Genomic DNA, 144,179 nt, shown 5'->3' with positions numbered 1-144,179 from the left:
TAGTCATTAACACTGATCCATGTGCAAGTTCCCTGCCATGCCGTTTACCACTGAAATATCATTGCACATAGCAGAAGCTTCATATTTAAACTTTGATTAAAAGCGGATAAAATTGTATATTTACTATGCGGTGTGAAATTAATTTAGACATAAATTAGCACTACATGACACACTTAGCAATAAATATGTTGGGTTTAACTCTAACTTTTATTATTTAAACATCCGTGGAAAAAGATATAAAGTTAGGAAATTAAGAACAGCAGCGTTAGATGGCACCGGCAAGATTAATAAATATATGCATGCACCCATCATATAAAAATCTACGAGCGGTGTAAGCACACAGAAATTTAATGATCTAGTAAGCTACCTGTACTATTTATATCATCAGTGCCGAAACCGTACGGCAATCTAGGGACGCGCAATTTGTTTCAATTTGCTAATCACTTCCATATATAACTTGAAGATCCACGATGAATCTATAGAAGCTTGCAAAGTAGTCGGATCTGGAACCGCATAAATTAGGTGCTGCCATACTGCGAGCGGATTATGTGGCATGAGCTGCTTGTTTACTTGATAGCATATGTTAGCTGGATAGCCTCATCTCTCATCTCGAACCCTCTTCTGTTAGCCCTGCCTTCTTTGTATTCGATCTCGTTGCTGCTGCCTCTTTTGGAAATTGTAAGCGGAGAAAATCTGCAGAAACCTCTCTCTCTCTCTCTCTCCTTAGCTCTCTCTCGCTCTTCTACCTCCACCTCCAGGTTTAAGTGAATTTTGTGAAGAAGGAATAGAGGGAAGAGGGACAAAGATGGGAAGACTGAAAGGAAATGACGTTAGAAAAAAAAGAAAAACGCTTTTCCGTGCATGCTTGGTTTGGTTTTCTTCTCAGGTTCATTGCTTACGAAGAGGAGTGAGCAGTTTGCTCGATGCCTGAATGCAGGATGGCTTTTGATGTAATGGTCTGCTACACTGCCTATTCTAATGTTGCATAAATTTTTCGTTAGGTCATGAAAGGCATCGGTGTTGTGACTTCCGTACGTCTTTAAGCTTTAACAGCTGTGCTCTACTACAATGTTTCATCATAACTGTACACTCCAGGTAAAAATGTTCTTTCTTTCGAAATATTCGCGTAACACAAGAAGTGTTGCACTTCATCTATCTCAGCATTCCTCAAACTGTTTTCATCTTCTCTTGAAGGCTAGACGATTTTGTTCCTAATAATTATCTACGAGTTGATACATCTCTGAAGTGTGCATACAAAATATGTATGTATGTATTTATTAACACTACAATTTGGTATACATCCGGTGGCAGTGATATATAATATACAATAATTACAATTACATGAAATAAAATAAAATAAACGTAAATCTATAAATAGTAGATGCAATAAACCTAGGACTATAAATAAAAACTATTCTATAATAACGCCTACAATAAGCAAAAGTAAATCTAACTTATATGTACTTCTATTTCATCCAACTATTACCAATTTAAGTAATTACATATCACCTTAATTAATTACATACAAACTTAATTATATATCTTCTTAATTAATTACATATCACCTTAATTTATTTACATATCAACTAAATTACATACCATCTTAATTAATTACATATCAACTTAATAAATTATATATCAACTCAATTAATTACATGACACAACTTAAATAATTACACTGCACCTCCAATTAACATTTTCAGTCTAATCTTCTCAACCTTTCCTTAAATGTGTGGATTTTAAGAGGACCGCCCTGAAAGATTGCCGCAGGTAAGCTGTTCCAGTCCACTATTGTGCGGTTAACAAAGGAAAATTTTGCCACGTCCGTTCTTTGTTTTCTACATTTAAACTCCCTAATATGATCAGCCCTTTCTAAGTATGATGGTGTTGCTAATCTAGCATTGATATCGGTCGATGCTTTGTGTCCCATTTGTGCCTTAAACAATGCGGTGAGTCAGGTTTTTCGTCGCCTTGATTTGAGAAGTTCCCACCCTAAGTCTTTTACTATCTCTTCACCATGTCCCTTCCCCATTTTGACATATTTTGCTGCCTTGCGTTGGACCTTTTCTATTGAATCGATTTGGTTTTGTCTATACGGATCCCAACCTACTGCTCCATATTCCATAATTGGGCGAACAAGGGTTTTGTACGCTAATTCTTTTGACTTTTGGTTAGATTTCTTCGGAATACGCATACAGAAATGTAGTGCTTTCCAGGTTTTCCTTGTGGTATTAGTGACTTGTTCTTCCCAACCCAGTTTGTTACTTAAATGTATACCTAGGTATTTACAAGTGTTCACTTGTGGCACCGATGTACCATTCAGCTGATATCCGAGACAAATTTCTCTATGCGTTCTACAGAAGGATATTGACTTACTTTTACTGACATTGATTTTCATTTTATTTTCTGTCGTCCAGGTTTCAATAACGTTAAGATAGTTTTGTGAGGCGGCGATATCGGATTCATCATCATATAAGAGCAATAAGAGTACAAGATCATCTAAAATACTTGAGACATAATCAAACAGAATAGTATTTTATTCAAAACCGGGTCCTACTCATGTTTCCCCGAAAAGAAAAGAAAAGAAATATGAGCACTATCGAGCAGTTCCTTATGAGATGACGATTTCGATTATGATTGTGATGATAATGATGATGGTGGTGATGATTATGATGATGAACTGATAATGAGAAATTGAGGGGTTAGCTGGAAGAAGGGCGTAATTCGAATTGCGGCCTTTATCCGTAAAACGGCTATATACATTCTTTGGCGGCGATACTACCAATCACCATAATGTTATGCCTGCAATAGAAGGGTATTATTGAATTCCGTCCGTCTTCCATCTCACTACTGTGGTTCGAGGATCGGCTGATTGTTCGTATCGTGAAGACATGACAATATTATATTATTTGTAACTGTTGATTGTCGATCATTATTCATATTACACCAATAATATTGAAACACGATTATTAGTAGATTAAGCACCGAAATAAATTACATTTATTTACTATTGTTAGTAACGTTAGTCGTTTTTTAAATATTTAAATTCATACACATTACATTAAAATTAATTAGAAAATTTCAAATAAACAATAAATATTGTTTTAAAATTACTATTACACTTTTACTACGTCACACTACTTTTGACCAATAAACCGGTACGAAAGGACGTCTTTCAACCTATCATGGCTGCTTATCGCACAATTTTATCGCGTTCCTAGCATTTGTTTAATTTTATCGCGTCCCTAGCATTTGTTTATTTTTATCACTACCCTAGCATTTGTTTCTTTGTTTGCCAACATTTCAAACTGCACTGGTCTGGACGCAAAAAAAAAAAAAAAAAAAAAAACAGAAAATTACAAACCACTCCAGTCAATGCACAGTAGTTTCAAATATGACTCGCATTGGCATTCAAGAACAAGAATTAGTAAAGATCACTGGTCATACCTATGCATTTTCCCTGAAATCCTATTTACAAATAAATGAAGAGCACCATTCGGAAATTCTGAATAAGTTGAGGAATACACCATGTAGGCCTACATCAACGAGTTCCACTTCTTTTACGCACACGTCCAATATAACATCAACTGAACCACCAACCACTAAAACATTCAAATTTGAAAATTGTACATTCAATAATTATTCCTTTTAAAATTATTCATGTTTATTTTTTATGTCATCGTCGTTAATTAAAACTTTTCTAACACTTGTGTATATTATTTAGGTTATGTTATAGCTTCTGCTATATGATATTATGGATAGTCACGTATCAGAGATTGTTTAATATTAAGATTTATTGAAAATCATCTGTCAGGTGACGTTGATTACTGGGATTCGGATAATTGAAGTGGAATGCAACTGTTTTAATAAAAATGAAACTGAATCAACAAAGCCTTCTTGACTAGAAATACTGCCATCGTGATCTAGATCGAGAAGGCATTGCTAGTAATCGTCTACAGAGTTCAATGAAGATTCCATAGTTGGCACAACTGATAGCAAGATAACAGCTAATGATAACACACTGCCATCTAGCATGCATCTAGCGTAATATTTGTAATGTTGAGATAGTACAGTAATACATTTGAAGACAGTTGTATTTTCGTAAGTCAATTAATATTTTATTATATTGGAGTACTTCGTTACTTCTAATCTTTATATACTTTCTTCTAATCGTGTAATAGTCAATTAAATCCCACTCGAGTTTTGATTTTCTCTAGATAAATCAAAACATCTAGTGAGATTATTGTTGATAAAAAAGGCATTTATTAGTAAGGAACACCTTAAGAAGGCAAAATATGCAAAATAAAAATTGGCCCTATCACTTATTTACTCCAAATCACATTTAAGTTTATGCAAATAATGATTTACTTCCACCCAGTAAAAAAGGCATTTTGCCAAACATTCGGGTTCTATTAATAACCTACATTGTTCTTATATTAAAATCGTTGAAACATTGCGCATGATATATCTTACTAAACTTGAAGTCAAATTGCTTTACCATAAATAACTCCGATTCTAAACAAATTCGTACCCGGTGTTTAACATGAGCAGTGAATGCTGCTCTTTCCTTTAAAGCACGTGTCGTATACCTACCCTAGGATCCAGACAGACTGAACGAACCCACGTAATATAAACCATGATGGGCTTCACATTTATCCCTCCTGACATTTAAGACTCTCTAAATTAAATTGTACGTCTGGATGCCACTCCTCGTACAGAACATCAGTATGAATTATATTTCTTAGAAAATCATATAACAAGCGTACGGTACGTCGGTATATTTATTCTGTCCAACAATTAAGTACTTCAGTCAGCATAACTATTACATACTGCATAAATTGAGATACGTTTACCAGGAAAGGAATCTTTCGATACAAAGGAAACATATGTTAGGTCATTGCAATAAGGTTATGTCTGTCGTAAAGAATTTATAGAGCTATGAAAACAAAACAGATATTAGAATGAAGAAATAAACAGATGATAAGAATACAAAATAAATTGAGAAAGCAGCACAAGTAAAAGAAAATATGTGTAAGGAAAAGAAATAGCAGGAAAGAAAGCAATAGAAAAGGATAAGTGCGAAAGAAAAAAAAAAGAAAGAAAGAAAAGGAAGTGAAAGAGGGAGGCATAGAAATGAACTGAGAGCACTGTAGAAAAAAAAAAACAAAAAAGAAAAAGACGAAGGAAAAATTGAAATAAAGGCTAAAAGGAAAAAAATGGATAGAGGGAGGGATGGAAGAAAGGAGGAGATGAAGAAAGGTAAAAAGTAAAAAGAAAGAATTCTTGAGCGTAATGAGAAAAATGGGAAACAGAAACAAGGCACCAACAAAGACAGAAGAAAGAGACGAAGATAGAAGGGACTAAAAAGAAAGAAAGTGTACAAAATTCTGCATTGTATCAAGGATATACTGGCACATAAAATACGTCACCCATTTTCGGAAATGAAGTTACAGACCGATTATTTAGTCCCGACAGCTCAGCGACGCGAAAGAGGGGAAGTAATAGGAGGAGTGGGGAGAGTTCCAGAGTAGAGATAAGGGCGAGCGGTCGGTAAAGGAATGCAGAACAGCTTAATTGTGCTGGAAACATATTACTCTACCGCACGCATGACACCGATTGCTCTGAAGGAAAGAGAGTGAATAACCCAAGCACCCCTTGGAGTAATTAAATAGACCCGCCTGACCCAGGCGCAGATCACCAGCGACTGTCAGGACTAAATAATCGTACTGTACAGTTGTGTTGTTTGAATGTTTATTTCTGCTACGGTTTACAGATGGAAATGTGGCTTTGTGATAAGAGAAGTAATAAATGAAGGGCATGCAATATATTTTTCTTCATATTAAGCGGCATTCCGAAATTAATCTGAACACACAACAGCATTTTCACTGTAGTTTACTAAAAGTGCATCGGATGTATCTATTTTTGTTTAGTCAACTGTCTGAAGACAGGTCTGAACCTCATAAGTGATACATCAATGCACCACTTATGAGGCAACTTGGCCAGGAGATAATGTGGTAGAGTGACCAGTTCCTTTCCCCCTCGATTGCATACATTGCCGATTAGTTACATATTACACTAATCAGACTTCAGATGCATACAAACAATTGAATGGTTCAGAACCATAGTGGGTCAAGCGCCATTTACTAAAACCGTAGAAAAGAAGGGTTAAAATGAAGATATTACCATAATTCAATGGGAACATATAGCAAGTGATATAAAGTAGGCCTATACACATTAAAACTAAATGATATGTCAATCTTCATTAAACTAAAAATTGAAGGAGGGAAATTAAGAAAAGAAAGTGCTTCTGAATGTAATCAGAATTAATAACATCAGATCCACGAACTACTACAAAACATTTTTATTGTGATGTTTTTGCTGCAATATTCGATGGTGTTCAAGTTTGACGTCGATGGCTGTAGTTGTTAGTTGAGACACATGTAAGTGAGCCAATCTTTTGTTTTGTCAGTGCACTGCTTGATTAAATCATGACGCAACATCTCGTCCACGCAAATATTACGCTGAAGTGAACTTTTCTCTCATACAGCCAGTGTAAGCAGTTCCTGCCATTTTAACTACCTGATTTTTATCTAAAACTTCAGCAGATTTCACTATCGCAGCTCTGCATAATGGCCATTAGACATTTAAGTTATAACTAAAGAGAATTATAGCATAAGATATAACTAGAATGTGGCATATCACACACTATACTGCAGCGCTATTTGCAATTTTCAGTAGATGCAGGGATACAAGTGTAATGGTATGGCTGCCACTCGCTTCCGCACCTTCACAACCTCCAGGTGAACCAGAATAAGAGTTGTTGTTAAATCTAAATGGCTTATAGTAGCGATTTGGAGCCCGTGAAGCCTCCACTTACTGATAGAATAATTTTTTTCTGGTTGAATGTTGGAACCGGTACTTATAGGGACTCACAACAGCGTGTGAATACCCCAACTGTCACCATTAGAATAATTTAGCTGTGAATGATCATGGAAGCAAAGTAACAGAAGATCTTCATACTCTAGTTAGCAGGTAGTTAGTTGTACTTTTAGGACACATTACATAAAATACACATCACCCAGATACATATTACTTACCACAAACACAATGAAGCCACAACATTATAAGTAGGGGGCGGATGTTGATGACCTAAAAATCTACTTAAAATGATCATTAAAATGCCCTTAAACTAATGTAAAAATGATATGAAATTAAAAGAAAATGACATTTAAATATTATTCGCCGTACCCGCACCACAACTTCTTACAAATTAGTCATCTTGTTTCAATGATTGCCCTGAAAATCTCGGGGAGAGGAGGCAACTTCCTGGAATTTGACTAAGATAAAGGAAAAGAACATGCTAAAAAATGAGATTTTTTAAGGGAAAACTATAGATTTTAATAAGGATTTACAATGTGTTTCAATCAGGGGTGGTCTATGTCAGTGCCTTCATTCTCCGTCTCCACCTTCTTCCGCGCTTCACTTTTGTTACCAGATCTTGCAGATGAGGGAGTGTGAATGACAAACGAAACTGTGGGCGCAGCGTGCATTCTTGCAAACTTTGTGTTAAAAATACTGTCTGCTATTGTAGACATCCCTTCTCAACCATGTTGAGGACATAACGTCCTGTCCAGGACACGGTGAAAGTTTTCCCCCTTCCGAACATAAATTCTAAAGACACTCTCGTACCGACAAAAGAATAGTAGTGGTCAAAGTCCTCACTTAAACTAAGCTGCTGTCAAGTATTTTATATTACGTCCGTTTTGTGAAGTGAAGCCTTCAATTGAATGAGGGATGGGCTTTAGAGTCTGTTCCAAACTATAAAACTCAAACTTCACTGTTATTCACTTATTCAGTAGGTAATTACTACTGACCTATTTGGTTAGAAAATGATTTAACAGACCTATCGGTAAAGAAGAGAGTAAAATGCATTCCAAATTATTTGAAAGTTCTTCAAAGTATTAAAAATGACCAAAAAATGCCGAAAAAATATAAAAATGAGCTATTAGTTCACAAATGTCAAAAATGCAAAAAATGCAATATAAGAAATTACTTTTTTACGTTGATATTAACATGGAAAGGATTTCTATATTAATAGGCATCGTCCTAATGTGAAAAATAAGATGATAACTTTTCATCAACATCCGCCACCTAATTATAAGAAACAATACAGCGCTAAAACTCGACTATATTGACGTTACCGATGTTGCCGCTAGACTAACTCACCGAACACGGCCATAGAGTGCTGCCATATCCTAAAACTTACAAGGGAAGGGTTTCGGTTAAAAATTTGTACAGACCTCACAATGGTGATGAAGACCGTAAAAGTATTAATTTGTGTAACTCTCCGTTTGGTTGGTATTGATCAATACACTTCTTCAAAAATGTAGCCTACATGAGGATTCTCTACAAAATGCATGAAACAGCATGGAGCAGAGCAATAAGCACAACACGTAGAAGCAACACCTGAACAATCTTCTGAACCACACTCCAGTGCTGAAAAATCAAATGCCACCTGAATTACATTTTGGAAGTCCGAGACTTGTTCACGATTCACGTAACCAGCTAATTGCCAGGAATACTGAAGCATAGGGCGGTATACTGGAGCAGACAACTGGTTATGAATAACAGAGTGCATTTTCATTATAAACACTCGATTTCCCAAGTTAAGTTCTGGATTCTCAGCAAGAGTCCTTATGCAATCTGTTATCCTCCGAGCATATATTTTGTATTGTCTAAGGAAATAGATATTCAGAGGCTGGATATATTTAGTTTTTTAGGTGGAACGATCATACATTCCATGTCCTAGCCTTGGAATGATTAATTTATTAAGATTGCGTCCTTGTGCGCATTCAATGACTCACACAACAATGTACACTTTTGATTAGTTGCAATATTTTCGGACAGAACGTTGGAGAAAAATGTTCTCAAATGGACTTTAGACATTTTACCACTCGCACTAGCTTCTAGGCTAGGCTAGGCTTACGGGTAAGGTGTCCCATTCCCTCAACTTGTACAGTGCTCTAACAGACAAGCCACACATTACACAAACGAATGCTTTTGGGAGCTTTATAGAGATGTAAAGATGGGCCTGTATACAAATTTTGGATACGAAATTCCTGTTCGAGCCGAAACCCTTTCCTTGCTAGATGTGTATCATTCCCGCTGCGTACGAAAACCTCACTCTCCCCTATGTACTGATTGCTGTGTAATTCGTTAAAAGCGCATTCTATTTTCAAGACGTACGGTAGTCACAGTCGAGTGTCCGTCCGTTTCTACACCATGTTAACTTTCTTTAAATCTGTGTAAATGCCTTTCATTTAAATGTTTGTGAGACTCCGTGATGATCTCGGTCTTACACTAAGTTTGTGAATGAACCTCCAGTGGCTCTTATCTTGTGGTGCTAATTTTCCGAAGGATGTGAGCAGAGTGGTTTTTTGTCGGATTCCTGTTGATCTCGAACAATCCCTAAGGATTCTCGGTAGACCTTGGCTGCGGCGTAAAGCTGTATTCAATTAATCTCATACAGTATATAGTGGAACGGTTAACATAGCTTATGCGAGACACGTTATCTCTATAGAGACGACTTGGCTTACAAGCAACGCTTCGCGGTTGAAGCAAAGAGAATTGACTTCAGACGGTGCTTAGACACTGGAAGCACGCTCGTAGATGAAAGAGCGTGTTGCTAATATAGTGAAGGTTAAATTAGGCTTATACTACACGAACAGGCAAAATGTTGCGATGGCAAGTGAGAAAACGCTTAAAAATACTACACGCTACCTGCTGCTATGTCAAGGGATATGTTGTCTGTAGTTTCTCACTTGGCTCGAGATAACTTTGAGTTCATTTTAAAGACTATGATGCGTCTATTCTAATTCCTAGTAGCTTAAATTGAGGATATAACGGCCGTTACTTATTCTCAGAGAACAGTCGTTGTGCCACTCTGATTATATATAAAGTTGAAATACAGAGTCACATCTCAGTAGATTTTAAGAAATTTTGGAAAAATTTGTGTCTAAATATAAATTATGTCCAGAGACCGGAATTTTAGGCATTATGAATCATTAAAATAGGCAGGCAAAAAGGCATTATAAATAGATAAAATACGGAATAAAACGCAATTACAAAAACCTTGCACTAGACCCACAACCTTGCACTTTCCACAAAGGGATTTCGGCAGCAAGAAAAGCATTACATAAGTCGAATGCAAATTGAGATTTTCGACTCGATGTTGCAATTATTGTTGGAAGCAAAGAAATCTTCTTCCCAGTAGCCTTGGAAGGTGAATTTTTGTGTTTGGTTGAACTGATATGTTGCGATATGAAATATTTAGCTAGCTACAACAACGTTGCAATGAAAACTGAAAGAAGATAGCCGTTAAAATAACGTTAGACCCGCACTCATTGTTACCTTGTCAAATAAACACAAGCGATAATTAAAACGCTTACTCTTATACATTTTTGCACGGCAGCACTCATTGTTGCAAAGAGAATATGAACTGACTGAAAGGCAATAATATACTAGTGATGGGCGAAGTTGTTCTTTTCCCGGAACAGTTCCGACGGTTCCGGTTCCGAAAAAATACTATGTTCCAAATAACAGTTCCGAAATAACAGTCACCAGTGGTCATGAGTCGGAGTCGTTGAGTCGTTCAAACGAACGGTACAGTACCCTCCCTCTTCACCATAGACAAATAACACCATGCAGCTCACACTGGAGCACTCATAGGCATGACATAGTACACATTCTTATCTATAGATGGCACTTCAATGCACATTCGAATCGATTTTGGAAAATTGCTGTGCATGCGGACAGGACTCAAAATCTTAATGTTAGTAATTACACAGCTGTTGACTACAAGGACAGAATACAACACTTTGTTTTCGTACATAAAGTTATAAAGACATGGTAGCCAACTAAAAAAAATAACATAACATTTAAAACATATGGTATGTAATTTCTGTTCTCTCTATTACATAATAAAAAAAAAACAAATCATTAATTTTTATTTTTACTTTTCTTAATGCACAGTTATAATAATAATAATAATAATAATAATAATAATAATAATAATAATAATAATAATAATAATAATAATAAATATTACAATTTCATAAATAAAAAAGATATATATTGGCAGTATTGAAACCTGGAAACCCCGCAGTGGGTTAGTAAAATGTTGGAATCGCATCTTTACCAAAGTGTAATTTAAACTTCGCATTAAACCTCGCTCTCCAAATCAGTACTTATATGGGTAGTTTCCAACAAATAATGCTACAACATTTTTGTCGTTCTTTGATAACAGAGAAGATAGCACAAAAACTTGTTTTTGTCAGACTTAACCTCAACAAACGACATACAGACATTGTAACTAAACCACTCATTACCATTTACGACTTTAACTTTTGTATAGAATCAGCTGATCAATGAATTAATAATAGTGTGCGTACTTTATGACTTTGTAGAATGTTTATAAAACAGAATTAGTCAACTAATGGTGAAATAAACCATAAAGCGGGAATGAATATTACAGATTATTAAATACTTACTATTACATTACAGATGATTGGCCAGTCTTAACAAATGTTGATATTAAAAGTTCGCGCCACCGCAAGGATTTCAATTTCCATGCGCCCCCCTCCAACCACGTGAGAGTTTCAAATACCAACTTCATCCAACGAAGTTCCAAGTACAACATAAAGAACAACGAGAACAGTGGAACTGCTGCTGTCGTTGGTTCATCGGAACAAGTTCCGACGTTCCGACTGTTATCTCGGAGTCGGAACATACCTTGTGCAACGCGGTACTGCGAGCCCGCAACAGCTGGGCAAGTGAGCAGCTCGGAGTCGGAACACTGTTATTTCGGAACAGGAGGTTCCGACCTACTGTTCATTTTTGCAGCAGTTCCGAGACCGGAACAGTTCCAAAATAACTGTTGTGTTATTTTTTACCCATCTCTATAATATACATTCGGTGAAGTCACTTTCATTGTAGCGGTTATAGAAATAAATTAAGATATACCTGTAGGCAAATTTTTAATAATACATTAATAAATAATAGATAAATAATCAAATAAAGGCAAAAAAGGATTTATTTTGTAAATTAAGCATTTATATTTAAGAATTAATGAAATTTGGTCCATCTTTTAGAATAACCCTTTATATTAAGTCAACTGCCATTATACAAGGAGCGCACTCAATTGAGTGACTTGGTGGCCGAGATTCCACAATAATATGTACTATTGTGCGAATTATCTACGTAGCAAAAAAGAACAAAATTGTATTAAACTTTTTTGTTTGAAATAGCCTATATCAAACAATATCCCCCTGAAATTAATGGCATTACTTTGGTTCACTCTGTAGATTAATAGTGAACAAGTTAATAATTTCAATTGTTTGGGATGCAAAATCTCATACTGAATTTCGAATGATTTGGAAATTATTATTATTATTATTATTATTATTATTATTATTATTATTATTATTATTATTATTATTATTATTATTAGTTTCATTGATTTATTCTATGACACTTCATCAACTGAAATGATTACCTAGCGTTTGAGTGAAATGAAGCTAATACCAACGAAATGAGTCTAGGGTCCAATGCCGAAAGAATTACTCAACATTTGCTCTGAATGGGTTGAGGGGAAATCTCGAAAAAAACCTCAATCAGGTAACTTGTACCAAACAAGATTTGAACCCGGAACCGCTTAGATATGCTGATCGTTACTCCACAGCGGTCAATTATTATTATTATTATTATTATTATTATTATTATTATTATTATTATTATTATTATTATTAGAGTACGAACTTTATGTAATTACATATAGCATTCCTTTACTTGTAGACTACTGAAAATGACAAATGTCGACGATTTGTGTTTCTGATACTGTTATAACTGAGTTACATTTTACATATTTTCATTTTACGTAAAAAAGATAACTTTTTGTACATACTATCTAGGCAATTATTGAGTTTTTTTTACATTTTTTTATGAAATGAGTTTTATTTTCCAGAGTAAAGTATTGCATTTTGTTTCATAATAATATTTGAAGATAAACCTTAACGTCCCTGTCCCATAACACCACCTAGAGGGTCGCCTTTTTTCTCACTACAGTACACGATGCTAAGAACGGGGAAGAGCCCGGAACTGACATCGTTATGTTCTGTTCACAAATATAGAAAATACCTGAATTTCTAAAGCTGGCTTAAGAGAATAGTTCTTTTAAAAAAACAACAAACATAAAACTGGGAATTCCAACCCTTTGTTTGTAAAACAGAATATTCGGGGTGCCTCAACTCTATACATTTGCACTAATTCTTTCTCAGAATCTGGGATGGTCAGGTGCGCCGGTCATTTAACTTTATTAGGAATTGAAAGTAGGCTATTAGCGAAGGGCTTGGGTGGGGTGTCAGGTAAGTCAAAATATCATTATGTGTGAGACGCAAAAAATATTTTTCTAGGAAATCTTAAGGCGCAAGAAAATCATAGATTGTGGCAGAGATAAGTTGTATTTGCAAACTATACAATGGGGTGGAAATGGCAAATTGACTTTCCAGGCTGCATCCTACTACTTCAAGTGACAAGTTAAATTATGACATTTTTGTGAATTTAATACATTATGATACATAATGATTTTAATTTACATATTTCATTAATATTGCATATTGAATTGCATATTTCTCCCATATTTACTACATTTTTATGTACATGTTTCGCACTTTGATATTACATAAAATTCCGGGGCCTTATTATTGTTATTATTATTATTATTATTATTATTATTATTATTATTATTATTATTATTATTAATCTACATGAGCAATAAATAAATTTCGCTTGAATTATTGTACTTTCTTCAACTGCGTTCTCTTGTTCCTTTCTAGAGCTTCGAAAACCCAACACAACACAGACTTATTGACTATGCAGCGAGCCGGTGTTCGCACTTGGCTTGTGGTGTGCACAGAGGTGAAATGGCAGTCACAGCTGTGTCATACACGACCGCAACCTCTTCGGCGTTATTAGCAATAAATCCACTCGGGTGTGTCTATTGTGTTCTCCCTCCTTTTTTTTCTGTAACATCATTCACTTCAGTGTTAAACAGTAATGAACGCCGAGTTAAGTTTAGGTTTTCGGTTTTGTCACGTTTTAGTGCGAATCGTATTTCTTCTACAGCGACCCTTCCGACTTCTCTCCCTCTCCAACCGGCATGCATTGCGGCTAAGCACCGGAGTAGAACTTGGTTTTACCTTGAAGCATATGCAGGCGTCGATGCTCCATTGAGAGTGGGGAATTAGCTTGAGGAAAAGCCATATTGTCTTCACAAGAATTTTAATGCAAGAAATTCCATTAGTACCCTGGCCCACGACTAACGAGACTATTTTTTACTTTTGTTGCTGACATCAACAGAACGAAAGTGTGCTAATAAGTTCAGCACACAAAAATAATGAGGTGGCACTCACCTTAATGAAACTCTACCCAAGCAATAAAGGAGCAAGTGGCCTATTGTGTTAATATTTATTGTTTAGGAAATTAAAAATTATTTGAAACTCATGAATTATTTAGTAGCGCTGAAGAACTCCATTATGACTAATTAGAACAGCAATTTTATGTATGTACTGTTGAAATAATTACAGTAACTGTATATGTGAATTTGTAGCAGAAATTTGTCAGTACAGAGACTGGTTTCGGACTGGAAAGATAAAAATCGATTTTGGAGAGAAGCAGTTACCTTCTAAATGCCTCAGAACCAGGGTTGGCACGTAAATTACTTGCTGCATATTTTACGTACATTACACGTAATTTATATAGAATATAAAAACTAATATTTTACACGATTTTATACGCGACATAATACATTATTTTCATGGGAAGTAAATAAGTTACATACTGTACACTTCTATGTGCTTGTAATTATAAAACCACAAAATGTTACATTTTGCTAATTTTTTATATTCAAGTTTTGTGGGAATAAAATCAAGTTCTTCATACTTCTTATGGAAAGGTCTTCTTGCATACATAACGTCTTCAACTTTTATTTCTAATACAGGATCTTACTAACTTCAAAGTCACTGATTATAAACTCTTACTGAACGCTTCGAAACAATGTTGTGAACTGAAGTCGATTATGTCATTCTATCCTTTTAAAATTTCTAGACTCTCAGATTACAATACATCAATATTTTATTTTATTTTATTTAAATTTCACCACCAACAGAAGCAAGCTTCCTATTACAGGTGGCTTACATTGATACAATTTATATGCAAAGTACATAATAGTGAAAAAACAAAACAAGCAACACAAACGAAAGAGAGAAGGCTACATAATAGATGCTGGAATATAATATTGCAGTTAATATTAGTGCCAAATGCCAATACAATAATGCAGAATTATTTCAAAATTAGAGTAAAACATTATAATTCACTTATTCATAATTTAAATGCCTAAGGATATATAGTTCTTTTAAAATTGTATGACATTTTTAATTGATAAACTGAAATCTAATTGAGAATCACAGTTTAAAGATAGAGAGTTGTATTACACATAACAAACAATGGAGAGTTCTTGAAGAAGACAATTCTAGTAATTGGTATAACAAAAGGTTGCCTATTACGTAATTCTGTTCTTTTTACTTTGATCGGAAGGAATTTAAGAAAATCACAGTTATTCAATATATCATTAATAGTCTTATAGAATAAAATTTGTTTAGTTATTAATCGTCTAAATTTTAAAGTTTTGTAATTAAATTAATAAGTAACTGATTATATGAAATTTGCTTTTCATAAGACGACACGTGATGTTTTTTTTTTTTTAATATATGTAACATAAAAATCTTTTCTGTATTCTTTCTATTTTCATCTGTTGGGACTGGAACTGAGATGACCATATTAGGCCTATAGACACATACTCTAGTTTACTTCTATCTAGAGTTTTATATAGAGTAGGCCTATTATTAGCATTTATGTTTTTTTAATTATTCTGCATTTCTGATTGTAAATCCTAATTTTCTATATGCATCAATTACCACGTGATTTAAATGCATTTAAAACATAAGTTAGGCTATGTGTGAAATAAATAACCGAATCCTTAAATGATTCTACTCTAAGTAATTTCATACCGTTAATTTTATATGAATTTTGAGTAATGATCTTATTTCTAGAATACGTCATAAAGCAACAATTATTAGGATTTAACAGAAGAAAATTATTGTCAATACTACTCCTATTTAGTCTGTCCAAATCATGTTGTAGATCACGAACAATCTAGAAGTGTGTAGTAAAGTTAAAGGTGCCGCCTCTGGGAAAGTGTGCACGAAGAGTTCTCAAAATGACAACAAATTTGGTGTTTTCTCTTTTAATATTGACCTCTGTGAACAGGATTTCTTCGGCCAGCGGATAAAGGAAAGTAAACTAAGTTAACATTATGCAGAAATACACTATACATTATCACACTGATATAAGGAGTTCGGCAAAAAATGTAAAGACACAAGATGCCGGTGGACACTATGGGCATCACAATGACAAAATGTTGAAAACCGTCGGCAGCCTTTGATAACTAATAAATCTGCGGTTTGTATCGGCACGGCGAGTATCTGACAAAAAGCAGCGCGTGAACACTGTGTGGTATCGAGTTATCGTTTCAAAGGATATAAGAATGAAGACTTAGTATGAAGAGCTCAAATGACTTACACATATTGATGCATGTTGATTGCTTGGGAACTCAAATAACAACTTAATACTTTGTTTATTTAATGCATTACAGTAACTTTTGAATCGTATTTCTTACATTTCTGACATAATTACTTATTTGTATGGAAATAATTTTTTTTTTACGATTAACTTTCCAAACCTGTTCGGAACCCATTTAATTCTATAAAACCCATTACAGTTGAATGTCAATACAAAGGAATTCTTGGTGCAGTGTAATTATTTCAGCTATATTAAAATTTTGTTAAACCGAACAAATAAAATATAATGAATCATTAGTCACACAGTAATTACCATAATGAATCCTTCACAAATTGCGTTTTTATGTTAGGGAAAGTACTAAATAGTGGCTTCGAAAGTTTGTGTCAGTTTACATTTAATTTATTGTTGACACACACAACTACACAACCCTACCACTTTCGAAGTCACGTATTTCCCCATTCCCAAAGAATTTTACTTAAAACAATCACATATTATAATCTATATGTAACTCCACTTGTCTTAAGTCTCACTCACAATTTGTCTGCCCCCTCCCTCAGAACTTTTGTTCCAAATTTGAGGAAGTGAATCATAACCATATGGAGTCTGCTTAAAATTCGGAATTATGCAGGATGATTCACGAGGATTTACCGTCCTTTACAGAGCTTATTTCCGAAGACATTCTGAGCAAAAAAAGTCATATAAACATGGGTCCTATTCTCAATATTTACAGAGTTACGTTTCGATATTGGAACGCATTGCTGTGAACGCGTGATCTTGGTCAGCGTCAAGTCAGCAGCCAGGGCGAGCGCTACGGAAATAAAAGATAAGCCGTATGCAGTTACGTAGAGCGACGAGTGCCGTTCACAAGCGTGCGGCCAAGTGTACTCAAGCGGACGGCGACATTTTTTAAAATGTTTTTTTAAACTCTCCAAGACTATAAATTAGGATGCAAAATTGAACTGCAAATAATTAAGTCGGTGGAAGTAGTGTGATTTGTAATAATTGTTGTGGTAAGTGCGTAAGAATAATGTAATTTTCTAGTTAAAAATAGAAAAAGATGTCTGTACGAAGCAACTAAGGAGTTCACAGTACATTTTTATCTTCATAATACTTGTCAATTAAAGAAATGATACTTGTGAATGGTTAATTCTCTATTTGTATTATTCTTTTACCTTCAAACTCAAGAAGAAACGTATTTATAAACAACTTTAAATTAGTCTAACTCTGAAAATATTGAGAATAGAAACTATGTTTATATGACATTTTTTGCTCAAAATGTCGTCAGAAATAAGCTACGTAAAGGACGGTAAATCCTTGTGAATCACTCTGTATATAAAGCAATCTTAACGTTTTGTATCGAAAATCTTTCAAACATTTGACAAACTTTGAAATATCATCTGTCGACGGGCAAGTGTATAAAGTTTCATTTTTATGACATTCAAAACATAAGTTAAGAAGAATTTTTGTGCCCAGTCTGTGCATCGCTGATAAACTGATTGTAATTGTCTGATATGTTTGTCAGATTGAAATTCACATCTCTTTCTTACAAAGTAGACAAGGCAGTAAAATATCAAATGTACAGGAAGGATTGTTTTATATTATAATTTAAACATCATTATACCCTTTAAGCTTCGGGCTCTTTAACACTTTCCTTTCAACAGTAGACGGTATTCTTATAGCATGTGGTCAGGATGACGAGTCAAGCTTGCGATGAAACAAGACGTAGGCTATCCAAGACAAGGGGCGCAAGCCCTCTCTCCCTTTGGGAATGAGGGAGATCTTCACCTCTGGACATGGATCCGGGTCTACTGGATTGGTAACAACAAATCCAAAGCACAGCGGAGAATCCTTACTTGAAAATCAACTCATGCATATTTAAATCGTCTTCTTGAATGTTTAAACTTCTCGGCGTGCTCAGATTTCTTGAGAGTATTCATGTATTTCTTCAACGGTCTTCCCAATCAATGCTGCCTATTAGGATCATATATATCATATATATATGTGTGTAATAAATATATATTTATTTTTTTTTTCAAAATTCAGTTCACTGTGCAGTGATGAGCGTTTCCCACATAACTGAAAAACTATCGAACATTCTGTGATGAATTTTTTTACGTATTTATGCATGTCATATCTACAATATGATGCGAGGTCACTTCTCTACCTTTGATAGATTGTCTGATAAAAATAAATTCATTTTAAAAATGGTCAAATATCAGTATTTTCTTCTAACACAAAATGAAACAAATATTATTTATTAAGGAATGTAGTTAAAAGAGTATAATATATTAAACATGAGTTTCAACAATAAAATAAAATAGAGAGTACACGAGAAAGTTAACAAGTTTATGAGTTATGAGGGAAACGCTTCATCACTTCACAGTGAACAGCCAAAATTTTGAATTTTGAAAAAATAAAAAATATGAATATATTTTTTTAATCGTAAAAATGTATTTTTTAATATATCAGAAGGGCAGTATTTTACACATACCAATTTTCAATATTGTACAAAATAAAGTAATGGAGGAAAACAAATGTTGAATATTTCCAAAAATTGTTTTGCTGCAAACTATAGTGTACCTAACCCCTTCAAAACTACATTCAAAACTAGTGCCAGTCTAGTATGACAGTTAAAATGTTATCTCAATTGACTGCATCGCTTAAAAATAGTTGAGACTTTTAACAAGTGAAATATTAGACCTGTGCGTTTAAATATGAGAAACGTTGCGTCTGCAGGAGGTTTGTTGAAATCTCGTCTAACTTTCAAGCCCGTCACATTATATCACATTTCACTAAAAGGATTTGTCTCAGCCGATAAATAGCAATTAAAGGGATTTGTTGGAAGGCAGTAACAAGGAAAGCTTATATATAACATAAAGTTTTAAAAATAAAGCCGTTTAGAGCTGTTAATGTCAATGGAACGTGACTTGGTATCAAGGGGGCATCACCCATGGGGTTATTTGAACGCGATGACATAGGCAATGAACATCTACGCAGTATATAAAAGTCTCACCAGCATATTTTAGTAGCTACGCAGGCAGAAGCTTCTTATGAGATTTGCTCTGATTTTTCAGGCATGGAAACATGGTTACTTGAAATAAGGCTTCTTTGACAGTTGATGGATGTTCAGAACGTATATAGTAGCTAGCAGGATCCTCAGCGAGGTGGTTTGCGTGGAATGACAAGGAATACATTAAAGAGGAGGAAGTAAAAGAATAACCGCAGGGGAAGAAAAAGCTCTGCAGAGAGGAAGTAACGTTTGTTCAAGAGTCAAGTGACAAGGTGATGCTGTTTATTGCAGAAGGCAGACCTCTTATAGGATATATGTGATTTGTTTTCCTTCCCTTCGATTGTGTAACTTGCGCCTTATATCCTAATGCCGGATAATGTAATGTACCAATGTATTTTGAGGAAGGGAGGATGGTAAGGAATCAGTGGACTGTAATAACACGATTTGGCCCCTGCTTGCAAGCCATTGACTAAATAAAATAAGTCCCTTCTCTCTCTCGTCTCGTCTCGTTTTCCTGCTTTCAGTAGCAGCAGCAAGGTTGGCGTTCCGACGTGTTCGTTACGTAATTGTCATTTACTAAAATGACATTCGTTATTGTCTCACGTGCAATCTGTTTACATGTCAAGGGCGGTGGATTTGATTGGGGAGTGTCATACGCATATCATAACGGTATCGATTGTAGGAAGAATTCAGCGGAGCAGGAAACAAAACACGATATTAAAAACTGGAATAAAATACATCGTCCAAGCACCTACGAGTTGAAATCATCAGCAATTTTATTTTACATGCTTAAAACAGTGAAACAATATGTTGAATGTCTGGACTTCCTGGTAACCTTTGAGATATAACTATAAATTAACGTCTAAGATGTAACATTAAAATTTACGTGACTACTGTTAGATTAATTGGACGGAGTTACGCAGTAAGGGTGCTATGCATAGACATTTCGCTAGCCCGCGCTACGAGCGTGCTAAACTAGCCCCGGCTATCGACTGATTACTTATACAGGATTCATATCATATCATATCATATCGCTAACACTGGTTTGTGAGTACGAAAAACGTTAGTTCGCTGATCATCCACCGGAAGCCCAAGCTAAGAATGTCTATGAATATGGTCCTAAGAGACCAAGCCCCAAAAACCTGTTTCGAGATATTGGCCATTGAAATAAATCTGTTTTTTATAAAACATTTTATGCAAGAAGTAATCTTTCAGTTGTTACCCTTAACAACACGCTAATCCCTTATTCATCTGTCGTAAAAAATCTTGGCTTCTTTTTTGATAATAATCTAAGTTGGAATTTTCAAGTTAAAGAAACGATAAAAAAAAATCTGTTCCTCCATTCACTGTTTGAGTCGCTTGAGAAGCTTCTTGCCCCAGCAACTAAAACTTACCCTAGTACAAACCTTAGTAATGCCGCACTTCGATTATTGTGACGTTTTGTTAAGTGACCTAAGTTCTGAATTGTCAGTCAAGTTACAGCGAGCTCAGAATATGTGCGTCAGATACGTGTGCAACATCAGACGATATGATCACATATCACCGTCCTTCGCAAGTCTTTCGTGGCTCCGACTTAAAGAACGCAGAACTTTACACTCTTTATCTTTACTCTATCGAATTCTGCAGACCTCAACACCAAATTACCTTTCGTCTCGTTTCTCTTATTTATACTCTAACCACGACGCAAATACCAGATCACTTATCTGTGGCACGCTAAATATACCTCTTCATAGAACATCTTGTTATTCATCATCTTTTACAGTGTCCACCTCGCGTCAATGGAATTCCTTGTCACAAAGTATTAGGGGCTGCAAGACAATAAACACCTTTAAAAACAACTTAAAAGATAACCTTATTAGCATTTCACTCCAATCATACTGATTTAATCTATCACTGACTTCATTGTTACTTCATTCTTTAGACATCATCCTGATAGTGCTGTATTTTCAAAATTGTCTCATAATAATCTCTTTCTATTATCTAATATTATTTGAAATATATTAACATTCTATGTATTTTAGCTTAATTCTGCTACACAGTTTATTTCAGTATCTAATTAATAGTTCATAGTATTTTGTTGTTTAATTCGTATATAACTCTTGTATACATGTAACTCTCACTTAATCAAATTGTTGAATTTTTTGTGAGTTCATGCATATGTATATACACTTTTTGCTGGTTGAGTGGAAGAGAAGGCCTTACGGCCTTAACTCTGCCAGCTAAAATAAATCATTATTATTATTATTATTATTATTATTATTATTATTATTATTATTATTATAACATTCATACTATTACAAAAAGTAGCACAAATAATACCAAAAAAGGCTAACCGATTTTAAATAAGAGACCGGCAGTTGAATTAATATTTCATAGCAAAATAAATAAATGGAGTTTATGCAGTAAACGAATTTTTGCTTACAAATAGCAGCAAAATTCAGATATCGCATTCTTGATTTTTTTTCCGTTTTAAATTAGCCTGCCATTAACAGATTTGTGCACATATCTCATTTTTTCAAACTGTCGGTTGATCTATTATTGCGTAACACGATCCAATTATGGCATATGGAAACGTTTTATGTAAACTAACTATCGAAGTCTGTATCGGAAGAACATAGCTGATTCTCATCTCATTTCAGAATAATATGGATATAATATTGAAATAAATGCGCTAATAACTGAATTTCAATAAAAGCATATGGTATTCGAATAAAAGGACCGATAACACTGTATTAGAATAAATGATAAATAGCAGTATACAATTGAAGTATCGATAACAGTATTCAATAAAGTATCGGTAACGCTATTCCAATAAAATCTCGATTACGATATTCGAATAAATTATCGATAAAGGTATTCGATCAGAATATCTATGATATTATTCAGATAATAAATATGAGTGACGTATTCGAATAAGATACTTGTAACTCTGTTCGAATGAATTATCGATAACAGTATTCAAACAAAGTGTCCAGAAAAGTATTCATGAAAGGAAATAAAATGTTGTTTAAATAAAAATATCGACAACGGTATTCAATAAAAGTATCAATAATAACATTCATTTAAAAGTATCAGTAATAGTAATGAAGTAAAGGTATCGGCCAAGGTATTCAAATAAATATATTGGTAACGGTATTCGAATAGTATCGAATAAATGATAACTTCAAATAAGATAGAGGTAACGGCATTCTAATAAGATAGTCTGTAACGGCATTCGAATAAGGTAGCCTCTCGGTAAAGGTATTCGAATAAAGTATTGTGAATGATAACATTTAAATACATTTATTTTAACATTATTTCCGTTCTCGTTCTTGTTGTCGTTTCCGTTCCCGGTTTATTGTGAACCAGCCTTAAGATGGTCTATTTGATAACGGTATTCGAATAAGACAGTCTACCTCTAATGATATTCGAATAAGATAGTGTATTGGTAACGGAATTCAAATAAGGTAACCTCTCGGTAAAGGTATTCGAATAAGATAGTCTATTGGTAACGGTATTCGAATAAGACAGTCTACCTGTAATGATATTGGAATAAGATAATCTATTGGTAACGATATTCAATAATAGAAATCATCTGTAATATAAAAGAAAATAAACAGTAAGTAGAAGTCATCCTAAAGGTAATGGGTATATTTGTGGAATAGATTAATACGAGTAAGATATTGGTAACTGTATTAGGAGGAGGAGGAGGAGGAGGAGGAGGAGGAGAAGAAGAAGAAGAAGAAGAAGAATAAGAAGAATTTAGGCCTATTGGTAACGGCAACGTTATTCAAAGAAGATATCTGTAACGTTATTGGAAGAAGTTATCGGCAATGGTATTCAAATAAACCGGGAACGACAACCAGAACGAGAACTGAAAGCGAAATATGTGAATATTTTTTACTCAATATACCGAGAACGGTATACAGTCTTAAATCGAAAATCACATATTACATTCGTAAATTATTTACAACGCTGTTTTACTAGCTTGAGATATGAATAATAAAATAGTAGATTATTATCGAAGTTTTAGTACTCATGTAATAAATTAGTTTTCCAGCAGTATTTTACTACAAAGTAGTATATATTTACAAATCACAATTTTCGAGTTACGACACTATTTTACTGGAGTGAGATATGTGATTACATATTTTTCAACTTTTTTAGTGCATATTATTGCGGCCTCTAGTTATGAAATTAGATTTTACTGTGAAAGTTTGTGTTTTGAGTATTTTATAACATTTTTAGGTTGATATTTTCCAACATGAGAGTAAAATGTACACAATACAAATATATGCCTTTCGTGATTCCGGACAACATCATCTATATTTTAAAGAATTTAAATAATTTTAAGTCAAATGTGTTTGATGAGCGTACTCAGAAGGGAAAGAGGAGTAAATTATTTTAGGATGCATTTAAGAAATCAATATGTTTCCGAGATCAGTTAAAAATTAAATAAGTAAGGAATATTTGAGACGCTGCGAAAAGTCATAAATCTAACAGCAGTGCAAAATAATGTAGATTTTTTTAGTACTCGCGTTTGAAAAACAGATGTGTGATTTCTTATCCACTTGGAAATACAGATATTTTTGTTGTCAAAATGATGTTACACGTTGATCTGGATAAAGGCTTTATCATTGTCACACTATATTTGTAGTGTATAGACTAGGTAAATTCAAATACTAAAACTTCAATCTACAAACCAAAACAAATTAGAAAAGTGTCGATGATACAGGCGTTGTATAGAAGCTCTATATCTCTATAACGATAATAAATAGGCGATTTTAAAGAGATGGAGAAGAGAAAATTATTGCTCATATCGTCATTGTTCCTATAATAACTCCTATGTGACATATTTATCGATTTTCAGATTTTTGCTCTATTAAATAACTTAAATAGTGATACAGCAAATAATGAAATCTCCTATATGTAATTATATATTTTTCTTTGCTTCGAAAATGTAAGAATTCACAGTCTCTTATATACGGCTGCCATAGGATGAATAATTGTGTTTTTTCATCCTACTGAAAATTTTTAAATTTTGCACATAGCGGTTATTGCAGGAACAACGACGATATTTGGATCGAAGTCTCGAACTTTAACTTCCTAATTAATTTAAATTAATTTTGATAAAATAGAAATTATATTTCAACTCAGAATTAGTTAATAGATATTTTAGAAGTGTCATGTATGGATTGAGTCTTCACTCACGTGAAATACGTACATAGAAAATCCATTAAAACGATGACAGGGTAGTCACACATGGAAAAGAAGACACGAGGCTCTCTGATCGACCGCACCTGGACGTGAAGGCACAGGTGTGTGATAAAATCGAAATGGATGTTGTCGCTCCATTGGGAAGCTCCACGCCGCTACTAACCACATCCTTATCCGGTGACAAACGCACTGCCTCCTCTTTTAATTTGGACATTCTTCCCAGAATAGTAATCCAATACAACAGCAAAGCTTTGTTTTCTCTCTTGGGAACTGTTGTTCCATTCACGTTTTACTACTGGAATTTCATTTTATTTCTTTACTTTCTTTCACAACTAGAAAAACAGAGCCTTTCTATTGTAATTACACTGAAGATCAAAGCCATGACTATCTGCAGTACTAAACAGTCTACAGTTTGAATTGAAAAACCTCTTTTTGAATTAGAATGCTTTACTATTATTATTTTTATTCATCACTCAGCCTTGTACGATACATACTTAGAATTGCATATATTTGTACGTTACTATGTAAAAGATAAATATTTCTTATTGCACTAGAAGTTTAAAACTTGCAGTTTTATTTGACTAAATGTTTGTTTACTGTTTCAATTAAAGTTCACGAGACATATTTGTTATCGTATTAAAAATAAGTGAATATGTATGAAGAGTCCACTGCAAGAATGATGGATGTCACTTTCTTGTCGAAAATGAACCAAGACTGTCAATGCATAGCTTAAGACATATAGAATGTACATAGAGAGTTATATGGCATTAACACTGATAGTCATTGTCCAGTAATGATCGGAAAATCACAGTTAAGCGTTGAGCGCTAAGCATTTCAAACTTTCAATTGCTTCTCCTGCAAAATGTAACTTATTCCAAATGACATCCATCATTCTTGCAATGGACTCTTCATATGTTATTACAATAAAATGTTTACTGATAAATAGAAATTTAGAAGATACGTAGAAATTTTCAAGACAGTCAAAGGTTTAGAGAAGTTCTAAACATAAGTGCCTATAAATTAAAAATTCTTAACATTTGTATGTATGTATTTATTCACACTGCAATGGGTATATACCCGGTGGCAGTGGTAACTAATTACACTCAATAATGACAATAATAAACTTATTAATTAAAAATACAATTAATGATAATACTAATAATTAATACTAATAATAATAATAATAATAACAATAATAATAACAACAACAACAGGGAATATACTAAATTAAATGGAACGATCACTTAAAATAACATTTGAAATATTCTAATTTGTATCTTAAAGCTAAGATCGAACTAAAACCCACGAGTATATGTTCATATCTGCACAAGTACCTTTCAACATTACACTCATTTCGCTGTCAACTCACTCACTGCACTGGAACTACGACACATTTCACTGATTCTATCCTGATTTCACTAACACTTCAAAAACATTTCACTGTTCAAATACTTTGCACTGCCACTATAACCTATACAGCTTCACTGACAGGAACACGTTTCACTTACACAGCACACTTCACTGACACGACATACTTCTTCACTGATACAACACACTTCACTGACACAACATAATTCTTCACTGATACAACACTTCAATAACAACATATCATTTACACCCTTTAAGTACTGTGTATAATTACCGTCTATTAGTAAGGTCCTTAAGCCTATTTTTAAATACATTTTTGGTTGTTGGTAAAGCCTTTAGTAAGTCTGCAGGTAAAGCATTCCAGTCCCTGATAGTACGATTGAGAAAAGAAAACTTTCCAGTGTCCGTCCTCTGCCTTCTTTCCCTCAATTTATATGAGTGGTCGTTCCTTGAAGAGTAATTTGGCGGCTGCAACCTATTCAATTCCGGATTCCACAAATTTTGAAAATTAATAAGAATTGCAAGATTCCTAAAAATTCTAAAAATCTCTTAAAATGTACAAAAGTTCTGAAGATTGTCAGAATTTATAAAAAAAAAAATTACAAGACGCCAAAAATTCACAGATTCCAAAAGTGTAAAAGTTGTATAAGATCTAAAATATGTATAAGATGTCAAAGTTTACAAGACCCCAAAACAAAATTCGTCCGCCATTTCTCGCTCACATTGGGCTTCGACACTGAAGAACCTCTGCAGTTGGAAACGTCGTTAAATGAAACATTAACTATTAATACTACTACTACTGAAGTTACTACTACTTCCGCTACTGAACTTAATACTACTAAAATAATTAGTACTACTAGGCTATATTTACTAGTACTAAAGTTATTGCTATAACTACTACTACTACTACTACTACTACTACTACTACTACTACTACTACTACTACTACTACTACCATTACTGAACTTACTACTACCACCACCATTACTGAACTTACTACTACTACCGATGCTAAACTTATTACTGTTACTGAACTTACTACTATTTTAACTATTGCTATACTTACTACTACTAAACTTACTACTACTTTGATTGAATTTACTATTACTAAACTTACTAATACTAAATTTACTGCTACTGCTACTGATACTAAACTTACTACTAATACTATATGTTGAAAGATGAGGGAAACAGAGAAAAATTCTCTCCGGTACCGGGAGTATAGTATAGTATATATTACTACTACTATGCTTACTACTGCTGAATTTACTACTACTACTACTACTAAAATTACTATTACTAAGCTTATTGTTACTACTACTGCTACTAAACTTACTACTATGACTACCAAGGCTAGGATTATGATGACCTATAAATCATGAAAAAATTTGCTAAAAACAAAGCATTTATGACCTAAAAATCTTAAAAAAAATGCCCTTAAAATGCCCTAAAAATTGATCTTATATAATTGGATTAGTAGAAAAAGAGGTTTTGTACTACTTAATATTTAGACTAGTAATCAAATTAAATTTTACATAATTTTTCTAAGTAGTACACTTTAATTATTTTACGTGACTTAGTTTCCATGTATGATCGTTTACCTCTGCTTCGGCATGTGGACGTGAGGTCAGCAGTCGGCTGGTCGGTCTTGGCCCTTCATGGGCTGTAGCACCATGGATTTACTTTAATTTTAGTTTCCATGTAGTCTACCACAAGGCCACTCTTATCCGAAATTAGCAAGAATAGAGGAGTCTATATTGAAGGGGTGGTTGGACTGATCCATTACATGGGGTGTACTACGTTAAAATGGCAATATTTGTGTAGAAAAACGATAAAAATATTGTACAAAATAATGGGTAAAGGAAATATCAAAGGAAATAAACATTATTTTTCATTAATAATGGGGATTTATGGTCAACATTAAATGAAAATGCCTAAAAAATGACCGAATAAACAAAAGATGTTCTTATGAGTTGAAACAGGCAAAAAAAAAAAAAAAAGAAAAAAAAATGCCCTAACAAATAATATGTCTTAAAACACTCAGTTTATCACATAACATCTAATACTAAAGCAGCTATGTTTCTGGCTTACTAGAAAAAAGATGCAATTTCATCAAAATCCTAGTCCTAATGATTACTACTGCTAAAGTTACTGCTATTGTACTTAACTGTTACTAAATTACTACTACTATTACTACTGCTAAACTTACCACTATCATCGGTATTAAACTTACTACTATTACTAATCTTTCTTCATTGATTATTTAGTCTACTAATGTTCAGTTTTCTTCTTTTGCCGGTGCATCGTGGTAGAGTTTGTCTTTATGTGACTGCTTTTGAATTGCATGGTCAGAACGTCGTTAATATTGTTCTTTGTTCTTATGGTTAGCACAGTGCAACCCTACCATGTAGCCTACTGTAAGACAAGGTATGAAGAATGCAAGAGGAGGAACACATGGAGTGACTATGAAGGGGAGACTAATTTACATTCATTCCTCTGCCGGGAATAGAGCCCCAGTGCCTTAGATATGAAGGCACTGCGAACGTTATGATGGATTGCGATAATTATATTTACATTTCTCCATATCTGTGCTGAGCTGAAGTGTTTGCTAACACGAAACGTTTGCTTTGCATCAAGAGAGATAATTTTGTGAATAACACTGATATTTTTTAATTCTTGAATCTGATTAATAAGCACAACGGAATGTATCGCGCACTTTGCTAGGAATTAAAAATAATGTTGGAGTAACTTATAGTAACACATACTTTACCAAGTGTAAGTACAGCAAATTACGAGTGTTCATCGGTCAGGTTGATTCGACAGTGTCTTGTTGTCGGCAAAGCGCTATGCCGCTCGTATATTAGTCAAGTTTTAATAACATACTTTACTAATGAACTTACTATCATTACTAGTTACAAATAATCAAATTCTACTTCCATTACGGCAGTGTTCATTCTCTACTCTTAAACTTCCCCCAATCCTGTTGAGTAATTGCGGGAAACAGCATGAAGTTAATTTTGCTGTAGGGCTATAGCAAAAAACGGATATTTTCCTTTCAATCTTATATTACATGGATTATGTGCCAGGAGTGACGCGAACTGGTTTTCAGCAAGCACAGCAGAACAAGACACCAATGAAAGCGAATGGAAATAGTGGACATCAGATGGGAGCAATTCCGAAGCGGGTGAAGGAACTAAGGTCTAAATCGAGGCTGACGAGAAGTAGAGTAACGCAAGTAGGAGCAGTGATGAAGGAAGAGGGGAAAACAAGGTGAAAAACAGTGTGACTTAAGGAAATGGTGTGGAGAGAAAATAAATCGTGAGAAAAGAAAACTAAAACATAAAAAGTAGCAATGTGGAAAAGTGAGTAGTGAAAAGTTCAAATAATTAGAGATGTGGAGTGAGGGGAAACGTATCATATAGAACGGGGTTATAGTATTTTTGATATAATGATGAGTTAGGAGTAAACTTGTGGAAGAATTGATGACAGACATGAAAAGACTAGTGAAAGAATTGCAATAATAAATTAAAAATAAGTAATCTCCTAAATGGCTTGTACGTGAGGCATTTAAACGGTGAGTCGGTACTGTATACTAATAATGTGAAGGGCCGCCTCACCGAAAAGTATATTGCTTGAAGACAAATATATCTTCATTCGTTCATTCATTCATTCATTCATTCATTCATTCATTCATTCATTCATGGATTATGTGCGTATACCTTTTGTTTAAGAGTAGCCCACAAATAAAGTCACATGAATTTAAGTCCGGGGATCTAGAAGGCCAAAAAAACTTATTCTCTCGTCGAACACTCCACGCGAGGCACGCACATATTGTTCGCATGTTTGCGGATTAACATCCTGCATAAAAATACTTTAGCCAAATTAACAAAAATTGATTTAACATATAATTTATGTAACGTTATCAATTTTAGTAGTAGGACTACCTTAAAGCATAATATATCCAATGGTACGGTTTGCACTTAATCTTCTGCTCATCAAGAGGAACTTCAAAATCAATAGGCCTATACGGATTTTCACTGCTCCGGTACTTCTTGTTCTGTGGATTAATTAAACTAGACAGATAAAATCTAGCTGAAAAATGTGAACTCTGCATCAATAATTTAGTCATCTACCCGCCTCTCAAAAATCAATTACAAAACCGTATTCCTTTTCCAAGCTCTACAGATTTAAGTTCATGAACAACTGTGAATTTATAAGGACCAAAACATAATAACAACGACATGGTATTGACGAGATGAGATGAAGATTAGTCATAGGTTACCTGACATCGCCTTCCGGTTTGGGGAAAACCTTGGAAAAAACTCAGTCGCAAGCGCACCTCCTATGACTTTTATTTTTTGTTTATAATACTATGTGTTTACACATTTTTCACTAACTTAGAAATTGTTTGTTATGGTAGAACTTGTGTCTTGGAATAACTAACGATTTTCGTGACTGTAAACTAATACCGAATTGTTCTCTTCATGTATCATACGTGCTGTATGTTATCTATGCCGCCATCGTCTTCAAGGGTTTGATCTCCATCGTTAAGTAGCCTAAACTAGTTTCATCCCGTCCTACTACTGACCACCCCTTCACCTTCCATTTCACATATTTTTTCAGCTGCTGACTTATACACATGCCTTATCCGAGAGAAACGTAGATGTGCTCGAATTTTGACTATCGTGGTACTTCCGACTACAATCTGAAGATAGTATGCACTATAGACTAATTACAATACATCAAATAGATACACACAGTTAACTTGAAATATAGTTATTTTAAACCACGGTTGGGATTTTTCCGAGGCTTTACTCAACTGTAATCGAATGTGAAGTAATGTATGGCGTAACCTCGGTCTCATCTCGCCAGATATCTCACTAACACCAATTCCGTCGAAGCTAAATTTAAATATTTATTTCAAATTTTCAAATTTCAAATGCATCGGAAGATGCAATAGCATGGTCAAGTACAAATTTATATAATAATACAGAACAGAGCATATAATTCAGAAGAATACATCAGACTATAATTACAACAATAGAAATATAAATAGAATAATACAATCGGTTGCACTTCAGATATATTATTAAACTAGCCGTACCCGTGCGCTCCGCTGCACCCGTTAGAAATAAATATAAAGTAATTACATAATTAAAATAGGACATTTGATCCAGGGAACATTAGTGTTAGATAGAAGGATAAATCATTTAATATGTTACTTAATTTGAATTGTATCTAAATAATTAAAATGCGATCATTTTGGTCCAGAGGCCACTCATTTGGTGCAATGACAATTCCTTTAACATGTTATAGCATTATGTTAATTTAGAGAAACTACACTTTCCAATGGTCAAATAACAATTAATTATACAAATATCGGTTAATTTAGCTTCCGATATTACTTCATACAAACACAAACATTCTCTGTATGCTATGTTTTTAGCTTTCGATTGTTGTTGTCCAAGGCCTCTTATAGACGAAGTCATTTGTTTTCATTTAATTACACCGCCTTAGATGGCATTGTATTTTAATTTTAAAACTCATATATCTCATTAAATAATAGTCCTATCAAAATTTTGCAAAGAATAAAACTTATCGAAATCATTTTTAAAGAAACTTTTGTTATGTAATACATTTCACAAAAATCAATAATAAGCGAGATATTTCAATTTATTTAATTCATGCCCCCTTATAGCCCCCCTTTTAAATAACGCATTTTGAATGTCATCTAAGTTACAACGAACTTAATTTATATTCCAATTTTCATCGAAATCCATTTAGCCATTATTGCGTGAAAGGGTACAAACATCCAGACAGACAGACAGACAGACAGACAGACAGACAGACAGACAGACAGGCAGACCTGTTTTTGGAAAATCTAAAATTACCAGAAAAATTTCGGCTACAGATTTATTATTAGTATAGACGTAAGAGGAATATAGGAAATGAAATAAAATAGGAAATAAATTAAAATTACAGCTACAATGAAATTATATAATATTATAATATAGCCTATTATTAATAAAAGAGGAATATAGAAAATAAAATACAAACTAAAATTAAAATTACAGCTGCAATGAAATTACATAATGTAATAGTAACATAGAGAAAAATAACATCTTGCGTAAATAAAGTAGGACAATTTATGAAAAATATATATTCCGAAATTATAGAATACAAATATAGCTAATATAGGCTGATTAATTCATACACATAGGCTTTAAATTTATTTAATCAAATTGAAGACATTTACACGTTTCTAATTTTCTTGTTATATATTAGTGGGTTACATGTTGGAAGTTTTTGATGTAATTTATCTAAAGAATTTTACAACCGAGGGCCAAAATTAATGCTATATTTTAGACCAGCAGATGTGAAATAACCTAATAGTTGGTACAGCTTCGTTAAAAATATCAACAGGAGATATATAAACTAACTGTCCCTTGCCTATGCCTAGCAACTCGAAGAAAAACTAACATGAACTTTATAGAAAAAGACTCTTGAGATTATCTGGTACTGGAAATAATATTGATAGTTTGATAGTTTTGCTATTACACAGGGACGGGTGGGCCTCGAGTTGGGCACCACTGTGCTAGATGATCACATCACCAGGTACAGTAGATGGAAGCTCGTACAACGGGCCCTCACTAAAATCGATATTCTTTTCCTGAAGCCCGTGCTAGACAGTAACCTAACCCCAAGCCAACTTCACTCCCGTAATGAAAGTGCAATCTCTCCAGCGTACAGGGGCAACCTTTACAATGATTACAATATCGTCTAGATATGAGCTAAGAGAGTGCTTACTTTAGTCGTCGAGTAATGACTTACTAAATGTAGTACCTGCAGAGTAGGGCTTCCGAAGTTGAGAATGCTTAGCTTTAACAATGATTATGTAGCATTGTACAAATACTCTAAATTCAATGCAGAGTGAATAACTCGGAGCAGAGTGAAAATAAAGTTATTATCGTGACGGTAGAACACATTTCTGGTATGACTATAATAATAATAATAATATTAATAATAATAATAATAATAATAATAATAATAATAATAATAGAAGAAGAACTTCGGATATTATGGAATATCTCTTTTCTTTTTGTTAAGCATCTAAACATTATTGACGCAAAGTTAATGATTGGTGAATAAAGTCCTATAATTTGCTTGACTTCTTTTTAATTATTTTCCATAGCATCAACTCAGTAAATTAATTTTATATTAGGTAATTAACGACCAATACAAAATGTAGGCCGACATTATTGGGTAATATGGAATACAACAATTTTTACCTAGTAATGTTGGCTTTTATTTAAAAGCAGTTACTAAAAATGCGTTAAATACAGTAGTTGGAAAAGTCTAAAACTCTAAATGAATACTTGAAATAACTAAACTAAAAAGTTAGACGGATATAATCCAATCCAAACCCAATACATTGATTTAATGTCAATATAGTCTATGTTCGTTTCCGTTAATCTAGAATGTTATAACAGGAATATTTCTGCAGATGTACGAGTAAAAGTACCGATAATAAAATGTCTCATTTCAACTTAATTATATTTTACTTGCAGTTATAGGCGTATGAGGTAAGCTGTTATAAGTAAGGGCAATATGGAATACTGGTATTCCAAATTATCCCCATAGCCTTTTTGTAAAACTTCTAACACACGATCACGGAAAAACATAAACATGTAAAACCACTGAGATAACAAAGATTAACTGCATCATTGCGTGGCGCATTCAGTTAAATTGTGTTTATAATAATAATAATAATAATAATAATAATAATAATAATAATAATAATAATAATAATATGTCGACGAATGTGTATCATCGTTGTTCCTGCAATAACTTCTATGTGCAAAATATAAAATTTTTTTGTAGGAAGAAAAAAACACATTTATCAATTCTATGGCAGTGGTACACAGGAGATTGCGAATTCTTACATTTTCGAAAGAAAGAAATATAACTATATATAGGAGATTTTATTATTTGCTGTATCACTACTTTAGTTATTTATCGATAATCCCCTGGTAGAGGAGGAGAGAGGGCCTGATGGCCTTATCTCTACCAGGTTAAATAAATAAATATGTCACGTAGGAGTTATTTCAGGAACAACAGCGGTATTATTACATTATTTCATTTTAATTTTCCTTCTATTCTTTGCTGTAGTTTGTTAACTAATCGCGTTCCATTTTAACGTTGAATAACGTTATCATTCGAGGACTAGAATGAAACGGAGAGAATTTCGCGTTAACACAACGCAACACCGTCTCTATAGGCTATGCCAATAGTAAGAAATTATTACCCATGACGTATTTATATGAATATGTTTTATATAAATGAAATAATAAAAACTGATATGTCGAGAAATGATGTTTATTTCATTTCCAAAATAAAATGAATCGATCAATTTAAAGAGGACTTTGTTACACAATCAGTCAGACATCCATAAAAATGACCTTATTACAGGAATTGGAGCTTTTCAAATGTCCTGTAAAAATTGTGTAGCTTCTGTACATGTTAATGAATCCATGGAGTAATAACATTTCTTAACAGAAAGGTGTAGGCCTATTCAAGTATCACGAATACAATAGCGTTTGTAACTGACTTTATCAAGAAATGGAATAAAACCCTTTTTGAAATGACTGATTCAATTGTAAATTATTTAAATAGTATCCCAAAAGCATGTAATTCGTTCTCTAATTTTACAGATATTCAACCGATTGCTACAACTAAACCGTAAAAGATGGATCGAACATATTGCAAACCAAGTGAGAAAGTTAATGAGTTTTATGATGATGATGATGATGATGATGATGATGATGATGATGATGATGATGATAGGGCCCGGAAGTTCACGCATTTGCTTACTTTTTTTTCTGGAGCATTATGATTATCTATACGTATTATTAATTTTTTTCTGTATTAAATATGATTAAGTATGATTTTATGCTGCATATAACGGCATATTTTCGTCGTTTTTATAAATGCACAATATTTTCAATACTCTTAAGACCTATACGTCATGTTTATAACATTTACAACACTTTTTTTTTTGTCGTGAGCTCATGAAGCAAGCAGCTACGTGGAGATAAAATATGTGAATCACCGATATGAAATACAAACACTCAAACATCACGTGTTAGGACGCTGCATAAAGAAAATTTTTGTTAAATGTTTATCGAAGCGTTCAGATCAATAGCACCTAACATTCCACTTCCACCTTCGCCAGTGTTAACCTGATGGGGGACATGGCACGATGCGGTCTTATATTATGCACATCATCTACAATCAGTTTAGGAGGTGATTAATTCCTTGGACTCGATAAGTGCTGCGTGTACTGAGATTTTTCCAAATATACTGGCAAACAATGACTTAGAAGAAGAAACTTTATTGTATTTATAACTGCTCAATTTTTCAGTTTACCGAAAGCAATCAAGTCACTGAAAACTATTGACCCTCCCTTCCTACATGTGTCACTAGCCACTTTTTAAGACACGAAATGTAATCTGAGTTCTATTCCTGGCAGTGTAAGGCAAAAAGTAACGGAACAAGTGATTAACATTATTTAAAAAACCCTGAATACCAACAGTTGTGCGATATTCGACACATTCTCGAAGGAAAATCCCCCAACGCAAGAAAAGATTTATCTGTCTGCGGAAAATTTAACATCGTTCATACTGTACACGCCCCAATGACCTCGTGTGACGTGGAAAGATGTTTTCAAGATACGAAAGCATCTTCAGGGAAAGGAGAATGGTCTGCACAAGAGGGAAACAGATTACGAAATATAAAGAATACTGTTAGAGTTTGGGATTCGTCTACAAGAGCGTCGCGACACGAGGAGGTTTTATTCACCCGGTTGAGGATTGGCCATTGTCATCTGACACACGGCCATCTCCTACGTGGCGAACCTCAGCCGGAGTGCGATATGTGCCATGTTCCACTTACGGTGGAACACTTTTTATTGCGTTGCAGGAAATATGACCATGCACGGAGGCAATATGGAATTCGGCCGACATTACGTGACGCTCTTGGAAATGATTTTAATTGTGCAAATGCAGTTCTGAGATTTTTATCAAATACAGGTTTGGATAAGGTGATTTAGTTTTTTATTGATCCGTTTTACTCATCCTCCGGACACTTTACATCCGGAGGTTACATTTGTTATTTTATATTTGATTTTACATTGTTGACATTTCGGACTTTATACATCCGAATATTTTATAAAATTTTATGGTTTTAAAATATGATTGACAAGTTATCTCTGGTGGCCTTAGTTTTATTGTTTTATTTGTTCGTCTTGAATACCACCTAGTGTGGTAGAATTGCTCACTTTTATGATTCTGTAGAAATCACCTTATGTGTACTGCATTTGTGTGCCTCGTTTTATCGTGACAACGCTTTTTAGTTCTTTTAGCACTCTGATTATTATATTATTTATGTATTTGTTACATTAAGAATTTTAGATAAGGGCGCAAATAGCCATAGTAGCTGACGCGCCCTTCTTAAACCCTACTACTTGACTCTTCAGGGACAACAGACTTAGTTTCTCAATTTAAAATATCAGCGACGCTTTCGTCGTGAAATGCAGCTATTCGCTGATTTTAGACAATGAAACCACTTATGCTTCAGACTTTAAAGAATAATGTAAGTTCGTATTCATTATCATTCATACTTTTACAAGAAACGTAATTTATCTTCATATTTTAGTGTATATTTATTGGAATATTTTTCACTTTCTAGGGTCATGTTTGCATTTGGTTTTTACCTTAAAGGAGAATTTCCACGGAATAACAGGCACCAAGGAGTGAGGAGTTACATTGCCAGTTGCTTGAGAGACACTAAAAAATATGAAGTTTATGAAGAGGTGACCTGCACTTCTACCACTGCATCATATTATAAAAGAGCAGATATTGTGGTCAGCGAAAGAGGAAAAAATTAGGTTTACATTTTAGATCCCACAATACCTAGGCTATGTTTTGAAAGATCTCCAGATCAAATTCTACATATTATTGATAAAGAAAAGAAGAAACACTTTGAACCATATTGTGATTAAAAGAAGAAAAAGTATAGGCCTAGTATTGATAACTAGGAAGTTTGCTTGGGGTGCAAGCTCAAGATTTTCAGTGAACGTGCTTTAAATATTTGGACTCAAACTTAATATTCTGCAAGACATTGGTCATTAAATTATATTTTATTTATTTATTTATTCATTTATTCATTCATTCATTCATTTATTCATATACTTATTTATTTATTCGTTCATTTATTCATTCATTTATTCATTCATTTATTCATTCATTTATTCATTTATTTATTTATTTATTTACTTATTTAATTATTTAATTATTTATTTATTCATTTATTTATTTATTTACTTATTTATTTGGACATAGAGGATTTGATGCTTTCCAGTTAAAATCCGTCATTCCCATATGAAATACAAATATAACATCAAATTATATTATGTGATTCGTTGCTTATTCTGCATACCATTTGCATAATCCGACTCAAATGGAAAAATAAAACATATTATGTTCTTATGAGGATAGCTCCCATATTCATATCCATGTTAAAATATTACTGCTTATTTAATATTTTATTTATAAATATTAATTATTCTTAGCGTATTTAAATTAGTATCCATTACAAGGTGCAATCAATATATTTCCGAACCGCACTTGCATTTATTGTACGTTAAGCATACAAGCGCGTGTCAGTGAAAATCATTGCTTCCATGGCTGTTGAGTGTGTTTATCAAACAGCGTCAGATTGTCGTTAAGAAATGAGCTTCTACAACGTCATTTTGTGCAAACTTGTCAAGGATCTATTGCGATTTTTCCTGGAATCTCTCCATATAGCTTATGACTAGTTTCCTTCCCTGCCTTTCAAGTGATGCATTTAGTATAGATTCCAGGCGTTTTTCTAGTTCTAGATAACTCCTCCGTTTCCTATGTCTTGTGTGTTGCGTACATTCAAGAGCAGTCCGGAAACTTATTGATTGTCCCTTGTATAATGGACTAAATAGTAGGTTGTATCATTTTAGTAAACCTTTAAGGGCAACTGTCATGATATTGGATTTTCTCTCTCTAGGCGTGAACTTCCAGTTACTAGTGATGATGAGGTTTGTGAGTATGATGATAATCAGTAGACAGTGGATGCGGGATGACCTAAGGAAAAGTGAAGTTGTTTCGTATCATAGTATATGGCACGTGCCGCGCCGTCCGTCTTTTGTATACCTGGCGAGTACAGCAGCGTACAAAACGAAGGAACCCCGATGTGTTCATACTGACATTGCAATGCAATGTGTGCAGTTGTGTTATCCTGCTCAAGTATTTAGTACGCGTTGAATATGTTGTGCTGATCCATTCATAATGGCAAAACGTTAAATTCGCTCAGAGATCTGAAATGTAATTAAGAAGTATGAGAGTGACATTTTATGTATTAACGAAGACAATATCGTGTGTAATGTATGTAAAATTGAAATAAAAACCAGAACAACTCAGGCTACAGAGAAACATTGCAACAGTACATCTCACAGGAAATGCGTTGAAGTGAAATCTGAGGAACCATCCACATCCACATCATCATCATCATCATCATCATCATCATCATCTAGTTGTGCGTGTCTAACTACACGTGCAACATGATACTCAGTACAAATATTCCTCTAAAGAAATTGAGTGATCCCCATTTTCTTCAGAAATTCTCTCGATCAAAAAACTGTTTAAGCGATAGGCGAAGACGATTCAGCTTCGACAACTTACGAGAATATATCGTCGTTTACTGCAACGCTGGTAATTGCATCAATGATGACGAGGACTAAACCTTGCAAGGTATGTACTACAGTACGTTATTTTTCTTTTCCTTCTGACTGTACGGAGATACAGTAGCATGTTGACGTCGTCTGTTTAAGTTTAAAACCTGTTCAGCCAATGGTCTGAATGAAAAAAAAAAATGTAACATATAGTAAATGTGCACTTGCATTCAACGATGTCATCCCGCATCCACTGTCTAATAATAAGTCTATAAAAGTGATGATGAGATTCATGATGACGATGAAGTTTGTTGGTTCGTAATGATGATTATGATTATGATTATGATTATGAATCTTGAGAGATGTTGATGGTGATGATGAAATATTTGAAACTTGATGATGTTCATGATGACGGTAATAATGATGGTGGTGGTGGTGATGATGAGGTCAGTGAGTGTGATAGTGATAATTATGCTGTGAAGGATGGTAGAGGTGGCGATTCCGGTATTGAAATTTAATTAAATTCTGCATACTTTGTTTCCTTTTTGACTGGGGAGAATAATTAACAAAGCTAAATTAGAAATAAACCTCGTGTGCCGTCTGTCACTTTTCATTAACTCTTCTTTTATCGGAATGTGTGCCTGTACAAAACAGGAGATAAGTAACACTGCAGTGTATAACAAAAAAACAGGCCCTACGCTGTGGTCAGTCAGTATTCAGTAAACACCGTTAATAGAACCCCTCTAAGTTGCAGTACTAAAACATTCCCTGGAGATTCTCCCTGCTCACCTCTCACTATATCTCCCAGCACCCAGAAAGAAAAATGGGCTTTCACGAAAATTCTTGCTAAAAGAGAAAACAGCGGTTTGAATTGTTGTACGAGGGGTGAAAGGTTGTAAGGGAAGTTAAAATGAGATTCATTTAAACCTGGGGAAGCTGCAGATGCCTGGAGGGTGGGGTAGGGTGGGGTTTGAGTTTGTATGTGTATAAAAAGAAGATGAATGAATATGCTGAGAATTTCCATTCCTCTTCAAATGTGTTGGTTCTTAAAAAAAAAAAAATTATAACAAATGAGGAGTTTGGAGTAGCAGCGTATTTTTGACCCAGTGATGCCGCCATGTTTTTCTCCCTGTGCTTGGCAACCAAGCGTGACCTACGTCTTCTCTAACAATGTTTTGATGGTCGACGTCTTTAGACTTGGTACATAATGGAATCTGTTGGAACTTGTCTGAGTAAGGCTTTGACTCTTGACAGTTATTGGATGTCTCACACAGCTGCGGTAAAACGAGCAGGCGCTAAATCATTGAACTGTAAATACACGTAACTGCCTCGCTGAATATGACACTTCAAGGTCACCAGCGAGCGAAGATGTGTAATAAAAAATTACGTTATGTTAACTTGTTCTAAATAAACAGGCTGCCGCTTCGGATCTGGAATACATGTACACAAATTGCCCTATGTCTTATGTGAAGAAGCGTTTAAAAGAACGTGAAATTAATGAATGGAATGATTACTGGGTTCGCAGCACAAAGGGAGCTTTAACTAGGGAATTATAATTCCCTACGATTTACGACAGAGTAAATTCTAAATTAATGCAACCAAACTTTGTTTTTACTCAGTTCTTATCTGGACATGGCAAGTTTGGTAGCTATTTCGAAAGGTTCAGTCTAGAAACAGAAGGTGGAAATATTTGTGCATGTGATGACTCCCTGCAAACAGACCAACATTTGTTATTTGATTGTCACAAATTTGAACTGCAACGTCTTGAACTAGTTTGTCGATTAGACAGGTGCGATACCAAGTACTCCCCACCAATACAAGTGTTCCGAAATAAATGCTGTTATCAAGATTTTATGAGATATGTAAATTACGTTCACAAAAGTTGTAATCTGAACACATGATAAAATTTGTATAATATCCCCTGAATTATTTTTTTCTGTAGTTTTTTTATATATTTTGCTATAAATATTTAAATTAACAGTTGATAAAAATAAATTAGGATAATAATCTAAAATAGATTCACGATAAATGTGTTGTATAAAATTTAGAAACTGCTTGTAACAACATTGTTTAACGGGAAACTGTGTAACGTCTTCAGAGATTTCAACCCACAGAAATTTAAACTACATTCTAGTGAATATTAGAATTAGTTATTTGCTTAGGTTATAATATAGTATACATTTAATGAAACTTGTTAATTGAAATATAAGATTGTATTTTAGTATTTAATTTCATCTCATTGCATTTCATTCATTCATGTGTATAAATTATAAAACTTTGTAGAGATTTGCTGAATTTATAGATTTGTAAAAATATTGTACTGTGCGGCCAAGGGACGAACCGTATCGGAAGCAGATCGCTGCTGTAGGTTTGTTGTCATCAGTTTCTGTTTAAATTACAGACCTACCAACATTCATACATAATGCGCGAGTCGCCCGTAATTAGCTGACGACTTCGCTCTCCCGCATTACACTATGGTCTCTGGGATTTAGAAGTGATCGCAAAAAATTTCGTGTTCAATGTTCTGTTTTCACCCAATTGCGACTAGTAATAATAATAATAATAATAATAATAATAATAATAATAATAATAATAATAATAATAATAATTCCGTTGCTTGTCATATCATTAATTATATTCAGTTAGTAAATTAATTAGCATTAATACGGTATTGCTCTTTTTCTGATGATTGCTAACGAAATATACCTACCAGAGGTCTGCATCGGACGTTTTCTCTCGAGCGCCAAGTACCTAGTTCATAGCATAATCCGATAGGTAGCGCACATGCATGATGGGTAAAATTGTCACGAGCGATAAATCCTCAAACGCTATAAGCCGAGCGTTAGACATTCATTCTTGTTACAGTGATGAACTGTGTAGTAACATCATAGATGTTTATCATTTCAAAACTTTGCAGTGTTTAACTAATCTCTCCATAGTACAACTACAAAACTTGCTTTAAAATGTAATATAAATGTTGTAGGTGAATGTTTCCCCACCCCCACCCCACACAGGAGTGATTTTGTTTTTGCCACATCTGATAGATGTTATTGGATGTAAATGTAATTATTATAAACGGAGAACACAATCACGATAATGCAAGAACTGTATCAAGTTTTCTAGTAATAATAATAATAATAATAATAATAATAATAATAATAATAATAATCTCTAATAATTAGTGTATCAATCTTTGCGTCTGTAACAGTTGTGCAGCATGATTAATCGTTTTATCATATTTTCTGTGACGTTATCTCTGTACTAATATTGTTATTAATCTACTGCTATTACAATAATATTTTGTAAAAGTTTATACATTGTCGCAGTATATAGGCGGAACACTATGTATGGACCTATCATATTATATATGTGGTAAATAAAATATTGAATAATTATTAATTAGCAATAATAACTGTATATCGAAGTTTTTCATACTATTTTATTTATAACTTCATGTTCCTGCATCACATATTCATTTAAATGAGGTCTCGCCCACCTCATTGAATACTACACGGTTACTATAAAGTAGCCAGTATGTATTATTACTATTACTATTACTAAAATAGTAATAATTCATGTTCCTGTTTTGGTACGTTCCATTGACTGTTCCATTAGACGTTTGTCAGAAACGCAGAAAATAAAGCCTATTTTTACCGTGTGAGCAAAACATGTGTATCTTATCTGTCGCCTTCCATACAAGATAAGACATGTCGATGAGATGACCTTGTACTGTGCTTCTATTTATTACGAGCGTATCACTCGATTGTGCGACACTCGACCGAGTTCAAGCGAGCGATTTAACTCCAATGCAGCACTCTGATACCTACATTCGATCACAGACAGATACCGAAATATTTGTGGAAGATATTATTATGGATGTCATAGCAAATCAAATAAGCTCCACAAAAACAAATTGTTGGCTATAAAATAAAAAGCGTTTAAGACTGTTGTAATCTGTATTTCATTGATATGAAATGTTTAATATATAGATGATACCAATTTGTGTGTAAACACAGTCACAGTTATACAGTGATGATGAACTTTATTTTAGTAAGTTATTTTACGACTCTTTATCAACATCTTAGGTTATTTAGCGTCTGAATGAGATGAAGGTTTTTTAAGATGGTTATTTAACGACGCTGTATCAACTACGAAGTTATTCAGCGTCGGTGAGATTGGTGATAGCGAGATGGTATTTGGCGAGATGAGGCCGAGGATTCGCCATAGATTACCTAGCATTCACCTTACGTTTGGGAAAACCTCGGAAAAACCCAACTAGGTAATCAGCCCAAGCGGGAATAGAATCCGCGCCCGAGCGCAACTTCAGACCGGCAGGCAAGTGCCGTAACCGACTGAGCCACGCCGGTGGCGAGATGAAGATGATAATACCGGTGAAATTTAGTCCGGAGTCCAGCACCTATAGTTACCCTGTGTTTGCTCGTATTAGGTTGAGGGGAAACCCCGGGAAAAACCTCAACCAGGAAACTTGCCCCAAACGGGAATTGAACCCAGGCCACCTAGTTTCATTTTTAGTAGGTTATTTTACGACGGTTTATCAACATCTCATCTTATTTAGCATCTGAATGATATTCAGGTGATAATGCCAGTGAAATGAGTCCGGGGTCCAGCACCGAAAGTTGCCCAGAATTTGCTCATTTTGGGTTGAGGGAAAACCCCGGAGAAAACCTCAACCAGGTAACTTGCCGCGACCGGGAATCGAACCCGGGGCACCTGGTTTCGCGGCCAGACGCAGTAAACTTTACTCCACAGTTGTGGACCGATAATGAATTTATTTATTTTGAAATTAAAAGTGGAATTTGCTGATTTTGCTATGATCTGTTAGAGATTGTGGACTTTGTTGTGAATGATTGTGGAGATTGTTGTATTTGTTACAAATATTTTTATTCAATAAACAATGTCGTAGTAGAATTTTAAGTATTATAACTGACAGAAAATGTTTTCATTTAATAATTGCTCAATTATACAGAAAGTATTGATTATTATAATGGAATACATAATTATGCTTTTAAATTAAACTTAAATTTATTTTAGTTTAGAACATGAAAACTGATAGTCTCAATTTTATTGAACTGAACTTTAAAATTCAACCAAGAGAATCGGGCAATTCATTTGATGGCTGACGCAAATTCTCATTTTCATCATTATCCATGCCTTCATCCATTGAAGTGATCCTTGCATATAAATTTCTTTAATATTCCAGTTCATTATTTAGTTCCCAGTTTTTGCCAAAATGTTTCTGTAACAAATTAATAACATCAGTTCCTTTTTTTTTTTTTTTTTTTTTTGTGCAATAACTAGGGGCCATATTCATAGACATTCTTAGCGCGGGCTTCCGGTGGATGATCAGCGAACTAATTTTTTTCGTATTCATAAACCAGTTTTAGGGATATGATATGATATGATATGATATGATATGATATGATATGATATGATACGATACGATACGATACGATACGATACGATACGATACGATACGATACGATACGATACGATACGATACGATACGATACGATACGATATGAATCCTGTACAAGTAACCAGTCGATAGCCGGGGCTAGTTTAGTACGCTCGTAGCGCGGGTTAGCGAAATGTCTATGAATAGCACCCAGGAAATTAAAACGCCCCAAGTCATTATTCTTCTTTGTATCTTGTATGTTCCTAAGTTAGTTTTGTAAATAGGTTCTCCTCTTATTGAAACATTGCTTTTGCAAATTCTGTTTAAGAAAATCCTTTTACACTCGCTTATCTTTTAAAATGACATGTTCTTGTATTTTTTTATTACTTCCATTGCCTCTTTTACTCATTTAGACCTATCTTAAAATGCCGTGTATTTGTATTCTTCATTACTTCCTTTGCAGCCTTTTTAAAATCTCTTACTTCACATTCTTCTTCCATTTTCAATACAGTTTCATGCTTTGATATTATGGTTCTATAATGTTTCTTAATAGTGTCGATTTCCCTAGTTCATTTCTCGATATTGCACGGTCTGGCGGTATGAATGAATGACCAGCGACTGGAAATACTAACTTTTGCAGTTTTGTGGGGCACGTTTTACTAACCACGCTAAGCAAGCTGTAAGAAAAGTGAATGTGGTGTCACGTGACTGCACTACTTGCACGCTATTGGTAGTTTGGAGATTAAGTATGCTATGGAAAAACAAATGGAGCTTGCAGAGAACAATGATTTTTAAACTCTATTTTCAATGGGCTGTTGATGAAATTGTCATGAAAGGAATACATCATTTGAAAGAATGGAGTCTGAAGAATACATTCAGTGAAAACATGGGAAATTAAAAAAAGTGGAGATTGCAGAGTTTGCTATGACATACCTCACATATCGTTTCCACGAATACTCCAACTTTCCTGCCACTCCCTTTCCAATATTAGTTCTCGAATACTCTTGGAATCTCGAAGTATTTACATACCATTAGACGAAAAATACATAAAATACATTCAGCTTTAGTAAAAATATTATTTTTTATTTCAAATCGAAAAAAACAATGGCGCTAAACGTAAGAATCTTAACATAAGTGTATTTCTGGTTTTTTGTATTACCCAGAATAAGCTAAAAAATAAGAAGAACTTTTCATAGTTTTTTACAACTGCTTCAATTTTACTTCGATCTTAATGACTAAAGCGTCAGCTTTTCACATCACTGATCTAAACTTAGCTCCGAGCGAATTCAGTTACAATTTGTAATAAGTAAAGGCATTATCGAAGAGCAAATATTCTCGGAGTACTCCCATTTAAGACTGGTCCACAACAAACCGGAAACGAAAACGAGAACGGGAAGCGAAGAACTTGAACGAGACCGAAAACGGAAACGGCTATGCATATCGATATGTATGCCAATTACGATAGGCCTATAATATATAATCGATATTACGCATTCTGATGTTATTTGTGTATACGTGACAAACGGCATTCTCTCATGATTACAAGCCAGCCAACATGAACACAACTTAACAACTTTGAAGTTTTAAGACACGGAATGTTTAGAATTCAATTGACGTAGTAGTCTGGTCACATATGTACTTAGCCTATCTTAAAAATAATTCTGCTGAATTTCTACGTTAATTACAAACAATGAATGGACAAGAAATTATGCCACGCCTCCTTGCTATAAAATATACGACAAGCAAATAGCTTTTTGATGGCAACAGAATGAATCTATAATCGGAAACGAGAATGGCAAAGTTAAAACTTGGCAACTCTCACGTTCCCGTTCCCGTTCCCGGGTTCCGGCAGGCTTCTCATTAATTATGAATGATCATATTTAATTACATTTAATTTAACAATATTTCCTTTCTCGTTGTCGTTTCCGTTCCGGGTTTATTGTGAACCAGCCTTTACTGTCATTTCATCATTGTCATAATAATGCATTTAGAGAAAACTGGAACAAGTATAAAAGAAACCTATGGATCGCAACGCATATTGTCTTAAAATGAAAATTTCTGTTATGTAAGACTCACAAATTTCCCCAAGTTGTAATTTTTCAAGTATTCATAATCGATTACCTGAGTTGCAGTTTATAACTTGTAGTTTAGTGGCGCAGTTATTTTACTTTAAGAACTATCACATAATCTATCTTTCTTTTTATGCATTTCCTTACTTTGAAAATTGCACAAGAATTATTTATCAATTATTGTTGCAGACAAAATTAAGACCTCCGTTGTCATAGTATACGATATACAGCAACCACACCTACAGCAACATAGACACAGACTTGGAAATTCTACATATTATCTAACAGAAAAACCAGAAACTAAACACACTACAACAATACGAAATATAGGCCTACAGATACACAAAAACAAACCCACAACAAATCCTCAACACACAACTGAATTTCAGAACACTCACACTATTTGACACCACACTAACAACACACCGGAAGACGCAAGGACCTTGCAATTCTGAAGATGGCTCCAAGCCGAAATTAGTCAACTAGGTATTTATATTGATTGAGTTGTTTGGACTTTTTCCATTGCTAATTAAAAAAAATGTAGCACAACATGCAAAATGCACGAAGTAACACCACTAGAAAGTAGTAGTAGTTTGTTTCCCTGCACCACTAGATGGCAATAGCAGTTTAATTGGTCCCACTTATTTATTACGCTCTTACACCATGGCAGTAGTAGCTTAATTGTTCCCCGCTCATTTATTTATTCCTATTGTTTCATAATTTCACTATTTCAGATACTTGTGCAACATCCGACGATATGATCACATATCACCGTCCTTCGTAAGTCTTTTGTGGCTCCGACTTAAAGAATGTAGAACTTTACACTCTTTGTCTTTACTCTTTCGAATTCTGCACACTTCAACACCAAATTACCTTTCATCTCGTTTCTCTTATCTATACTCTAACCACGACGTAAATACCAGATCACTTATCCGTGGCGCGTTAAGTATACCTCTTCATAGAACATCTCGTTATTCATCATCTTTTACAGTATCCACCTCGCGACAATGGAATTCCCTGTCACAAAGTATTAGGGGCTGCAAGACAATAAACACTTTTAAAAACAGCTTAAAAGATAACCTTCTTAGCATTTCACTCCAATCATACTGACTTAAACTATCACTGTCTACATTGTTACTCCTTCCTTTAGTCATGTATCCTGATAGTGCTGTATTTTCAAAATTGTCTCATAATAATCTCTTTCTATTATCTAACATTATTTGAAATATATTAACATTCTATGTATTTTAGCTTAATTCTGCTACCTAGTTTGTATTTCAGTGTTTAATTAATAGTTCATAGTATTTTTCTGTTTAATTTGCAAATAACTCTTGTATACATGTAACTCTTGTCTAAATCAAATTGTTGAATGCTTTGTAAGTTCATACATATATATATATATATATATATATATATATATATATATATATATATATATATATATACTTTTTGCTGGTTGAGTGGAAGAGAAAGCCTTATGGCCTTAACTCCGCCAGCTAAAATAAATCATTATTATTATTATTATTATTATTATTATTATTATTTCCACTATTGATTATTAGTGTCTATTAGTCATTGTTGCTGTTATTGTTCCATATAATTAGTTTAGTTATTATCACGGAATTTTTCTTTTTATTCTTCTTTTCATTTTATATAGTTCACGTTACAAAGCTTATGACATCGTATGTTCCGTTTTTATATTTCCCAACGACCTGACGATCGTCGATCAGTCAGACAGGCTAGCTGTTTGTAACGATCTCCACAGTAGGTTTACACTTGACGAAGAGAGATCTACTCTTCAAAACGTTGTGCTACATTTTTTAAGATTAGCAATGGAAAAAGTCCAAACAGTTCAACCATTGAAAAATTCACCGTTGCTGTCCTCCCCTTCATTCAGATCAATAGGTATGTATGTATATATTTATTTACACTGCAAGTGGGCAAGCACCCGGTGGCAGTGGTATACACAATATAAACAATACACAATACAATTACAATACACAATACAATTATACAATACACAATACAATTATATACACAATACAATAAGAATACACAATAAAATTTAACACAATAATTACAATTAATAATAAAACATAAAATAACCTAATTTTACAATACAACCTACATATGTGTGGGCCCTACGTAAGTTTCAATAGTCTTTCACTTTACTCTCATCTCACTCACTGTAGTGGCACTATGGCGCATTTCACTGACACTTTAGGACACACTTCACTGACACTCTATAATACATTTAACTGACACTATAGAACACATTTCATTGACGCTATAAATCAATTATAAACTTATTTCAAATTAACACGTGAAAGTTAATCGACATAATATATTGTATTTCTAAGTGAAAATATTAGTATAAAACGTTGGACACAAATTAGTAAATATACTACTTACTAAATATAATTCTCTCTCTGATTAAGATTGGGTATTTTGACATTTAAACATGTAGGCTTATAACTTATTGACCATCATCATCATCATAATCATAATCATTATCATCATCATCATCATCGTCTTCGTCGTCGTCATGAAATTCAAATTATGGTTTATTTAACGACGCTCGCAACTGCTGAGGTTATATCAGCGTCGCCAGTGTGACGGAATTTTGTCCCGCAGGAGTTCTTTTACATGCCAGTAAATCTAATGACATGAGCCTGTCGAATTTAAGCACACTTAAATGCCATTGACCTGGGCCGGAATCGAATCCGCAACCTCGGGCACAGAGGGCCAGCGCTATACTAACTGTGCCACTCAGGGCGACTCGTTGTCATGAATAACAACAAAGACAACATTTGTTTTCAAAGACTGAATTCTTTGTCCTTCTCATTGCTGAATGCTATGTAGAATTTGAACCAAGTGAAGATATTCACAGAAAGCGATTCTCCTTAGTTATATTATGAACACTAACCGTACCCGTGCGCTCCGCTGCACCCGTTAGAAATAAATATAAAGTAATTACATAATTAAAATAGGACATTTGATCCAGAGAACATTCGTGTTTGATAGAAGGATAACTAGTTTATTATGTTACTTGATTTAAATTGTATAAAAAAATTAAAATGCGATCATTTTGATCCAGAGACCACTCATTTGCTCATAAAAACTATTTTAGGAAATACAGGAAACGAATGCCTATCACGTTTTCTGTGCATAAGAAGCTATTTTAATCTTACCTGTCCTCGATTCACTCAGAAGTTACTGTAATAACATTAAGATAGCATTATGTCCAGCTAGAGAAACTACACTTTCGAATGGTGAATTAATAATTAATTATACAAATCGGTTAATTTAGCTTCTGATATTACTTCATACAAACACAGAAACATTCTCTGTAGGCTATGTTTCATAGCTTTCGATTGTTGTTGTCCAAGGCCCCTTATAGACGAAGTCATTTGTTTTTTATTTCATTACACTGCCTTAGATGGCGTTGTTACTGTAATTTTGAAACTCATTTATCTCATTAAATATCAGTCCTATCAAAATTTTGCATGGAATAAAACTTATGGGAAATTATTTTTAAAGAAACTTTTGTTATATAATATTTTTCATGACTATTAATAATAAGGGAGATATTTAGATTTATTTAATTCAAGCCCCCTTATAACCCCCCTTTTAAATAAAATATTTTTAATGCCATATAGCCTAAATTCTAAGTTATAACGAACTTAATTTATATTCCAATTTTCATATAAATCGGTTCAGCCATTATCACGTGAAAAGGTAACAAACATCCAGACAGACAGACAGACAGACAGACAGACATACAAACAAAAATTTCAAAAAAGCGATTTTCTGTTTCAGGGCGGTTAATTATATATGTTAGGACCAATTATTTTTGGAAAATCGAAAATTACCAGAAAAATTTCGGCTACAGATTTATTATTAGTAAGATGATCTTCCATCACCGCATAAAATGGCGGAGAAAAACACAAGACAAGGGACACAAACCCATTTCCTGTGAAAACTAAATGAATTTCCAAAATTGTACTTAATCTGGAATTGAACTCAGATCCCTTTTCATTTGAGCCACAGCGAAGAACACCTACACCTTTTCAAGTATTATTATTATTATTTTTTTTATTTTGGACCTCAGAAATTCTCGCGAAACTGAAAGAGATAGACTTCTACTCATTGCCGTAAGACACGTAATCTTCATACAAAAAAGTGTAACAGCAAACTCTTTTATTGTATAAAATAGGAACGTGATTTACATCGCCGCATGTTGCGTTGCGAGGGCGACGGGATCTTATTAGTCACAGAATATTGTTATGATAGCGGCATATTTTCTGGATGCCTCTAACAGGTGTGGGGATATACCAGCTCTGTACCAGGCGGACAGGCGTGCTCGCGATAACGCGGATGTTTTTTATATCCATTAATCATCCTAACCACAGTCACAGATCTTTTAGCAACCCCTGGAGGTGGTTAGACCAGTGAGTCATGGCCAAATTCCCGCCAAGAAAAACGTACTCCCCAACTCGAGAATAAAAACTCAGTCCTTATCTTTCAGTGTATAAATTTCTAAAGAGTGTCTAGGCAAAATAACTAGAGCATCATAATTTAACATACGTATCGTTTTAAAACTTCTAATTCTAGTTTTAGTATAATCCAATCTTAATTTAATGAAATTGAAATCTCATTATAATTCTATTCCGTTGTCACTCTAGCCCTTGGTGGCACTGGCGATATAGCGCTGGCCTTCTGTACCCGAGGTTGCGAGTTCGATCCCGGCCCAGGCTGATGGCATTTAAGTGTGCTTAAATGCGACAGGCTCATGTCATTAGATTTAGTGACTGTAAAAGAACTTCTGCGGTATAAAATTCCGGTACAATGGCGACGCTGATATAACCTCGGCAGTTGCGAGCGTCGTTAAATAAAACATAATCTTATTCCGTTGTCATTGTATACTATATACAGCAAGTCAGGATTTTAAATGCACCGAAGCGGACCGCGGATTTCAGGAACAAAGAAATGGCTATTGTAAGTTCTGGGTCGTTTTAATTTGATATTAATAATACAGGGTGTTTCATCTAACTTTGCGACCGCAAATATTTTCGAAACGAAATAAAATATGGTAAAACCTACCTGCACAAGGATGTATCCACGTCAAGAACTAAAAAAAAAAAAAAAATGAAAGAATATGCACAATCCAACAAATCCAGAAAATGAATCGGTCATTATTAAAAGCCACTAAGTCATATTTTCGGTACTCAGATAATCGAAGATAACTGTTCTACTAGCTTAATGACTAATTTATATTTGTATTGTATTTAAGCATCACTCATGGAATATAAATATAAATATAAATATTTGTTTAATTGTCTATGCAAATATATAGATATAGTCATAAGTTCACACCTGTAGAGTAACGGTTAGCTCGTCTGGCCGCGAAATCAGGTGGCCCAGGTTCGATTCCCGGTCGGGGCAAATTAAGTGGTTGAGGTTTTTTCCGGGGTTTTCCCTCAACCCAATATGAGCAAATGCTGGGTAACTTTCGGTGTTGTACCCCGGATTCATTTCACCGGCATTATCACCTTCAACTCATTCCGACGCTAAATAACCAGAGATGTTGATAAAGCGTCGTAAAATAACCTACTAAAATAAAAAAAAATATAGCCATAAAAATATCCGCCAACCTCGGTAGATTAATTGGTATAGCGCTGGCCTTCTATGGTCGAGGTTGCGGTTTCGATGACATTTAAATATGTTTAAATGCGGCAGGCTCATGTCAGTAGATTTACTGGAATGTAAAAGAACTCCTGCGGGACAATTCCGGCACACCGGCGACGCTGATATAACCTCTGTAGTTACAAGCGTCGTTAAATAAACCATAATTTAATTTAATTTTAAAAATATCAGTGTCGTCAAAATTGAAATAGTCTCCCAGCTCTCGTATTTTTTTTTCTCTTCGAGCATTTTACTCCCTTATTTCTACATATTGCAAAAGCTCTATCTCAAACATTTAATTTTGCCGTCAATGAAGATGATTTACATGATGAATTCTGTTGTTCCAGAGATGCATTGAAATGTGCAGTCTCTATCGTACATAGATGTCCAATTATTGTAACTCGTACGAGGTAACCCCTGGCGTAAGCAACCCGCAGCGCATATTCTTTAAGGTCGTTTTTCCTATTTTATATGGAAAGTTATTGATCTCAGCAGAACATGCTTGACGTGCAATATCTTCTGGTTCTATAGGCGTTTGGACACCCAGGCTATAGAAGGTAAATGCTTGGCAGAAATGGGTTTCAATGCTGACCAGGTAAAAATAAAAAAGTGTTAATATTGCAAATTTGGAGAAAAAAAAACTGGTGAGTTTTATTCTAAGCTTACCAGGTAGTAATGCTAACAATAAGTGTACAGATGTTTGAAGCAAGAACGCGACACATCTAATCAACTGAGAACTGCAAATCGCAATCAACTTCAATTACAGATAATTTTTTCAATTTGTAAAAAAAAAAAAAATGATAAAAATCAGTGTGCAAGGCAGAACCTGTCTCGAAATACTCTTAATTTAACATTAACTGTCGAAGTGTAGAATAACGTTGGTTTTGATTTCCCTCGCCCAGTAATTGAACTGAATAATTTGTCAATTCCTTAGTCTCCCGTATTTTCTTCATAAAATGTTGGCAACTCTACTTGTTACACAAATGTATGAAAGATAAAGATCACAATTGCGTTACCTGTGTACTGATATAAATGTAGGTTGCTGTAAGAAAGACTTTGCAGTCTTTATTATAACCCATAGATAGTATCGTTAAAATAATAACATAACTCTGCCGCCGGCGTAGCTCAGTCGGCTAAGGCGCTTGCTTGCCGATCCGGAGTAGAACTCGGGCGCGGGTTCGATTCCCGCTTGAGCTGATTGCCTGGTTGGGTTTCTTCCGACATTTTCCCCAACCGTAAAGCAAATGTCAGGTAATCTACGGCGAATCCTCAACCAAATACAATCTAGCTATCGCCAATCCCACCGACGCTAATTAATCTAGTAGTTGATATAGCGTCGTTAAATAACCAACAAAAAAAATAATAAATACAAATATAACTTTCTCCATTACGCGATACGTTTCGTGACTGAATACGGATATTTACCACGTGAGACTATCAATCATGTAGTTAAGTGAATAATATTACTCTCGGGTAATTTTTCTGCAAAAATCGTATTTCACCCTTTTCTCCTGTGTTAGTTTATGTCCTGTGATTAGTGGAGATTGTTTTTGTTTTTTTCAAACCTCAGCATTCCCATTATCTCTCATTAGTACAGACATGCAGTCACGGCCTAGTAGATCCCAACGAATTCCTTACGTGTTATTCGTTTAAACGCGCCAACATTACGTGTCTGGCACACCACCATAAAACTGAAACTGCGCAGGGCGTGTTATTTAGTTTAACAGCTTCAATTTATGTCTCTGACTCCATTAATAACTGTATCTAGTACATTTATTACAAAATAAGGCATTAAATTTACGATAAAGTTGAGTCTCGTAAGCAAAGCATGATGATCATAGCTATGTAACAGTAACATTGAAGTAACAAGAGATTAACAAGCAAAAATGTCTGAAAACGGGAAATGATTTAATAACAACTTATCAAAGTTACGGATGTTTTAGGAAACCCATATGATTGATTGCGTGTAACGTCTATAGGCCCTATAGGAATTAGGGTAATACAAATAGGAAAACAAGTACAATTTTCTGTAAGATTTGAATCTCTAATGAACGGAATGAAATAAGCTATGAATAATGGTCAATGCTTCTCCTCCTCCAACAACATAATATCAATGATGATGATGATGATAATAATAATAATAATAATAATAATAATAATAATAATAATAATAATAATAATAATAATAATATATTAAAACAGAATGTAAGTTACCTATTAAGAAGATAAATATTGCAATAATTTCTTTCTAAAACACACAATTACTTGCTAAAAAGGTCTAACTGCAAAACTCACGTTGTCCATTTTGAATAAAATGAGCTTTTGATATATTCTCGTTCTAGGCCTATATTCTGATTTCAATGTGAATCAGGTACAAATTTCTTATTTCCTTCACTTGTTTACTACTACATGAATTCTCCCACCATCATCTGACTATGAAGCATCTATTTCAATCACAGAAAACAGATCTTTCGGATACAGTGATAATGTTAGGATATTCTGAACAAGGATGAAATGTGACGTTACAGCTGGTTCGTTTTGTCCCCAGCCATTTGGAAAGCCCATGCAAAATGAAATACAAAACATAAATGTAATAATAATAATAATAATAATAATAATAATAATAATAATAATAATAATAATAATAATAATAATAACATGGCTAAGGTCCTTCAGGCCTCATGCGTCACGAGGGAATATTGTTCCGTCCGGTTTGTTCCCTGATGAGTGTGGGTAATGGAAGTACCCCCTTGGATTGGTTACCGGGCTCTTGTGCAAGGTAGGTTTGTGTCGGGGTTTCTCCCCTAAATGGGTTGCTTGCTACAGCCATGGAGTCTAGTCTATTCTCCCCATGTCCCTGTGGACGGGGCCCTTCCCAGGTGCTACCCTACGGAGACATAGGGATGCAGTGCTCTTATGAGAAGAGTGAATATGTCTACTCTCTGAAGTGGGAATTAATTCTTGGCCCTGAGAATTGTAAAACTAGTCAGGACACAAGTAACGCGACTGCTATGTGGTCAACATGACGCAAAGTGAGTTCTTACGTGAACAAGATGAGAGAGGGTATATGGGAGTCTGTCACAGTACGTTTCATCACCGATCAATTTGGTCAAGTCAAAATTGCCACCAATTATGTTGGTCACATTTAGCATTACTGTCACGGTTGTTGGTCTCATGTAGTATTATTGTTACAGGTGCATTAAGGGGCTCCATGTACACCATTGGCCTGGAAAAATTGAGTGAAATTCATTTTTTTATATCTTAGCTACTACAGTATAAAAGCTAAATGGACTGAGTTTCGCAATAAGAGATCAAGCGCCAGAAACCTGTTTCGAGATATTGTTCATGGAAATAAATCTGTTTTTTTTTATAAAACATTTTATGCAAGGAGTATTGTAACATTCATACTATTACAAAAAAAAATAGCACAAATAATACCAAAAAAGGCTAACCGATTTTTAATAAGAGACCAGCAGTTGAATTAATATTTCAAAACCAAATAAATAAATGAATTTTATGCAATAAACGAATTTTTGCTTATATTAATAGCAGCAAAATTCAGATATCGCATTCCTGATTTTTTTCCGAGTTAAATTAGCCTGCCATCAACAGATTTGTGCAGATATCTCATTTTTTCAAATTGTCGGTTGGTCTATTATTGCGTAACTCCGTGCAAATGAACAAAACTTTTCATACTTAATACACATACATTACACTTTATAAAACACTATTCAGTATATTAAAATATCTAATAATTATCTGTAAAAATAATATCAAATTTGCATATTTTTTACAACCGTAAAAAATTTACATAAAATATGTCATTAATTAAATATTTACATGATTCTTTCTGTGGAAAGTTTTGAAGATCTACATCCACAACATAGTCTAAGATCTTTTACCTATTCCTTCAAGAAATATTTTTTCTTAATCATTACCTTCAATATTAAATTTTCTAAAATTTTTATTCAGAAAAATATAATTCGTGAATGAATAGATAGACTAAAAGATCCTAGATTATATTGTTGATGAAGGTCTTTGAAACGTTCTAATAAAATAATCCTGTAGATGTTTAATTAATTGCATATTTTATTATGTAAATGCTTTACGTTGTAAAAAATTATGCAACTTGGATATTATTTTTACAGGTAATTATTAGTTATTTTAATATTCTGCATAGTGTTTTATAAAGTGCAATATATGTATATTAAGCATGAAAAGTTTTGTTCATTTAGCTTTTATAGTAGCTGAGATATAAAAAAATGGATTTCACTAAATTTTTGCATACCAATGGTGTACCTTCACCCTTAATATTACAATACATCTCTATTACATTGTAGTCTAGAATAGGGAAGAAAATTACAATAATATTAAATTCCCAATATTTTATTTCAAGATATGGGTGCTAGATTGAAGGTTTATACGTTTCTACAGATGACATGATATGTTATGGCCCGTAGGCAGCCAAGAACATAATTGCCCACTTTATAATTTCGATAATTGTATACAATAAATTTCCTTCTCTTTTTAATTGGTGAGTGTCCAGGTTCTATTCTTTCAATGTACCTCTTTATTTCAATCATCACACCTCCAAACTGTCCCCCCTTTTTTTAGATCTGTATTTAGTAAACACAAAACCTTTATATATAAATTTTTCTCCAACCCGTTCAGAACTTTCAAAACGAAATTCTTCGCCCGTAGTTTGAAATATGAAGTTCAAAATAGTGGTTAAAAGAGTTTTGACAGTATGGAAACAGATTAAATATTATCGCCGGAAAGTCTAGCATCATGTAATGTGTGGACAAAACACCATGTGTCACACTTCCATCTCTGATGCAACTCAACACGCTGCAGTGACTACGAACAACAATATCCGACGCATCAGCGACAGGACTCGTGTATTGTATTGCATGCTGAAAGAGCTTAAAGATCATCTTCGGCTATTTGGTTCACTGAAAAGCAGTCAGATGTTCTTATTCTGCATGACAATGCAAGACTACACACCAGTGTGCGGACAACTGCAGTAATTGCTAATGTAAAGTCTTGCGTCAGGTAACTTACAGTCCTGATCTCGACACTTTCGTCTTTCATCTGTTTGGTCCGCTAAAAGGAAGTCTTCATGGACATCATTTTGAGGACAACGAGAATGAATAATTCCATCAATTAACTAATTAATATTACCTTAAACTCTCGGGTAATATCCTTAATATTTGCGCCGTCTTCTAGGCGTTGTTAGAAATACTTAGGCGTGACTGTTTTGTGACATGATGCCTTACCGATAGGCCTATGCGAGGGCTTGAATTCTCGTCACAACAGACCACGTGGTACTGTTTAGTGCTTTCTTTAGACTCAAACGCAGTCTACTAAACCGGCGGAGCAGTGTAGTAGAGCGAAGAACTTTTCACGACCTTAAAGCTACTTTTCATATTTTACCATTGTATTGGTAACCATTTTTTTCGAGATTTTTTAACAATACTTATACATGATGTTAAAAAAAAGTATCCAATATTTTAGGAGTTGATAGTATGCATCAAAACAAAAAAAAATGTCTAATAAACATGGGTCCTGCAACACATACTTTCTGAGATCTGAACACTTGCTTATAAGAGGTGCTCAATGTGACGTCCATTTATGGAAATGCATTTTTCTGTCCTACAATACAGCAGCTTACCAGATAATCATACCATAGTTGACACCCCTGGCATGGAATACTGATACGTTGCAAGGAATACAGTACTGAAAACAAAAGTTTGGTTACGGATGTGAGCGAGGTTCAGCAGAGATGGTGTTGTGATTTTTCGTAATCAGCATGTCTGGGCTGATGAAAATTTTATTCCCATGCAGTTGAAGAAATAAGGCCTCAGCACCGATTCTCAATCAACGTATGGGCAGGCGTTCTTGGCGTTAGATTAAGAGCCATACATGCTACTACAGAGATTGACTGGGGCTCGTTATCAGGACTTTCTTATTAACGTATTGCCTTCCTTGCTGGAGTATGTGTCATGTCAGCAAAGACTACAGATATGGTTCAAGCATGATGGCACACCAGCACATTTTTTTCGCAATGAGCTTGAACACCTGACGCTGACATTTCAGGACCGCTGGATTGATTGGGGATGCCCCACACCTTGGCCTGCTCGTTCCCCAAACCTAAATCCCCTAGATGTTTGGTTATTTCAAAGAGTGCTTGATTCCTTACGCCGAAGGGCAAAGGAATGCACTGCCATGAATGGACGTCACATTGAGCTCCTCCTATAAACAAGTGTATAGATCTCAGAAAGAATGTGTTGTAGGACCCATGTTTATTAGACATTATTTCTGTGGCAGGGAGGAAAAAGGTCTTAAGTCAATTTTTTTGTGAAAATGAGATTTTTATATATTCTGAAAGCGGAAACAATTCTCTACAATCTGGTAAAACGGCTTAAGTCAAATAAGACTCCTGACTGGATTTATAGAGTATTACCAAATGTCCTAAGTACTTTTTGAATCGAGCACACACAGAATAAAGGACTTGAGAATATTTAATACTTTATTCCTTACAAACAATCACATGTTTACTTTCCATGCTTCCCTATTAAAAAGGTCTAACTTGTATTTTAGCCATTTTATCACATACTGATGCCCTTTCCTTTTAAAACTTTAAGAACCAGGGTAAACAGTCCCATAATTGTTTAAGACCCATTTTACATTTCTAATAATTTACATTTCTCATTTATTTTGAAAGGAAAAGGTCTTATGTTTAATAGTCCCTTGTACTCAGTTTGGCTTCTATTCTTAAAAGGGCTTAAGTGCGGCTGTTTTGGAAATAACAAAAATTGTTAAATGAGCAATATTACCTATTTTAGAAGAAATATAAACAAATAATATCCAGGAAAAAACTCTTAATTAAAAAAACTCTATAATTGAGACCAAATTCAATCTTTCTACTGCTCTCCTGAAAAGCATAAAATTTTTACTTAAGACCTTTTTCCTCCCTGCCACAGATTTCCTTGTTTTGCTACACACTAGCACCTCCTAAAATATTAGATACTTTTTTGAACATCCTATATATTCGTATACAAAGATCCAACGGGGACTTTTGACCTGTTTTAGAATGTTTCATGTAAGAGTCAAACCCGAGAATAAGCCTGAGTTGAAGTTCAGAGAACTGAGATTCTAGAAAGAGAAATGACACAGATTCCAGATACCTGCAATACTTTATTTTTATTAAAACAGCCATTTTTATGGCGTATTGGAATTTGTTCTGCTTGGCACAATGCTGGTAGTATTTCAAGTCGGCTGCTTCCCAACAATGCACGCTATGTTGAGGGTTCAGCTGAGCGTATCACGAGGCAGTGGGAGGTCAAGCATGGCCAGGCTGCAGTAACATATGGAGCGGAGTGTCTTCCCTCTCGAGACAGCGGGTGGCACACCTAGAGAGAAATGTCTTACGTCGCAACAAGGAAACAGTGTTACAGTTTCCGACTCCACTCCTTTGATCAGAATTCTAATTATCTGCTTCCCTTAAGATCAGACCAGGAGCGTCCAAGTACATTGAATGACATTTTCAATTGCAATAGTCTATTAATCTGTAAACCACAACCTTCAAAGGTTATTAAAGTATTCGTGATACTTGGTGCAGCCAATATTATTTTAGTCATATTATTTTACTTTTTCTTATTTCTTTGGTTTGAGAGGTAATTGAAAAGAAGTCAAAGCTAATCATAGGAGAAAAGTCTACAAAAATGGAACCACAAAGAATATCCCAATTAAAATGTAGTAATGGTCTTGAAAAGTTTTATAACCACTAGACAAGTATGATTTTATCGAAGTTGGATATTGATATAACAACCTGGAAGTATTATTTGTTCATTAGCGGAAAGTATCCGTAGCTTTTGAAATTGTAATAATAATAATAATAATAATAATAATAATAATAATAATAATAATAATAATAATATATTTTAATTATTTATTTTTTATTTAATAATATTTATTTATTTTATTTGGGGCTAAAAGGGTTGAAGTTAGAGGAGAATGGAGAAAGTTACACAACGAGGAACTGCACGCATTGTATTCCTCACCTGACATACTGTAATTATTAGGAACATCAAATCCAGACGTTTGAGATTGGCAGGACATGTAGCACGTATGGGCGAATCCAGAAATGCATATAGAGTGTTAGTTGGGAGGCCGGAGGGAATAAGACCTTTGGGGAGGCCGAGACGTAGATGGGAGGATAATATTAAAATGGATTTGAGGGAGGTGGGATATGATGATAGAGACTGGATTAATCTTGCTCAGGATAGGGACCGATGGCGGGCTTATGTGAGGGCGGCAATGAACCGCCGGGTTCCTTAAAAGCCAGTAAGTATGTAAATATTTATTGTGCTGTACAACAGCCTGCGGCCTATAACAGTTCAGCACAAGATAAAAGTTAGCACAAGATTTACAGTGTACAAGGAATTACAAAAACATTGCATACAAATAATTATTAAAATTAGAGGCAAATACAAATAAACAATAATGACAAAATGAATAGATAACTGGAAAATACATGATACAGAAAAGCTAAAAAACAACACAAATGAATGAAATTGAAATGAATGTGATTTTGTTGAGATGCTTAATATAAGAATAACCAAACAACAAACTATACATTAAACGAATCTGAATCAATACAATGTAATTAAATTTTGAATACAATTAATTTACAATAATAATAATAATAATAATAATAATAATAATAATAATAAATCTGAAATAAGTAAGTAAATGAAATTTTAATGTTAATCACTGGATGCATATAAATAAAAATAAAAGTAACAATAATGAAAAATAAACATAATTAATCATCATCATCATCATCATCCTTCATGCATTAGGAAATTGATTCCTGTAGCAGCTACTGAAATTGGTCCATCCATCTTTTGGCTGGTCTTCCAATATTTCTTCTTCCCCGAGGTTTATATTTCCAAAACTTATATGGTATCCTGTCCTCCTGCATCCTTGAAATGTGAGACATCCATGTATTTCTATATTCTTCTATTTTGTTGTTTAATTCATATATCTCAAGTTCTTCTCTTATATCTTCCTTTCTTTTATGTTCTATTTTGCTGTAACCTGCTACGCTTCTAAAAAATTTCATCTCATTTGTTTGTAATCTAGAAGCATCTCTCTTTTTCATAACCCATGTTTCGCTTCCATATAGTAAACTGGGCACTGACATCACCTTATAAAATTTTAACAATGTATCTTTTCTAGCTTTTGATTTCAGGGTTCTTCTTATTGTTCCATTTATGTAATTAAATTTTTCTATTTTTTCTTTTTGATCATAGTCTCCTTTATAAGATAAGGTAACACCCAAAAATTTAAATTTATTTACCTGTTCTATGATACTGTTTCCTATTACTATTTTAGATCTTACAGGAGATTTTCCACAAAATGCATAGTTTTAGTCTTATGTACAGATATCTCCATATTATAGTTCCTATTTATTTTCCATAACTCATGTACTGCTCTCTGTAGGTTATTTTTATTATTTGCTATTACTACTTGATCGTCAGCGAATAGCATCGTCATTATGAAATTATCTTCATTAAAATTCATAATTAATAATGATGATGATAATAATAATAATAATAATAATAATAATAATAATAAATTTGAAATAAGTAAGTAAATGAAATTTTAATGTTAATCACTGGATGCATATAAATAAAAATAAAAGTAACAATAATGAAAAAATAAACATAATAAATAATGATGATGATGATGACGATGATAATAGTAATAATAATAACAATAATAATAATAATGCTTGATTTTCGCTTGCGCCTATGGGCATCAGTTGACATGACTGGTATAAGTAAATAACCCGAGAGTGGCTGAAAAGGAGAGGAAAACCAGTGCATTTTCAACATTTTCAAAAAGAGATTATTTCAAAGTTTGAAGAGAAGAGGTATTTGAAAACGTAATTAATTTGAAAAAGTGACCAGATGGCAGTCCAGGATTGGAATCCTATTATATATCTTTGCCAAAGATTAATAGAGAATTTCTAGTCATCAATGCACTTATCTGATTTGTCAAAAATGTTACGTGTACCAAACAGCTTATGAAGATAGTAGCGGAAACTCTACCTAAAATTTCATGACACCGAGAACTATAAGTGCATTATAAGAATGTAAGTTTTAATTTTATTGCTCATTTTTTAAAAGTTCGCTTTTTCATTCAAAATGAATATTTTCTCAACTTTCTTACACAAAAGTGAAATTTTCAGACAAGTTTATTTAGTAGCCTTACAGATACTGAAACAACGTTGTCATAAATCTAATATACCGGTATCGTAAATAGGTACGTATTACTGGAGATAGTATATTGAAAATTTTGAAAATGTTCGCATAGAAAATGTTTGTAAGGAAATGAATTAACAAAGCAACTACTAAAGCATCATAAACAAAAGATATGTGCCTATGTGCTGTAAAAACGTCAACTCTATACCTTCAGCAGTTTTCGAGAAAATAATTTAGTCTAATATTCTGATGATAGGAAGTTGCGCACCAATATCACCTTAAAAGCATAATGCGATAAGAGTTTTGTTATGTAATATTAGTTACAGTTTGAACATATACCTAGGTAACTTTGCTTTGTACTATAATATTATTTTGATAAGTTTATTGATTACTTTTATAAGACTAAAGATACCATCTTCCAACTTATCATGTCATACTCAATCTTTTTCCTTGGATTATCACTTTCTTTATGAATGATGTGTTTCATTTACTTAGTATAGTATAATCACAGTCAAGAAGCTCAATACGTAGTAAATATACATCCATAGATAGTTGCTAACCACTAGGATTGCTAATATCGCCTCATTACAGACAATGCGAAATAGTACCGGCACAGTCTATTGTTCCTAGCACCCTCACAACTCAAGTTTCGTGACTGTATTTATAAGATTGTGGTGTAAATGTACTACAATGGAATTTATTTGAATATTCTTTCTTAACTCTTTATTATGTTCTTAAAATTTAAAACACAAGTGCAATATTAAGAAACTGGTGTTAGTACTTTTGTTTTACAGACAATAGACAAAATATCAAGCAGAAAGAAGCCATATAAACATAACGACATAAAATTTAAACGTCCCGTTTGAAGTTTGTGCACCACTGTTTTCTTAATCCAACAGGCTTCTTATTCATATACGTAATTCTTCCTCCTTCCATACCTAACGCTTGATGTCCGCGCTCGACGTCAAGTTCAGAAAAATGCGCTTGGTTTGACATCACTGAATTATACTGTTAAAATAATCTGTAGTAATTGACTTTTATACAAATGGGCTTTACACTGCAATCGTTATTTTGTTTTCACTATTTGGATGGGAAATAGGCTTTGTGTTCAACTTACAACTCTGCTTATTCAGAAAGTCAAGTATGTAGATTGTGTGCTTACTCTAGCTAGCGGAGACATAATGATAATTAGATTTCAACGTCAGATTTCAAGATGAGAGTTGTTTCATGCGGGCAGGCAAGCGAGCGGGGAGATAAACAGGCAAGAGGGAGAGTCAGTACATAAGCAGTACATCAAAGAGCTAATTCAAAGGACATTTGTTTTATACTTTACCACCTTCATTTTAAGCGCGAGATATTTAAGACGAAAAGAGAACAACGCCTATGACACTTTATAGTAAGGCAATAATTGTTAGGAACTTCACGAGGTAAATTATAGTACATGGTGAAATAAATTAGGCCTATGCCTATCCAAGCATGAACATTTCCCTGTAATACAAAGTATTATTGAATAGTGAAAGCCGTCAGTATATTATGGCTTCAAACCCATTCAAATACCGACTCCACATTTGAACGTGGAACGCTTATGCAAAAGTATTAAATAAATAAAATGTTTTAGCAATTTAAACATCTAACGTCAGTTGCTTAGCAACGGCAATGAGTTAAGTTACCCTATTCTGACGTCACTTGCTTAGCAACGGATCATTCTAATAAAATGTAATTTCATTGTAAAAACTTGCACAAACTTATGGTAGGCCTATATATTCAGTGAAGAAATAAAGGAAGAACACCTCCTAATAAACTGTATTGTAGTTATTTACATTACATAGGCCGAAACTGAGGTTTTACGTATGAGTTAAAATCAGGCGAGACTGGAATTTCGAAGCGAATACATGAAGCACTTTCGCCCTTGTAACGTACAGTACAGTATATTTTTTACGTCATAGTAAGTTGAATTTCCTTACTTTTAATTTAAATAATATTAAGAAAGACATTTTGCCCAGTTCAGTTTCCACCATTCGAACAGTTGACACCATTCATGAAAGAATCGATAACATTCAATAAATCAGCAAACAGATGAAATGATCATGGAGGGAGATTCATATGTAGGAATTGGTGTTTCACAGACCACTTTAGATAAATCCAAGGAAAAAACTACGAAACTGATTCCTACCAAATCAGAATTAAGTTGAAAGTAATTGAACATTTTTTCCTTGGGAAACAATTAACAACGTAAATAACTATGAAGGAAGATACTAAGTTAGCCTTTATGTCGGATTTGTAAGAGTTAAAGCTTATGTCTATTTGCAGTTATTTATTATTAGAAACCGGTGTTTACACTAGCTAATTAATTAAAGAGAAGTTCGTTTATTTCATATTTTTAATTGGTTACTTTACGACGCTTTATTAACTGCTATGATTCTAAAGCGTCTGAGTGAGATGACGGTGATAACGACAGCGAAATGAATCCAGGATCCAACGCCGGATCCAATGTATAATTTCGATTTTGTTGTTTTCCATCTCTTCAAACTGTCGTATGAACAAAATAATAGCCAAATAAAACACGAGAAAACATCAATGTGATTAACTCATGGTTTTTATGCTTTCGGTTGGTAAATCAGCTGAGTGATTAATCAGATTAACATTAACAGAAGAAAAAAAACATTGGTTTTCCGGATCCAGTACTGAAAAACATTTTGAACTGGCTCAGGACTTGAGAGTATATTTCTTGGGATTAAGCGTATAAATTGGTTGATATTTTAAGACTCTTGTAGATGTTCCATGTACACAGAGGAGATTTTGCTTTACAAGAGATTGAGTGTGTTAACTTTCTCCACGCGATCACGAGACAAAACACGTAGCCGCGGGGATTTTCCTTGCTAACCATGTTTATTGCTGGAGCTTAGCACAATGATTGCTTGCTTCAAGTGGTCGGTTTCAAAACTGTTTTGATCGCAGGTAAATCCGTATAGGTAGGTATATGGAGCAACACAGAGCTGTTTTCCTCGAAACGTGTAACGGGAGAGAGCCTCAGGTTCCCAGCGTCTACTAGTAAGTTTGAACAACAATGGAATGCACTCTGGGCTTGTGTGATGAAGAGATTCGTTCAGCTACTCCAACCCCTTTATGGAAGAGAGTTCCTCCCTCAAAATGAGAATGAGGTTAACAGAATAGAGTAGACTGCCGTGTTGGCCTATGTGGGGAAAATAGTTCCAAGGTAAATATCTACAAGACTTCAGCATTTGCGTATCACTTTTTTAGTTCCACATGTTGGACGTAACGGAGGAAAGGATCCTAGGCATCACCAAAACTTTTTCATATATTTAGATTATAGTACTCGTATTTTGTGTAAGCAATGATAAACTTAGTACCAATACTCATATCAAAGACTTTTCGCTTTGTGTAGCTTTCTTTAATTGGGATAAAGTTAGGGATCATTATGCTACATATGTTTCGTTTTAATATCTTTCTTCTCGTACTCGTTTCTTTCTTTGATTCATTTATGCTCTTTTTTCTTCTTTCTCATTTTGTTATTCTTCTGCTTAATTATGTCCTCTTCTAGATATTCTTTTACTCTTATTACGTGTTTCACTCTTGTTGCTATTCTTATCTTCGTTGCTCTTCATATAGACCTACCCGTTAATTTTCTTTTCTTTATCGTTACTTTTCTTCCCGTTGCTCTTCCTGTTTCTGCCCTTATTTACTGACACTCGTTTCTCGTCGTTGGATTTTTTGTTATTGTCATTTTTATTATCGTTACCATTTTTACCTATTTCCATTCTTTCCTTTTTGTTATTATTTTTTATCTTGTTCCCGCTGTTTTTTCTGTCCTCCTTTCTCTTTTTGCTCTCGGTGCTCTTTTTGCTTTCGTTGCCCGCTTACGCTGCTCTTTTTGCTTTCGTTGCCCGCTTACGCTGCTCTTTTTGCTTTCGCTGCTATTTTTTATTTCGCTGCTAATTTTGCATTCGCTGCTATTTTTCTTCGTTTCTTTTTGTTCACGCTACTTTGTCGCTTCCACTGTTCTTTTTCCTCCTGCTGCTCCTTTTATCCCCACTTCGATTTTTGCTCTCCCTGCTCTTTTTGTTCTTGCTAATTTCTTGACCCCGTGCTCTTATTGCCCCGCTGTTCTTTTGCCCTCGCTGTTGTTTTGCTCTTGCTGTTGTTTTTGTTCTCATTGCTCGTTTTTGCTTTTGCTAAGATTTTTCTCGCAGCTAATTTTTTATCTCGTTGCTCATTTAGCATTCGCTACTCTTTTTGTCCCCGCTATTCTTTTTGCCCCCACTGCTCTCTTTTTCCCAGCTGCTGTCTTTGCTTTCACTCCTCTTACTACTTTCACTGCTATTTATGTTCTTGCTACTATTTATCCCCTGCTCCTTTTGCTCCCGCTGCTCTTTCTGCCCCAGCTGATCTCTCTGTTCTTTCTTACTCCTTTGCCGTCGCTACTCTTTTTTCCACTACTGTTCTTTTTGCTTCTATCTGCTTTTTTTCACTGTCGCTGCTTTTTTTTATATCGCTGCTACTTTTGCTTTAGCTGCCCTTCTTACTCTCGCTGCTATTTTTGCTCTCAAACCTGTTTTTGCCCCCGCTACTATTTTTGCTTTAGAATTCTTTTTCTCTTCCTCTTTTGTTCTTGTTGCACATTATACTCCATATTCTTTTTGTCATCGCTGCTCTTTTACTCTCGCTGTTCATTTATCCCCGCTGCTCTTTTTGCCCCCGCTGATCTCTCTTCTCTTTCTTACTCTTTTGCCCTAGCTACTCTTTTTTCCACCACTGCTCTTTTTGCTTTTCCCTGCTTTTTAAATTGTCGCTGCTCTTTTTGCTATCGCTGCTCTTTTCGCTCTCGCTGCTCTTTTTGCTCTCGCTGCTACTTTTGCTTTAGCTGCCCTTCTTGCTCTCGCTGCTACTTTTGCTTTAGCTACCCTTCTTGCTCTCGCTGCTATTTTTGCTTTCAAATCTTTTTTGCCCACGCTACTATTTTTGCTCTAGTATTCTTTTTGCTCTTCCCTTTTTGTTCTCGCTGCACATTATACTCCATACTCTTTTTGTCATCGCTGCTCTTTTACGCTCGCTGAGCATTTGCCCTCGCTGCTCTTTATGTTCTCGTTGCTCTTCGTTCTTCTGTTGCTCTTTATGTTCTCGTTGCTCTTCGTTCTCCTGTTGCTCTTTTGCTCTCGGTGTTGTTCTTTCTAACACTTCTTTTTCTTTCTGTTCATTTTTCTCAAGCTTCTCTTCTTTCTCTGATTCTCATTTTCCTTGAATTTTATTTTGCTATATCTTCTTCGCCTTTTTTCCTGTATCACATTGCTTCCGCTTAGATTTCCTTGTTCTTGTTTTTGTTTCATGTTAGCCTTGTTCTTATTTTCTTTTTATCTGTTTGGTATCGTGAATGTATACTGCTTTAATGAAAGTATAGCTTTCAATGCAGTCTCCAGCCTATAGAGCCATGATATTTACGGATTCATTCGCCTGCATAGATTAGCTTAAGAGCTCCCTATAATTTGTCCTCATTACTTCCTGGTGATCTCTTCAGGACTCGGGTGAATCAGCAAATCATACTCCCAGGTAATGGGACCTGGTATACTTTTCGGATATTTTCTTTCTGATATACGTAACTACCAGTCATACAAAGTGGGCGTTACTCATTCCGCCAACTAGAGATATGTTTGATGGGGGTTCGGATCATACTCTCTAATCTCTACTTTGATGATTACTTTCCCAACGTATCTCGGATAATTAAAAGTATTGTATTCTTGATATCCGTAAGAGCAAATAGCAAATTTAAGAACCATATTTTCATGTCTTATCAGTGTGAAGGATGACTGCTACAGTCGATTTAGCCTACTTGCGAATCAAATTTTATTCTTTGTCTATTCCAGACATGGAATTCAAGCCATTCTGGTACTCTATATTATGTAACGCAATACATATTATACATTTAATACGATTTGTTATTTAAATGACAATTTATGTATGTGTATGTGTAGGCCTATGTACAATGAATGTATGTATATGTAATGTGTATTCTTTCCTTTTATTTCCGGCATAATGATTCTAGAAAGCTATTCCATAAATTTACAAAAAAAATTGTTTTTCAGACGCTACGAACATAACTCTATTATTCTTCATGGCAGCCTGAGACTTGCAACAATAATTTTATTTCTTCAGACTACATCTTTAATTTGATTCCTGCTTTCAGTTGTGATATAATAATGCAGTTTTCGTTCGTATTTATAGTAGCTATCTGCTGCGCTTCTTGCTCGAACTACAGCATATGTACAGAGACGCTAAGGTACATTTCTCAGGAACTAACGGAAATCGAACATTAAAAGCCGTCTGGCAACGGAAATGCATTTGAGTCACAATTTTGTGGTTTGATAGGCTCAAAGCAAATTATTTAAGTTATCTTCATTTTAATCACCACCACCACCACCATCATCGTCGTCCTCATCATCGTCGTCATCATCATCATCATCATCATCATCATCATCATCATCATCAACATCAGCAGCAGCAGCATCGTATTAATTGCATGCGAACGTTACTGCAAACTGTTATGCCAGTGTCTAATCTCTGCTACAGGCCTACATAAAATATATGATTTGAACAGAACATTTTTAAACGTTACGTAATGGAGTTGTCTGTTTATCATTTCTGATAAAAATGTTTACATAAAATTTCACGTTCTCCGATCAATAATTTTCCGTCTAGATCTGGTTATGTACAGAGTGGCGCACGAAATGTTGAACCATTCAATTATGATTTTGTGGCTTTACTATTAAAGCGACATATTTCAAACTCCGCTCGTAAATGCAATAGTCCCTGGAGAGTCCGAGAGTCCGTTAGGGCTCAGCACAGATCAGTTGATTAAGATGGCGAACAAATGACGGCTTACTACTCAACGGAGAACGAAGTTTGTGATAAATTTTTACAACACTATGGCCACACTAAAATGTTTATCTATGAAGGGAATATTGGGTTTTAAGGAACAGAGATGAAAATAGGTTGCAAGCAACCGAGATGAGATTCTTTAGGTCAGTATTGGGAGTTATGAGATTAGAAAAATTGAGAATAAAACAATTAGACAGGAATGTCTAGTATAATTGAAAGAGTATACAATTACAGACAAAAAGACTAGACCACGTACATCGAATGCCAGCTGAGAGATTACATAGAAGTGCTTTAAATTATAGGCCGAAAGGACATAGAATTTACGCCGACCAAACAAATGATGGAGAGACCAATTTGGAGTCACAACGAACTAATGTCCAATACCTAAAGATCATGGTTTAAGCTAGAAAATAAATAATTGTCGCAAAAATGCACAAAAGAAAAATTAGATTTGTGCATATTGCGAAAATCTTGTGCAATATTATACAGAAAGATAAAATTAATAACGTATGCAGAAACAAAAAGTAAGGTAATTTGTTTTTTGGACTTTTATTACTTTCAATCCATCATACCACACTCTAGATATACCTATGTAAGTAAATCATTAGACGTAGGTACGTTTAGAATTACATAAAGCTGAATTTACATCACCTTAAAATACGTTATTTTATAGGTATTTTAAACATTGAAATTCTTTACGAGTAGGTCCTTCAAAATTTATTGTTTATTGTTTTTACAGAAAGGCGGTTTCTAATTCCAGTTTTTACAAGATTCATGCAACTAAATCCTCGCTCACAATTTGCAGTATGCGATGGAATTATATAAATCAATTGGAAAAAAATTGTTCAGTTAACTTACATGAATTGCAACAAGCCTTTGAAATCCATTCCTGAATATCTATTGCTCAATACTTTTTCGAATAATGCCCATTCTATTAGCATTTCACTTAAGTTCATATTCTCCAGAATTTATTAGTTCATATACATCTCAGATTTCAAGTTCCCCATTACCATCTTCGTTTCTGAAGTCCAATGTGGTTGTCGCATTTTTTCACATTTTTTTAAATAAAGAATTTTATTTATTTATTTATTTATTTATTTATTTATTTATTTAATACTTTACACTTGAGCTACATTAGGCATTGCAGCCCGAAAGAGCAGAAGCTCGTGCTCGGGCGCAGTTCAGATCAGTTACACAAAATATATCACAAAATTAAGAGAGTTCGTTGAGCACAATAACATTAATAAATGGTAAAATAATGCAGCATGTAATAATAGGATCTATATACAAATAGAAAATACAAAAGTACATAAATATTAGAGTATCAATTTTAACTCAATTAGCTTAAACAATTAAATGATTAATCTGATTTGTTTCTTAAATCTATGTGTGTTAAGTGTACTTAGCTCAGGGTAAGCTCTAATTAATTCATTATATATTTTGGGTCCAAAATTTCTGCTGTGCTTTAATCCAGCAGTTGTATTGCAATTGGGAGTATTTAGAAAGAAACTGTAGTTTTGTTACGTAAGGTATTCGTAAGGATCAAATTTAAATTTATTGTGGTTTTTATGGAAGTAAATCAGCAATGTTTGTTTATAAATTTGTTCTAGATTTGATACACCAAATTCCTGAAAAATTAATTTTGTTGGGTAATCAAAAGGTTTATATAGACAAATTTTGATAATTCTTTTTTGGAGCAAATTTACATTCAAAGTTTGTTGTATTTTTAGAAGTCGAGTAGCAAAATGCGATAAATGCGACTTGGCTTAAACCTCCTGAAGATGATGATGGTGATTATGATGATGATGATGATGATGATGATGATGATAGTTAAATTAAATGAACTATGAACTTGATGAAGGAACTCAACTTTTATTGAAAGCATAAAACGTATGGTATAGGCGTATAGGCCTAGGCCTAATGAGAAAGTATGTGTCCGCTTCGTAATACTAATTTTTGTAACAAATTTGACAGAATCTGCAGCTACTAGACTGAATCAATCGGGGAGCAATTTATGAGACGGAGAATTTCTGCTCCGATGTACTATTAACATCACTACAGAAACTCCGTCACCCTCTCGAGGAGACCCACACGAAGAAAAGGAACTTTGATTCGTGGAGGGAATGCGACAGGTCGCGCTGCTGCTGCTGCTACAGGTAGCCAGCTAAGGTTTAATAGACTCCGTATTGACCTGGATTATAGACTGGCTGCACAGCGTGGTGCCTCTCCTGCTGCGACATTGTCGCTACAGGGAAAGAAAGCGACGGCGATAAAGAATGGCTACAACATGCTTCCTCGAGCCCTGATTATTTGAGTGAGAAATGGTCACACTAAATGCATTGTAACAATTTCCAGAACTTTTAAGTGCATGATAATCCCACACAACAGGACGGGGGAGTTCCTTTCTACTCATTTCAATTTTGTATACCTGAATTTTGAAATACGTTGCCATACAAAGGCAGCAGCAGACAAAGACCCCAGTAGTGGTTCTTGTGAAAGACATGACGTGGAATGTATTATTAAGCTTATAAATGATAAATTGCAAATGATATTATACCTGAGTGTTGTCCCAAGTCAGGTTCTATAGTTCCAGGGACATATTGTACCAACATAATATTCACTTGACACATGTTGCATTTAATGTTATCCCTTTAGTTTATCGGCTTGAAAGCCGATTTCTTTTCGTGAGATCCGGGTTTGATTTCCTTCACGACCAATTGAAATTTGTAGTTAATGATGGTGGAGCGGAAATATATATATTTTTTTCGATTACTTTGGTGCAAAAGCAACTGGGAACTACTGAAATGTATTTATTTTCAAAAAAGGAAAACAGCAGCAGCACGTAATTGCCGAAATGAAACGGTTTTTTTAGTTGGTTATTTAACGACGCTGTAACAAGTACGAAGTTATTTAGCGTCTGAAACGAAACTTTTTTTTAGTTGGTTATTTAACGACGCTCTATCAAGTACGAAGTTATTTAGCGTCGATGAGATTGGTGATAGCGAGATGATATTTGGCGAAATGAGGCCGAGGATTCGCCATAGATTATCTGGCATTTCTAGTCTTGAACGAACTCCAGCAGAAGAGAGAAGCCATCTGGCCCGACTTTTATGCCACAGACGCCATGATTTTCGACGACTGGAAACGCCCGAATTACGAGCTGCGACATGTGATGACCCGGCTCGCAGTACACGGCTTTCATCATAAACTATGTGAAACGAAGGCTTTCCACGACCCAGGACCTGGATGCGTGTGTGAGCGATGCGGCAAGTTGTGTGAAAGATATCATGTGCTAAAGTGTAAAAACAGAGGACAGGCCTTAACGGGCTTCTGTACAGGCTGAATACCATTAACATGCACATTGTGCGATATTCATCTTATTATTATTACCTGGCATTCACCTTACGGTTGGGGAAAACCTCGGAAAAAACAACTAAACGACATTTCATACACGTTGAGAGGATGCGAAGGCATTTCTTTCCCTTTCTACTTGCCCTGAGTCCGTCAGTGACAGACCGGTAGCTGTTACTTCTTATACCTGCACCCCCCAAGCTGTACACACAGGAAAATAACATATTAAATAAAGTACGTTAGTGATTATAAAATACAGTGAGACAGATGTTTGACAATTACATGTTTCAGTATATTTTAGTGTCGTTCTTACAATATTTTCAACTAATAATTAATTAAATTAAGGAATGTTAGTTTGTATTATGAAGTCAGGAGGGAATAACAGAGTGCAGATTGTCCCTTTGTATGCTGCAGAAGAGTAGCAACTAGCAGTGGAGAAAACATTTATCTTTTGTTGTCAGTAGCTTTTAATGTGCCAGTTGATAAAAACAGCAATAAAATTAAATATAAACACTTAGTACAGACTTCGAAATATAGATTACTGGTAAACATTTTCAATAATAAAATTTGTCACTATGTTGAAAGTCAATAAGTCGAATGTTTGTGATATAGACAGTAGCATCTCTCCCTTCACTGGTGGTAGAGAGAGTGAGTAGAGGGGAAAAGCCTATCAACCAAATTGAAATGGGGATTAGGTAACCAGCCCAAGCGGGGATCGAACCCGAAACGCCTCAGTTGACGAAGAGCCATATAAATTTCTACTGTTGAGAAAGATAAATAGCCCCTCGGGACCAGTTTCACAACGTTAACAAAATACAAATTATTTATCACCAAAAGATTAGAAATGTTTGTAAATTATTTTACACAATGCAATTTTATTAAATCTTATAAAGTCAGCTAACGACGTTTATAAACTGGATTGTATATTACACAATTTTGCAAATAACAGTTTACGAAAAATCGCGAACGAACAGAGCTAAAGTTTTAGTCGATACAGTGTAAAGCAAGGTAGACTACAGTACCTAAGTTATAACTTTAATATTTTTCCCCCATTATTTGATCATAGTGATTTTCTAGCTGTTAGGTTCACTTCACTATGGCAACACTTCCTAGAATACACGCATGTTACAGATATCATGATAATCAGTCATTTTGTAACTGTTAAGTTGGCATAATTTGAGATATTAATCAGGCGAGGCAAGCTACTAATTTATTTCACAAATTTTATTGAAATGCCTTATTGTTTGTATTAGGCTTCAATATAGTTTTTTTTGTCATAAGAGATACACAAGACGGAATAGAGATAATCGAGACTTTTAAATAGGGTAGACCAGGGTAATTGTAAACGCTTTTCACTGATTTGAAATACATTTCAACATCATACAACCCTCAGTAACGGTAGTCTAAGCATGACAAAGAAATATTGTGTTATTTTTAGATCTTTCTTTTCCCTGAAAATGGGTTTAAAATAATAAGGTTGACTTTTTTCATCTTTTAATTGCTAGTTTACATTTAATCCACATGTTTACATTTACCCCTTTGAGAGGGGGTAATTGTAAACACCAATTTTCGCATGGGCTATCAGACAATGAACATTTTTTGTTCTGTTTCAGAAGAAAGAGCTGTAGGGGAGAGTCGGGTAGTATCGGACATCGGGTAATATCGGACAGTGAGTTTCCTTCATCTACCACACGATGATAGTACCTGATTGACATGGTTACATTTCTGTGATGTCGCATAGAGAAACGTAACCATGTCATTCAGGTACTACCATATGGTGGTAGATGAAAGAAACGCACTGTCCGATACTACCCGACTCTCCCCTACTCCTTCCAACTCAAATGTTGGTCACTGGTACATTTCGTCCCTTTAACCTATGATAGGCCTATATGACGATGCAGGAACTCAGTACTTCTTCTGAGCATCACGATAACTGTAGTTACTATTTTTCACATCTGTGACAACCCTCTCTAAATCCTCTACTGTGTAGTTGGATGAGAGTCTCTTTCTAATATAATTTCTTGACATTTTGATTAGTGAAAAGTACGAAATGTAATCATAGTAAAACATGTTTACAATTACCCCCAAGCAATTAAAACAATGGGGCAAATTTAAAACGTCATAATTTAATGAACTGAGGTTATGGGAGATCTCAAAACCACTGTAATAAATGTTAGCTACTATACATTACTCATAAAAACAACATAATCTTAAAAAATAGCACTATACGTTTACTTACAATGCCAAAAATGGAGGTGAAGCAAAATTCTTTCTCTACTTTTTTTTTTTTTTTTTTTTTTTTTTTTTTTTTTTTTTTTTTTTTTGTAGACTTTTACAAAACATTCGTTCACAACTAAGCAGTTACTCGTATTTGGCGCCAAACTGCTTTGTAGGTTAGCCAACATGTTAATTTAAATATTCCCCCTTATTAAAATTTTTATATTGACAGTTTTGTATTTCTTACAGCATTTGTTTACAATTACCCCCTGTTTACAATTACCCTCATCTACCCTAAGTATAGAAGCTGAACTCCATATCTTGTAAAGTTAGCTCAATTCTGCTGTTTAACATAGTCTTAGTCGAACTTCGGTCTAACTATCTGTCTAAATATATCGAACGGAATTCCTTACACATTTTGCAATCTGTTCCATGATGTAAGAAACAGTTATTTTGAATTTACATAAGAAGATCAGGTAATTGATAGCCCGCGCACTGCATCGCAAGAACCGGCACAGCAGAAGAAAGCCCTATGTTCATTTACTAAAGCATAGCAAAAAATAAAGCATAGGCCTACGCATGTGAGCAAGGCTAGCAGGAAGGTAAAACATTGCCCAGCTAATAGTATTAAAGCATTTTCAACTGTAAATGCAAGTTCATTAAACAACATTAGCAACGTGATGGAGTGGAGTGTAGCGGCGTTCTGCAACATGTAGGCCAGCCTGTCTCGTGAAAATAGCGATCATCCCAGCGTCGCGTCGGTGCGAGATTCTACGCATAGGAAACTAATACACGCTGCAATATGCAAGCAATGTCTTGCATTATTAAAGCCTTAAATGTTACATATTTCGACAATGTACCCAGTTTATATTTTCTGCTCGAATTTCCCTCTATATTCAGCATTAGTTTCCTTCTATTTTCCGCTCTAATTTGCACATATTTTCTGCAATAATTTACTTCTATTTTCAGCTCTATATTTCCTCTATTTTTTGCCCTAATTTACCTCTATTTTCCGCTCAAATTTCCCACTATTAGATTACATGATACCAATTTGAAATCGCATGCAACTGAAAAATTGCGCAAAAATGCAAGCGGCATAGGCCTACGTAATTTTTCAAGGCCCACGGTTGTTTACATTTAGTAATTGAACATAGCAAATGATTTAAGTTGCATTGTGAACGAATGCCTTAATAGAGTTGATAAATTGAAACCTACGTAGGTACTTTACTTTACACATGATATCTAAAACTAAGGCTGTTCATTCTTATTCTGCATTTCTGTCTTTCCTCAAAATTTTATCTATCAATCATTTCTTATTCATAAACTGGTTTTTGCTGAATCAAGAAGTTTTTAGTACTCTACCTCCTCTCTTGTTACAAGGTGTGGAGGTTTTCTTATTACATTTTTGCCCATTAAAACAAACTGTTAAGGGGAGGAGATACTGAAATTTGAAAATTCCTTTTTTCCTAATTGATGCACAACTTTCATTTGTTTTTTGTATAAAAATTTCACTACTTCAAATACTTGAATTCGAGATTATTAAAACAAATGGACGCAAATTTTGAAGAAAAATACAAGGATACAGTAATTTACTAAAATGGATATATTTCAGACATTTTTAAAGATAAATTCAAATGTTCTATGACATTTTATTCCTAAAAGAATGTTCTTTAAAATGTCTAGAGTACAATTTTGAAATTGGCATTCAACATTTCAAAATAAACAATTACATTTTAAGAATGACTTTTAGAGCTACTTTTATAGAAATTTGGAGACATATTTTTCAATTGCTAAAAGACACATTTTTGTTCCACAGAATAGTGCCCTAACAGCTTAAATTACGTGTGTGCCAAGTAGGAATAAAATAGCATTAATCATTCTGCAGATATGTGACTTTTTTGTACGGTATAAAGCACAAAATTAAAGTTACGAGAAGTTGCAATCAAAGTTATGCCTAAGTGCCATTTCTAAACCTTGTGCAGCAGACCTTTAGAAATGGCGTCACAGCTACTAATAACGACACATTTCATTTAGTATTTCGTCCAACGGCAGGTCTTTCACTGCAAACCCAGCTTTCTCCAGTCTTTCCTACTTTCTGCCTTCGTCTTTGTCTCCTCGTATGGTCCATACATATTCATGTCGTCTTTCATCTCATATCTTCATCTACCCGAACTCTTCTCCAGTTCACCATTCCTTCCAGTGCATCCTTCAGTAGGCAGTTTTTTCTCAGCCAGTGACCCAACCAGTTCATTTTACTCTTCCTGATCAGTTTCAACATCATTCTTTCTTCACCCACTCTTTCCAACACAGCTTAATTTCTTATTCTGTCTGTCCACTTCACACGTTACATTCTTCTCCATATCCACATTTCAAATGATTCTATTCGCTTCTCTTCACTTCGTCGTAATGTCCATGTTTCTACCCCATACAATGCCACACTCCATACAAAGCACTTCACTAGTCTCCTCCTCACTTCTTTTTCCAGAGGTCCGCAGATGATGTTCCCTTTTCTATTAAAAGCTTCCTTGGCCATTACTATCCTCCTTTTGACTTCCTGGTAGCAGCTCATGTTACTGCTTATATTACATCCCAAGTATTTGAAGCTGTCCACTTGCTCTACTGCCTCATTTAGAATTTACAAGTTTATTTTCTTCATTTTTCTTCCTATGACCATAATAATGACACAAAATTTTACATATTGTATAGCTATTTCTTTACATAGACATATCAAAGAATATTTTAAAGGGAAAAAATTAAATCTATGGGCAATTTCAATCAAAATTAGGGTCATTTAAAAATCCTGTGCACCATAGCTATAAAAATGGTGTCACAGCAGCTGACAAGGCCATAAACGCGCATTACATTTTATGTAATATGTATGTATTTATTTACACTGCAAGTGGGCAAACACCCCGTGGGAGTGGTAACTTAATTACACACGATAAAAATAAAACACAATACAATTAATACACAATAATTACAAAATACACAATAATTATAATTAGTAGTAATAAATAAAATAACCTAATTAATAAATGAACCTAATTTTCCATTACAACCGACATATGTAGGCCTATAGGCCCTACATAAGTTTCACATTTATTTATTACATAGGCCTATCAAATATTATTATTTTAAAGAATTTGTTTTCATAATTTACTGGTTTCTCACCATATTTACCTGTTTCCTCCCCTTAATTTTGTATTACTTTAGCATTTTAATTATAGAAGCGACGACAAAAATGGCAATATTGTTATTCTTGTGTGAAACCAAAGCCCCTTTATCTAGGGTGACCAGATTCACATCGATAAAAAAGAGGACACAAAGCTTCAAAAAGGAGGACATTGTTCGAAAAAGGAGGATAGAAAATATGTACTTAGATTTAGATTTAGGCCTATATTATTCTATAAATTATGTCAATATCTACTGTATTTTATTACAAAATATTTGCAGTACAGATTTAGGCTTAAATCATACTTAAAAGTATGTTAATATTACAAAATAATTATGATAAAGCTTAATAATAATTTTACAGGTAGGTAGGCCTACATATGAAAATCAAGGGAACTACAATTATTAAAGAGAACAGAAAATATCTATTTAGATTCAGGCTCAGGTCTATATTATACTTAAAATTACGTCAATATCTATTTTATTACAACATTACATGTGATAAAAGTTAATAATATAAAATGGTTTTACAATTAACTACGAGTACATATTAAAGCCAAGGAAACTATAATTGTTATCAAAATACATAAAAGGGCCGCACAAAGTGTGAATTTAATATTATTTTGTAAGGAAAAAATTTATGATCGTTGGCAAAGAATATATTCCATCGATGCTGCTGCCACGTACAAGTAAATTACTTGAGAAAGGCGTCAAATCAGATAATTTCGAAACATCAGGCATACAAGTTACGAAAAGGAGGACATTTCTTGATTTTTTTTAAATCCGCCCGGACCCCGGACGAAGGCCTAAAAAGGAGGACATGTCCGGATAAAAGAGGACGTCTGGTCACCCTACCTTTATCCCGATTATTGTTATTGAATATAGTGTTACGTTCTATATTCAGCGTCTCACATGTTAAGGAGCAAGTCTGTTGACTATTGAAATTACGGCCATAGTTTCCATATCCGTATAGGGCGTGGATGTTTGTCGATTGTCAACGTGATATCCTGAGTTATCTCATATGGAGAACTGGCGTCTCACGGACAAATATGTGAGGGAAGTTCCCTTACGCCCATCTGTTACTAAGTTAAAAGGGAATGGAAATGGTCTTGAAATGGAGCTACAAAATCTGCATGTACGAGGCCTACTTGATTCCTAAAATGTTGATTGAACATTCCATAAGCACCCGTATTTGCAATAATCTTCAATAAAGCTAATCGTACTTGCCGCCTTTTTCAGTCTTTTTCAAGGCCACCTAAAACAATCAGCTGCCTGTTATATACTATTGTTGAACGAAATACGCACAAGATACCTACCGGCGATGGGTAGCTTTCAGTTGCCGCATGCACTCTCATTTTTAATACAAAAAAAAAAAAAAAAAAAAAAAAAAAAAAAACATGCACACAATTGAATGCGTTTCGTTCACTCTTATATGCATTGCTTGAATGCTTGAAGTTGAAAGAAAAGTTGAACCGTCTAGATGCACCTTTAGAGTTTTATATTACTTTCTCATGGTAGCTAGGAAATATAAAGAAATAAGTGACAGGAGATTTTTAAATCTCTACGTCTTTATTGTAGCCACGACTGTAATTCAAACTGTAGCGCACTGACCTTCCTTACAGGTGGACCAAGTTCAATCTCCCGCTAGGTTATGTGGAATTTCTGGTAGACAAAGCAGACGTTGCAGAAGGTTTTCTCGGGGTACTCCCTTTTTCTCTAGGCGATTAATTCACCTATATTATCCATCCCCCTTAATTTCATCTATCATAAGGAACGAAACTGGGTTGGAAAGAGTGGCTGAAGAAAGAATGTTGCTGAAACTGATCAGAAAGAAGAAGAAAAAAAAAAAAGGAATTGGCTATGTCACTGGTTGAGAAGATATTGCCTACTGAAGGATGCACTGGAAGGAATGGTTAACGGGAGAAGAGTCCGGGGCAGAAGAAAGTATCAGATGATAGACGACATTAAGATATTATAGGCTATGGATCATATGCGGATCCTAAGAGGAAGGCAGAAAATAGGAAAGACTGGCGAATGCTGGGTCTGCAGTGAAATGTCTGTCCTTGGGCAGAACAGTATGAATGAATGAATGAATGAATGAATGAATGAATGAATGAATGAATGAATCTAGATATGTTGTAAAATAGGCTGGGATGAAGTTTTGGGTGTATATGTATTTATTTACACTGCAGTGGGCAAGCACCCGTTGGCAGTGGTATACACAATATAAACAATACACAATACTTGTAGTACGTGTTTCCGATGTTGATGTTAAAGGATGAACTCAAGAATTCGAGGTGCTTGACCTGGGGCTTATCAGGTACTCGTCTGAAGATGGGATCTAGCTCTGTGGGACTGATGCACAATAACCCACCTGTCAGCATCGGATTCACGAATGCCACCCAGTCCACCTGTCTGCCTAGAATAATCATTGCATAGGCTTATACAGGGTGTCCCAAAATTCGCGCACAAGGACAAAATAGAGAGAATCCTGGATGAAAATATAGAGGAAAATATTAATGACAAAATTTCATCGGAAGAATTTTAATTACACAATATGGCAACACTGTATTTCGTAAATTAATGTTACTCCTTTAATCGTAGCTCACGCCATCCGCACGCAGTTTAAAATTAAATGTTCATAGTTCAGACCACTTCCCTCGTTCTTTTTATAATTCAATTGTTTTTGTTTAGCGTAGGAATTATTTCTGTGTTGCATTAAGTTCCTTAATAACTTTGTAGTAAATCGTTCTTCATCCATTTCTTGTCGTTTTATTGCTTATTAGTTAGAGTGACTATTATACTTTTACTATATCATACTACTTTTGACCAATAAAACGTACGGAACGACGTGTTTCAATCAATCTTGGCTACTTATCGTGCAATTTTTATCATCTCCCTAACATTTGTTTTTTATCACCTTCCTAGAATTTGTTTCTTTACTTGCCTACATTGTACTTTCAATAATTGTACCTTTTAAAATGATTCATGTTTATTTCATCATCCTTAATTAAAACTTTCCTAGTCCACACCTGTGGAGTAACGGCCGCGAAACCAGGTGGCCCGGGTTCGATTCCCGGTGGGGACAAATAACCTGGTTGAGGTTTTTTCCGGGATTTTCCGTCAATCCAATATGAGTAAATGCTGGGTAACTTTCGATACTGGACCCTGGACTCATTTCACCGGCATTATCACCTTCATCTCATTCAGATGCTAAATAACCTAAGATGTTGATGAAAGCGTCGTAAAATAACCTACTAAAAAAGAATTTTCCTATAATTTATCTCGTTTCTATTGTTTAAGTTATGTTATAGTGTCTTCTGTATAAGATACGAGTTTGGGAAGTGATTTTTTACAAAACCGAGGAAAAGTTTGAAAAACGAGCACAGTGATTTTTTCAATTTACGAGATTTTGTAATGCAATTCACAAACGTGTACTCTGCAGTATTTCTTGCACGACAGTATAGTTCTCATTTCTGTGTCTATTATATTACTTATATCTCGCTTTTCTCTATCCACCGTTCAAAACCGTTGAGTAATACTGATAATATTAATGTTCTATAGAATTTTAATTGTCTCTGTTTTGTTAATTATTTAGTGATCATTTTATCGTTCTGCATAGTACCTGAAATTTTTGTTCTTTATCCATTGTATCAATATCGTGATCAAATGAGTTATCACATCCTAGATAATTAAAATGTTTACTTCTTCTATTATTTTGTTTTGTATTTTCTAATTTGTTGTTTGCCTTGGAATATCATTGTCTTGATTCTTCTAATGGATGATTTAAGATTGTATTGTTGATATATTTCATGTAATTTAAAAATATTCATCGGTATACGTCGGATAGTATTTGTTTTCAAGTATTTTGTCTTTCTGAATTTTATTCCTTTATACAGTATTTTGTCCAGAAGAGGAGACGATACTAAGGGATATACTACAGGAGCTAAATGACATGCTGTGAGAAGTATGGAATGAAGATAAATGCAAACAAGACGAAGACCATGGTTGTCGCAAGAAAAATAAAGAAGATAAACTTGGGAATTCTAAATGAGGCAATAGAGCAAGTGGACAGCTTCAAATACTTGGCATGTACTAAAAGCAGTAACATGAGCTGCTGCCAGGAAGTCAAAAGGAGGATAGCAATGGCCAAGGAAGCTTTTAATAGAAAAAGGAACATCTTCTACGGACCTCTGGAAAAATAACTAAGGAAGAGACTAGTGAAGTGCTTTGTATGGAGTGTGGCATTGTATAGGGCAGAAACATGGACGTTATGGAGAAGCGAAGAGAAACGATTAGAAGCATTCGAAATGTGGATATGGAGAAGAATGGAGCGTGTGAAGTGGACAGACAGAATAAGAAATGAAGCTGTGTTGGAAAGAGTGGGTGAAGAAAGAATGATACTGAAACCGATCAGGAAGAGGAAAAGGAATTGGTTGGGTCACTGGCTGAAAAGAAACTGCCTACTGAAGGATGCACTGCAAGAAATGATGAATGGAAGAAGAGTTCGAAGCAGAAGAAGATATCAGATGATAGACGGCATTAAGATATATGGGTCATATGAGGAGACAAAGAGGAAGGCATAAAATAGGAAGCTGGGTTTGCAGTGAAAGATCTGCCCTTGGGTAGAACACTGAATGAATGAATGAATGAATGAATGAATGAATGAATGAATGAATATTTTGTCTCTTCATTCAATTTTATTACTATATTTTCATTCATATATGAGGTAAATTGAACAAAATTGGAGAAAGATTGCAACATTTTTCAACTCTTTAGTGTTGATTTGATTTTTACTTGTCTTGTTTTCAACTTTATGACAAATTTATGATAACATAATCCCTCTATAAGTATTAAATTATCTATCCGGATGAAAAAGAGTAGGCAAACATTTAAAGAGTTTGACGATTTCATTCTTTGTGCTGAAGGGATCACCTTATAAATAGTCGTGAAGGATGTTGTTGATGATGATGATGATGATGATGATGATGATGATACCATTTATCAGTCTAGTTGCTTCACCATTATTCAGACTTGTTCGGAATAGAAGTTTTGCATACCGAGTCCGCAGTCCTGTTATGTATTTGCATTTCTTGGGTTTTGAACCTAGTTGTACGTTATTGAAAACTTTTTTGTAACTGTTAAGGTTATATTACAGACTAATAAAATAAAACGGTTCAGTAAACATTTCTGGAGTAGGAAGCTTATGTAGTGTTGCCTCAAAGATAGAGTGAAAATGTCCGCTTCACACCAACTGTAGCACAATATTTATAGGTAACGGGGGAATTTAAGTTTTGAAAGAAAATAGAAATAATCCAGTGCCTTGAGGAGCAGAGGGAGATCTCTTAGGAAGCACAGAGTAGTGCCAGAATGATGCCAGGCGTCATCACGCGAAACAAACCGCCGAGCTGGACGGGGAAAAAGAGCCGGAGATCGAGCTCGGAAGTAGCGAGTGGAGGAAAAGGATTGCCTTGCGGGTAAGCGCTTGAAAGGGGAAAAGAGTGATGAACATATTGCACGTAGCTACCACGTGTGCGCACTCACAGCTCGATACAGACGAGTGGAGCATCGTGGAGAGATGTGCGATGCACTCTTAACTAGACGTTGTGAGGTTCTTTTAGGAATGAAAAAACTGAAACGAAAACAAGGTTCTTTGGAGTGAATGTAAGGGGATATGGACACAATGGGAGCAATGGTGAAACAGAAGTAACTAAAACCGAAGTACAATAGAATAAATATTTATTCTTCTTGAAATCTCGTGTTATTAAATGTTAAAAATGTACATTCAATTCGAATTTTCTGAGTTTACATTTGAATAATTCTCAGTCAGGAAAGATTGCAACGATTTCAACGAAAGTAGTACCTAATGTGGAATTTTATTGTAGAGAAATTCCGAAAGCTTTTCTTGATAACCTCGGTTAATAATAATACTTGCTTGCTTACTTACTTACTTACTGCTTTTAAGGAACCCGGAGGTTCATTGCCGCCCTCATATATCCTAAGCCTGCCATCGGTTCCTATCCTGAGCAAAATTAATCCAGTCTCTACAATCGTATACCACCTCCGTTAAATCCATTTTAATATTATCCCCCCATCTACGTCTCGGCATTCCCAGAGGTATTTTTTTCTTCCGGCCTCCCAACTAACATTCTATATGCATTTCTGGATTCGCCCATACGTGCTACATGTCCTGCTCATCTCAAACGTCTGGATTTAATGTTCTTAATTATATTAGGTGAAGAATACAATGCGTGCAGTTCTGCGCTGTGTAAATTTCTCCATTCTCCTGTAACTTCATCCCTCTTAGCCTGACATATTTTAATAAATACCTTATTCTCAAACACCCTTAACCTCTGTACCTATCTCAAAGTGAGAGTCCAAGTTTCACAACCATGCAAAATAACCGATAATATAATTAAGTGAATGAATGAATAAATAAATAAGGGAATGAATGAATAAATAAATACATGAGCAAATAAATAATTAAGTGAATAAGTAAATATATAATAAATAAATAACTGAATAAATAGGCAGATAATCAAATAAGGAGGTAAGCAAATAAGTGAATAGTCTAAATAGGCTAAAGAAATGACTAAAAAATAAATAAATAAGTGAATAACTAAAGAAATACGCAGGTAAGCAAATAAGTAAATGGTATAAATAAGTGACTAAATAAATAATTAAGTGAATAAATAAATAATTAAGAGTATAAATAATAAGTAAATAAATGAGTAAATAAATAAAATAAATATTTAAATAAATAAGCAGATAATCAAATAAGCAAGTAAGCAAATAAGTAAATAGTCTGAATGGGCTAAATAAATAATTGAGTGAATGAATAAATAGTTAAGAGAATGAATACATAATTAAGTGAATAAATAAATGAGTGAATAAATAAATAATAAATAAGTAAATAAGTAAATAGAAAATAAATACATGTATAATTAAATAGTTTGTTGGTTAATTCGAATCTTGCATATTTTGAATTTTTTTTTCAGATTTCCCTTAGGTTTCGAATTAAAAAGATACCACTGTATTAAAAGAATATTCCATAATAATTAAGCTCCCGTACAGATTATAAAGAATTTTCGCTGAATCGAATTCCATTCTTTGTTTATTATTGGTTCGCATCATCTGGCGAACCTAATATTCCACTTTCACAGTCTCAACGCAAGTACTAGCTATGCGATCTGATTTTTATGAATTAAACCGCGAAGCAAAATTCTTTCAGAAGCTTCGAGTTTGTTTTTAATTTCGTATTCCAGTTTATCAAAAAGAAGACAATCGAGCCTTATTGAATATGGGCCCACCTATTGTTTCTCTGGTACTGAGCATTTACAAGTTCAATCTAGAGGGTGGTTTCACGGAGCCCAGTGATGTTTGCTTAGCTTTCATGCACTATATAGGCATGACGAAGTCTGATATATCTATTATCGAAGGTTCCCTCTCACGTGGTGATTAAAAAATCCAATATGCTGCACTCACGGGAAACGAAATTAATTAACGTAGTAGCGCTACTACCTTTCACACAAACGTTGACCTCGCGCTCTTTGTTTCGTAAATGGCAGAACTCTAATAGAAACTGTAATGATCCAGCTAGGTCCACGAATACACTAGATCTTATCCTGTGCAGCTGAGCTGCAACTTGTGGCTTATCATTAGCTGAACTGCCCTTGTGTCGGCTTTTCAGTTTCGAATATCAACAGGAAGAAGTGGAACATTTATAGTATGGAGAAAGGCAGTGAAAAGGCAAGTTTTCTTCAGCTCGTTGACTTTTTCTCTTCGACTCGTTGTTCAGTTGGTTGGGGTCGTCGTGAGTGCTGGCCGTTGGTTCTATAGGACAGAATTGAAATTGTTGATCTAGTATTGTAGACCAGTGATGTCAAGAGAGCGCAAACGTGCCTCAGAGCCCGTATGCGCTGCTCAGAGCACGTAGGACACGCAGGTACAAGTTGCTGGTGAACATAAGGGTTGTGCATTACACATTGACGAAGAAATCATTCAGTAAGTTTCAGGCTGGCTGAACTCTTGACTTCGTATATGAGTGAAAGATGACCCTTTGTTTGGTACGTGGAAATTATTTAGTTACAAAGAAAAGCAGTGTCAAACGCCTGAAATTATTAGTCTTTATTGACATTAAATAGTAGTAAATATATGTGTAGGTGTTTTATAGAGCTTCTTTCTCATTGCATTGTATTTAGTTTACAGAATGAAGTACAAACAAAAGGGTATGTTGCTAATAGCGTAGACTCGTTACATGTTAGTTACGAGTTGCAATTCCAAAATTGATCGAATTCGATTTTTTTTACCTGAAATGTTGTGTTTTGCATAGACTACCATCCGGTAAAAAAGAATATCCCAAGTCCGTGTCTAGGCCCGTGTCTTTTAATTATACAAGTATTTTATTTCAATAGGTATTCTTATATTGCAAAACTATAATATATAGTTCCTTTGCTGTCCTGAAAAAAAAATACTTCAATGGACTTGTAATGTTTCCCAATTCAAATCTTCATTCATTCATTCATTCATTCATTCATTCATTCATTCATTCATTCATTCATTCATTCATTCATTCATTCATTCATTCAAATAAGCCTATTGCATTCAGTTAGTCTGGCTGGGCGGAAGAGAAGGTCTGCTGACCTTAGCTCTGCCAGATCAAATAAATTATTATTATTATTATTATTATTATTATTATTATTATTATTATTATTATTATTATTATTATTATTATTATTATCATCATCATCATCATCATCATTCAGTTAGTCGGTTAACATGTCTCCGGCGATAACATCAGATCCTACTGATTTATGAATTTTCAATTTACAGATCCTTCTCCTTATGTCCCTAGGCTTGATAGAAAACTGACCCGTATTTTCCACAGAAGCAAAGTTAGGTATTGTTGCCCTCATTCCAAGAACAGTGGCATAATAGGAATTTAGTTTTTCTGTTTTTTCGCTGTCCTGTACAATAAATTGATTGTCATTTTTTTTAGGGAGGATGGAAATAGGTTTCCTTGCGTCGTCTCTTCACATATTTATATAATTCCCCCCACCCGTTTTGCTCACCTTTGAAAAGGTTATTTAGGTAATTTTCCTACGCTATCTTTTTCGTATTAAGTATTTCTTTCGAGATAGTTGTGTGAATTTTGTTCGTTTTACAACGCTTTCCTTGCTCTAGCTGTAGGATTTACTTAGTTTTCTTTTCAGTTTCCATATGTATTTATTATAATATTCCGGATCGGGATTGTTTGATAAACGTTTCACCGGGAAAAAATTCTGTATTCCTGTTACTAAAATCTGCTTCATTTCGCCCAGCATTCTTCTAAACTACTGCCTTTATATGCCTTAACATTTAGCAGAGGATTGGGATGGGGAGAAGATGATGCCCTTTATCATCAATGTTTGATAGTTCTTCGTAAAACAGTAATTGGCCTTATTGGCGCACTTATCTTAATGATTACATAATAATAATAATAATAATAATAATAATAATAATAATAATAATAATAATAATAATAATAATAATCAGTAAAATCGTGTGGTACAAAGTAAAGGAAACAAGCGGTGAATATGCTAAAACGTGGTGCCGTTGAATGTTGGTCATATTAGAACTGAATTAATTAGGAGAGTGCGATGTGAAGGAGGCGCCACCGGCGTTATCCGAGCTCTGACTTATCTGAAATGATTGCTCACACAGCTCTCAATCACTGTCAGGCCGCGGGGGTTCAATTTTCTTTATTGAGTTCTCTTGCTTCATCGATGCTCGTCATATCGAAGAAGCTGTTCGAGATTTCAAATTCCTAACGTTCAGAAAACGAAAAAGTTCCGGCACGAGGATGGCCTCGAGGTCGGAACCCTTGATCTTTGAAACGTGGCCGAGTCTGCATATAGGCTACATTCGAATATTTTGAGAAATAAGACAACGCCATAAGCTATCTTGGTACTCTACAATGGAGAGATGCTTTCCAATCAAGTAGAGAACTAATATTGTTACTTATCGTGCCACTCAAGTCTGAACTTCAGAATTATATTAGACAAGCAGCTCAGACACGAACCGAGAGAATTACCGTAATCACATTCTATGAAGAATTCGAGTAATTTGTTACTTTATCTGTTTTATATTATTTGAGGCTATCAGAACCATAGTGATCTAAGTAGCATGGGAAGTTTCTGAGATATTTAAGTTAAGTTGAGTTAAGAGATACCATACCTTCAGTTCATGCATTAAATTGTTTGCGCAAAATAATGAAAATAGATGCTGGGGCTAATATACTATATTACTTTGTCCCTTAGTATATATAACATTCAGATATACGACAGTACACTTTTCCCACTTCTCGTAAATTTGTTACGTAGATCACAGTGGTTCTAACGGCCTCAATTTCATTGGTGAATGTACTAAGCATAAACTACACGCCAATATAATAATTACGGATTTAATATAATTATGAGTTTTGTCGAATATCCTTTTGAGAAGATTAACTCCATATGTAGATGAAATTATTGGGGATCATCAGTGTGGTATTAGGCGTAATAGATCGACTATTGATAAGATTTTTTGTATTCGACAGATATTGGAGGAAAAAATGGGAGTATAAGGGTACAGTACATCAGTTATTCATAGATTTCAAAAAGGCATATGACTCGGTTAATAGAGAAGTTTTATATAATATTCTTATTGAATTTGGTATTCCCAAGAAACTAGTTCGATTAATTAAAATGTGTCTTAGTGAAACTTACAGCAGGGTCCGTATAGGCCAGTTTCTATCTGATGCTTTTCCAATTCACTGCGGGCTAAAGCAGGGAGATGCACTATCACCTTTACTTTTTAACTTCGCTCTAGAATATGCCATTAGGAAAGTTGAGGATAATAGACAGGGTTTGGAGCTGAATGGTTTGCATCAGCTTCTTGTCTAAGCGGATGATGTGAATATGCTAGGAGAAAGTCCACAAACGATTAGGGAAAACGCGGAAATTCTAGTTGAAGCAAGTAAAGCGATAGGGTTGGAAGTAAATCCCGTAAAGACTAAGTATATGATTATGTCTCGTGACCAGAATATTGTACGAAATGGAGATATAAAAATTGGAGATTTATTTTTCGAAGAGGTGGAAAAATTCAAATATCTTGGAGCAACAATAACACATATAAATGACACTCGGGAAGAAATTAAACGCAGAATAAATATGGGAAATGCCTGTTATTATTCGGTTGAGAAGCTTTTGTCATCTAATCTTCTGTCAAAAAATCTGAAAGTTAGAATTTATAAAACAGTTATATTACCGGCTGTTCTGCATGGTTGTGAAACTTGGACTCTCACTTTGAGAGAGGAACAGAGATTAAGGGTGTTTGAGAATAAGGTTCTTAGGAAAATATTTGGGGCTAAGAGGGATGAAGTTACAGGAGAATGGAGAAAGTTACACAACGGAGAGCTTCACGCATTGTATTCTTCACCTGACATAATTAGGAACATAAAATCCAGACGTTTGAGATCGGTAGGACATGTAGCACCTATGGGCGAATCCAGAAATGCATATAGAGTGTTAGTTGGGAGGCCGAAGGGAAAAAGACCTTTGGGAAGGCCGAGACGTAGGTGGGAAGATAATATTAAAATGGATTTGAGGGAGGTGGGATATGATGGTAGAGACTGGATTAATCTTGCTCAGGATAGGGACCAATGGCGGGCTTATGTGAGGGCGGCAATGAACTTCCGGGTTCCTTAAAAGCCAGTAAGTAAGTAAGTATGAGTTTCTTATGTTAGTGGATAGATATGATTATGTACACATGAGCTTAGAACAACTTTTATTGATGAAGTTGTAAGACAGATGATGATTTTTATTTTATTTTAGTAGATTATTTTGCGACTTTTGTCAACATCTAAGGTTAATTAACGTCTGAATGAGATGAAGGTGATCATGCCGATGAAGTGAGTCCGGGGTCCAGCACCGAAAGTTACCCAACATTTGCTCATATTGGGTTGAGGGAAAACCCCGGAAAAAAACTCAACCAGGTAACTTTCCCCGACCGGGATTCGAATCCTGGCCACTTAGTTTCGCGACCAGACGCACTAACCGTTACTCCACGTGTGTGGACCAGTATGATAATGATGATGATAATAATAATAATAATAATAATAATAATAATAATAATAATAATAATAATATAAACTCGATATACAGGGTGTAACTAAACATGTGTGAAATTTCTGGGGTCTTGATAGAGGATATAAAAACAAGCAGAAAAGTTCATATAAACATCTGGTCAATTTCGCTTAGTTTCTGAGCTATAGGCATTCATTATAGTGGAGTTTAGGACATTTCGTCATAAACCAGAAAAAGAAGCCATACGTAATTTTCTTTTCTTTTCAAGGTCTTACTGTTTTGTTTTAAGATACATGCTCGTTCTTCTTACCTAAACTATTGAATTTTTAGTCATGGAGCCATTTAAAGGTCATTTGGTATTCCAGACCTATTGCGAACGTGGAAATTCTGCATGAGCCTATTGGACATGGATATCAGCAGATACATCAGATACCTGGAATATGGGGAGAGATTAAGGCAGTCGATAATGCTGCTTTAGAAGCCCCTATTAGGTCTCATGGTGGCCATTTTGAGCACCTATTGTAGAAGTTTCTGTTTCGTAAACAAAGGATTTCTTATTTTATTCTTTTCAATTGATAAGTCCATAATTTTATTATTAATGAGATGACTATGTAAAATGTAAGTACATAGAATTTTCTCTAAAGAAAACATTCGTGTAAGTTGTCAATTAAACTTTATTTGTACACCACAAACAATGACTGTACCTTAGAAACTAAGCGAAATTGGCCAGATATTTATATAAATTTTTCTGTTTGTTTTTATGTCCCCTATCAAGTCCCGAGAAGTTTCCCACATGTTTAGTTGCACCCTGTATATAGCTAGAAATCTTTAAGAGTATGGTACGTTCAAGTTTAATGAAAGTACTGACTTTCTTGTAATATGTAGGGAAATAAATAATATATTATAATATAATAACAGTAATATAGTCCCGCGCCGTGGCGTCGCGGTCTAAGATATCCTGCCTGGGACTCGCGTTACGGAATGAGCGCTGGTTCGATTCCTCACGGGGGAAGAAATTTTCTCATGAAATTTCGGCTAGTGTATGGGACCGGTGCCCACCCAGCATCATGATGCACTTGGGGAGCTACGATAGGTAGCGAAATCCGGTTGCGAATGCCAGCTGTAACGGCTGGGGGGATCATCGTGCTAACTACACGATACCTCCATTCTGGTTGGATGATCGTCCACTTCTGCTTCGACATGTGGGCGTGAGGCCAGCAGCCGGCTGGTTGGTCTAGACCCTTCACGGGCTGTAGCGCCACGGATTATTATTATTATTATTATTATTATTATTATTATTATTATTATTATTATTATTTATTATTATTATTATTATTATTATGTATATATAACAGTAATATAATATATAACCTATATAATAAAATACAATGTAATAGAACAACCGTGGCGAAAATATGATCGTGCGCCGAGCCATTGTGTAACCTGGAACGTGCTTAGCATCTATGGAGGGAGGCGGACACCCGAAGGGGAAGTGAAGCAACTGTCTGACTTATTAACGGATCTTCATTTTCCTTGCGTCAAGCACTGAAATATAATTTTATACGGTACAAGGCTACAAACTAATGTTTAGTAAGTGTAACGAAGAGAGAATTGAACAAGAAAACATAGGACACATCACAACCTAAAATTAACTGTCTTCAGAATGTGTCTGCGACAGAGTTTCAAAATCAGGAATTATGTCACTTACTGCCAGTCGTAGTTGATCACGAAGGTATTTGTCTGTCAGTCGTGATCTAAATTTGGTTTTTGCTATTTTCAATGTTGAAAATAATTTTTCACAAACGTAAGTTGTAGCGAACATGGCTTAAACAGAGTAAGCGAAAGAACGAAGGTTCGGATATTTATTTTTTGGCAAATTGGCAAATATTTGTAAAGTTCAACATTTGTCAGATCCTTACATCTAGATTCCATTTAACATCACATTGTATGTATGTGGGTTTAAATTAAAGATCTAACCGCATTATTCATACATCTGCTGAAAAAGGATCGACTTACATAGATAATAATAACAACACTTAACCTATTAATGTTTCATGAGTGACATGTAGTAAAATGCCGTTTTATGTTATACAACCGTTTTCCTCCTAATACTTGTGAACAAATCATAGATTTAATATTCTCATCATATTGGCTGCAAACAATGCTAGAAACTTTGTTTTTTTAGAGGTAGTCCTACATGGTTTCGAGAGAGACATTGCGACGATACGCCACTCGCAGGTCAGAGACAAATACAAATTGAACGGAGTTTGACTCCAGTGAGTGAGAGGGTGGAGGTTGGGGAAGGTAGGAAGCAAGAGAAATGCATAGTTATCATTGCGAGCCACAATGTGCTCGCGAGTCACATTTTCGCCACGGCTGTAATATTGGATAGCGATATGACATTTCCCATGAGCATTCGATAAACATTGTTCACAACTCCTGGTGGGATATCCCTCAGTGTCCCCCGATCATCCCCGCACTTCAAGCATTCCCGAGTCACCGGAGAGCCATGTCTGTTGGCAAGAGGAGAAGATGCGCAGGACTTTCCTTGCATTGCTGAAAGCATTTTCAGGTTTCTTGTATAGTTATGACACACCCGTAGCGTTAAAGCATAGGCTATGCTCTCTGCGAAAGTTGACGTATGGGGATATTGGACTAGATCTTGGTTTTTCTTTCATATTTCCCTGCTGAAACATATTACAAACAAAATTGGTAGCTTAATATAAATAATATGGATTAGGCTATATAGCGTTAAATGGTGTAAGCTTTTTAACTGAGTCATAAATATTTTTTTGCTCAACGATACTACAGACGTGAACAAATTATTAGCAAATTTTACTTTACAATTGAAACTAGCAGTTGACATTTTTGCATATTTCTGTCATTATAGTAGACAGAAATGTTAACTGTAGTCCAAATTGTAGACTCAAATTTTGTAAAAAATAAAGTCATAAAAATCTTCAATTTGGCTAATAATTTGTCTACTGTATCTTAATGACATACATTAAAGTACTGCTATTCATTATGTTATTGCAACTATCGATCTTCAACTAAACATATGCGATATTGATTAATACCGTACGCGCAACACCCCGCAAACCTTAACAGCGCCAATCCAAAATGGCAGGCGCGAGTTTTCAAAGTGACATTATCGAATCACTCAAATATAAAGTGGCACAACTGCAAACATTTCACTGGGAGCCATTCCCCATATAAATTTCTGAAACTTCAGAATATGCAGCATGTTTTTAAAATAAAATAAATTCTGCTCATGTTAAATTTAATATTTTAATAAATTGAATTCACTGCCTGTGTTTTAATGTGTGTTGCTTTGAGGTTAAAATCTTCATACCAAGCTTAAAAAAAAAATTAATAAATACGGCGACAACGCCTGCCATCTGTTGCACTACTCGGGAACACGCTGAAAAGGCACTCACATTCGTGCGATTGTATTGTATTGTATTATATTGTATTTATTAACATTCCATGGTATTCATACTTGCTTACAGCTAGATTATGGAACAAGTCAAAAACCTAATACTATTATAAAATCTTAATTTATAGTCACACTCTAGATGAAATATATACAGAAGAGATTTACAATATAGTCTACTAGTACAACACATAGTTTTAGTATCAATTTCATGAAGTGTTATTGAATGTCATGAATTCACCTACAGAATAGAAGGCGTGAGAAAAGAGGTACTTCTTTAATTTGGCCCTAAATAATTTTATGTTTTGAGTTTCATTTTTTATATTGACAGGGAGGCTATTAAACATTTTTACTGCCATATAACACACTCCTTTTTGATAGCACGATAGACTTGCCGATGGAGTATGAAAGTCATTTTTGACGTGTATTTATGCTATGAACTGTTGAATTAGTTACAAAGTTTTCACGATTACATACGAGGAAGATTATTATTAATGAAAAGATATACTGACAAGCCATAGGCATTATTTGTAGTTTTTTTTAAATAGTCCTACACGATTCCCTAGGTTTGGCACCTACTATTATTCTAATTACTCTTTTTTTGTAATAGAAATATATTGTTACTGATCTGTTGGAACAGTCGAGAAAACGCTGAAAATACACTCAGGTTCATCATTTATTATCACTAAAGTAACAAGGTAAGGTATTGTAAAAACTCAAAACTTAGACATTTAATTATGGTCGAACAAAAACAGTCGAATGCATCTTACCTATAATGGTAATTAAAGTGAAGGGAAAAATACAAGCTGAAGAAGGAATTTCAAGATGCCATCGTCACCACCGTAATAAAATTTTCCTTAGCGATATTTAGAAAAATATTTGGGGCTAAGAGGGATGAAATTACAGGAGAATGGAAAAAGTTACACAAGGCAGAACTGCACGCATTGTACGAGTATTCTTCACCTAACATAATGAGGAACATTAAATCCTGACGTTCGAGATGGGCAGAGCATGTAGCACGTATGGTAAATCTAGAAATGCATATAGAATGTTAGTTGGAAGACCTGAGGGGAAAAGTCCTTTTTGAGAGGCCGAGACGTAGATAGGAGGATAATATTAAAATAGATTTGAGAGAGGTGGGATATGATGGTAGGGACTGGATTAATCTTGCTAAGGATAGGGACCGATGCTGGGCTTATGTGAGGGCGGCATTGAACCTCCGGGTTCGTTAAAAGCCATACCTATATCCGTTAATTTTGCTACAAAATAAGTGTTGAAGCTTTGTTTAAAAGAGCAGAAAGATTACTTAACTGAATTGTTGTTTAAACATTTCAAAGTTTTCAACATTAAACAAATTTATTATTTTATTTTATTAAAATATTTTCACAGAAATCTTAATAATTTGAAAGGTATATACATAAACATAGAACTAAAAATACGAATTCTCTGCTTTTCTCTGAACCTAAATGTAAAACCAATGCAGCTTTTTATCATAGCATGAGTCAAGGTCCCAGATAATTAAACAAATTTAATTCTAATATCATTTTGACCACGAATCCTCTCCAAATTAATAAAGAATGAAAACATTTGTATTGGATTTGTAGTTTGAGTGTAAACATAATGAACACTTTTTAATCTGTATTCAATATCATTTTTAATTTTATTTTTGTCTATTGGAATCCCCTCTTGAGCACGAGTCTTACTCATTCAGGAGTGGGCTAGTTTATCTTACATTGTACTAACTTGTATTCATTTCAAACTTACTAGGAATAAAAAAAAATAATAATAAAAAGCAAGCAAGCGATATTTTGCCAGCATTTTTATGGAGTATACTCAATTTAAATTGTACTAGGTCTCTTTTTTATTATGTCTTAATTTTTTTGTTTGAAATCTGTTTATATTATTTTTCATTTCAAATTTTATTGTGAACTATTCTGTGTCGCAAGACAAGCCCAAAATGTTGGGTCAGACTAATAAATATAATAATTTACACGAAAAACGTCCATTCTACTGAAACACGCCAAAGGGATAAATAATTATTCATTAGATTTTCTATCGACATGGCCAAAAAGGACGATCCTACTTGCAATAGTATTAAACGTCTGACAACAATTTTTTTTGCGAAAACTACGAATTTCTCATCAATATGATATTACACTTTTTTGTTATATACAACATGAAGAATTCGCTCTGAAAATTTGTGTGGTTATTTCATTCCCACTTGTTATTAACAACGGCTACTATGAAAATATGTTTATATACTTACAATACACATTTTGTACAATTTTATGTTATTTGAGCAATAAACTAAATTACAGTGACGATACGAAACTTAATTTCTCTCTACTGAAGAGTCTTCAATAATGTAGTACAACGTGATTCTACGCAGTCGAAATGTTTTAAATAATTTCCAATTTTCATAATAGTATCGATATTTTATTTTAATGATGACATCAACATTATCCCTTAGTTTACGATCTTGTATCGGTACATTGTTGATACCATGACATTCACAGACGATGAGTCTGGTATTAGTTTGATAAAGCTAAAACAGACATGAGTTTTCAGTCACCCAGTTGAAGCAAGTTCAGATATGAACTTGAAATCGACCTCGAATTGTACACTTGAAAGAATATCCAGTTTCATGGGATATTAATTAACTTCTATTTGAGCCAGTGCAGTGTCGCAACTCACTCTATTAATACATCATTTCCTGCTGGGCACGAGTGGCCATGCGCTGTTCTTCCATTACGGACACAAAGAGATTCTCATTAGGATTATAAAATCATGTAAATGAAGGCTGTAGATATAGTTTGGTTGCATGCGTATGCGCTGTACGTCTTGGAGTCGTACCGCACAGCTGTTGTAGTTATGGAAGACTTCACACTGCGGCTGATATTTATTACGCACTTCCACGCACTCGGACTGCTTCATACTGTGAAGTAATTTAAATTACCTCTACGGAATATATCATTCTATAACACCCAGCAACTTACCGGCGCCATCTCTCATACAGAATGTCAAGACTTTTTTCCTCTTAATCTGTTTTTAGCTCAACTGGTTGGTCAGATGTGAAGTTTTCACTGTTGTTTTAACGTTGTCTTATGGCGCTGACTGGTAAGACCACAACTTCCTAATCGGACTATGATAATGAGGTATTCTTAGACAACTACAGGTTGTTCCAAAAGTCTCCATACATAGGAAATGTAAGTTCTAAATAAAAATGTCAGGCAGTGTGCTCAATGTGGCCAACCCGCTCCCCATATCTCACGAATCTTGATTTTTATCTCTAGGATCACATTAAGTTGCAGGACTATCAGGAAGAAATGCTAGTTTCCCAACATCTGAAATGTTTCGGAAGAAAACAGGGATTTCACGAAACAACATTATCGAGAAAAACAAATTTTAATACCTGAACATTCCTGGTTTTTAATCAGTCAACGACTATGATAATGAGGTATGCTTAGACAACTACAGATTGTTCAAAAAGTCTCCATACATAGGAAATGTAAGTTCAAAATAAAAATATCACATAGTATGCTTTACGTGGCCAATTCACTCCCCACATCTCGCACATCTTGATTTTTACCTCTAGGATCACATTAAGTTGCAGGTCTATCAGGAAGAAATGCTGGTTTCCCAACATCTGAAAGGTTTAGGGAAAAAACAGGGATGTCACGAAACAACACTATCGAGGAAAACAAATTTTAATACCTGAATATTCCTGGTTTTTAATCAGTCAACGACTATGATAATGAGGTATTCTTAGACAACTACAGGTCGTTCCAAAATTCCCCATACATAGGAAATGTATGTTCAAAATGAAAATGCCATATAATGTGCTTAATGTGGCCAACCCGCTCCCCAGATCTCGCACATCTTGATTTTTACCTCTAGGATCATATTAAGTTGCAGGCCTATTAGGAAGAAATGCTGGTTTCCCAACATCTGAAAGGTTTCGGGAGAAAACAAGGATGTCACGAAACAACATTATCGAGGAAAACAAAGTTTAAGACCTGAACATTCCTGGTTTTTAATCAGTCAACGACTATGATAATGAGATATTCTTAGACATGTTGTCCCAAAAGTCTCCATACATAGGAAATGTAAGTTCTAATTAAAAATGCCACATAGTGTGCTTAATATGGCCAACCCACTCCCCAGATCTCACACATCTTGATTTTTGCCTCTATGATCACATTAAGTTGCAGGTCTATCAGGAAGAAATGCTGGTTTCCCAACATCTGAAAGGTTTCGGGAAAAAAAAACAGGGATGTCACGAAACAACATTATAGAGAAAAACAAATTTTAATACCTGAACATTCCTGGTTTTTAATCAGTCAACGACTATGATAATGAGATATTCTTAGACATGTTGTCCCAAAAGTCTCCATACATAGGAAATGTAAGTTCTAATTAAAAATGCCACATAGTATGCTTAATATGGCCAACCCACTCCCCAGATCTCACACATCTTGATTTTTGCCTCTATGATCACATTAAGTTGCAGGTCTATCAGGAAGAAATGCTGGTTTCCCAACATCTGAAAGGTTTCGGGAAAAAAAAACAGGGATGTCACGAAACAACATTATAGAGAAAAACAAATTTTAATACCTGAACATTCCTGGTTTTTAATCAGTCAACGACTATGATAATGAGGTATTCTTAGACAACTACAGGTTGTTCCAAAAGTGTCAATACATAGAAAATGTAAGTTCAAAATAAAAATGTCACATAGTGTGCTCAATGTGGCCAACCCGCTCTCCAGATCTCGCACATCTTGATTTTTACCTCTAGGATCACATTAAAATGCAGGTCTATCAGGAAGAAATGCGGATTTCCCAACACCTTAAAGGTTTCGGGAGAAAACAGGGAATGTTACAAAACATAATTATCCAGAAAAACGAGTTTTAATAGCTGAATATTCTTCGTTTTTAATCAGTCACCCAAATGTCCAACGATACCTTACACGAACATTTCCACTTTTTTTTTTCTGTGATTTGATAGTTCTCTATTTCCAGTTGCCACCTATAGAATGCGCAGTATGCCATAAAATCGCTAAAAATTGGCATTTATTTTCATGATTTCCCCCAACATCCTTCATATGCAAGCTTTTATGGTCGACGGACATGTTGCAGCTTTTGCATCGAAACAGGTTGGAATAAATTCATCGACCTGTGCCTTACTCTCAAAAGCCGTTATATTGAGCACATTATGTGACATTTCTATTTTGAACTGATATTCCCTATGTATGGAGACTTTTGGGACACACTGTATAATACTTTTCAGGCGACTTAGTTCATACATCTCAACTTCTTCGTGGCCACAGAATTTTGTCTTGGTGCATGTAATATTTAACTTATCGTAGGTTTCAGCCAACTCTTCCGACGTGATAATCGAGCTCTTTAACTTTCGGTTAAATGTGGACTTAGTATCATGTAACTAGTGTTATGCATTTCATCTTTTGTGAAGAAATCGATGTGGAGTGCAACCACGGAATCGTGACTGATGAGCGGAGATAACGGTCAGAATGCGAAAATGAACTCGCCCAGTTCATACTCACATGGGGGTGAAGGTGAATGGTCAATTGTGTGCCGATCGCTCATTTTCTAGCAAACAAGCCATCTCTCTACTGTCCGTTCGTTTTGTCCCCATTTCTGTCAGTTTATGAACCAAAACACAAGGTGAAATACATACGCTATATCAGGTTCTTCTAGTAGAGAGATAGGCTGTACCTTTTTTTCGAACTCAGATTCGCTTGATTTAAAGCTGGAAACGTAACCACCTTGGACACTGTGAAGATTATTATTATTATTATTATTATTATTATTATTATTATTATTATTATTATTATTATTATTATTATTATTATTATACTTAAATAAAGTTCCTTGCACTGAGTGATCTGAACTGAAATGAATTTGCAGACAATCACATAATATGCATTTAAGTTTTGTTCGAATGTAAGTCATTTGTTTTTCCTACACAATTACATGCTGTTACATTTTATGTGTACATTTTTCAACAAATTGAAGCGATTTGTTATACTAGGGCATTCGATAAGGAATGGCAACAATGCTCCTAGCGGTGACTATTGAAATCTTGTTTTTTTATTTTATTGGGTTATTTTACGACGCTGTATCAACATCTAGGTTATTTAGCGTCTGAATGATATGAAGGTGATAATGCCGGTGAAATGAGTCCGGGGTCCAGCACCGAAAGTTACCCAGCATTTGCTCGTATTTGGTTGAGGGAAAACCCCGGAAAAAACCTCAACCGAGTAACTTGCCCTGACCGGGATTCGAACCCGGGCCACCTGGTTTCGCGGCCAGACGCGCTGACCGTTTCTCCACAGGTGTGGACTGAAATCTTGTACAACGTAATAAAGTAACGATTGTTTCATAAATGTGCAATATTGAAAGTCTCAAAGTTGCCATAATCTGTAAATACAGTGACTGTTTCTGATTTGTAGCACACAATACAGCCTTAAAGGTACGAACAAAAGTGCTTCATAAAAATCAATGTTGCAAGAGAAAAACATGCAACTCAGTGCTTTAGGGCATTTAGAGAGAAGTTCTACCACACTGAACTATTCCAAGTTAGGTGGAAGGGAGGTATTCGCTTCCAATCAAGAAGTGACATCCTAAGAGCTTTAGATTGATCAGTGAGAGAGATATCCAGAAAAGCTGTTGCAGATGGAGTCCACCGTCTTCCAAGAATTTGGCAACATATTGTTGACATGGCCGGAGTCTATATTTGAAATATGTAATGTCAAAAGTAACCTAAACAAATTTAGTGTTGAACAATAATTATGTTTCCATTACTTTTCGAATGCCATAGTATTCCCAGTTGAGTCAATGTTTAACGGTATAATTTATTGTTTTAGTCTTTCTCACGCTCTTCTTATATAATAAACAAACCATTATGTTGCAAGGTGTTCTAATCTTCTTTTCTTGTATCTAATGGAATTATAAAAATTGTTTCTAAATACACATAGTCCAGTTTTTTGTATATCAGGTTTATTGGAAGACATCGTCTGTTTCTATTACAAGTAATTTATTATTATTATTATTATTATTATTATTATTACTTATCAGTATTATTAATATTAATATTATTTAACAATTATGATTATTAATATGATCCATATTGAAATACAATGGTTACAGACAAATTAATTGAACTTATGAATGTACTGTTAATTTCCTTACATTGTCGGAGATTAGTCCGTGAAAATTAATTTAGTAAAATAGGCCTATATTTATATTTTTTATTTTATTAAATTTATATATAAGTTATATATATATATATATATATATATATATATATATAGCCTACAGTTATTTATGGAAGATAAGAGATGTGAAAGTCTTGTAATTCTGTTAAGAAGCAAGTTTATAAAAAAAACAACACAGATTTGTTCATAAAAATTGGATTTTTTCACATATAAAGAAATTTCTGAAAATATGCCGTATTATAATTCCTCTGCTCTCGTCTCGAAACTTGACTTACACTGCGTGTTCCATATTCTGAATTTTGTCTAATTTCTTGGACTTCTTGTAAAACTATGGAAGCATCCACACCGTGTTATACGGTCTTGGGTTTACCACAACGTTTTTTTATCTGTCACATAAACGGTGTCTTGAAATTCTTTACGAGCTTCAACAATAACGACAAAATGTGGGCAATTCATCTCATTGTTTTTGATTTGTAAGAATTGTTATTATACTACGTAAAGATTAAATTTTTGATCCTACGGAATATATTTGTTATGGTAACAATGGTTATTAGAGGAGAAAAATGCACTCTGGCGCCGGAGATCGAACCCGGGTCTTTGGTTCTACAGACGTGGACAAATTATTAGACTTAATTAATTATATATGCAACGAAGCTGTATTTATCGGCAGAAATAATGAACAAAAATGTATTTTGCACAGATATAATGAACAGAAAATTGTGTCTTGAGGTTACTATTATTTTGTGAACATTCCCTTATTCTTTATTAACACGTTGATTTTGTCGGGGATGCTGGAAACCAAAGTTTGACACTTTCTTTGAATATCAGCATCATTTAGCCAGATATCAGACAGTGCTTAAATAAGTCCATGTTTTGTTGTAAGCCTCTTTTGTTCAGTTTCTTCTTCAGTATAGATCATAGATTTCCAATTTCGTTCATTTCCGGTCTTCTTGCAGGCCATGGGAGAATATCTTCTGCATTATATAATTAAAATACCAGTAATACCAACATAGCCAGAAAAAAATATACTTAACCACTGGAAAAATTTACCAGATGTAAACAATCATATTTACAATAGAGACTCTGTGAATTATACTGATATGACGAATTATATTATGCTTCCAAGAAAACGTTTTAGTCTAATAATTTGTCCACGTCTGTACGTACCAAGTGCACTAACCACTGAGCTACGCCGAAGTTCAATCCACAGCACCGAATCCCTCGAATCCCTCTCTAGTGTTTTTCCCTTTGTGGCCTGACTCCAAGTTCGACATATATTTGACATATATGTCAAGGTATAGTTATGTCTAAGGTACGCAACCTGTTTAAATAGTCCACACCTGTAGAGTAATGGTCAGCGCGTCTGGCCGCGAAACCAGGTGGCCCGGGTTCGAATCCCGGTCGGGACAAGTTACCTGGTTGAGGTTTTTTTCCGGGATTTTCCCTCAACCCAATATGAGCAAATGCTGGGTAACTTTCGGTGCTGGACCCCGGACTCATTTCACCGGCATTATCACCTTCATTTCATTCAGACGCTAAATAACCTAAGCTGTTGATACAGCGTCGTAAAATAACCCAATAAAATAAAATGTTTCAAATTTTAAAGAAGAACAGTGAATTTCTAAGTGTTCAAACAACTGTTTATAACCATCTATTTTTTTTTTAATGATAATTTTATGACAAAATTACGGAAGTTTCAATCTTTCGTGACTTTTCAATAACCTTATACGCTACTTTCCTTTCCATCAAATGATAATGGAGACGGCAGATACCTCCGAAACATTTTTACATTCATGACATGTGCGAAAACCCTAAATCTTCGTATCACTTCCTGCAAACTTCTTAAAAATGCAGCACCGTTTCAAACTCCTACACGTTCCCACATGGTGGCGTGTGTCGTCAACGTACTGTCTGCGCAGGGTAAACATCAGGCGCCGTCTCCTGATCAAGTGACAGTAGCTTTTTAATGAATAATAATGTTTTCAATATCCTGATACAGAGTTGGCACCCTTCAACTCGCCGTAACGGATGATGCTTGCTCTGTGCATTTTGTGTGCTTTCATTCCACTCGATCTCTCTCAGGCATCTGCCTCAACACCCACCTCGGCTCTTATTCATTCAAAGCAGAGTGAAATTATTTTTCTTCCGGTGTAATAGAGATGGTGTGAAGTCGAAGAAATGCTGCTTTTTATTCGTATATTTAACGATGCGTTACCAAATAAATAGACAGTTAAAATTTACTTAAAATTCACATGATTAGCCAACAAATTTGATTTATTCCTATTTTAATGTTTTCCGAACTGAACACATACATAAATATACTTATATTACTAAAATATCATCTATAGTAATGTCACTTGAGATTTTGATTTATCCAGAGAAAATCAGAAGTCGAGTGCGATTTAATTGACTATTACACGATCAGAAGAAAATATAAGCTATACAGATTAGAAGAAATTGATTTACTGAAATACTAAACTGGCTTGAAAATGTACCATCTCATCATTACAAATATTACGCTAGATGGCAGTAATGTATTATGATGAGTTGTTCTCTTGTTACCAGTTGTGCCAACTGTGCAATCTTCATTGAACTTTATGAACGATTACTAGTCAAGAAGACTCGTTGAACCATCTCTGATACGTGACTATCCATAATCTCATGCAGCAGAAGCTATAACAAAACCTAAATAATATAAACAAGATAAGTGATAGAAAAGTTTTAATTAAGAATGATGAAATAAACATGAATATTTTAAAAGTTACAATTATTTAAAGTACAATGTTGGCAAACAAAGAAATAAATACTAGAGAGGTGATAAAAATTATAGGATAAGCAGCCATAAATGGTTGAAACACGTCGTTCTGTACCGTTTTATTGGTCAAAAGTAATATGACGTAGTAACAGTGTAATAGTCATATTGAATCAATAATTAAAATGTACTTATAAATTCAAATTATTATCCAACAGATTTGATTTATTCCGATTTCAATGTTTTCCAAATTCAACATATATAAATATAGGCCTACTTATATTACTAAAATATTACAGTTCACTTCTGGTTGAATATATAGACTTAATGAAATGTTTAAAACATTAATTAAAATGAGCCACGTCTTTTTATCCAATCTCTCCCATTTATTAGGGAATTATTTTCTCAATAAGTGCAACAATTCTAGGGAATGTCTTAAAATTTTTACGAAAAATGAAAATCCATCCATATGGCTAAGGACCACCCGAGTAGTCTATACCTATTAGAAATGAACAAAACTAACAGCCGCTCTCTCTCGCTGTGTTCGCTGCATTTGTCTTCCGAATCTCGTCTCGTCATTCTCGTGCGCTTCGAGTCTCGCTCGTCATTTTCGAAATAGCATTTGGTCGGCGTGGAAAGATTTCGTAACTTTGAATAGCATACAACATTGAAATAAATAACATTATAAATGTTTAAATGAGACAAAAAGACAAAACAGAACAGTATCTTAGTTATCAAAATGTTCTGATTCTATTATATGATATTACCTATAGTTATATAAATATGAAAAAAAAACAATTCTCAAATTAATTTGCATTTCTAAGAAACATAAAACATGACATTAACATCTTTTTACTTGAGATTGCACGCTTGATCCTAAACATATGAAAAGAAAATTCCTAGCCTTTAATAAGGGCCTAGTAATTAAATAAAGACTGGGGAACGGATTATTATACACTGAAAGGTAGAGATGATGTTTCAAATAGGCTACTTGATTGTTTATACAGTTGCCAAAGTAGATAAAAGCTCAGTCAGGTATAAAGAACTGTGGCGACTCAGAAGTCTTTACGTCAAGGACGCGACGTAATACAACATTGTCGTGCGAGTTTTCGGCTTTGCGGACACTGTTAGTCTCGATTTCTTGATCGTTGTTCATCTCTAATAGCCTAACTATACTGTGTGTATTTTTTATCAGCCATCTTGACTTAAAAATGACGCATTGGCACTTTGTTATAAAAACCAGTCGACGATATATCTATACAGCAGCCATCAACAGAATTTCACGCTCTGTACATCGGATCCTTGGCTGTTGGAAATCACTGTTTTAACTGCAGAATGACGCAACGCTTTTTGCCACCAAGGCCATGACGAAGAAGGCAAAAAATCTCCTCCTGACTCACAAACAACAATACGTTACTCCCGTACTGGTTTGTTTCCGTACGTTTCTGTTAATGCAATACGTGAGATCAGCAATCGGCTGATCGACCTTGGCCCTCGTTGTGCTAAGCACCACGGATAAAAAATGTATAGCCTAAAACACTTACAGAGTACAATCATACATTTCCAATCCTAGCTTATAAGTGTCCTATCACTATCACCTTCACTTTTTAACTTTGCTCTAGAGTATGCCATTAGGAAAGTCTAGGATAACAGAGAGGGTTTGGAATTGAACGGGTTACATCAGCTGCTTGTCTATGCGGATGACGTGAATATGTTAGGAGAAAATCCACAAACGATTAGGGAAAACACGGGAATGTTACTGGAAGCAAGTAAAGAGATAGGTTTGGAAGTAAATCCCGAAAAGACAAAGTATATTATTATGTCTCGTGACGAGAATATTGTACGAAATGGAAATATAAAAATTGGAAATTTATTTTTTGAAGAGGTGGAGAAGTTCAAATATCTGAGAGCAACAGTAACAAATATAAATGATACTCGGGAGGAAATTAAACACTGAATAAATATGGGAAATGCCTGTTATTATTCGGGTGAGAAACTTTTATCATCCAGTCTGCTCTCGAAAAATCTGAAAGTTAGAATTTATAAAACAGTTATATTACCGGTTGTTCTGTATGGTTGTAAATCTTGTACTCTCACTTTGAGAGAGGAACAGAGATTAAGGGTGTTTGAGAATAAGGTGTTTAGGAAAATATTTGGGGCTAAGAGGGATGAAGTTACAGGAGAATGGAGAAAGTTACACAACACAGAATTGCAAGCATTGTATACTTCACCTGACATAATTAGGAACATTAAATCCAGACGTTTGAGATGGGGAGGGCATGTAGCACGTATGGGCGAATCCAGAAATGCATATAGAGTGTTAGTTGGGAGGCCGGAGGGAAAAAGACCTTTAGGGAGGCCGAGACGTAGATGGGAAAATAATATTAAAATGGATTTGAGGGAGGTGGGATATAATGATAGAGAATGGATTAATCTTGCTCAGGATAGGGACCAATGGCGGGCTTATGTGAGGGCGGCAATGAACCTCGGGGTTCCTTAAAAGCTAGTAAGTAAGTAATCTTAGAAGTGTAAGTTAAGATCTGGTGTGTTTGAAATTTTGAAGCTGGCTTGCATTGCGTAATCACCAAAACGTTGAGGAAGGAGAATGACGTCAAGTGCGTAACATAATCCACCGCGGTGGTCTATCTCAACGTGCCATGCATGTCAAGGAACGGAATTTGCATTGAAGCTTTTGCAATTAAAAGACGATAAAAATACACTTGTATATGTCCTGCAGGCAACGCCCAGACTGGGAAAGAGGAAGAAATGTGATAGCTGAGCTAACGGATCTACTCGCAGCTGTTAATAGCAACACGTCGCCACATTGCGGCCTCACTAACGACCGGATCTGTTTCACAAAGCGTCATATCGAACTTGGCAGTAAAAATCGCAGTAGTTGTGTCCTTCCCGAAGTCTTAAAAGCTGACGTTCCCATAGTATGCCAGGAAGCACGTAGTGGGTGGGTGCATCGAAGCAAACTCCTAAAACCGAATGTTGTTATTTAATAAGTGGCCCGAAATGTTATGCAAAATAAGCCTGCATCTCACAAGTAACATTTCCATATGGTTACAAGCATTACAATATACAGGGTGTAACAGGACCTAACCGACAAACTTTGAGAAATGATAGGTCACACAGAGAGGATCATTTTTTGTTAAGGAACATATGCTCGACGAAATAATAATAATAATAATAATAATAATAATAATAATAATAATAATAATAATAATAATAAATATAATACTAATAATAATTTATTTATTTAATCTGGCAGAGCTAAGGCCAGTAGGCCTTCTCTTCTGCCCAGCCAGACTCTAATTCTAATTGAATACAATTGCTTACATAGTTATTACATTAATATCTAGACCATAAAACAACATGAAAGTAAATAATGAAAGTTGGATAAGTAATGTTAGTGTGACAAGAATAAACATTGGTAAGAAATAGTTATAATAATAATAATAATAATAATAATAATAATAATAATAATAATAATAATAATAATAACATTACTCGGTAGGGAATTCCAAAGTCGAGGAACAGCTGAAACAGCTATTATTGTTAACAAGAATTGTTAGAAAAATATTTCGTTAGCCTATTCTTAAATTGGTTTGATGTCTGACAGTCCCTGACATTACTCGGTAGGGAATTCCAAAGTCGAGGAACAGCTGAAACAGCTATTATTGTTAACAAGAATTGTTAGAAAAATATTTCGTTAGCCTATTCTTAAATTGGTTTGATGTCTGACAGTCCCTGACATTACTCGGTAGGGAATTCCAAAGTCGAGGAACAGCCACAGTGAAAGAAGATGAATATGAGGATGTTCGGTGGGAGGGAATGGATAATATTGAGGAGTGTTGTGATCGTGTGTCTAGGTTATGATGGGTGGATAAATTTTGAAAACGAGAAGCAAGATAGACAGGAGTGGAGAAAAGCAATATGTGAAAGAGAAGGGAAAGACATAAGGTGCTATGCATAAAAAAAATCAGATCTCCGGTAATTTTTTTCAGATTTTTTTTTTTTTTTTAATTTTTCTTGCATGCTCCGACAATTTACAACGGCTGTTAAAATTACATTAAATTGCCAGGTTCTTCCCTCCTCCTGACGGGGATATAACTGCTCAGGAATGGCGATCACCACCAAAAGTGTAGTATGCGAATTAGAGGGTTAGAGAGGAATGCGTAGTTTGGCGGATGGTGGGGCCAGTTTAGCCGTGCAGCACTGTTACCATGCAACTCATTCCATCAGGGGTGCACAAAATGCTTCTATAGACAACGGTGCATAGAGATACTCCATGTCCCTCCCGATAAGCACCTTCTCGTGTCTATACTTCTAGGGGGGTTATCATCACTCCACATTTAGGCTTCTTTTACTTCACACTAGACGTGGTATCAGCACGATTTCTTGCATAGACCAAAGACAACAGAGAGTGTCATGTTGACAGCGGACAAACATAAGTGCCTTAGGCGGGATTGGAACTCATAACCGTGGATTTTACAAATCTTTAAAATTGAGCGTAGAACGTGGTCAATTCTTTACTCTGCTATTTTCAATCGTTTATTTAACGACTCTATATCAACTACGTCGTCGATAATAGTTGAGTAGATCAAGGTTTTGCCATGAAATTGCTTGACATTCGACTCACAGTTGGCGGAAACTAGGAAAATACCTAAACGGCCAAAGAGGATTTGAACTAACATCTGAGCACAGTCTCGGATTATGAGTCTAGCTCGTTAGGCTAGCGCTAAACCAGTGATTTTTTAATTCTTATATTTTGTATAAAAGCCCGCAGTACACTCGATTGGATCATGCCAGAAATTAAGATATCAGAGAAAGAATGAATGCAGTATTAAACCATGCAAATCTGGTTTTCAGGTAGAAGCTCCTGTGAAGCAGGCTTGAATAATTTCAAGGGAAAAATTGTTCCGGGGCCGTGTGTCGATCCAGGGACCCTTCGCTTAGCGCTCGAATGCTCTACCGACTGTGTGTTCCTGTGGTAGCTCGGTCGGTAGAGCATTCGTGCGCTAAGCGAAGGGTACCGGGATCGATACCCAGTCCCGGAACAATTTTTTCCTTGAAATTATTCAAGCAGTATAAACTGTTAGAAGCAAGGTCATTGAAACGGTATGGACATGTATAGGTCATTCGTTATCTTGTGAAATCGAATGCTTGTGCGCGTCGTAGCTCACTGTCCAAATTTCACAAGAAGATCGCTGCGAGGAAGTAGCATCCTTCCGGGGCAAGAGGAGAGGTTAAGCTATACTCCGTTCTGGATTCTGTAGACTATAGGAGACGAAACCAGTCCATTACGTAAGTGGAAGGGAGCAGTCCAATGACCGCTCTGGAGGAATGTATTGCTTGAAGACGAGCGACTAAAATGCCACCATACCTATCACCTTATGCCACGCGCATCTTACCCTTTGGGTCGTGAGCCGATACAGCTCGCAATACATTCCCGCATTGATAGGCTCCGTCCATTCGCTTGTCTTCGGCTCCACCCAAATGCGCCGACTTACTTTACAGATTTCAGAAACGGAGTGTAGTAGCTCAGTGTCTTTGAAGGAGCAGGTGGATGTTGGATGGAGTTGATGTTATTGGCCGACTAGAACAAACAAGGTCCAGTCATTGGCCGACCGGTTGCGTGTCGAGAGTTTGTTATAAGAGTGGGAGAAAAACCCCGCATGCCTTACTCGGATCAGGAAAGCTTAGATTTGGGGAGTTTGGAGGCCAAGCCAAGAGATAGCTGCTTCTCATACTGGGTTTCGTCTGCGACCTCCTGCATGTTTTTTTTAACACAGGACCTGTTTCTAAAAAATGTTCGATACCACAACATTATGGACTCGTATTTAAGTACATTACGCACACTATACTCAAGTCGAAATTTCCTTTGAACTCTTTTAACACTCAAATTTAGCATACCAAAGAACATATTGTGCCCGCTGTTGATTTGTAGTAGCCATTTTAATCATCTACGATTTCCATGAATGTGTCCCTTCAGATTATGCACTGTTGATTGTCATATATGGAAACTCCCATCTTTTAATTCTAATATAACTACCAAGAAAATTTTCCTATCATAATAGCTTTATAATAATAAACTAATATTATCCATTTCCAAACGGATTAGACTGTAGTTGTTTTGCCCTTAAAATATATTTATTTTACACAAATTAGTTAAATGAGAATTGATTATAAATTGAAAATTGTCATTACAGTGTCGTAAATAATTTTATAAGACAAAGAGTTAATTGAGATCCAATGATTACGTTGTATCCTAATATATACATTCCATGAGAAATTGTGTATAAAGAGAACGATGATTCCTTAAGAAGATAACTAAAAAATGGGACTATTTTCTGGCCCGCAGGGAAATATAGATTTAAGCATTCCAAGCTAAGAATCGATAACACCGGCATTTCAATAACAACCATGGATTGTGTGGATGTATCAGTCAGTTAATGAAATAACATCTCTTGCAGAATTCGGCCTCCACTTCAACTTCATTCCTTCCATGAATTAGGTATTAAGTTCGCGTAACTTCTCCTCCGAGTTCTAATAAAGATAATTCGATTCTGTCGATCGACGCTCCGGATTTTGGAGTAAGGATGTTACATCGACATTCTTACTACGAGTGCTCTTCATGACATGCATAATTCACTCAATACATTTGTTTTATTATTAGAGAAAGTACTGTGAAACCGTAAATATATATTTCGAAATTTTTTGCAGAAATGTACGTTTTAGCATCTTTGATGTTTAGAAAATGATTTCGGGCGTGTCGTCTTTCTGCCTGTATTTCCCGGATCAGTGATATTTCCATAACATTTGGAAAGATTGTGTTCATATTCAATATTTACGAGTCAATTTATCCAAGAATAAATTATTCTCCTGAGATATAATAATAATAATAATAATAATAATAATAATAATAATAATAATAATAATAATGCGAAGAATTGAAGGGCCTTCTTAATTTGAAATGAGAAACTCAAAATGTGTATGTAATAAGGTTTTTTAAATTGGCATTTTACGACGCTTTATCAACTGTTATGATTATTTAGCGTCTGAGTGAGATGAAGGCGATAATACCGGCGAAATGAGTCCAGGGTCCAGCGTCAAAAGTTATCCAGTATTTGCTCTTAATGGTTTTCGGGAGAACTCCCGAAAAACCTAAAACAGGTAACTAGTCTCAACCAGGATTTAAATCCGGGCCCGCTCGCTACACGGTCAGGCATGTTAACCGTTACTCCATACAGGTGGACACTAAGGTTTCTAAATTTATGATTCTTGCATAACAAAACTTTCCTAAATTACGGCCATCAACCCTTGTGATATATATATCTTCACTGAACAAAACTTATAACTTGGAATTTTCATATTAATTAGTAATTACATATGTCTTAAATTACGTAGTAGGCCCAATAGTATTAAGAACAATATTTTTAGCTCTAGTTCAATTTTAATTTTGATATTAAATGTTCCTCAAATAGGTGAGGTTGCCAAAAGACAAAGAATGTTAAACAGTAACATTTAAGGTGTGACATTTAAATGTTTCACAAGAAAATGCTTTACATATACTGAAATTTACATTCTGGTACACACCTGTGGAGTAACGGTCAGCGCGTCTGGTCGCGAAACCAGGTGGCCCGGGTTCGATTCCCGGTCGGGGAAAGTTACCTGGTTGAGGTTTTTTCCGGGGTTTTCCCTCAACCCAATAATGGGTAACTTTCGGTGCTGGACCCCGGACTCATTTCACCGGCATTATCACCTTCATATCATTCAGACGCTAAATAGCCTAGATGTTGATACAGCGTCGTAAAATAACCCAATAAAATAAAAATACATGACTTACAATTTTATTTCCCATCATGAAAATTTGTAGCAAAGTAAAAAGATAAAATATATAAATAAAATAAAATCAAATGGAAAAATTCAATTTCTGCGTACTGAAAGTTCCACTGGAAGGAATGGTGAACAGGAGAAGAATTGCGGACAGAAGAATATATGAGAAGATAGACGACATTAAGATACATAAATCATATGCGTAGACTAAGAGGAAGGCAGAAAATAGGAAAGATTGGAGAAAGCTGTGTTTGTAATGAAATTTCTTTCTTTGCGTAGGACACTATGTATGTATGTATGTACGTACGTACGTATTATTATTATTATTATTATTATTATTACTACTACTACTACTACTACTACTACTACTACTACTACTACTACTACAACCTTACTATTGTTGATTGTAATTATTGAGTGTAATTAGCTACCACTAGTATTCCTACATTGGTTTGTTGTCCATCATGTCGTTCCTAACATTTGCAGACTTATGCTCTCTGGCGATTACTCTCTAGACCAGTGGTCGTCAGCACTCGCTGAAATGTGCAAAGGGTAAGCGGAGCCGATCCGTGTTACCTGTCGTGCAGCAGGAAGTGGTAGAGAGCATACCCGCTAACAGCTACGAGTGAACCATGGTGCACTGTGTTCTCCGCGGGTAAGAGACGCTAGCCCCAGGATGCTCTGTACTGACGACCGCTGCCCTAGACCATGAGTTCCTATTGTAAAATTTTATATTCCAATACTCAGTTTTTAAGCACAAACTTTTGAATAAATCTGTATACTAATGAAATACATAACTTGTCAGTTATTAAGACACGTTAAATCCAACTTGCGGGAGTCTCTGCTTATAGACCTATCCGTCAAACATCAGAACACTTGTATAGATAATAGAACATTTCCAAACTAGGCTATCTAGCATAGAAGTTTCTCTTACTATGAATAAAAATTCGTTATACATTATCCTCTGCATGAAGAGCACATAAATTCTGCGTAGAATACAATTTGTAAATTGTATGTAATTTGATTTATAGCCAGACTCGAAATTGCACCTGAGACCTCGGTAACAGAGCGGGGAGAAGGGGTACGGAAATTGATATCGGCTTTACGTAATCGATACGTGAATGCTCTGACACAGGTTCTTGACAATAGGAGCCGCTGCAATTCAACTAACCGAGCTTTGATTTCCGTTACACGTGACGTGCCATAAATCGCTTGTTTCTTAATGCTGAACAAGCTCGGTGATTAACACCGTTATGCGGCACAGGTGCTGCAGTGTTTACCTTCCTGATTCAGATGTCTCTCTTAAGTACACACTCAGGGGAAGCATAGCCCTTGAAGGACATGGTTACCAACTTCTGTCTTTTCAACAAGTCATAGGAATTCTTAAAATAAATCTCTTAGTCTTTCAGTGGATATGCTGTGTCCCAACTTGATAGTAGAGATGGGAAAAAATATAGACGGTGCAAAAGCTTTAGTATTTTTGCTTTAACGGGTGGTAGGCGTTTGCAGTAAAAAGACGTTAATTTCATATTTGAAGAGTCCACTGCAAGAATGATGGATGTCACTTTCTTGTCGAAAATGAACCAAGACTGTCAATTCATAGCTTAAGACATATAGAATGTACATAGAGAGTTATATGACATTAACACTGATAGTCATTGTCCATAAATGATCGGATAATCACAGTTAAGCTTTGAGCGCTAAGTATTTCAAACTTTCAATTGCTTCTCCTGCAAAATGTATTCCAAATGACATCCATCATTCTTGCAGTGGACTCTTCATTTGTTATCATCATTCGACTTTCATGTAGTGGTTTCTCTCACATTTCTATATATGATCCACCACTGTATCTCACCACATGCACTCATACATTCCACTATATTTCTCCTATCATGTACAGTATGCCTCCTCATATCTTCCAATATATAAAGTTAAATTCCAGTCTAATCTACTATTTTCTGTCTCAATCTTTTGTGACACTTTAAACTCTTCACCTTCTTTATCTACCCCAGGGATGCAAAGCTGGGCTACAATTGTGGCAGACGTCACAAGCCGGAACACGTAACTCATCCCTTCCTTTCACCCCACGCGTCATTCGACATGGTAGGGGGATAGGAAATATATAATCAGTGTGCTTCCTGACGTCACAGATACGTATTTCAAGGCCGGGAGATTGTGAACGGGAGAACAAACTCTTTCTCCATGCTTCCACCCTCTCTTCCACAGTTCTGCATCCCTGATCTACCCTCTACCCCAATTCTGACAACTACGCAATACTGTCTACATTATTCATGTTTAGAAGCACTCTCGACTGTACATACTATATCGGTCTACTGAAAAAAATTCGTAGTGCAATTTAATTTTGTCTTATAATTTTATTTTTAATTTGTAAAATATCATGTTTTTAAGATTGGTAGTAGTATAATTAGGATTATTTGTTTATATTTCTACGGAACGTCAATGCCATTGCTATTGAACTTGTGCCCAACGCATACTAATGCACAACAGAGTAGCAAACGACTGCTTCAGCGTACAGATCGGGCAAAATAAATACCGGTAATTAAAGATTTATTAATTTTTCCTACAGAACAATATCTGTAATATTGACAATTAATATTTGAGGAGAAAAATTCGCTCCGGCGCCGGGGATTGAACCTGGGTCCTTGGTACAGATTACTGTGCACTTAACTGCGGAATGCCGGCCAAACAAGTCACTCAGCTGAGTGCGCCCCTTGTATAGTGGCAGTTGACTTGGACATAAAAAACGTCAACATATATGCTTAACTTGGAATCTGGCCATAAAGGGAAAAACTGAAGGAGGAGAGTTCGATTTGGTGCTGTGGATTGAATTCGGCGTAGCTCAGTGGTCAGAGCGCTTGGTACATAGAACCAAGGACCCGGGTTAGATCTCCGGCGCCGGAGCGAATTTTTCTCCTCAAATATTAAATATTAATGACTATTTTTTCAGAAAAGTTAGACTCACAAAATACATTTTTTTCTGGAAAAACCTTGACATTTACATAAAAATATTTGACTTTTTTCTTCAGTTGTTTATGCTCTACCACCAGTATTTTTGGTATTGTATATCGTTTACACCAGTGATCGCCACACATGCGACACATGTCCCTGCCTCCACTCAAGCGTAACCATGGTATCATACCCTCACCCTCTGTTTACAGCCATCACTTCGATATAAGTAAAGACATTTATCAGCAGCGGACGTACACATGTAATGTTACAAGTGTGTAGGATAATATGTTTCGATGTCTTTTCGAAAACAGATAGTAAGTAAAAACTTAATTTTAAGGAGCATGGGAGGAAAAGTATTTATTTTGTGCAGACGACAAAAATATGAAATACTTAATTTTTTGTAAAATTTTTAATGACGTATAAGAGAACAATGTACGTTGTCATTATTCTTCTTGTTATGAGGACTACTACGCCCTTACCTGTAAATTGAATATTTCATTAATAAACGAACAATAAAAATTATCGGCTTCTATGTCTTAATCGGGGTAAAATACTTCGACTTTTTTTAAAAGTATGTAGTGTAATTTACAACTTCGTAACCAGCCTGGTACGCTTTTCTAATTTCAAGTATCTGCTGATGTAAAGTACGCGTTCTTTTCATGGTAAATAGGAAAATAAATTTATTTTATTTTATTAATAATAGAAAAATAATGAATACGAGAATAAAAAATTAACATGGAAAAAAGTGTATAGGCCTATAGTTAATAAGTAGAAGAATATTATATTGCTTTCATTTTTTGGTCACAGTCCGTCTCTGCACTGTTATTCACTGCATTACCTGAGGAGATACCCACTCCACCCCTCTCCCTGCGGTAGTGATGTGCGGGTTGCATTTCTATTACGTCACAATTTCGTGATGTTTGGCAACCACTGGTTCACACTCTGTATTATACTATATAGATCATTTTTTTTAGTTAAAGTCTGAAATCTCCGGGGGGGGGGGATCCTGGAATCCGGGGTGGGAATTCCCCCTGGGCCATCCCTTGAATCCATCACTGTTCAAAATGAAGACCAATTCATGCTCTAGGAGGGAGTCAAACTCAAGATCATGGCTTGCGCCACTACTGCAAAGTTACGCCTTAACCATAGCCACCTAGTACCACTATCCCGTCCGTAATTACGTGAACTCTCAGTGCAGCCAATATTCTCTATTGATCTCGAAGTCTCGAGCCAAGGATCATCGGAGCACAGGCCATCCGTGAACCGATTAATGGGTAGTGTGGGGCGGCGTCGAGTTCTCTATTGCGCTCAGGATATGGCGCGGCCATTGATACCAACATAACAGTTTAATACAAATGCTAATGCTATTTCCTGACAAGAAGCCGTGATAATGAATGAAGCTACCAGAAGGCTCCATCACATGGAACATCTCCGTTCCGTGACTGATGATGTGCTCTCATAACCTCATTAGTTTACTTCCAGTTTTTTCCTCTCCCCACCTTCTCACCTTCCCTTCCAGCTTCACCTGTGTGCGGTCGCCACTCCCATTTATCATCCGCACTTGTTTTACATTTGCCACATACACACACACTTCCCTTGCTCGGAACATTGTGTGGTCTGCATCGGCTAGAGCGTTTGCCAAGACCTAGCATCTTATCCGCGTTATGCTGAAGTGTACGTGCAAACAGTAACGGGCTTTTCGAAAACTTGTACCAGTGCCGTAACAGTTCAACTCGTGTTCAGGACTGGGGACTGCTAAATATTTCAGTACAGAGTTTCATATTTCCAAATTTCTAATAAAACTTTCAATATTCTCTTTGTGACAAGTAAAGAGATAGGTTTGAAAGTAAATCCCGAAAAGACAAAGTATATGATTATGTCTCGTGACGAGAATATTGTACGAAATAGAAATATAAAAATTGGAAATTTATCCTTTGAAGAGGTGGAAAAATTCAAATACCTGGGAGCAACAGTAACAAATATAAATGATACTCGGGAGGAAATTAAGGGTACACTCAACTTAAAAATTGGAGAGAAAGTGTCATAGAAATGAAAAATTAAATTTCTACACTAATTTACGTGACAGAACTAAATCCATACGCAGAATTCTTCCCCTATTCATTGAGAAGTCTCAGTCAAATGCACAAAGCCAAAAAAAAAAAGATAATTAAAAGTGATATTTCAAGTAATGATCGATTAAAAATTGAAATATTTTTTATTTTCAAAAGTATTGGATCTAATGAGCTGGGATTTTGCATGTTACTTTCCATGTGTATATTAAACTTTTTCTCCAAATTTGAAAAAGATTGGTCAAATAGGAAAAAAGTTCCAAAATATAGTTAAGTATCCCCTTAAACACAGAATAAATATAGGAAATGCCTGTTATTATTCGGTTGAGAAGCTTTTATCATCCAGTCTGCTGTCAAAAAATCTGAAAGTTAGAATTTATAAAACAGTTATAATACCGGTTGTTCTTTATGGATGTAATACCATATAATAGAACCAGAACATTTTGATAACTAAGATACTGTTCTGTTTTGTCTTTTTGTCTCATTTAAACATTTATAATGTTATTTATTTCAATGATGTATGTTATCCAAAGTTACGAAATCTTTCAACGCTGACCAAATGCTATTTCGAGACTGACGAGCGACACTCGAAGCGCAGCGAGAATGACGAGACGAGACTCGAAAGACAAATGCAGCGCACACAGCGAGCGAGAGCGGCAGTTAGTTCTGTTCATCTCGAATTTATACATAACCTTCTTGGAACTGTTTATTATAATCCATAGTGAGTTGCAAAGTAGTTTCTTCTTCTTCTTCTTCTTCTTCTAGTTCCTTATGCATTTTAAACGTCGAGGTAGCTTCGCTCTTCCAATTTCGATGTATCTGCGCATAATTCCTTCGTATCCACCATTTCTTCCCACGCATATGTTCACTTCTTTCATTCCTATCCTTGCAATGTATTTATAAAATAATAATGATATTCAGATAAGCTTTTACATGGATGGGAAACAGACGCATGGACAATGCATGCGTAACGATAGGAAATTAATACATGTTTGACATTACTCACATACAAATGGACATAATAAGAATAATGTTAAGAAATTACACCATTTTTATATCTGCGCAGAAGCTTTAGAACAGTTGTGATTAATTCCGCTACTCTTCCGAAGTACTGTGTGCATTCATGTACACTCACGAGCAAATAAGAGCAACGTTGGCATTGCATGCATTGAGATGATCTGCTCTCGCATACAGGTCGTGTGCAGCAAAGAGTGCTCTTGCACAAAAAACACGAGTTGGTCACCAATGTTTTAGAAATAATAGAAACAAAACTCATCCACTAAGCTTTTTTTTTTGTCATCTTACACATCCAAAGAGGGTAAAATTTGAAGGAACAAAAATGATTTAAAACTGTGGATTGGCAACTCTATATTTTGTTTAATTTTCGGAAAAATAAATGGTGATATAATGTATATTTTGAGTCAAGACTAAACAGAAGACAATATTGAACCGCGAGCACATTTTCTAGGTTTTCTTATGTTTTATGGCTCCCTTAATTATAATGGAATGCGGGAAAAATCTTTGCCAGAAGCTTACCTTCCCTCTGCATTTTTATGAAAATTCTATAAAGTCCTTGTAAAGAACAGTGGTGAATTCTTTTTAATTTTATTCCATTCCCGCGAATTAAAACAGAACAATATTCCCCTCCATTCGAAATGTCGATAATTCTATATACATTCTTTTCGCCTCGGAACATGTAGACAAAATTATAAAGATGAATATTAAAGTTAAAGTTGAAACATACCGACCGCGTCGTCCTGCGAATTTCATGAAAACTAATTTGTATTGAAAATCTGTATCGATGGTGTATGTTTTTACTGCATGTCGAAGGAATTATGAAAGGACATGGAATTGGATTCTAGAGGGATTTTCTCCCCCTGCTGCAGCCTATGTCGAACTCTTGAGGAATGGAATTCCGATCTACCGCGACCAAATTCTTGACTGACATTCTATTTTTAATATTCTCTTCGGTCGTTCGAGAATAAATTAAATCTCCCTTCCCGATATCTCTCTCTTCCGAAGCAAATATAGACGTAGCAAGAACACCAGCATGATGATAAAAAGATCGGCATGATACCAGCGTACAGAAAGGGGACTGGTAGCAGGTCTTGCCCTACGTGAGCTTTATTATTATTATTATTATTATTATTATTATTATTATTATTATTATTATTACTGTTACAATTATTGTTACTATTATTAATATTATTATTATTAATATTATTATTATTATTGCTATATTATTATTATTATTATTATTATTATTATTATTATTATTATTATTATTATTATTATTACTATTGACCACATTCTTAGCTGAGAGGCTAAATCAATTACTTTGTAAGCCAAAGAACTGATTTGAAATCTCGATAAGTCCAATTCTTTCGAAATGTCTTTGCTTTTTCCTTCTCTAATTTAGAATAGCCCCCAGTTCTTCTTAAATTTCCATTTCATTAGGAGTGATTCGATGTTCCTCAGATTTACGTATGGTAAAGCTTCACTTCCATAAAAATGAGAATAGGTCTCGCCAATATTTTATGGGCTTTGAGTTTTGTATGTTCTTTTGACAAGAGAATGTTATTAATATTATTCATTGTATAATTAAAACAACCTAGTTTTGTAGAAATTTTTTTCCCTTTCATAGATAATTCATTCGTTCATTCATTCGTAATTTTCTGCCCAAGGGCAGTGAATGCAAACCCAGCATTCTCCAATCTTTCCTAATTTCTCCCTTCTTCTTAATGTCGCCATACGATCCATATATACTTATATCGTTTACCATCTGATATCTTTTGCTTCACCATTCCTTTCATTGTATCCTTCAGTACGCAATTTTATTCATAGCTTATATTGATAACCTAAATATTTAAAACATGAAATCTGTTCTACATGTTAATTATAAAGGAAAATTTTGCTAAGGCCATGTTATTTTCCAACGAAGCCCATTATTTTTGTCTTATGAACTGAAATTTCCATCCCTAGTTCCTCAAAAGTCAATTGTAATTGAAAAACAAAACGTTGTAGGCCATCTTCAGAATCTGCCATTTACATCGTCTGTAAACAGAAGTAGGCCTGTATCTAACTTTAAATTTATATTGATACTTAGGTTACCATGTTATTTTCTTTTTAATTTTTATCATATTATCGATACGTATAGTAAATATAATGTGGACAGAGATCTTGGCGAATATCTTGATTAAGTGATGTCAAAATAATAAACAGTTAATATTCAAGTATTACATACCGATGGAGTTTAGATAAAATGGTTTAACCCTTACTGATTTAAATGTGACTTTTTTGCTGTTACTAGTGTAATTAGTTAAAATTTAATTACAAAACGTGAGGATATGTTTCTTGATAGTTATGCTTGCATTCCTTCATATAAGGTAACTAATAATAGTGTGTTAAAATTTAATTTTTATTCTTTCTGAAATATTGAATATGGTATTCCGAAGAAACTAGTTCGATTAATTAAAATGTGTCGTAGTGAAACTTACAGCAGAGTCCGTATAGGCCAGTTTCTGTCTGATGCATATCCAATTCACTGTGGGCTAAAGCAAGGAGATGCACTATCACCTCTACTTTTTAACTTTGCTCTAGAATATGCCATTAGGAAAGTTCAGGATAACAGAGAGGTTTTGGAATTGAATGGGTTACATCAGCTTCTTGTCTCTGCGGATGACGTGAATATGTTAGAAGAAAATACACAAATGATTAAGGAAAACATGGAAATTTTACTTGAAGCAAGTAAGGCAATAGGTTTGGAAGTGACCAGAATATTCTATGCAATGGAAATATAAAAATTGGAGATTTATCCTTCGAAGAGGTGGAAAAATTCAAATATTTTGGAGCAACAGTAACAAATATAAATGACACTCGGGAGAAAATTAAACGCAGAATAAATATGGGAAATGCGTGTTATTATTCGGTTGAGAAGCTTTTGTCATCTAGTCTCCTGTCAAAAAATCTGAAAGTTAGAATTTATAAAACAGTTATATTACCGATTGTTTTGTATGGGACTCTCTCTTTGAGAGAGGAACAGAGATTAAGGATGTTTGAGAATAAAGTTCTTATGAAAATATTTGGGGCTAAAGGGATGAAGTTAAAGGAGAATGGAGAAAGTTACACAATGCAGGAGTGCACGCATTGTATTCTTCACCTGACATAATTAGGAACATTAAATTCAGACGTTTGAGATGGGCAGGACATGTAGCACGTATGGGCGAATCCAGAAATGCATGTAGAGTGTTAGTTGGTAGACCAGAGGGAAAAAGACCTTTGGGGAAGCCGAGACGTAGATGAGGGATATTATTAAAATTGATTTGAGGGAGGTGGGATATGATGATAGAGACTGGATTAATCTTGCACAGGGTAGGGACCGATGTCGGGCTTATGTGAGGATGGCAATGAACCTCCGGGTTCCTTAAAAGCCATTTGTAAATTGTAAGTTGTTTCTGGAAAATTTTTCTTTGTTGGTTGTCATTTTACCTAAACACCGTTGATATGATACATTGTAAGAATTACCATACGATGTTCAGTCGGTTTTTCTCGAGGTACCCTACTACTGTTTCACTTAACATTCCACTACCTCTCCATTATCAATTTGCTACCTATGAGGATGTGTTAAGAATAATTGTGATCGAACACTTCAGATTACCCCGCACTAAACTTTCGAGCCATATATTCCTAATTTCACATAGGCAGACTGGATTTTCACTAAATTAATTTCATTTCAATGTGACAGTCTCTTCCACACAATTTATCCAGTAAGATATGCAGACAAGTAAAAGATATTTTGCAAGAATATTTCCAAAGTTAACGTCAATTTAAACTTGTCGGTCTTACTGTAGTTTTTTCACTTTCGTAATAACTATGTAAGCATATAAATGGCATTCGTCACGAAAAATTCCCTTTCTACCTAATACTTGGGTATTCGCTTGTATGAAACGCATTAAATTCGTAATATTATAAGTGATACGTGCTCATCCATCCCACTTTTACAGGTTTCGTTCTCAACATAAGCGAACAAACGCAGTGGAAAATCAGAAATTGTGGCGATGAATTACAAAGAAAGATTTCCATAATGCCCCCATATATTTCGTTCTTTTGATATATGGTAATCACTAGAGTTGTGAGATACATTAATTACGCTCTATTGTAGGTCTGCGAGGAGGAATGAGAGTTCTCGACAGTTTGGGTAAATTTGAAACTCCATAATTACTAACCGAAGCAGGAGGGAAATAATAATAGTAGTAATAATTCTGAGTTTGATCCAAGCTTTACCCAACTTTACAACTCAGAATGTATGCAAAGTATCTGCTATCCAGTGACACTAAAGTGTTCATTATTATTCCTCTAAGGAATATTATGAACTTCACGCTTCAGTAATCCAGCTATTAAGACTTTGGGCATTCAAGAAATGCTGCCTGTTTACAACTACGAAAGGGGACGCTCCTTTCTCAACTTCTGCATTCCCCTATATGAATTCCATTGAACTATTAGGCCTACTAGTTACTAAGTACAAAATTTAGCATTTTGATTGGATTCGCTGTATAATGATGGGGGATATGAGCAAAATAATAATGCCCATAAAGACGCTTAATAAAATAGTAGTAGTAATAATAATGATAATAATAATAATAATAATAATAATAATAATAATAATAATAATAATTGTACTCCTTCTGTTCCAAAATATGGAATACAGTAGAAAGATGTAATTAATTCTGTTCCAAATTATGATATACATTTGTTCTCAGTAATATAATGTAACTTCAATACATCTTCCACAGTAGATAGTTATTTCTATGACTATTACACTTCTACTGCGTCACACTACTTTCGACCAATAAAACGGTACGAAAGGACGTCTTTCAACCAATCATGGCTGCTTATCGCACAATTTTATCGCGTCTCTAGCATTTGTTTAATTTTATCGCGTCCCTAGCATTTGTTTATTTTTATCACTACCCTAGCATTTGTTTCTTTGTTTGCCAACATTTCAAACTGCACTGGTCTGGACGTCAAAAAACAGAAAATTACAAACCACTCCAATCGATGCACATCACTTTCAAATATGACTCGCATTGGCATTCAAGAACAAGTATTAATAAAGATCACTGGTCATATATGAAGAGCACCATTCGGAAATCCTGAATAAGTTGAGGGATACACCATGTACATCAACGAGTTCACTTCTTTTACGCACACGTCCAATATAACATCAACTGAAACACCAACCACTAAAACATTAAACATTTTGAAAATTGTACTTTCAATAATTGTTTCTTTTAAAATTATTCGTGTTTATTTTTTATTTCATCATCGTTAATTAAAATGTTTCTTGTTTATTTCATCATCCCTAATTAAAACTTTTCTAACACTCGTTTATATTATTTAGGTTATGTTTGTTATAGCTTCTGCTATATGATATTATGGATAGTCACGTATCAGAGATTGTTTAATACTAAGATTTATTGAAAATCATCTGTCAAGTGACGTTGATTACTGGGATCCGGATGATTCAAGTGAAATGCAAATGTTTTAATAAAAATGAAACTGAATCAACAAAGCCTTCTTGACTAGTAACAGTCCACAGAGTTCAATGATGATTCCATAGTTGGCACAACTGATACCGGTAACAAGAAAACATAATCATAAAACACTACTGCCATCTAGCGTAATGTTGAGATGGTACAATAATACATTTGAAAACAGTTGTATTTTTGTAAGCCAATTAATATTTTATTGTATTGGAGTACTTTGTTACTTCTAATCTTTATATACTTTCTTCTAATCGTGTAATAGTCAATTAAATCCCACTCGAGTTTTGATTTTCTCTAGATAAATCAAAACCTCTAGTGAGATTACTGTTGATAAATTAATAGAAGAAAAACATAAAAATAAGGTACATTTCATTCTGTGAGATACCAAATTAATAAAAGAAAAAAACAAACATTATTTTGAGAGAGGCAAATTAACTAAAAAGTACAATAAATTATAACCCATTTTTGTACGACTGTTGAACGTTAAATGCTCTATTCAGAATTGATTGGGTTGGTGTTACATTTTCTGCAACAGGAACACCATAGCAGGTGCCCATTTGATTTCTGTTCATAATGAACTACTTAAATATTATAGTTTGATGCAGTGCAGAATATTAGAAACATTCACAACTGCATTGTCTGATAGTTCCTTCACTACTGAACAGAATAACACACCGCAAGACATTTCGTGCGCGCATCTGCAATAAACAAACTTATTTTGTTTGTTACTATACCATATTTTTGAATGGAGGGAATGACAATAATCATAATAATAATAGTAATAATAATAATAGTAATAATAATAATAATAATAATAATAATAATAATAATAATTTAATTTAACAAGACAGAAATAAGGCCATAAGGCCTTTCCTTACACCAACCTAGGAATGAAACTTGATTACATAAGTAACAGCTTGATTATGTAATCATACACACATGCATCAGAATTAAGTAATTATATATTATTGTTAAGCTAGAAGCAAATACGATTTACATAGTAAAACCAGTTAGAGACCATTGAATAAAATGTAGGGTAAAGTTGCCTAATTCCGTGAAACCCCTAATTCCGTGATATGTTTTTTTTAACTAAATGTCCTGGGATTGAGTATCTTGCTAGGAAGTTCACCGATGTTTCAAAAGTAGGCGAAGGATGTACTCTTTCGAGAAAGATGTCTGGGGCTTTGGTCGAACGTCAAAGCTTTGGCTGACATTCAATTTAAAAAAATGTATCACGGGATTAGGGGGTATCACGGAATTAGGTATACAACGTATGCGGAGATTGAACGATTTCTTTAGGGGAACACAATATGATGATAAAATAAGTAGTTCACAAATAGGCCAACATACTCTCATCATGAGGACATGATTGCTAACACACTCATAAGAAGGTCAAATATAGAAAACAATAGTCATATGTGGCAATGAAGTCACATTGATCAACAGTAGAAAGATTATTCCCTCTCTAGTTGAAAAAATATATTACTGGACGTGACTTAAGTCACACGGGCCAATAGAGAACAACAGGCCAATTGAAGAATATTACTTATCACAAAGTCTTAAAAATATCAGAGATAAATATTTTAAACTCTTCTAAGCAACATTTCTTTAGGATTAGAGTAGAGTCCCTTCGTTTTTCATAAAAGAGGTAAAACTATTAGCCAAAGGTCATTTAATAAGTTTATGCGTACTGTGTACTACGTTATTGGTCTTCTGCACTCGCCCGTAACTCAGCGATGTAACCACTGCCTAACGATGAACTCAGTGATTCCTAGACAGATGACATGATGTAAAGAGTCGGGTGAGTACAAACACTGTACTTGTCTTTAACCGTTTAGGTGTAGTTGAACTATTGCGTATCAGTGCGACTTCTCTGCTTCTGTCAGGTTATGAGCCCAGCGTGCTGCAATTTTTCTCATGTGGAGGTTTTCTTCAGGATGCGCAACACAGTTTGATGACTGAGTCCAACCTCCATTGATAATTCTCGTACAGTCTAACGATGGTCAACAACAAGGAAACCTCGCACTAACTCCACTTGTTCGTCACAAATGGCCGGGCGACCTGTGGAACTTAAACTGAGAGGATTCAATCCGACATCGGGATGGGAATCCAGTGTGGCTTAGTGGATATAGCGTCAGCACGTAGAGCTGAAAACTCGGGTTCAAATCCCGGTGCCGGAGAGAATTTTTTCTCTGTTCCACTCATCTTTCATCATATGATGACGCAGAATTTCTGCACGGAAATATTATATGTACTTCGGTACATCGTAATAATATATGATATGCGAAAAATAATCACTTAGTGATTTAAGACGGCGCTTACTCCGTCGGATCCCGGCCACTTAGTCACTCATAACGAGTGCACCTCTGCACATGTATGGACACTGTGCCACTTTCATACATCTATGACGCAGTGCATGAGGGTAGGCCACTAGAGGGAACCCAAGAGGTGGAACTTAAACTGAGAGGATTTGATCTGACATCGGGGTGGGAATCCGGTGTGCCTTAATGGATAGAGCGTCAGCACGTAGAGCTGAAAACCCGGGTTCAAATCCCGGTGCCGGCGAGAATTTTTTTCTCTGTTCCACTCATCTTTCATCATATGATGACGCAGAATTTCTGCATGGAAATGTCATATGTACTTCATTACATCGTAATAACCTATGTAGTAATTCTGAAATAACATAATGAATATTTAAATTCGTTATCTTGTTAACGAAGCTCTCAAAGGAATATACAGACGTGGACAAATTGTTAGCAAAATTTAAGATTTTTATTATATATTTTTACAAAACCTGACTCTTCAATTTAAACTACAGTTGACATTTTTGTGCATTTCCAAATTATTAGCAAAATTGAAGATTTGTATTGTATATTTTTTAAAATTTAACTCCTCAATTTGGACTACATTTGATATTTTTCCATATTTACAAATTATTAGCAAAACTGAAGGTTTTTATTATATATTTTTACAAAATTCGATTCTTCAATTTGGACCACAGTTGACATTTTGGATATTTCCAAATTATTAGCAAAATTGAAGATTTTTGTTTTATATTTTTACAAAATTTGACTCTTCAATGCAGTTAACATTTTTGCTAATTTACAAATTATTAGCAAAATTGAAGATTTTTATTATATATTTTTACAAAACCTGACTCTTCAATTTAAACTACAGTTGACTTTTTGCATATTTCTGTCTTCTATAATGAAGGAAATATGCAAAATTGTCAACTGTAGTCTAAATTGAAAAGTCAAATTTTGTAAATAGAATTATCATAAAAAATCGTCAATTTTGTTAATAATTTGTCCACGTCTGTAATAAAATCAGAAGTTCGTATTTCAGGCCTCAGGATTTCAATATTTGTTATTAACTGCACATTTCCAACTTGCTATTAAAAATCAGTAAATCTTGAGGGACATTGAGGTAGGACGAGAGGAGATGCATAACCAAATCAACGTTGTTTCGTTTTTCTCCTCTTTTTCTTTTAGCTACTCCTTCCCACATTATAGTTGAAAATCGGTCTTGAAATCGTAGAGTCCTCCCATAGGAACTTGTGGTCAATTTTTCACAACGATTTTTCAGAAATAGTGCAAAGAGGGAAGGGGAAGTGGCGTTTGGAGAAGGGCCGGAGAGATACAAAATCGAATTATGGCAGGCAATCTGTATGGGGTTCTCCCGTTTATTGGAAACTGTCCCATCGTCCGCAACCAATACGAGACTGGCATCCATCATACACGTGGCTCGCTCTGCCGGCAAATAAAAAAACTTCTTTCTCTCTCCCCCCCGACCCCCGCCCTCTTTCTTTCGGTTATTATTATGTTTTCTCTGCGCCATCTTTATCTTCAATCTGTTCCTCTTCATCTCCTTCAGCAGAATGCCTCATTTGATATTCACTGCTTCCGTTCTCCATTATCGTGTTCCTTATACTCAACAACTCCGGGCTTCTCGCAGGCGGAAAGGGGAGGGATGAATTGTCCCCACCAATTCTCGGGAAGTAATGTTTTTTACTGTTCGGAATAACAATATCGATTATGATAAACATAAAGGTGAAACGCGATACCTATCGTTCGCCCTTCTTAACTGCTTTAAGTAAACGAAGTCAAAGTAATTGGACTTCCGTAGGCAATTTAATCGATTTCTTTGTGTAACATGGGGAAAGGCTGACCTCTCCCCTTTCCGTGACTGCTGAATAAATGGTAATGCTGTGAACCTTATCGCGACGTGTCACCAATCATAGTCAACGATCCTTTGATTGAGCGAGACACGAGGGGGAAGTATCTGCACTTGTAAACATTGTTCTTCTGGGAGGTGAAGCACTTCCTCATGTAGGAGATTATTCACAGTATTTTTAGAGCCTAGCTGCTATAGAGACCTGGTACATAGTGAGTTTGTGTCTTATTTTCTGACTTGATTTCTGCTGCGTCTATCATATACTTCTGTGAGCTCATGAAACCTTGACCTTGAAAATCATTTCCAGTCTCACTGAATAAGTTGCCTCGCAGGAACAGGGAACTTACGCTCTGTATATCACCGAATGGAATAAGATTGTGCGAGATGAAAGTACAAGACGTACTGTTTAAAGTCATATCTGGTATGGATGACCAATGACCCCTCGTTTTGAAAATATTGGCTATTGTTTGTGACATATTTCCGTTAGGTGCTTAGTAGGGAAGCATTAGACTGTGTAACAGCGTAGCCCATATGGTTGGATGCTGAGTTGTTATCCAAGCAACCTAAGTTCGAATCTTAATTGGTCCTATTTTTTTCTTTTAATAATGATTAATATTGTGATCACAGTAATCTATTTACATATATCATATTTCTCAATGTATTGAACGCTTCATCATGTTTTAAACAAATTATAATTAGCTAACATTGTATTGTAAAGGATAAAGAATGAAATATTGCTCATGTAGGCAGGTAAGATGTGTCACTGGTGTCTGTTCTGTTTCTGTAGCAGCTATTCCACTTCATAGTGTCCCGATTCATTATGATAAATGTTATAAAAACACACAAAACATACTTATTTCCTGCACCATGCACAGCAAATGAAAGAAGGTTGTCCACAGTCACACATTTTTCCGCACTTCTACTGCGAAACAGATATCATTTACATTCACAAACACTTCTCATTCGTTTATCAATTTTGATGCATACCACGCATATTTCAACATGGCTTTGAATATAGGAGCTGACAACTGAAAGTGAATAAAAAAATTAAAAAAAATTAATAATAATAATAATAATAATAAATATAATAATAATAATAATAAATATAATAATAATAATAATAATAATAATAATAATAATAATAATAATATCAAGCTTTAAAAAATGAGAAGGCATTAGGATTCGAACTCAAGTTGCCTGGATGACAACTCAGCATCCAACCATATGAGCTACGCCGTTACACAGTCTAATATTTTCCTATTAGACACCTAACGGAAGTATGTCACAAACAATAGCCAATATTTTCAAAACGAGGGGTCATTGGCCACCCATACTAGGTAAGACTTTAAACAGTACGTCTTATACTTTCATGTCACAAAATCTTATTTAATTCTGTGATATACAGAGCGTGTCCTCTCCTTGTTAGTGAGGACTGCTGGTTACTAAGTGTTTTAGACAAGTTGATTATAAAGTAATGGTGGAAAGAGAAGTACGGCTCCTACCAGAAGTTTAAGGACACCCCTCCATAAGTGATATTTCACTCTTGTCTTTATACGTATGTTGATGTTTATACGGAGACCAAATGCCTGTCAAAAGTAAAGTTTTTACTTCAAACCCAATCTGTCTGTCTTCCAAACTGTAGATTATAATAACGATTTGTATTTTATGAAACTTACTGAAAAATTGCATATTTAGTAGGAAAAAATTAATTACTCCAGAATAGGTTGAGTTAGATCAGTGAATTTTGGAATGGAGTTAGATATCTCCAGTCGTTCTCCCACGTACGTACCGGTATCTTTCACTAAAATTACTATTCAAAATGCTAAATTTTTTAATTATACTATATGCTAAAATCCACGAACTTTAGCTACATTTAATGTTTCAAATTGGGCACTGCTCTTGCACAATATAATTTTGGACATATAATTCGATGATTCATTTTTTTAATGTGTTGGAACATTGTATAAGCGCCCTGTATAGTTTATATTTTCTGTATATTTTATGTACTTTTTCTGATTATCCGGCGCAGTAATATGAACATATATGTTGAACAAGTGTTGACTAAACGCATAAATAACTTTGATTAAACATTTCCTGTCCATAACCTACAACATGAGAAAATAATCATATATGCTGCAAAATGCTAAAATCACAATTCAAAATGCTACATTTTTTTTAAATTATAGGCCTAAATCCTAAAAACCAAATAATTTCAGCCAGAGTATATTTAACGTTTAAAATTGGGCATTGCTTTTACACAACATAAATTCGGAGATATATGAGCTGTTCAGAGCAGAAGTGGTGTAAGTCAAAAATGGGTAATGAGGGTTGAAGTAAATATTCTGTAAAATACAGCGCAAAGTAGCAATTGACATTCACCTTATTTAAACTGTTAGTAGTCAGTGGATAGCACGAACGACATATTAATTGCCACTTTGCGCTGTATTTTACAGAATTTTTACTTTAAACCTCATTATCCAATCTTGACTTACACCACTTTTGCTCTGAACGGCTTATATTGCAACGATTTCTTTTACAACATTTGTTGGAACATTTCATGAACGTCCTGTATAGTTTCTATTTTCTGTGTATTTTATGTACTTTTGCTGACTATTTAGCGCAGTAATATGAGCATGTGTCTTCAACAAATGTTGGCTAAACGCATACATAACCTTGATTTACTATTTCCTATCAATAGCCTACATAATTCTAAAAATTTCAATTTAAAATGCTATTTTTTAAATAGTATAAATGCTTAAAACCAAGTAACTTTAGCTATATTTAATGTTTAAAATTAGTCATTGCTCTTACACAACTTAAGTTTGTAGATATATTTAAATTAATTTTTTCCAACGTTTGTTGGAGCGTTTTATAAGCTCCCTGTGTAGTTTCTATTTCCTGTATTTTTGCGTACTATCCAGCGCAGTAATATGAGCACGTATGTTCAACAAAACTGAAATATTACTTTTTATTGTGTAAGCATGATGATATCCATAGTTTAAAACAGACTTTACATGCAAGGACCGTACTCCTAATCTATAATGGGCAGTACGCAATGTGCTTCTTCCGTTAGCAGCAACTGGGCTGTGTTGTAGTGAAACTTTGACCTGTGAGAGGGCACAGATGGGTCCGAACCGAAAGCACGGAGATGCAATTTGCTGGGGGGAGGGGGGAAGGGTGCGAGAAGGGGGATAAAACAGAGAGAGAGAAAGAGACGCCTACTATGGTGACCTCGTCACTAACCCTATTGCCTCTTCCCTTACCGTCGAGTTGTCCGGGAAACTACGCCCTCCCCCGCCGCCATGGCCACATTTCCAATCGGTCAAGCTGTTACCAGGGAAATTCAATTAGGAAACTTGCAGGACGTCAAATTATTTTATTTTATACATCCATCTATGTGACAAAGCTAATAAGTGTGTGTCTTTAGTTGTACAAGGGAAATGGTAGAAGATTTAGAAAATTGAAAAGCTGGAAACATTTCTCTCCTTTTTGTGCTTTACGTGGTTGTTAACAAAGACACTTTTGTCGGTGTCGGGAATAAAGAGGAGCCTTTTCCAACTGTGTTTTGAACGTCGGGCACACGACTTCGAGGGAATGGAAATACGGCAGACCCCTCCATGAATCGGCGAATTCCTTATACTAAAGAACACGGCGATGCAGAAGCTAACCCATAACTCCTACCCAAGGAAAATGTATGTATGTATGTATGTATGTATGTATGTATGTATGTATGTATGTATGTATGTATGTATGTATGTATGTATGTATGTATGTATGTATGTATTCACACTGCAATGGGTATATACCCGGTGGCAGTGGTAACTAATTACACTCAATAATGACAATAATAAACTTGTTAATTAAAAATACACTTAATAATACCAATAATTAATACAAATAATTAATTCTAACAATAATTTATAATAATAATAATAATAATAATAATAATAATAATAATAATAATAGGAAATATCCTAAATTAAATGAAGCACTATCACTTAAAATAACATTTAAAATAAATCTAATTTGTATCTTAAATCTAAGTTCGAACTAAAACCCACGAGTATGATATGTTCATATCTGCACAAGTACCTTTCCACGTTACACTCATTTCGCTGTCAACTCACTCACTGCACTGGAACTACGACACATTTCACTGATTCTATCATGATTTCACTAACACTTCAAAAACATTTCACTGTTCAAATACTTTGCACTGCCAGTATAAACTATAAAGCTTCCCTGACAGGAACACGTTTCACTGACACAACACACTTCACTGACACAACGTAATTCTTCACTGATACAACACTTCAATAACAAAATATCATTTACATCCTTTACATACTGTGTATAATTACCGTCTATTAGTAAAGTCCTTAAGCCTATTTTTAAATACGTTTTTGGTTGTTGGTAAAGCCTTTAGTAAGTCTGCAGGTAAAGCATTCCAGTCCCTGATAGTACGATTGAGAAAAGAAAACTTTCCAGTGTCCGTCCTCTGTCTTCTTTCCCTCAATTTATATGAGTGGTCGTTCCTTGAAGAGTAATTTGGCGGTTGCAACCTATTTTTTATTTCTCTGCAGGCAGGCTCACCTCTGTATGTTTTGAACAGTGCGCATAATCAAATTCGCGCTCTCCTGTCCTTGAGTGTGTCCCATTTTAATGGTTAATTTTTCCGACAACACTTGAGAGCCCGTTTTTTAATCTTTTCCATTGTCTTAATATGTTATAATCTGTAAGGATCCCAATATGCAGCACCATATTCCATTACTGGACGTACTAGTGATTTATATGCAATCTCTTTGGATTTATCAGAGCCTTTTCTTAGTACCCTCATCACAAAGTGTAACGCTCTCTGATCTCACATCTCATTTTATAAGAATAGCAAAATGTTAAATTATGGTGTAATAATTTACAGGCTATTGTATAATGCTTTACTCCTATTGTGGCTTTAATTTGTGTGGAAATAAATTTAAGAGTTCTCTAAGATAGTGAAGTAAGGAACGACTTCTCTTCATTTCCACATTGGAAAACCGGTACCGACAAACGTGAGGTTACTATAGAACAAATTTCTCCAACTTTTACGCCCCCGTAAGATATCCTATCATTTGCCTAAAATCGTTAAAGAAAAACATAAAATATCTTACTAAGATAGCAGTCAAGAAGATGTTATTTAAACGTAGATTTAGTGAAGCACGCAATCGCCGGGCCGTGATTTACAGATAAAGGTGCAGGCAGTGACTAGAACGCATTTAACGAACCAATTTTAACTGATGCGAGTAGTGAACCCACCTCCACAGCGACCTGTAATTATTATTAAAATACGGTACTGATTCAGCTTTGACTAGAATTCCGTTCCTTCAGTTACAATTCCGGAAACTCTTCCATATCAGATTTATTAAAATAAGAAATTGTACAAGTCTTCGCCGTCGTCATCATGGTAATAATAATAATAATAATAATAATAATAATAATAATAATAATATCATCATCATCATCATCTTTATCTATTAAGATTAGGATACTTACATTTTTATTTATTTAAGGACGCTGTCCTCTCCATTCCTAAACACAAAACATCCTACTACTCTTCATCTTTCACCGTCTCTGCAGCGCATCTCTGGAACTCTCTACCACAACATGTCAGACACTGTCGAACATTATCCAGTTTCAAAAATAAACTAAAATTGTACTTTTTAAATTCAGATTCCTTTCAATTGTAAGCCCTTTTCTCTGCGATAGTTTTGTAAAAAATATATTTATTTTCCTTCATTTCCCCTTTTTGTGTTCTCTTGATCACCAGACGAATTTATTATCATACTCTTTTTATTGTGGATTTTATTTCATTTTCGTATTTTTTCTTTTTATTATTATTTTATTACATTCCATTTTGTTGTATTCTTCCTTACATTTTCCCTGTTAACTATTTGTACTAATTGGGTTGCTTTTATTATATTCCAATCTTTAGATCTGTATTTTACTTTCTTTTTTCTATTATGGTATTATTTTCATGTTGTTTAGTGTCGATTTTGTTATGCTGTTATTATTATTATTATTATTATTATTATTATTATTATTATTATTATTATTATTATTATTATTATTATTATTATTATTTTGTAATATGTTAGTATTTTGTTCTTTAACTTTTTATTAAATTTTCACTGCGTGTATACTTTGTGACCTGATAGAGTGTAAGAGAAAGCCCTATGGCCTTAACTCTGCCAATATAATTAATTAATTAATTAATTATTAACTGCAAGGTTATCTAGTGTGGATAGAGTTGGCGATAGCGAGACGGTATTTTGGCGACTTGCGTCCAGATTACCGGATATTTCCCTTAGATAATATATTTGGAGAGTATTTATGAAAAATTCCAGCCAGGTAATCAGCCCAAGAAGGAATCAAACCCATCGCCGAGCGCAATCTTAGATGAGCAGGCGAACGCGTTGCTGTGTCACTTAAAATCATCGCTTAAGATGGTATACAAAGAATAAGTTCAAAATAATTGAGACACATCTACATCCTGGTAGTAAGGGATAAATCTGTACTTTACTGCTGGGTAATCGAACTCAAGTCTACTGGATTTGTAACAGAAGTAATAATAATAATAATAATAATAATAATAATAATAATAATAATAATAATACTAATAATAATAATGATGTAAACATACAGTTTATGAAACCAACATTTTGTAAAGTCATGGCTAGGGACCGCATTCTGTCCTAGGGCGTAAGAAGATTAGGTTAGTTGTTCATAGACTATATGGGTGTGACGTCATTATTTGACGCGTGGCACAGGTGCTGTCAAGAAACACTTGCAGTTTTCTGTGCTGCAGTTGACATTCTATTCATTATTCAAAACTAGACCTCGAAGATTGTTGAAAATGTATTCTACTGATAAAGATTTATTTATTTTAGTTGGTTATTTAACGACGCTGTATCAACTACTAGGTTATTTAGCGTCGATAAGATTGGTGATAGCGAGATGGTATTTGGCGAGATGAGGCCGAGGATTCGTCATAGATTACCTTGCATTCACATTATGGGTGGGGAAAACCTCGGAAAAACCCAACCAGGTAATCAGCCCAAGCGGGGATCGAACCCGCGCCCGAACGCAACTTCAGACCGGCAGGCAAGCGCCTTAACCGACTGAGCCACGCCGGTGGCCTACTGATAAAGATTGATACTACGATCACCTTTCCTACAATTTAAATATATTTGTTTATTTATTTAATTTATTATTACCGATACTGGCGGAGGTAAGGCCAGTATAAAAATACGTAACAAATATAAATAACATCAATACAGAAAATAATGAATAATACTACTAGCTAATAATAATAATAATAATAAAAATAATAATAATAATAATAATAATAATAATAATAATAATAATAATAATAATAATAATAATAATAGAAAAATGTATAGTGTTTAGTTGCATGTAATTCTAAGAGTTAAACAATTACATTTTAATGTTAAATAAGACAATTTGGATCGAAGGAATGATTAACATAAGGAAGGAAAATTTGTACATTAAAAATAAATATTATCTATAATATTAAAAATAATATTTGAAGAAAAATCATATATTAGAGACGAAAAGCAGTTTTTCTGACAATCGGCTTTTGAAAGTCTGACAGCCCTTTACACTATGTACACTAAAATAATCTATGTTCACTATTTACACTATCATAAAAAATGTAGGCTTACGTTGATCAGACGTTATTTTACACTATTATACATAATTTAAAAAAAAAAAAAAAAAAAAGAAAGAAACAGAAATAAAAGTAGGCCATGCATTATGAAATGAAATATCTTGCATTATAATAAACAACACTGTACATAAGCTTAATAGTGTAAATAATGTTTCAACAATGTAGGCCTACATTTTTATTATATAACGTAAATAGCAAAAATAGCTAATTCTAGTACACATAGTGTAAATAATGTAAATTTTAAATATTGGCGTAATTGTGTATAATTGGTCCATGTTTTGTTTGTCTCATTAAACATTAATAAAACTAACATAATTCAATTTAAAACCACTTCAAATTTAATCTCTGAAACATTGGACACAACTATCAACAATATACCTCTACTAGAAACATCAACAACCAAATATCTTGGTTTGCATATTAATAATACAATAAATTGGAAAAATCATATCAAAGAAATAACCCCCAAACTTAGCTCAGCATGCTTCGCAATTAGGTCGTTACAACAATTTCTAAACAGCAGTATCTTAAAGACAATATATTTTGCCTATTTTCATTCCATTATGTCCTACGGAATAATATTTTGGGGAAATTCTGTAGATAGTAAAAATATATTCTTATTAGAAAAAAGAGCCATTAGAATAATAGTTGGAGCAAAGGCTAGAGAATCATGTAGATTATTTTTAAAAAAATTGGAGTTTCTAACCTTAACAAATCAATACATATACTCTACAATAAATTTCCTCTTATGTAATAAAGAAAATTTTCCAACTAACTCAGCCATACATAGTATAAATACCCGCAGAAGGAATGATTTTCATATGCCATCATCAAACTTATCATGCTTTCAAAGGGGAGTACGTTACATGGCGATAAAATTGTTCAATAGTCTTCCTGAAGACATTAAGAATCATAGCCAAAACCCTGCATTATTTAAGACAAAACTAAAAAATTACTTAATATCTCACACTTTCTATTCTGTAGATGAATTCTTGACATTTCACAGTACTGTGTAAAAATTATAATAATATTAAATGATAAACATATTACATTGTATAAAATATTATTGTTATTAAGGTATTAATTCTGTACATATTTCATATTTGCATTTTATATGCATTGCATTTTATTGTTAAACGTAAGAATTAGACATGTTCTTTATTCTACGCTGTAAAGCAAAAGTAAGAATATTATTGAACAAAAAAATAAATCTATCTATCTATCTATCTATCTATCTATCTATCTATCTATCTATCTATCTATCTATCTATCTATCTATCTATCTATCTATCTATCTATCTATCTATCTATCTATCTATCTATCTATCTATCTATCTATCTATCTATCTATCTATCTATCTATCTATCTATCTATCTATCTATCTATCTATCTATCTATCTATCTATCTATCTATCTATCTATCTATCTATCTATCTACCTATCTACCTACCTACCTACCTACCTACCTACCTACCTACCTACCTACCTACCTACCTACCTACCTACCTACCTACCTACCTACCTACCTACCTACCTACCTACCTATATCTATCTATCTATCTATCTATCTATCTATCTATCTATCTATCTATCTATCTATCTATCTATCTATCTATCTATCTATCTATCTATCTATCTATCTATCTATCTATCTATCTATCTATCTATCTATCTGTCTGTCTGTCTGTCTGGAGTCGGACCAAGCATCTGAGGAAATAAAAAGCATGTAACCTTGCATAACTATGGACATTCTCAAGATATCCATGCGCCGTCTGTACAACCACTTAAGCCTTAGTTTTTCTGAACCGACGCACGAGGTGAGAGGCCCGCCTCGCACAAATCCGGACTACACGAGAGATAGTGAGTGGTTTCTATAGTTGCGAGGTGTGCAGACCTCGCATCTCGCAGTTATAGAAATCACTCACCATCTCTCGTGTAGTCCGGATTTGTGCTAGGCGGGCCTCGCACCTCGCACGTCGCATGCGTCGGATCAGAAAAACCAAGGCTTTAGTGTTGCTAAAGCGCAATATGTTACAGTGTATTTGGTTGCAAACGGATTCCTTGACGAGTGTGTCCAGTCGACAGTAACGATGCCGCGAGACGATATAGCAAAGTTTTATTGATCAAATTAAATAGGCCTTTATGTGTATCTCCGTTGTAATAAAAATCTTTTTATGGTTAAAAATAGTATGGATTTGTTTCTTACAAATATACAGTGACTTATTTTTGTTTACTTCGTGCACATACGATTGTCATTCTCTTTCTTACAATATGTGCTAGCTTTTAACCCTAAAAGCACTCCAGTCGATACCAAAGATGCCGAGTGGATAATGGAGGTTTGCTTATTTCCTTTTATATTTGATTCAGCAGGTTTATTATTAAAGACTATTACAATCTTACTACGTCATACTACTTTTGACCAATAAAACGGTACGAAAGGACGTATTTCAACCAATCATGGCTGCTTATCGCACAATTTTATCGTGTCCCTAGCATTTGTTTAATTTTATCGCGTCCCTAGCATTTGTTTAATTTTATCGCGTCCCTAGCATTTGTTTCTTTGTTTGCCAACATTTGAAACTGCGCTGGTCTGGACGTCAAAAATATATAAAATTACAAACCACTCCAGTCGATGTAGAGCAGTTTCAAATATGACTCGCATTGGCATTCAAGAACAAGAATTAATAAAAATCACTGATCATACCTATGCATCTTCTGAAATCCGATTTACAAATAAATGAAGAGCACCATTCGGAAATCCTGAATAAGTTGAATACACCATGTAGGCCTAAATCAACGACTTCCACTTCTATTACGCACACATCCAATGTAACATCAATTGAATCACCAACCACATTCAAATTTGAAAATTGTACATTCAATAATTATTCCTTTTAAAATTATTCATTCGGAAATCCTGAATAAGTTGAATACACCATGTAGGCCTAAATCAACGAGTTCCACTTCTATTACGCACACGTCCAATATAACATCAATTGAACCACCAACCACATTCAAATTTGAAAATTGTACATTCAATAATTGTTCCTTTTAAAATTATTCATGTTTATTTTTATGTCATCGTCGTTAATTAAAACTTTTCTAACACTTGTGTACAGTATATTAGTTAGGTTATGTTATAGCTTCTGCTATATGATATTATGGATAGTCACGTATCAGAGATTGTTTAATATTAAGATTTATTGAAAATCATCTGTCAAGTGACGTTGATTACTGGGATTCGGATAATTGAAGTGGAATGCAACTGTTTTAATAATAAAAATGAAACTGAATCAACAAATCCTTCTTGACTAGTAACATTGTCATCGTGTATAGATGGAGAACTTCTCAACGAGAAGGCATTGCTCACTACTGCCATCTAGCATGCATCTAGCGTAATATTTGTAATGTTGAGATGGTACAATAATACATTTGAAGACAGTTGTATTTACGTAAGTCAATTAATATTTTATTGTATTGGAGTACTTCGTTACTTCTAATCTTTATATACTTTCTTCTAATCGTGTAATAGTCAATTAAATCCCACTCGAGTTTTGATTTTCTCTAGATAAATCAAAACGTCTAGTGAGATTACTGTTGATAAACCCGTATGTATCCCTTAATATAGTCCATTCACATTGATAATAAATTCAAATTTGAAAGCCGTTGTCCACCTAAAATTTTAAAACGATTGTAAACGCTGTAGACCTACTTTTTTTTCCTCCGAATTTTAACTTTAAAGTTGAAAGTTCAGTCAGTTGCACGACAGTCAGCTACATTTTACAGACTTTGTAACTTTATATGCAACATGAATGTGTTTCATTACAAGCCCATGTATGCCATGTTCGTCCTTTCACCAGTTAACCACTTAATTAGGATTCACGTGCGTCAAATTAACACGTGCGTTTGTGGCACTGGTTGCGTATGACAAGGGATCAGCAAAAAACTAGGTCCCGCGGGATCAAAACTGTTTTAGTGGCATGGATTATTAAAATACATGACAACAGAACTGTGCCGGAACTCTTTACATAAAAAAGTTTATCCCTTTCATAGAAACAAGTTTTGTTTTTCTTGTCTTTTGTTTTCTTATTAAGCAGTGACCAAGCGCTGAATGTAGTAGGGTGGAGTGAATTTATACTTGAAATTGTTTTTTTATCTTTTTTTTTTCTAAATGTAATAGTTACAAAAATCTGTTTTTTCATTTAATTTAGGAATGTGAAAAATATGTACTTTCTACATTTAATATTTGAGGTGTCCCAAGGGCTTTGAAGTTTCTTAAAATCATAATTTTTTTGCCTTTTTCTAGTTTTGAAAGTCAATTTCTACGTGCCAAACTAATCAACATACATAAAAAATGTACGCAACTTTTAAAACTGTATTCATTGGGAATGTTTTCACAAAAAATTAAGACATTACAACATAAATTATAACACGACGGATATTTTTTGTGACGTAATTAGTAACAATGCAAATTAGTTTATAACTAACAGCTCTACCAGCCTAGAGATTTCAAATTTTAGTCTGTTTTAATTGCTATTTAAAAGAATATGTTGGAAAATTGAATGGTTTGTTTTCAAAACCTGCTATAGGCCTAATATTTTGTTCAAAAACTGATTTTGACCCTTTAACATAAAACTATTTCTTACATTATGAATCCAATGCTAATTTTATTTTTGCCAATTCCTGCTATTTGTCACTGAAAAATGATATTTAAACGTATTATTTATTTTGCAAAGCCTTCTATTTTTTGTTTTTCAAGCCAAAGCCTATTGTCTTATAAAATAAATTAAAGGTGATATATTTCAGTTTTATGAACTATTAGTGTTCATACAACTTGAAATACAGCACCTTTAATGTATTTTATCAAATCTATGAACACTGTATTGTTGACCTAACATGTGTGTTTCATCTTCAAATATGAAAAAGCTATTGTCTTATATATTCATTTAGAAATTGTTAGTCCACACCTATGGAGTAACGGTCAGCGCGTCTGGCCGCGAAACCAGGTGGCCCGGGTTCGAATCCCGGTCGGGGCAAGTTACCTGGTTGAGGTTTTTTCCGGGTTTTTCCCTCAACCCAATACGAGCAAATGCTGGGTAACTTTCGGTGCTGGACCCCGGACTCATCTCACCGGCATTATCACCTTCATATCATTCAGACGCTAAATAACTTAGATGTTGATACAGCGTCGTAAAATAACCAAATAAAATTAAAAAAATAAAATATAGAAATTGCTGGTAAGCTATGAACTATTCTAATACATTTAGTACATGAAACGATGAAAATAAACATTCATTTTTAAAAATCGGTTCGTATATTTCAAAGCCAGCAATAACTGAAGGTGAAATAGCAGGTTTTAGAAATAAACCGTTCAATATCAAATGGATTGAATAAATAATTTCAGATTTCCAAATTTCACTCTTAATTTACCTTAAGACGCAAATATGTTACAAGTCTGGTTCACATACGATATATGAATTTTTAAAAATTAATTAAGAGAGATTAATGTAATTGAACCTATGTTCATACGAAATTTCAATGGCTGTGAACCAGACTGTTCTAAGATAAGACAGAAATCTGTGTTTCATTGTGTTCCAGTTCTCGTCTGCATATATGAATCGAACAAAATTGTAAATATTCCTCTCCATAAGGTTGTTATGAAGCTATTCCAAATTGTTTAATGAAGCTTTGAATATCAGGAGCTTAAAGTAGCTCTCCTGAAAAAAAAAATAGTAAAATGGACTTGGAACAGTCTGGTTCTGGACCATCAATTTATTCCTCAAAATAATCCTTAGAACTAGGCCTAATTCTTTAAGCAAAAATCATACTTCAATGCATTCTGTATCTATTCATCTTGTCTTTCTGTTATTTTATCAAGTTCGTTTTTGAGGCTACTGTTTGAGACAATTCGATCCTCTACTTGTAAAATGTAGAATAATTTAATAATAATAATAATAATAATAATATATTATTACTTATTTATTTATTTATTTATTTATTTATTTATTTATTTATTTATTTATTTATTTATTTAATCTGGCAGAGCTAAGGGCAGTAGGCCTTCTCTTCCTCCCAGCCAGACTGTAATTCTACTACTGTACAAGAGATCGGCAGTTGAAAAACGCTTGATAGAAGTGGTCCAGGTATCGCAAGAAGGCCATAACAACACGTTGGCGGAAAACGTGGCTGCTGCTAAGGGTTTCTGCGGTGAAGAAATAAACATCTCTCGCGGTACCTCGTTATTCAACAAGAGAATCTTTCTTTGGCGTCTATTTTTTCCCTTCCTCTTTTTTCCATTTCTCAATCGTATTTCCTTGTTGGAACTCCCTTCCTATCACGCGTCTTAATCTTCCGTGTCCAATCTTCGGCGCTTTCTAATCCAGATTCATGTTCTCAGATAGAATCGCACGCCCTCGCGGCCCAATCTTACGTTGCGTTACGTTACGCTCGTCATTGTGAGTGTGTAACGCATTGTGTGTGATTCTTCTCCCCCTACATCTTGATTACCTTCCGTCTCTTTTCTTCATTTTTACTCCCCTTTTTTCACTGTTCTCAACTCTTATCACAGTACTCTCGCCATTGTTGTATGAGTATTTCTGTTATTTCCGGAGTACTACCCTCTCTCGAGTCGCCGAGAGACCGGAGCGTGCCAGGACAATAAATTGCAGCGAGGTGGCTATCCCATCCAACTGGGGCTCTCACAATCGAGAAGCGTTTTCCTCATACATAAAGGTCACTTTACCACAAACCCTGCCTCTTAGGTCCTTAGTTGAGAATGGTAGAGCTATCCCCAGTGGGTATCCTGTACGGTACCTCATAGAAAAGGCTTCAGGCCTTTTAGGCTATTATGACGAAAGATATACACTTGTTACTTCATTCTTGGATACACTTTTTTAACACTTAATAATCACGGTTGTATGTTTTTGACGAGTAGTGGTTACTTCACTGTGTTAATATAAATTCTGGTGGTAAATTACCTGACTGACTAGTTTCTACATGGTTTTTTCGTCATCCTCTTGCATACACTTTTTTTACTCTTATACAGTATAATCACTGTTGAATGTTGCTGACGAGTAGTGATTACTTCACTGTGTTAATATATATTCCTGTGGTAAATTACCTGACTGACTTGTTTCGACGTGTTTTTTTTCGTCATCCTCTACATCCTAGTGAGATCCAGTGCTATTTTCTGTTTCTTGTTGTGGTAGGGTGTGTTCATGATTGTGTCGAAAAGGTATGTGTTTTGAAATTCAGTTGAGTGTTAAGGATGTGTTGTGGTTGTGTTTTTGTGTGTTTGTAAATTTCATATTGTTCAAGCGTGTCAAGTTCCTGATTACTCTGATTGGATGTGTAGTATTTTCTTGTCAGTGTCTGTGATGCTGTAGTTATGGTTGGAATTTATGTTCTGTTCTGCGTAGGTTGAATTTTTGTGTGGTTTGGTTATGGCTGTGATAAGTTCAGGAACCTATCCAATACACATCACAAACTCCAACCATAACTACATCAACATAAACACTGACATGAAAATACTACACATCCAGTCAAAAATCAGAAACTTGGTACTCAAGTCTAGAGGAATATTAAATTTACAAACACACAAAAACACACCCATAACATATCCTGAACACTCAACTGAATGTCACCCTTTTCGACACTATCACGAACACACCCCACCACAACAAAAAATCAGAAGATAGCGCTGGACTTCACCAGGATTCAGAGGATGACGAAAAACCACGTCGAAACTAGCCAGTCAGGTAATTTATCGCCAGAATTTATATTAACACAGTGAAGTAATCATTACTCGTTCAACAACGTTGGTCAGTGATACACTTGTTACTTTAGGCCTATAAGCTATACTAAAACACAGTTAAGGAAGGTATTTGATGACCGAAAATGCAACAAAATATCGGAAATTATTGAGAGAAGTAGGTAGGTAGTGTATAATACACAACTTGTACTTCAGCAAACGACCACTAACTGATTTGATGCTGTAGTTAATGAAGTTAGTAGTCGGTGAGCAAATTACATCTCGGCCGGAAAGCGGCAGCTTTGGTCACTGGCGGGCGAGCTCCCACATACTGGTTACCAGATTGCAACAGTATCGGCGATTTAATAAACCATAAACTATTAGTGTATAAATTATTGAATGTAAGCAGTTAGAATGTAATTTACTCACCCACATTAAGAAAGGAGACAGTTCTTTGGGTAAGTAACTGCTTGAAATATTGAATATTTTAGATTATCCTTTGTAGTTTGTCTAATTACCGATACTGAACTATTTTCGTAACAAGCGGGTAGAAACGTGCCCGCCAATAGCCAAAGTTGCCGATTTCCAGCTGTGAAATAATTTTCTCATCCAATATAAAATAATTTAGTCTACTGATATAGGTAATTCGTTATCTCGTGAAACCAAATGCGTTCGTGCGCCCTAGCTCATAATAAGGACCTCATGGTGGGGACAAGCGAGTTAGCTAGCTTTCAAGTCGAAGCGTAGCGAAGGAGGAATGCTTCTCAGTCCACTTTTTCCTTCCCCTTACGCGCAGGTAGGTTTCACGATATACCGAATGGCCTATATTACAGCTTAAAAAATAAACTCAAAAACATTTAGGCCTAATGATTATTATTAATTGGTTCAACAGTGAACTCAAACCAATTTTTTTAATTATAAAATTTTCCGATAACTGACTCGGAAGTGGCTAGATCGTAAATAAAATTATCCAGTCCCTGACTAAGATTTGGAGTGTGTGTATTGGGAGAGAAAAATAAGTTTCTATTTTGGCTTCTAAAATTTAAAAATATTACACCCTCTAATAAATAGAGGAGAAAGGAGACTTAATAGGCTTGTAGACAAACTTAAAGTAGTATACGAAAATTTGCAAATACGAGCAGAATCAGTACAGACGGTATTATGTCATAATGCTCAAAATATAATAATAATAATAATAATAATAATATTAATAATAATAATAATAATAATAATAATAATAATTGACGATAATGGTAATGTAATTCGTGATCATATATTAACAGATGCACTTTAAACTATACATTGATTATTAAGAAATAATGACATGGATATAATATGGCAGTAGTGTAATAACAATGACAGAATAAATCAAAGTACTCTGAAATAAAATCATATTCGCTTGGGAGCCTAACAGACAAATGATAACCTCTTTGATTGATACTCATCTAGTGAGACTTAAGATAGTTATGAAAATATTGCT

The sequence above is a fragment of the Periplaneta americana genome, chromosome 15 (genome assembly GCF_040183065.1).
Source record: "Periplaneta americana isolate PAMFEO1 chromosome 15, P.americana_PAMFEO1_priV1, whole genome shotgun sequence".
NCBI lineage: Eukaryota > Metazoa > Arthropoda > Insecta > Blattodea > Blattidae > Periplaneta > Periplaneta americana.
This window is presented reverse-complemented; position numbering follows the sequence as displayed.